The sequence below is a fragment of the Pinus tabuliformis genome, chromosome 3_2 (assembly GCF_031772625.1).
Source record: "Pinus tabuliformis cultivar Carrire ecotype Pingquan chromosome 3_2, CPIR1, whole genome shotgun sequence".
NCBI lineage: Eukaryota > Viridiplantae > Streptophyta > Pinopsida > Pinales > Pinaceae > Pinus > Pinus tabuliformis.
Window position 1 is genome coordinate 925,548,410 of NC_142302.1, and position 144,179 is coordinate 925,692,588.

Sequence of the window (144,179 nt, forward strand, 5' to 3'; positions counted from 1 at the left end):
GGAAAAACACATTTCTAAGCAATTGGTTATAAAAATTCTTTGGTACTGGAACTGTATTGAACCTCCTCATGTGCCTGCTAACTGTTATTAGACATTTTGAAAACCTTTTAGATGAAACCCTAGACCTAATGAAAGTGAAACCCTAAAAATGACTCTTGGAATTTTAAAGACAAAAGGTGACTGCAGATGATCTTGATGAACGGAAATGGTCCAGCAGGTAAAGGACATGAGGGTAAATGTACAACAAGCCACTGCCGTTAGATGATCCATGCTCCTAATGGAATGTAGCTGACTGAGCGAGACACCTAATATGTAATGCAACAAGAGGATTTGATCTCTAACGGAGGGATGAAGATACTGACACTAACATACATCGGGGGGAAGGATCACGATGGTGGGACTAGAGTCCCCCTATTCTAGTTTAGTGGTACCAGAATCCATGGGTAGAGGATTAGGTGTTCCACTACAAGTGGTCTCGTATTTGTGAAACACTTGAAGGCGATCACGAAATTTATTAAGATGAGAGAAACAATGGGAATAGTGGCCATGATGATAACATAGGGCACAAGGGTCATTTGTGCGTAATGTTCTAAGTTTCGTGGGTGGGCCCAAAAAGTTAACATGGACTTCAAGATATTTGACTCAGGGAATGCTTCATGAACCAAAGGTTTGAGTTGAGGAAGTTCGGGACAATTATTGGTGGCATGGCCAGCAACTTTACACAAAATGAATGGAAGTGACAGCTTTGGGGCCTTAGGGGCTGGAGGAGCTTAGGGAGCATTTTCCTTAGGATCTTTCCTCTTAGTTTTGTCCCTAGTCTAGAGGCTTTCGTAACAGAAGTGGGTTAATGTTGAGGTTGTGATGGAACTGAAGTAGTGATAAGGGTCATAGGGATCTGTTGAAACGGGGTCAAATCATGATAAGGTCTTAGCTGATCAGGTGGAATGCTTGTAGGGGGATCAATGTACTATACTCGGGGTCTCTAGAGTCATGCTAGGAAGGATCAACAAAGCCATGACAGCGATAGAAAATACTCTTGGAGGGGGGGCTAAGAAAGGTATCTGGCCTGCAGGGTAATGTCCCAGTGAAATAGCTCCTAGATGGTTGAGACCTAGAGGAACAGTTTTGGGTGGAAACATAGGAGAGGAACCCACAAACGGAGGAGGTCTTGGGAGGTGGATCCAGAGGGCTCAGTAGGGATGGAAATAGTAGGGTACTGAGGAGTTGGTTGTTGATTAGGTGTACCAGACTGCTTGAGAGCATTCATTGACGCTTGTAAAATGAAAACACTCATAAAGTTAGGGTTTGAAATGGGAGGGGGAGGACCATGGAAAGCACCCAACAATGAGGAATCTTTATAGACTCCAAGTGAAACACCGGTGAGGGGAGTTGACAGCTATTTATCTGAAATTGACAAGATAATGGACTCGGGGGAGGTCATGGATGTCGGATCGTAGTAAGTCAACTAATTGATGGTAATGATCTTCCCTTCATGGGGAAAGAACATCTTGCGGAACACCACGGACACGATGGCTAACATGGCATATGTGTAACTATACCCTAAGATAATATTGTAATCCAAAGGGGAATCAATGACTTCAATGTCGACATGGAAAACCTTGCCCACAAGAGTCACTGGAAATTTGTGGTACATGCCAAGGGGTTGGGAAGAGTTTCCATCCCAAGCACGCAAAGTGATGGTGGAGGGGGACAACTTAGGTGACTTAAGTTGTTTCCAAACAACTGGAAAACATCACACAAGTGTATTCATCTTCATCAATAATGCATTGGGAGATGATAGCATTACGGACTCAGACTGGTATTGGGAAAGCAACGGATGAAGGCAATGGGGGATGTATGTATGTTTCAATAGGGAAGACAATCAAACGATCGTCAGAAGGATCTACTTCACCCAAATCAGTTAGTAGATATTTCTTTTGAGATGGGCATGACTAGAGGACTTCTAGCGTCGACATGGTAGTAGGTGATTGTGCCAAGTCATCTACTATATTGTATGTATGGGGAGCGCAGTTAGAAGTTGCATTATAACATAATGGTCCCTTTTGGGTCTTGGGAATGACCTCAACTTTAGGTTGAGGGATTTGTAATGGGCCATTTGGTGTTCTAAGAGGCTTAACAGATGCTTTGGTTTTGGACTCAGTGGCGAACGAATTCGATGGATTTTCATATTGACATGACTGAGTTTGTAGGTTGATATGGGAGGGGTTAACCTCATCAAAATTCATCATAAGGATCTGGTAGTCACTAGGACCAGAAGGTTGGGGCCGATGGGCTACTTGATAAGACTAAGGTTGAGAAGCAACAAATCCTCGCTGAGGGAAAGGATTTGTGAGCACTGCCAATTGATTTGGTGCAGGATTTTGAGGCGATTGTTAACCTCTATAAGCTGCTTGAGCTTCCCACATTTGGTGCATCTGGGGTAAGAGGGGAAACTCGTATGTATAATGGCCATGTACACCACAACATGCACAAGGCTTGTTCGTATGAACAACCTTGTTCTTCTTGTGCCGACTGCCCTGTTACTGGTTGTTGGTGTTAGGCGAGTTTCCTTGGGGTTCACTAGGTTGATCACCTTGATTACCCTAGTTACCCTTGTTACCCTTCCCCTTATTATTTTTCTTTGAATTTTGGGGATTGTTCGTACTCTGCTATGCAAACACTTGACCCTGAGGGGCAATGTTTGCTGGGGCTGAGGATGCATGGGAGGCTACGATGCAAATGCTTGAGGGGCTGGAGCAATAGGTTGTGCATATGGAGGAGAAACAGTTTGGTAGACGAGTTGGGGCCCTTAAAACATGTAGCTAGCAAGAGGGGCATAAGTGTTGGAGGAACTAGTTATCCCCTTCAGATAGAAATAACTTTGCTGAGTATATGATGAAGGGTGTGAAAGGGCTCCAACGATACCGTCGGCAGTGTGAGATGCCCCCGGTGCATTGGAACTTCCAAGACGAGGGAGTTATGGAATTACGGTATAGAAATAACTGGATTGCACATAAATCAGGTCATATCTCAGAGAAATTTGGATATTTTCTTCCTTGGTCTGAGGAAAATGGGACATGGCATCTTTTCCAATGGGTCCTAAAAGGTTCCGAAGAAACCAATCTAGATAGACATGGTCTTCAAAAAGTAGGGCACGACGTGTGCTCCTCCTTCGACGCCACTTTTGAACATGGTTAGAAAGGAAAGTGGTAGAGAACTAGTGGAATGAGGTTAATAGCTCCGTACCAGTGTATTACCAGAGAGGTAACTGGAAATATGAGATAAACTCTTTCGCAACAAAAATGGAATGAGATGTGGAGGGCTGGTCTACATACCATTTTGCAGTGTCTCCAGTGAGCGTGCATTGGAAAAGTCAAAGACAAATGGAGTCAGCGGTAATGGAGTTGGACGAACACCACATGTGGAAGGATCAAACATCGTTGGTAGGATACTCTCCAGCATCACCCTCAAACTTTGGGATGTCTAAGGGAAGCTTAATCGACATAGAAGGCTAACCATCATCATGGTGTATGAGGTTGTTTATCAACTGGTTAAAATCTGGTAGACTTAACCCAGCCATAAAGGGGAGCATGGGGGTTACTGAAATGGTTCCTGAGATTGTTCTGCTTGATGTGACCACTAGGATAGAACTGGAGCCAACACCAGGTTAGGTTCCTACACCAGTTGTGGGTCCGGACATGGTGACGATATGCAGTGAAGGAGGATCGGACACAGATGAGGAATCAGGTGAACCAGAAGAAGATTTAGTGTGGGGACTCGGAGGGCTATGAACTCGGATTCAGAGAGGATGAGTAATATTCCCAAGTGGAAACTAGGGGTGAAGGCCTAATAGTCTCTGCAACAAATGCCTTGGTGGCACAATGGTGGTAAGACACATGTGACACAAAAATGGTGAAGGGAGATCAACAATATGCCTTTGTATTCATGAGGGGAGATAAATTTATTATGTTAAGTCTCGGCTTGGTAGTGTAAACCAAACTCCCTTTGCTGAAGGTGTGATTTTGTGTGCGAGTGTATTTATTGGTTAAACCCAGATCATGTTTGTAAAAAGGAAAAAAGCTTGCTAAAAATAAACTAAAATTAACAACAAAAAATGAAAAGGAAAACAATTAACTAAACCCCACCCAAACTGGGTTTGCAAACATTATGTTGCTGGATGGCTAAATCGATGGAAAATACAATAAACTAATCAAGAGATCTAAATGTCAGCGTGGTTGGGATCATGTGACACTAAGTTTCTGGAAAGTGGTGGAGCAACTGCAAAAAACAAGAGAGGAAGATCGCTACAAAAATATAGGGAGATGGGTGAAACACCTAGGAAAATCGATGGGACCCTAAGGCGAATGACCAAACAAGTTTAAATGTGAAACTATGGATGGTGACGAAATATCCTTATAGATCTGAAACATAAAGGTATAGATTTGGAAAATTTGGATGAAAGCGCTGCAGAAACTCAGACTACTCACTCAACTAAACTCCTCCTAGAAAGGTGGAAGTGTACTAGAAGCCTTAACAGAGGCTAGATTCAACTTCGATGAGTAAATTAGAGTGGATCAAGGCCTAAGCTAGATCAGACAGAGGTCAAACAATCTAACAGACAACTCTCTGCAAAACCCAGAAACAAATATGAGAAAAACCCTAAAACCTAGAAATCGTAGGTATTAACCTGTTTTCTTGTAGGGCTCACACTTTTTGGGCTGATAAGTGCACTATGGCCTCCAAATCGCACTTTTTGGGCCAAAAATTGCGATTTCTACTCCGTGGATCTTGGTCGATGAATCTCGGAAAAAAAGTGTCGCCTTTGTCATAGCTAGTTCCTGTAACCTACGGAAACAACTAGAAATCTTGCGAAAGTCAGAAATGTAACAAATATAGGGTTAAAAAACAATGAAACATTAAAAAAAAAAAACAAAACAAAACAACCAAACCCTAAGCTGAAAACTGAAGGTCACCCAGGTTTTTGGATTTGAAGTATAAAAGCCAATGGAGTCGCCAATTTTATTGTAGTGTTTTCTTCTCAAAGATGTACAAAAATAACCCACTTAATATTGCGGATGAAAAACAATCTCAACAATATAAATGGCTACTAAATAATAGATCTGCAACAATTAATAGAAGCAAAAACCTCCAAAGTCCAGATCTATGCCACAATCATAGTTTAACGGCAAAAAGAAAGAGTAATAACTCCAATCATCTAATGGAAACCAGATATACAAAGAATAGTTTTATTATAACACCTATGAAGGGAATAAATAATTGTTACGAGTCCCCCTATATGGGATGGGTTCTTTCCTATCCTCAAACGTCTTCAACTTGTGTAGAGTCTCTCTCCTCTATAATGTGTAAACCCAACAAATATATGGTGTGTGACAATGAAAATAATTAAAAGTGAATAATGAATGAAAAACCCTTCTATTTATAACAAAATATTGAGTTATCCTCGAATAATGAGCAACAATAAAATATTATTGATCTCATTCTTGGAATATTTTATTATATTTGGTTAGGAGGGAAAAAATATTTAAACTTTTATTTAGAAATAATAAATAAATAAATGCTTTATTTATCATCGCAAGGAATTAGTTGAAGAATAATAAACAAATAATGAGTTATTTAACTATTCTTAAGGGATTTAGTTAAATTTGACAAAGAATAATAATCAATTAGTGATTAATTAATTATTCTTAGAAAAATAAGATAAATAATGATTTATCTGTTTATTTTTCATGATTGGGTCAAATATGACAAGGAATAATAATTGAACAATGGTTTAATTAATTATTCCTAGAAGAAAATCAAATAAATAGTGATTTATTTAATTATTCTTCATGGGTTTAACTTTAAATTACTTAACAAAGGTGGTTTATTAAGTAATTTCTCATAGTGAAAGCAATTTTATTATGGAAAAAATGGCTTTACATGGTGTACTTCAATCCATCTAGTAGATTAGGCTAGATGATCAATTTTTTGGTGATAACATGGATATCCAAGTGGATCTCCATCTTCTAATACTAGTATCATGCAACCCTCCTTAACATCCTTCATAGAACCCTTGTAAAGGTCTTCCATGGCTTCACATTGTGCACGTGATCTTCTATAACCAATATAGATTTCTCCTTCCTCTACCTGTGGAGAATTAATAATACCTTGAGATTGTTGTTGTTCAACAATGTGTCTTTTCTCTTATTCATTTGGCATATTTTGTGGCCAAATAAATGGAGTCTTCAAAAGTGTATCTTCATTTCTTGATCTTGAAATGATATCACTTTGATTATTGAAAAAAAATCCCACCAAACTAAATCAACAACATCAAAGTAGTCATATGTATCTCTAATACATCTTTTAATTTCTTCTAGATATTCAAAATAATTTATCACTCTCTTATCCCTTTGTGCATTATGAAGTTCAACAAATGATTGTGATAATAATATCTTTGATGCAAATATTGGATGATCTAGAATGAACTTCAAAAATGTTAAACCTGATGAAGGCCCCCATTCTACAACAATTGAATACTTCTTGCCCCATATAAGTGTTTTCCCATCAATTTTTTTGATACAAAATTGATGCAGGATGCTAATGTCATTAATTTGTTCAATGCATTTCCCTTCACCATACATTCCCATAATAAACCATCACATGTCAATAGTTTCTTCCAACACATGAAAAATAGGCTCTGGAGTGTATGATTTCTTAATATATTCAATTAATGATGGCAGACTCCCAACATCCTTCCTCCTCAATGTTACTGAAAAACGACTAAACATATGATCAATATGGTTATGAGTGTGACCAAAAAGAAGGAAACCAACCTTTACCTTTTCAAAAATTCCCAATTCAACAAGCATGTTTATATATACAAAAGTAACTTGATTTTTTGTTTTCACAGTTTGTGTTGTCTAATTGCAGATACAAAACTTCAAGAAGAATACCATAACAATGAGAAACCACATCATGGATTATAGTTATGGTCATATTTGCATCATTATGAATATTTGGAGTAGTGAAGTAAACCCTTGGCAAAATCTCCCCATTAAAGACCATACAACCAACCTAGTGAAACTAAATGAAATTTTACTCCTGTAAATTTTTTGGTGTGTGGACAAAATGTGGCATAAAAGTTTTCTTTTGGTCTTTCACTTGTTTTTTGATTGTGATGCTCTTGAAGTGCTTTGACAATGTAATCTCCACACAAAATAAAGGAAACCTATTAATAAATATATTTTCATAGTTGATAACTACCCAATTTTTAAAAATAATCTTATGAATGCATACCTCTTTCTGCCCCTTGACATTTATCCCTTTTTATTTAACTGACATGTATTGAAAAACCCCATCCTTGTCTTCTTAGGAATACAAAAATTGTTGAATTCATTCTTCCATATCCTTGTAAATATGAATATGTAATAAAATACCATCTCCTTCAAACGTTATGCCTATTCTTTGTATAAGTGGTAGATTTCTTGTCTTGAGAAATTATATGGAATATGTATTCTGTCTTTATTTGGTATACACTCTTTGTTCTTTGAAAATAATTCTTTCATCCATGAAATTGCAGTAATTGTTGATGACCCAACCTCTCTTTTATAACGTACTTTTGAATAAAATGTAGGATATTTTTCCAATCTTTCTCGGATTCTTGACAAATGAAAATTACCAATTGAATGCCACATTTTGAAAGTATTTCTATAGAGCAATACATTCCCAATATGATAATCATAACCTCTTAGTGTAGATTGCATGCAACCCACTAAATATGAATTTTGCATGCTTTTATTCATTGACAAATATCTCTTCCTTTGCTCCAAAGAAAAATTGAAATCCATATGTTTCAACCAATCCTTTCGACAACATTCACTTGAAATCAGATCACCAATAGAACATATACTTGTGAGATATTTTTTCCTAAGCCTTTTATAACCAAATTATTTGGGATTGATTTGAAAAGGTCTACTCCTACTCCTAGATACAATATTTTATTGCAATGTCTCCATCATTTCATTATTCTCTGTAAAAGAATTTTCATCATTGTTAGGAGGAATATTATCCTCACTATGATAATTTTGAACATATTTAGAAAATTCATCACCATCATTGCATGGAAAATATTCATTACCATCCTCACCCGAAGGAAATTCTTCACTACCAACATCTTCACTTCTGAAATCCTGACTGAGACAAAATTCTTCAACATCTCCATCCATGTTTTTGAAATCCTCACTTGGAGGATTTAATTCTGGTGGGCTCCAGTATTGAAGCAATAATGCTGCAACTCCTGGGACTCGCGTCTTTACTTTTATCAACCCGGTAGTTCTTAACAAACTTGGAAGCGACGGTGCTGTATGCAAAAGTACTAGCTCTTGCCGCAATTGTCACTTGGTCAGCTGGCACAAGTCCGCTAGGAGCTTAAGCCAACTTCTATGAGCTCTTAGAAGAAGCTTTTTAATTGATGGATGAAAGCTAACTTGAAGGAAGCTAATCTATTTGCGAAAAGAGATTGAAAAACTGAAGGAAAACGCAAACCCTAGCAAACCATGATTCTACCAGCTAGTCCTACTGATTCAAAGGAGAGAATGCAAACTACTGAAAGAGATGTCGTTACTTCTATGAAGGTAAAATACATGTGTCTAGACTACCTCTATCTGAAGAAAACATCTTTTTGTATTTTTGATTAAGTCGTCAGTTTCATCATGCATTGCTTTCACCATTCTTTGATTGTGCAGGGGTGGATCAAGGAGGAGAAATGCTTGGAAGAGGGCAGGAAGGTTCATGGAGGGTCTAAGGAGTCCCTAACACCCTTCCAGAGAGTTTCACAAAGTTTGGCTATCAAGAAGCCTCATTTGTGAGCTTCTACCGGAAGTCTGCAGGGGTTCTATAGGATGTTCAGGAATTTCTACAGGATGTTCAAAAATTTCTACAAGATGTTTAAAAATTGGATTTTGGAGGATGGGTGAGTGAGGGAAGAGGCATGAATGGATATGGAGGTAGGATAGGGATCTGAAGTGGCCCAGGGACTAGTGGATGGAGTGGTGAGAAGGTGTAGATGGCTAAATTGGCTCAAAGAAGGCTGAAACAATGATTGCACAAAAAGGTAGGGTTACGTGGGCAAGATGACAAATGTGAAATGAGGAACCTAGCTAGGAGATGGAGCAGATGGCTCTGATGAAGCTTAGGTGGATGAAAGAGTGGTAGAGATTCTCTGCACCGTATAAATTCAACTGAATCAACAAAGTCTTGCAAGTAATCAAAGTCCTAGCTAATCTAATCTAACTAACAATAAAGTGAATGAACAACAACTTTATTTGAAAGAGAACCATGTATATCAACTATGCAATGAAATATTTTAGAGATCTGAACACATAACCAACTTCTGCAAATGAAAACAGTACACTAAGGATTGCATGGTAAATCAAACTAGTGTTTTTGTTTGGGACAGCACGGTTACTTCAATTCCAGCCCCTGATCCAATAAGGAAGAGGTGAAACCAAAAGTGTTTGTTGACCCTTTTTTGGAGACTTTTTCCTGTTATTATCCTACCAATCTATTCTAAAAATCTGAAGCATTCTATTCATAAACAGTGACCTAGTTAATCCACACAACTTAATCTGCCTACCAGAAATAAGTTTGCAAATGCACAAAAGGAAAACAACGATGCTTAAAGGGAAGATAACAGTACATAAAGGAGGCCCTAGGCTCTCAGGTTGGGCCAAACCCTGAGAGCTACGGCTCGTATAGAAAACTCAGAGTTGATATGAAATAGGACTGCTTATCATTATCAAAAAATAGTCATCAGTCAAGAGTTATGCCAAAATGGCTACAAGAAAACGAGCTAAAGCTGACAGCACTGTAGTGTAAAAATATGCAATGGTTTCAAAAGTCCCTTACAAAGGCTGAGGCCTTAACATTTATACACCACGAGGGCCCTAGCAGGCCTCCTAAATCTGGGGGACTTGGCTGTTCAACTGCTAGTAAACAGACCCTTTTCCAAAATCTGCTTGGCTGCCTTCAAGATCCGGTTTTGGTGGCCTGTGAGCTCGGAGTTTGGGGGTGAAGATCCCGAGGAAGGGCTATTTAATGTCATAGACAACCCCCCTATGAATCCTCACATCAAGCTTGGTTGTCTTCTATCCCATGATTGCTCGGTTTTGCTCCAACATGTGTCAAAAAAACCTGAAATAAGCACGTGTTAGCCACCTAGGAAGAGTGACCACCCTTATTCGTACAAATGACATAAGCATACTAAAAAATAATGCATAAGCTATGAAAAATGGAGGATTGAACAAGGACTGAACAAGGATAATTAGGCAAAATGAGCCCAATAAGTTACCCAATTTTGGGCTCATCATCACCCCCCTGCTAAAAGGGTTGCTCATCCTCGAGCAACTAGTCCAGCTCCTCGTCCTTAATTCCTTTCTGAAGTAGTGTCCTCTTCACTGTCATGGAATCCGGCCTTCCTTTCCACCTCTTCCCACTGCTTATGCTCTTCTTCTTCTGTGCCTCCTTCTAACAATCCTAAAAGCAAAGGGGGACTTAACTTGAGGCCTATCCAGCTAGCCTGGAGGTTCTGCATAGACTTTTTGTAGAGAGGCACTCATGCCAAGGCCTCCCTCATTCTAGTTGGAGTGTGGTATTCCCTGATTTTGAGGCTGTGGGACAATGTGCTCCACCTACGGGTGCAAGCATGAACACAATTGTCCCCCAATAGTCGCTCCATATCCTCAAAGTGTGCTATGGCCTGAGCCTGCCGATCGATGTACTCTAATAGAGCCTGAGAGTTGGTTACTAGGTGCTAGTGGGCTGATATCAATGCTGTGGGGTCCCCTGGCTCTGCTCTAATCAGCAGTGGTTCTTGTAATTCTCGGTTCATGACATTTTTGACCTCTGCCACTCTCTTTTCTTCGTGGTTTAGCCATGAGGTCATTTCCATCAGCTGCATGTCCCCTACTGTTATGTTGGGGTCCCATGAGGTTATATTTGGAAGGGCCAAATTATGAAGGTAGAACTCTGATAGCTTGGCCTTGTCTTTCGATGAACTGTTGTTACATAAATCCATGAACTGTTGGGGGTTTTGGATTTGGGAGATACCCCTCTGTGCCAACGTGTTGATTTGGAATTGCAGCCACTTTTCCCTGAGGTATAGGCCATAGGATTTGGCCAGCTGCCTACATTGTAGAGCTTCCATTGCCCAACTGGCTATGCAGGCCAGCTGTGCCTCCTTTTCTTGCATCTGTTGTTTTAGAGATTGTATCTCTAGGCCTGCTTGCAATTCCCTTTCCTGTAGTTGTCGGTTTAGTGCCTCAAGTTTAGCTTGCATTCCTTCTTTTCCCTGAGGCTCTTTTGTGGTGTCCTTGGCTGTTGTTTCCTCTTCTTTCCTCTGTCCTTGTAGCTGTAGTTGCTATCTAAGCAACTCATTCTCTTCTCGTAGTTTGGTCTGTTGGGAGCTTTCCACATGCCATACTCTTGCCAATTCCCTTTGGGTCTCCTTGACCTTTTCCTCTAAAGGTCCTATATCTGCCACCCCCTTGGATTTAGCCATCTTCATCCAAGTGTGGGTCCGTACTCTTTCTTCCTCTAGTGCTAGGAAAAGTGGCATTGTGAATTTTTGAGGAATGATTTTCCAGCCTCTAAGAAGTTATAATAAGAGCCCAGGCTAGGCTGGGGGCTAGGTTCCATAATGTGCTCGACCACTTCTTCCTTCTGTGGTGATTTGGCTGCCTCACCCTCCATTTCTTCGGTCTCCTTCAGTCTAGCCAATGTTTCCTGTAGAATAGTTTCAACATCCTGTAGAGAGGTTTTTGTGTCCAACCTTTCCATTCTCTCCCTCCAGGTGGACGTCTTCGGGCTTCCCCGCTCATAAGTGATGGATGCCTTGGAGGGGGACCTCTCCTTTGGTGTGGTAGGGGTATCTATAATTGTGATTGGCTCTTTTGATGGAGTTTGGGGCCTGCCAGTCTTAATCCTCACACTCCTCCTTGCCTTAAAATACAGGGGAGTCTCCCTCTTTCGCTTTTCATTCTGCTTGGGAGAGGTGCTTAGGGTGGCTAGCACAGCTGCTGCCTCCCTAGCTAGAATCTCAACCGATTTCTCCTTCTGCTGCGCTTTCTTCAGACTTCCTGTAGAAATGCCTGTAGTGGCTGGTTTCTAGCTTCCTGTAGAAGCGGTTTTTGGACTTCCTGTAGAAATGGCCTTCTGGCTTCCCGTAGAACCAGTTGGCATTGTTTTAGCCTTTTTGGCTGAGGGTGATTTTTCCTTTAGCTTGGCTGAGGCTGCCTTAGGGGTGGCTTCACTGGCTTGGAATTTCTCGGCCCTTTCTGTCTTGCTCTGCAGTCTTTTCTCCCTCGGTGTTTGTGTTATTTTACCACCCACTGTTCTGGTCTCAGTAGCTTGGCCTTTTTCTCGTGGCTCTTTCTGTTCTTTCTTTGGTGGTTTGCCCAGGGTTTCTTAACCTTTAGCTTTCTTTTCTGCCTCGGTGTGCTCCCTCTCCTCGCTGCTGGAGGAAGTGAGCTCCTCGGCCAAAGTTTGGAGGTCATCATCCTTAGACATATTTCGAAAAATTTCCCAGGAGAGAGGGACAGTGTAAGTATGGAGTGCATCTTCCACGAGGAGCTTGATAAGCCCATGATGGGCCAGCTGGTCTGGTGTCCCCTCCCTCAGCTTTGTGGCACACTCAATCAAGGATTGCAGGAGGAAATAGGGGATGCTCAATTTTTGTTATGAGGGCAAATCCATTTGGTGCCTGAGTTCTGTTAGAAAATGGAAAGGATAACCATATACAATGCTGAATCACCCCTCACAGGTAATATACTTCATAATTTGGAGGTTGACTTCGCTCCAAAATGGCTGTAGGCTAGCTCTTCAGACCCCATTCTTGTCCTCTGAAAATTGTTCCTCTGGCAAGAAGAACTCCTTTTTAGCCTTTTGACCCAATTTTCTCTCCTCCTTATCCTAGGGTACCCCCATCGGTAGATCAGTGACTCTGCTAATGAGCTGTGGGGTGAGTCTTTGTTATAGACATTTTTGTGCCTCGCAGCATGGAGCATGAAATGTCAATAATTACAGGGATCCTCAGTCCCTAAACATGTTGTTCTTACCCCTAGAGGAACAAGGTCAGCAAACCACAGCACTTCCTATCAGTTCTCCACCTGAAAACACTCAAAAACAGGCTATTTTTGGATCATGTCAGCTGCTCCACTGAGCATCTGCGCTGAATGTCAACTGCTCCTCCTTGTACCTGCGCTGAAAGTCAAAACCAATGAAGGCTACCTGCGCTGGGCGAGATTGGCCAAGTGGCACAGTCATTCTGCAAGGTGTCAACTGCCCAGGAAGCTTCCAAACTGACACTTGGTTCAAGGAATTCGCCCTATGATGAGTAAGAGGTACTTGATCTCCATGTGGAAGCAAGGATCTCCAAGTGGACTCAAGAACTGAAGTTTAACTGAAGAGGGAGAGGACACAAGGCAGCTTTAGGTCAGTCTCAAGCTGACTCATCCTTTCTCCAAATATCCTATATATAGAGCTCTTCTATGAGGTCTAGGGAGGCTGGAATTTTGTGCAAAGCAAGGAAGTGCTGTTGGTTTACAGTTAGAGCTATTGGGTGATTCCTTTTATAGAGGGGAAGAGGAGATTTCTTGCTGCTAGGGAGGTGCTGCTGGATTGGAGCCATTTATGGTTGTAACCTTCTCAGAACCTTTTTCTTCTATCAATAAAGCTTTGATGTTCTCCTATATACTTGTATTGCAATGATGTATTGTTTTTATCTGTATATTTGATTCATTCTAATCCATGCATCAGTTATGAGTACATGTTTCTTGTAGTTTCCCTCTCTTGTTTTTGCAGGATCTTTGTGTAGCTGGGCCGACAAAGGGAGCAAGGAGCTGGGAACAAGAGGCAAAGAGAGAAGACAGGATCGACAAAAGCGAAAGACATCGGTTGGTCAATCTTTTCTTCCTTCTCTGTACTTTCATAAAGGAAAAATATCAAAGCTTTACTTTCAGTTGTTGCTAAGGAACTATCACCCTTAGAGTAGGGATAGGGTCATTCCGAGTCGGATACTTTTCCCCACAACAGTCTTAGGGTCAATCCTCTAAAGTCAACAGTGGCTAGTGTCTTCGATTTCGGCTTCAGGGACCCTAGGAATTCTTCTATAATTTCATCATCGTGACCTTGAAGTTTGTCACAGAATGTCATCCAGTGTGCATGGGAAAATAAGTCTACCACCTCAGGGGTTTCTCGGAGTTTCTTGGAGTCCGAGGATTCCTTTTGGATAAACCCTCCTGGAATGGTGAAAAAGACTCTGTTTTTACTTGCGCTTTGAGCAAAAAGGGAATTCTAGGTGTTTTTCCTTCTCAGAGCGTTAAAAACGGTATCTGCAGGCCACTTTGTATCAATTCCTCTGTTTTGAAACCTGACTGCTCGTGTACAGAAGGATGACTCAGGATTTCTCTAACAGAGTGCAGGGCTATGTTTCCAACATACACACAATCATATAAAATTCACAGTTTTTCCACCGGTTAGCCTTGAACTCAGGACTTCGTGGAGGAAATCTTGGACGGAAACCACTAAGACAATTTCATGCAATGATAAGTAAACTGCTTTTGGATTCATAGACAAACTTGCTTTTAAATTTTTCTCTACCCCAGCACGTCGAATTTACCACCCTTTGAACTATTTTTCATGGGAAAGGTATGTTCGGGCCTACCACTCTCAGAATTTCCACCCTTGACTTGAACAGTCCATGCTTCTTCGTAATGCCGGGCTCCCTGTAGCGCACCTTCCTGTAGAAAGCTTTCCCGGCTTATGGAGGACATTACGGTGGTTCTGGACGAGTCTGAGCTGCGAAAGGATGTTGGAACAGACTGAGAAGCTTAGGCTAACAACTTGCAAAGGAGGAGGACACATACTCAACTGCAAAAACGGTTGCAAGTGCGAATGACAGTAGTTTACTGTGAGTTATTCGACCGGCCAATTTCAAATGCTGCGAAATTCATGGCGCGGGGGTGAGATGTCCAAGACGATCCGTTGGCCGACGTCATAGCCATCATTCCTCGGCGTGTCTCTGACCGCTGAATCCTTCGCTCTGCATTCACGGCCACCATTTCTGTCATACTGCCGATTCTCCCCGACTGGACACTTCCCACGTGTCAACTGCCCGTCTTTTTGGCATAACCAAGCCCATTCGGACCCTATGAGGCCATCGGACTGGCTATGGGTGGCTAGTTGAATGACCACCAACCTTGTTCAATCCGCCCATTCTCACATTCATGCAAATTTTAGAGTATAGTTCATGTAATTCGACGAATAATGTTAGGCACTTACCTGTGCGGCCGTGGACGTTTTTTTTCAGGCTTCAGGACGAGGAATGCTGGATTTGCTTGTTGCTGCTTCGCGTACAAGTGCTGGAGCTCCTCTTCCATTGGCTGATGCTGGTTCTAAGACTTTGAGACCCGACTCTCTGGTGGTGAATGCTGCATGCACCGACTTCATTTGATGTGAGTTGTTGGTGTCTCCATGGTATGTGCTCCAGCCGGATCAGCTGCTACAGGATTCTTGTAGGACATCCTGTAGCCGTTTCTCCTCCTGGGTTGCATTCTGAAACAAACAAAGTTGCGTTCATGGATGAAGGGTCCTGAGGGTGCCTTGACAGGTAAAGTGTGTGGGCCTCTGCATGCTTTATTTTTCACTTGAACAAACAAATTTTTATCTGAGAAAATAGGGTTTTGGTATGACTGTGCAGGTATATTCAACCAGATGGTGGCAATGGTGATGAAAGGAGATGAAACAAGTGGAGGATGGAAGAAAGGAGTGGTTGCATGCCTCCTCAATAGACTTCAAGCTTCAAATCCCTCTCCATAATCGATTCTGGCCTGCCCAAAGGCTCTACAGGATGTTTCCTACAGAAATACAGAACTTCCTGTAGAAAGTCCTGTAGCTTCCTGTAGAAGGTTGAACCACGACTAGATTGTGTCCGAACCCTGAAAAAAATGAGTGTTCATGGAGGGAGTGGATGTGAGGATGCCTGGTAACTTGGTAGGGACCCTTGTCCTGGTGTTGGGAGGCCTCCTTTCTGCATTGTGTTCCTGCAACCTGCAACAATTTCCAGGGATTAAACTTGTTTTTTTCTCTATGTTTCGTCCTTCTTTTTCTTTCTCTTTTTCTTTTTCTCTCTCTCTTTTTCTTTTTCTCTCTCTCTTTTTTTTTTTTAAAGAGACAGCAGGGGCGCCTCAATGAGGTTTTCACCCCTACTATCTGCCTTGGGTGCCTCAGAGAGGTTTTCGCCCAAGGGTCTTTTTATTCAAATTCTTTTTCAGAGAGACAACAGGGACACCTCAATGAGGTTTTCACCCCTACCATCTGCCTTGGGTGCCTCAGAGAGGTTTTCACCCAAGGATATATTTTATTGTATTTTTTTCTTCTTTTTTTCCTTTTTTTTATGATGATGCTTAGGGTGTGGCCAAAACAGAGGCAGAACCCTTCTCTATTACCAGCACTGATTTTTCGACAGTTTCGATGAACTCTTGCCTCGAAAGAGGTTTCCTGCAGATCTTTAGTCGATGCCCATTGACGAGCATGGAGATGGCTTCTTCATCAATGGTCCGGATAAGGACGGAACCATTGTCATTGCACTTCTCCATTGCATATGGTCCTAGCCATCTTGTCCTCAGCTTCCCTTTGAAATCCTTGTATCTTGAGTCATACAGAAATGCCCAATCTCCTGGCTGGAATTGCTTCTCATTAAGGTGCCGGTCATGCCATATCTGCCTCTGGAGTTGAACTACTTCTGAGTGGAGGAGGGCCTGCATTCGGTCTTCATCTAACCCATTCAGCTGCAATAACATTTCTCGTTGAGTATGGCTGAGATCTAGGTCTAGCTGAGCTGCCATCCTCAATGTGTTGTACTCGAACTCGATTGATAGCAAAGCTCTCTTCCCATAGACCAGCTCATAAGGTGTGAAACTAGTTGTGGTCTTCCAAGTGTTGTTGTAAGCCCAAGTGGCCTCAACCAGGCGATCTGCCCAATCCTTTCTGCTGCTGCTCACTACCTTAGTCAAAATACCTTATAATTCTGTATTGGTGACTTCCACCTCATTTGCTTGAGGATGATATGGGGTGGAAGTCCTATGTTTGATCTTGTGGTGAGCGAGAAAGTCTTCAATTAAGTTGGAGGTGGACTGGCTTCCTTGATCGGTGACTAACTCTCTTGGGTAGCCAAATTTGTAGAAGATGTTTTCCCTCAGAAACTCAGCCACCTTTTCTTCTGTTGTTGCTTTGATTGCCTTGGTTTCTGCCCACTTTCTCAGATAGTCTGTGCACACAATGATGTAAGACCTTTGCCTTGAAGGAGGGTTGATAGGACCCACAAAATCCATACCCCACTTCTCAAATAGCTCAAGGGTCACTTGAGGTTGGAGAGGCACCTTGTCCCTTGGAGACGGTTTCCCCATCCTCTTGCATTAGGCACATTGGCTAATATATCTTCTGACATCTTGATGAAGAGTGGGCCAATAGTAGCCTTCCTGTAGAATTTTGAAGGCAGTCCTCTTGGCTGCAAAATGTCCTCCACAAGGCCCATCGTGACAGGTTAGGAGGATGTCAAAGACTTCCTCCTCCTGATCCAGGTGGATGTTGGTGGCCACCCACCTATCCCATTTGGACCCCCACAACTATCTCTTTCAGTTTTTCTGTTTCCTTAATTATAGCACAGTTTACTATTTTTAGTAGTTTTTTGGGTCCTAAACTTCCGGAGCCGTTTTGAGGCCCTAAACGACGTTTTTTGGGAAATCCACCGCCAGCGATTTTTCTATCTAAAAATTGTCTTTTCCATCGTATTCCTTGGGGAGATCTTTCCAATGGGCTATCATGCGCGTCAAACGGAGATAGTACGACCAATTCACGACCCCGGGAAGTTGATGTACCAACTTACCCAAAACGGGGCCCACAATTTGGCGTTTCATCTTCTAGGGTTAGGTTTTGGAATGTGAAGGGTTTTCCATTGTTTCTCAACAATAAATAGGCCCTCGAGCCTCATTGTAACACAGTTTTTGGAGAACAGTTCAGAGGCATGTAGCCGACACATCTCTTCTCAGAGATAAGCTACCATCAACCTAGCTAGGTTATTTCCATTTCTATTTGTAAGCATAATTCAGTATTTTACAGTAATGAAATGAAGTATTATTTCCGCTACATGTTTGTCTTTATGGTTATCTCTATATTTTACTGTGTTCCTGTTTAAATCCGGATCACCTCCCTAACACAATGTCTCAAGATCTGATCTGGACCAAGCTTAAACAAGTTGCCCCCGATCCATGTGAACGGGGCACTCTTCCTTACAATTCTGCTCTTCTCTTTTGAGGACAGATGCGGAGGGAACTGTGCTGAGACCAAGTAATTTGCTATATCAGCAAACCATGGAGAGAGTACTGAGATAGCAAATAGATGTTCATCTGGCATCTGGTCATCCACTATTCCTTCTTCACCTGTAGGCAAGTCCACTCTAGACAAGAAGTCAGCAACAACATTTTCCTTACCTGGCTTGTCGACAATAGTCAAATCAAACTGCTGCAACAAAACTAACCATCTAATAATACAAGCATTAAAATCGGGTTTATTTATTAAATATCTAATTGCAACATGATCAGTATGTACAAATGTTTGATAGCCAGTGATGTAGTGTCAGAACTTGTTCAGGGAATGGACCACGACCAGGAAATCCTTCTCAGTTACAATATAATTCAATTCTGCGTTGGATAAGTTTTTGCTGACAAAGTATATGGCATATGGAAGTTTTTCCTCAACTTGTCCTAAGGCTGCCCCTATGGATTTGTTCGAGGCATCAGTGTGGATGTGGAAAGGTAGGGCCCAGTTTGGGCCTCTCAAAATTAGGGCGGACACTAACTTATCCTTCAACTCATTCAGAGCTCTTTGACAGTCGTCAGTCCATTTAAACTCAACATATTTTCCTAAGATGCTAAACAATGGCGAGGCTGGCTTACTGAAGTCTTTAATGAATCTTCGATAATATCTCGCTAAGCCTAAGAAACTCCGAACATCCCTTACCTTTTGAGGAGGTGGGACCCTTTGGATGATAGCAATTTTATTAGGATCCACCTGTAGTCCTTGGTGAGAAATGGTATGTCCTAGCACGGTCCCTTTAGTCATCAGGAATTCACATTTTTCAGGACTGAGGGACAGGTTCACCTAAATGCACTTTGTTAGAACTTTTCCCAGATTGGTCAATGCTTCTCGGAAGTTAGACCCATAAGGAGTGAAGTCATCCATGTAGATTTCTACCGAATCATGGACCAACTCAGAGAAGATGCTCAATACTTCTCTTTGGAAAGTGGTAGGAGCATTGCATAGCCCAAAGGGAAGGACACGATAGGCAAAGGTACCCCAAGGACAGGTGAAGGTGGTTTTATCTTGGTCTTCCGGGCTGATTTGGATTTGGTTATACCCACTGAACCCATCTAGGAAAGAGAAAAACTTCTTCCCTTCCAGTCCATCCAACACCTGATCTATGAAAGGCAAAGGGAAATGGTATTTCTTAGTGGCTTTGTTAAGTTCCCGGTAATCTACACAGATTCTCCACTTCCTGTTCTTCTTGGGCACAAGCACTAGGGGCGAGACCCACTCACTATTGGAGATAGGATAGATGAATCCTGCTTCCAACAATTTTTTCAATTCTTCTTTGACAATGTCCTTAAGGGCTGGATTCATTCTCCTCTAAGGTTGCCTGACTGGTTTAAAATCTTCTTTAATGTAGAGGTGATGGGTACAAAACGAAGGATGAACTCCTTTCATCTCCTTATAGCTCCAGGAAAAAGCATCTAAATATTTGTTCAGTAAGCTACACAGCTCCTTCTCCTGGGAAGGAGATAGGGAGGAGTTGATCTTCAAAGTTCTTCCAGGGCCAAACTCCACATTCTTAATTCTGGGAGAGGTTGGATCAGTCACACTAAGGTCCACTAAGGTGCTGGCTTGGGTATCCTCCACCAATTCCTCTAAGGATAGTGCACTGGGAGGTGGATTCCGAATCAAGGTCTCAATCAAATCATCCTCTGTTTGAGGACCTACCCTAGTGGTTTCTATGGTGCACAAGGGTGCAGAGTATACCTCATCCTCCTCTCCTTCTTCCAGCCATAGCGGTAAGTCATGTTCTAGCAGGGGCTGGGTAGGAGGGTATATGACTAGCTGCTTGGACACAGGACCAATTTTGATGGTCATGTTTCCAACTCGGCAACTGATGTAAGCATCTGCAGTGGCTAACCAAGGCCTTCCCAAAATGAGGGGGTATCCCGTAAGCTTTTCCTTTGGTTGAAGGACTAAGAAGTCTGCAGGATACTCCCAAGAGTCAACCGAGACCAAGACATCCTCCACAATTCCTTCGGCAGTCATGGTGGAGCGATCTGCCAATTGCAGGACTATCGAAGTCTTCCTTAAGGAACCCTGAAGGTTGAGTTTAAGTATGGTTTCCCTGGTCATAACATTAATGGCAGCCCCTAGATCAATCAAGGTATGGGGGATAATGGTGCCATTGATGTGGACATCAACTACTGGACTCCCAGGGTCCAAATACGTTGGATAGATTACTTGCGCCAACATTAGATCAGATAGTTGTCCTATGACATTGATCAACGAGGCATCTCTCTTTCTCCTACCTGGGCGCTTGAAACACTTCTCCTTAATCAATTTGTTGTATATCGGTACATCTTTGATGGCCTGGAGAAGGGGTATTTTCACACACAACTGTTTTAGTTCCCCTAGAAGTTCAGTCTCCTCTGGGTTTGGTTGTGTGGTTACTGTTAGTCGCTCAGGAAAGGGTGGAATGGCTTTCAGTTCACTTTCCTGTTTCTCCTCCTCGTTCTCTGGGGGAGGAGGTTGGCGATCTGGAAGGGTCTTTCCGGATTGCAGGTTGATCTCCTGGATCTCCACAGCATAGGTAGGACATGTTGTTTCCCTAGTGTATACCTGCTGGGCTTGTCGGTTGTTTGGGTTCGGGTTCGATTGGGCAGGCATCTGGGGTTGTCTTGGAGGAGCAGGAGGTAATGGTTGTGGTTGAGCCGGTGGTGGAGGCAAAATGGTGGGAGGGGAGTTGTATTGGGGCCTCCACCCTGGTTGAGGTGCATTCCACTGAGGCTGTGGCTGGACATGTGAGTGAAACGAATGAGCAGTGGGTTGATAATGGTATTGAGGTGGATAAAACCACGTAGGATATGCAGACCAAGAAGGATGATCAGGGGGACCCCAAGAAGGCATGTGAGCAGATTGGTTGGGGCTATAATAAGATTGGGATGTCCCTTGCATCCCCCGCTGGTAAGTTCTAGGTCCATGCAGTCGCCTTTGGTTGAGATAGTAGAGAGGTTCAGTGGGTGCCTCAGTCCCTTGGTACATGGCTTTGAATACAGGCAAGGTTGGGCATTGATTTATAGGGTGGTTCTCCTCACAAACGAAACATACCTCCACTGAGTGTAATGGACACTCGTTCTTAGGGTGTTTCCTCGTACATCTGGGACAGAAAATGGCCAAAGCCCTCTCAGCTTCCTCCTTCTTTTGTTGGATTCGGAATGTATCCAATTGCATGGCAATGGTCTGTCTCACCTCACTTTTGAGGTCTTCCAGCTAATTAGCAAACTCATTCTTGGAGAAGGTAGTACTAGCTGAAAGTGGATTCCCCCTACCTCTTTTCTGGGCTGCCTAGAGTGGTTTCTAAACACAGTCTTTATATCCTCATAAGGTAGTTGGTAAATATCTCCTCCAGCTAGCATGTGAAGGGTTTCTAGAAGGTCTTCAGGGACTCCTCGGAGCAGAACCAACTTTAGAGATTCAGGGTCAAGTGTGCACCTGGCCCATTTACAGCTAAGTTGGACCCTTTCCTCATAGTCCTCTAGAGACTGATCATTTCCCATGGTCATCCGAAAGATTTCCCCTTTGGTTTCCTTTGAGCTACAGTAATCCCAGTATTTGTTGTTAAAGGCTTGCTGCATCTGAGCCCAAGTGGTGGTACTATTTCTAGGTAACCCCATGAACCAGCGTAATGATGCATCCTTGAGGGTGGAGGGAAAAAGTTTCAACTTCTGCTCGTCTTCTGTATAGTCATAAATTTGACAAAGGACATCAAACTCAAACAGGAAGGTATCAGGGTCTTCAGTGGTCAATCCATGGAAATGAGGTAAGGGTGAGGGACTTATGTTCTTCATTTTCATGTCTCCGTTAGTCTCTCGGATGGGGAAGGTACCTTCTATTCTTTCATCATTGTCTCTACCATTTCTGTTGTCAGCCATAGTCTCACAAGGAATATTTTCTTGCTCTTCTTCTGTTATAGGATCTTCTTATATCTGAGGAGGTTCACCTATAGGTTCCTTTGGATCACTGCCACCAAAGAAGAGTGAAGGGTGACTTAGTGAAGTGGTGGGGGTGTTGGGTAGGAATTTTCTGGTATTATCTTTGTTCCTACGAGGCATGAAAGGAATTTGGTTGTTTTTGTTTGTTTTTCTTCTGGTACCTGCAAAACTGAAATAGATTGAATTGCAACTATCTATCTTGCTGAAATGAAAATGCGGAATTGAAATGAAAGTGGGAAAGGACTAATCTATTTTGCTCAAATGAAATTGCAGGAATGAAATGCTAGTCTACGCTTTCAGAATTGAAATGCTAATCTATGCTTGCAGAATTGAAATTACGGAATTGAAATGCTAATCTATGAAAGCAAGAAATATCTACTCTACTTTTGCGGAAATGAAATGAAATAAACTACTTAGCAGAAGGTTGTAGTGGAAAATAGAAGAAAAGAAGCAATCACAAATACTCTGACGCTTCCTCGGCAACAGCGCCAAAAATATGTTGGGCTCCAGTATTGCAGCAATAATGCTGCAACTCCTAGGACTCCCGTCTTTACTTTTATCAACCCGGTAGTTCGTAACAAACTTGGAAGTGACGATGTTGTATGCACAAGTACTAGCTCTTGCCGCAGCTGTCACTTGGCCAGCTAGCACAAGTCCGCTAGGAGCTTAAGCCAACTTCTATGAGCTCTTAGAAGAAGCTTTTTAATTGATGGATGAAAACTAACTTGAAGGAAGCTAATCTATTTGTGAAAAGAGATTGAAAAACTGAAGGAAAACGCAAACCCTAGCAAACCCTGATTCTACCAGCTAGTCCTACTTATGCAAAGGAGAGAATGCAAACTACTGAAAGAGATGCCATTACTTCTATGAAGGTAAAATACATGTGTCTAGACTACCTCTATCTGAAGAAAACAATATTTTTGTATTTTTGATTAAGTCATCAATTTCATCATGCATATGCTTTCACTGTTCTTTGACTGTGCAAGGGTGGATCAAGGAGGATAAATGCTTAGAATAGGTCGGGAAGGTTCAGAGAGGGTCTAAGGAGTCCCTAACGCCCTTCCAGAGAGTTTCACTAAGTTTGGCTATCAAGAAGCCTCATTTGTGAGCTTCTACAGGAAGTCTGCAGAGGTTCTACAGGATGTTCAGGAATTTCTACAGGATGTTCAGAAATTTCCACAGGATATTTAAAAGTTGGATTTTGGAGGATGGGTGAGTGAGGGAAGATGCATGAATGTATATGGAGGTACGATAAGGGTCTGAAGTGGCCCAAGGACTGGTGGATGGAGTGGTGAGAAGGTGTAGATGGCTAAATTGGCTCAAAGAAGGCTAAAACAATGATTGCACAAAAAGCTAGGGTTACGTGGGCAAGAGGACAGATGTGAAATGAGGAACCTAGCTAGGAGATGGAGCAGATAGCTCTGATGAAGATTAGGTGGATGAAGGAGTGGTAGAGATGCTCTGCACCATATACATTCAACTGAATCAACAACGTCTTGCAAGTAATCAAAGTCCTAGCTAATATAATCTAACTAACAATAAAGTGAATGAGCAACAGCTTTATTTGAAAGAGAACCATGTATATCAACTATGCAATGAAACATTTCAGAGATCTAAACACATAACAACCTTCTGCAAATGAAAACAATACACTAAGGATTGCATGGTAAAGCAAACTAGTGTTTTTGTTTGGGACATCATGGTTACTTCAATTCCAGCCCCTGATCCAATAAGGAAGAGGTGAAACCAAAAGTGTTTGTTGACCCTTTTTTGGAGACTTTTTCCTGTTATTATCCTACCAATCTATTCTAAAAATCTGAAGCATTCTATTCATAAACAGTGATCTAGTTAATCCACAAAACTTAATCTGCCTACCAGAAATACGTTTGCAAATGCACAAAAGGAAAATAACGATGCTTAGAGGGAAGATAACAGTACACAAAGGAGGCCCTAGGCTCTCAGGTTGGGGCCAACCCTGAGAGCTACGGCTCCTCTAGAAAACTCAGAGTTGATATGAAATAGGACTACTTATCATTATCAAAAAATAGTCATCAGTCAAGAGTTATGCCAAAATGGCTACAAGAAAATGAGCTAAAGCTGACAGAACTGTAGTGCAAAAATATGCAATGGTTTCAAAAGTCCCTTACAAAGGCTGAAGCCTTAACATTTATACACCACGAGGGCCCTAGCAGGCCTCCTAAATCTGGGGGACTTGGCTGTCCAACTGTTAGTAGACAGTCCCTTTTCCAAAATCTGCTTGGCTGCCTTCAAGATCCCGTTTTGGTAGCCTGTGAGCTTGGATTTTGGGGGTGAAGATCCCAAGGAAGGGCTATTTAATGTCATAGACAACCCCCCTACGAATCCTCACCTCAAGCTTGGTTGTCTTCTAGCCCATGATTGCTTGGTTTTGCTCCAACATGTGTCAAAAAAACCTAAAATAAGCACGTGTTAGCCACCTAGGAAGAGTTACCACCCTTATTCGTACAAATGACATAAACATACTAAAAAGTAATGCATAAGCTATGAAAAATGGAGGATTGAACAAGGACCGAACAAGGATAATTAGGCAAAATGAGCCCAATAAGTTACCCAAATGGGCTCATCAATTTCGTCATCACCATGAATGCCTTTGAAACACTTACTTAGATAAAATTTACTATTCACATATGTGCCTCTAAAATTATCATTTACAAGAAACTCTTCATTCTCCCCTTCATAAATAATGCTCACATAATCATTAGGATTAGGACTAAGTGGAAAATATGACTCTCTATTCATAGTTAAATTATCATTTGCATGAAATTCGTCATCCTCCCCTTCATTAGTGGTGGTCTCATAATCCTTGGGATTAGGACAAAGTGGAAACTTTTATATTTATATTTAATGGAAATTCTTCATCCTCCCCTTTATCAGTGGTTCTCTCATAATCCTTGGGATTAGGACTATGTGGAAACTTTGAATATTTATTTATTGGAAATTGTTCATCCTCCCCCTCCCCTTCCTCAGTGGTGCTCTCATAATCCTTATGATTAGGACTATGTGGAAAATTTGACTCTAGAAATTCCTTATCCCCCCTTCATCAGTGGTGCTCTCATAATCCTTAGGATTAGGACTAAGTGGAAAATTTGACTCTCCATTTACTAGAAATTCTTCATCCCGCCCTTCGTTAGTGGTGCTCTCATAATCCTTAGGATTAGGACTAAGTGGAAAAATTGACTCTCTATACACATGAAATTCTTTTAATTGCCCATCCTCAATGCTACTCTCATCATCCTTAGGATTAAGACCAAGTGGAAAAAATTTCTCTCTATTCATAGTGAAATAATTCCTGTTATATTCATCAAAATTAATAGAGTTGTTGCATGACGAAGATGTCGATGCTAAAGAAAGAAAAACTTCACTATCAAAAGAATCCATGACCTTCAACCAAAGGATGTCGAATGATACAAATGCACTCTCTCCCAATGAAAACTTATAGCTTAGAGATTGAAAATTTCCCTCTAATTTTTTCCCCCAAGTTTTTTGCCAAAATTTTCCCCTCCAAAGTTTCCCCCCAAAAACTTTTGCCGAAAATTTTCCTTCAAAAATTTCATTTGAAATATTTCCCTCCAAAATTTTCGTCTAAAATTTACTTGAAAACATATTACTAAAATTTTGGTCTGAAAAATTTCACCCTACTTTTTATTCAAAATACCCAAAAAAAATTTCGTCGAATGCATTCCTTTAAAATTAAAATAAATTTTCTATTTAAATTATTTAACATTGACTACTTAACTAAATTAATTTTTATAATTAATATTTTATTTTTTATTCCACACTTAATAAGAGTTAATCTAAACCTATAATATTAACAATATATTAAATTTTTTTAATTTTAATTTTAATCCCACATTCAAGAAATGCTAAAGCAATCCCACAATCTTCGCTATATAATAAGATTCATTGTTTCTATTTGTCACATCACATCAAGTCTTCTCGGTTTTGTTAAAAATTTTGGAGCATCGATAACACATTCAATGAGATTTTTTGCATTTGAAAGGTTATTTTTCCTTCTATTTTGACTATTTAAAGAGGAATTTGGGGAAAATTTGTTGGTTTATGGCCTTTATGCTCCAACTGTTTTTTTTTAAACTATTTTTCTGTTTTTTGAAGTTGTTTTTGCACTATCATATTTTATGGGAAAACCCACATAGAAAACTATATATATATATATATATATATATATATATATATATATATATATATATATATAGAGAGAGAGAGAGAGAGAGAGAGAGAGAGAGAGAGAGAGAGAGAGAGAGAGAGAGAGTCAAATTTGTAGGAGTTTTAGGAGAAACATTAAGAAAAAAAGTACATTTTTAGGGCTTTTGAAATAAAAAAATAGTTGTTAACTTTGATATTTTTTTAAACAAAAGTGGTTTTCTGCCACATTGGGTTTCCAACTCAAAATATCGGCTTCTCATGTGTTGTTTTGTTGCTTATGTGTGATCATTTATTGTGCTCTTTACTGCATAATATATGTCTGATGAAATTAATTATAAGCCACTAGTTAAAGATAAATATCTGATGGAACTTAAGAAGAATTAAGTTAATTGATATATGATGTTTGCTTTCACTGAAGTCGCATACATATGTTGGTTGTTTAAATGAAAGTAGCTTACATAATCAAAATATGAAATGAAAAAGTTAAAGTGGTTTTAAAAATACTAATTCAACCCCCCGCCCTCCCTCAGTATTTTTCCCAAGAGAGGTGTACCCTAACATTCTTGATAGCATCAAGGCTTTTATTAGTCTCAACTGCTTTTCCATTGGCCTGTGGATGAAATGGTGTTGTTACCCTATGCTTGATCTTGTAAGTGTCCATCAGTTCTGTAATGAACCTTGAAGTACACTATGACCGTCCATCAGTCACTATATCTTAGGGATTTCAAACCTAGTGAACTTTATTTATGGAGAAATTTCATTATTTCCTATTCAAATTCCACTAGGCATGCTTTAGCTTCCATCTAGATTATAACATAATACATGAAAAATAGGGTGTAGGAGTTCTGATGGGGAGGGGAATTTATTGGTCCCCCATAATCAATGATGCATCTATCAAAGGGTTCCAACACCAGTTAAGGTTGCAATGACATCTCATCTATCTATACAAGTCTACCCATATGCTAGCAGCCATCACATCTCTTCATGTATGCCTTGTAATCGTTGAAAATGCAAGGCAAATAATACTCCTAATTGAGGACCTTGTACCCTATTCTTTTATCAGCAAAGTGGCCCCTACATGGGCCATCGTGGCAATCTTTTAGTATTTCATGGACCTCATATTCTTGTACACATATTATGATAATAAAGTTAGATCCTATGTAGAAAATACAACAATAAACATATGAGAATTTTCCACATTGTCTAATGATCCTTTGTCATTATTTTAGAGATAGCTGTTGCATAACCTTGTATACAACCAAGTAGTTAGCAATATCTACGAACAATGGAAGGTTAATAGATACTACAAAAATATGTTCATTCGGAAATGAACCTTCCACTAGGGGCTCATTTTCATTAGATTTTAAACTATAAATAAAATCAATAACTACATTATCCATCCCAGGTTTATTTAATATGGTAATAACAAATTCTTGCAATAAAATAAAACATCTAGTAACTCTTCCATTAGTGGTTGGTTTCTTCTTTAAGTACTTAATAGTAACATGAATCATACATAAGATTATCACGCATCCTATAATATAGTGTCTAAAATTGTTTATGGCATGAATAATGATAAGAAATTCCTTCTCAATCACTATGTATTTTGGTTTTTCAATGAGAATTTTTTGTTGATGAAGTATATTACATACATATTGTTATCTTTTCATTTCCCTACTACAGATCCAATAGAAATATATGACACATCTGCAGAGATGTTAAATGGAAGACACCAATTGGGCCCTCTCAAACTAGGATCTTGTGACACTTTAGAATTTAGTTATTCAAAGGAATGATGACAATTACCTATCCACAAAAACTTAACCATTTTGGTAAGTAATGAAAATATTGGATGAGCTAACAATAAAAAATCTTCCATCAAGTGATTATAGTAGATAACATTATCTAGTAAACTTAATACTTCTCTTTATGATCATAGAACAATAAAATCTAGTATTATGTTATTTTTTTCCATATCTGCCTGGATTCCTTTAGCTAATATATGATTTCCTAATACAATTCCATCAGTTAATGCTATCTTGAACTTCTTATTACTAAGAATAATGCTATTTTCCTTACACCTTATGAAATTTTTATTTAGGTTATCAAGGGCTTCATCAAACTCATTGTCGTAAGTGGTAAAATCATCCATGTATATTTCCGCACAATCATGGATAAGGTCAAAAAATCTACCTATTGATACTCTTTGAAAGGTGGTTGGAGAATTGCATAATTTGAATAGATGGACATGATAATAAAATGTAACCCATGGATAGGTGAACATGGTTTTGCATTGGTCCTTAGGATCAACTTGCATTTGATTGTAACCATTTAATCCATCAAGGAAGGAAAATTACTTATTTCCAGCAAGTGTATACAGAACATGGTTGATCAACAGAAGAGGGATATGTTCCTTTTCTATTGAATTATTTAGTTCTCTATAATCCACATGGATCCTCCACTTTTCATTCTTTTTTGGGACTATGACAAAAGGGGAGACCTATTGGCTATTGGAAACTAGATATATAAAGTTATCTATGAGAAATTTTTGTAGTTCCTCTTTTACAATCTCCATCAGCGTGGAATTCATCCAACATTGCGGTTGTCGAATAGATCAAGGTCCTTCCCTAATCTAAATGTGATGTGTAGACAAGTTAGGATGGATCCCATTCATGTATAAATAATTACATGTGAATGAATCATTGTACCTTTTCAATAATTTAATCAACCACTCCTTTTTCTCTTATGTCTATACTCAATTAATTTCACGGTTTTAACAAGGTTGATTTCAATTGTCTTTGAAGTTGACACTTGGTCTTCTCAAACTAAGGACTAATGTTTCAGAAGTGAAGAAATTGTGGTGGATAGAGAGACCTAAACATGAGGCCACATAATGTGGTCAGGAGAATGTGTGTTATAGTGTGAGGAGGAGTAGGAAAAGCCAATAAAATTATTGATTTCCTCATCCTAAATCCTCTCCCTAATGGTAAGATATTGTTCAATTGTGAGGACATGATGAGCTATCATCCTCATCAATATCCTCTCCAGTAGCCTAGAAATATGTTTCAAGGTCTATAATAGGCTTCGAAGGAGGATATAAGGTTATCTATTTAGTCAATATGTCATGCGAAATTGTCATACTCCCTTATATATAACCAACACATGTTTCTAAAGGTATAACACTCCCTCCCACCAATTTAGAATATTAGGCTGATAGGAGGTGTTACTTTCAACTAACTCGACCTCATGGTTGATGAGCCCCAATTTTTGGTAACAAATTGGGCTCATTTGGCCTACTTACCTTGCTCAACCCTTCATATTTTATCACTTATGCATTCATTTCTTGGCATATTCGTGTTATTTGTAGGAAGAAGGGCAGGCATTATATCTATGTGGCTAATACATGATGATTTCAGGTTTTTTGGCATTAAAGGGAGGAAAGACCACGCAGAAGGAGATAAGGAGACAACAAAGGTGGCATTGCAAGTTTATAGGGAGGTTGCCTACAGCCTTAAATAACCTCCCTCGTGATCTCTACCCTAACTCCGAGCTCCAACAGCTCTCCCCACCGAGCTTAAAGGCAGCCAACAGGTTCTACAGGAATAACAGTTTACAACAGTTTAACTTTTAGTTGGACAACCGAGCTCCATTAATTGAGGAAGCCAGCTTGATCCTCATCTTGTATAAATATTAAGGCCGTAGCCTTTGATAGGAGCTTTTTGAACTTTTGAACTACTGTTGCAATTTCTAAGTACGAGCTACAGCTCGGTTTTTGCTCTTTGTAAGCCAGTTTTGGCATGTCACTAGACTCATGATTATTCAATAAAGACAGGCAGCTTTTGATTCAATTATAAGTTTTTAAGGGGGCTATAGCTCTCAGGTTAGGGCCCAACCTGAGAGCAATAGACCTCCTATTCTTTGTATTGTTACTTGTCTTTCTTTTCAGCACTTTATTCCTCTGTTTTGACATGCATTTAGAATTTACAGTCTGCTGATTTGATTTCTTTTATGTGAATGAGTAGGATTAGTTTATGGTTCAAGTGCTTTTAGTTGCTTAGATTAGAGTAAGAGGATCAACATTCATTCAAGCTTCAAGAAAAGGCTGATAGTGCACTCACTGCCATCTCTGTTTAGAGATTGGGGGTGTAGACCGTACTAGCCACCAAAAACACAGTCATACACTTTCATTCAAGCTGCAACACAGTCATTTCAATTGTAGGTCCATCCATGCATTATGATCTTGAGCAGTACTTCGTCATTCCAACTCCATGCACGGTTTTTCTCTGAAGTTTACATTGTTGTTCGTTAATTTAATCACACAGTTAGGATAAGTTGATGAATTCTTGGTTTTGTGCAGATTTGTTTCCTTTACACTACGTGCATCACTCTGTTATCTTCTTCTTCTTCTCAACCGCGTCTAAAGCCACCTACCCAACCTCTTTTCAGATCGTTTGCCCTCCAACACTTCCACTGTTCACGTAGCTCCATCTTTTTGGACTTTTCATTGCCTCCACCCTTCCATTCTCCAACTAGCTGCACCCACTCTTTCCTCATCTCATATCTCTGTCCCTAAACCATCATAGGCTCCCTCTCCATCCTACCTATCCACCCATACAACTCCTCCACTCTTCCATCACCCAACACTCCAAACACAGAACATCCTGTAGAAGTTAGCAGCCTTCCTGTAGAAATCCCAAGCTTCCTGTAGGATCCCCTGCAGACATCCTGTAGAAACCTGTAACCTCGGTTGCCGAGCACCTGAACGTTGTGGACTTCTATGGAATGATGTTTTGGATCCTCTGGAACCTCTCCTAGCCCTCCTGACCTCTCCCAAGCTTTCTTTCCTTCGAACTACCCCTGCACAGTCAAACCCTAATAAGAAACAAAATCATAATAACTCCAAACCACCTAATCAAAAATACAAAAACAATGTTCTTTTCAGTAGAAGTAGCTTAGTTTCATGCATCTCATATCACTAGAAGTAATGGCATCATTTCTAGAAGTTTGCACACCCACCATTGCATCGTAGAGATTAGACTAGTCAGATTAGGGTTTACTAGGGTTTCCCTGTTTTGTTGGCTTTCAGTTCATTATTGCAGAGTAGGTTAATCTCCTTTGAGGTAGTCTTCTTCCATCATTTAGAAAGCTTCTTCTGAGAGCATATAGAATTTGGCTTGAGCCCTAGAGGACTTGTGCCAGCTGACCAAGTGACAGCTGCGACAAGAGCTAGTACTTGTGCATACAGCACCGTCGCTTCCAAGTTTGTTACGAACTACCGGGTTGATAAAATTAGAGATAGGAAGCTCCAGGAGTTGTAGCATTATTGCTACAATACTGGAGCCCACCACCTTTTTGGCGTCGTTGCCAGGGAAGCGTCAGAGTATTAGTAATTGTTGCTTTTCTTCTATTTTCTTACTCTTGCCTTCTGCCAAGTAGTTTATTTCATTTCCATTCTGCAAAAGTAGCATAGAAATTTCCTGCTTTCATAGATTAACATTTCCTGCTTTCATAGATTAGCATTTCAATTCTGCAATTTCATTCCTGCAAGCGTAGATTAGCCTTTCAATTCTGCAAGCGTAGATTAGCATTTCCATTCCTGCAATTTCATTTGAGCAAAGTAGATTAGTTCTTTCCTGCCTTCAGTTTAATTCTGCATCTTTATAGGTAGTTGTAGATCAATCTGTTTCAGTTTTGCAGGTACCACAGAAAAACAAAAGCAATCAAAAAAGTCTTTCCATTTCATGCCTCGTAGGAATCGAGATAAAACAGGAAAATTCTTACCCAACACCCCCACCACATCACTGAATCACCCTTCTCTCTTCTTCAGTGACAGTGATCCAGAAGAACCTATAGGTGAACCTCCTGAGATATACGAAGATCCTATAGCAGAAGAAGAATTAGAGACCATCCCATCTGAAGCTATGGCTGACAATAGAAGAGAAGATGAGAGAATAGAAGGTGCCTTCCCCATCCGAGAGACTAGTGGAGAGATGAAAATGAAGAACATTAGCCCCTCCGCCTTACCTCACTTCCATGGACTTACTACTGAAGATCCTGATACCTTCCTGTTTGAGTTTGTTGTCCTTTGTAGAACCTATGACTATACTGAAGATGAGCAGAAGCTGAAACTCTTCCCTTCCACTCTTAAGGATGCAGCATTACGCTGGTTCATGGGCTTACCTGGGAATAGTATCACCTCTTGGGCTCAGATGCAGCAAGCTTTCAATACCAAGTACAGGGATTACTTTAGGTCCAAGGAAACCAAGGGAGAAATATTTCGGATGACCATGGGAAATGATGAGTCCTTAGAGGATTATGAGGAGAGGTTCCAACTTAGCTATAAGCGGGCCAGGTGCACACTTGACCCTGAATCCCTCAAGTTGGTCCTGCTCCGAGGAGTCCCTGAAGACCTCTTAGATACCCTTCACATGTTAGCTGGGGGGGAAATTTACCAACTGCCTTATGAGGACATCAAGACTGTGTTTAGAAACCACTCCAGGGCAGCTCGGAAATGAGGTAGAGGAAAACTCCTCTCAACTGGTGTCCCTTTCTCCAAACATGAGTTTGCAAATCAATTGGAAGATATTAAGAGTGAGGTGAGACAGACCATTGCCATGCAGCTGGACACATTCAGGATCCAACAAAAGAAGGAAGAAGCTGAGAGAGCCTTGGCTATCTTCTGCCCTAGATGTACCAGGAGACACCCTAAGAACGAATGTCCATTGCATTCGATTGAAGTGTGTTTCGTTTGTGAGGAGGACCATCCCACAAACCAATGTCCAACCTTACCTGGATTTAAAGTCCTGTACCAAGGGACAGAAGCTCCCACTGAACCTCTCTATTACCTCAACCAAAGGAGGCCACAAGGACCTAGAACTTACCAGCAGGGGATGCAAGGGGCACCTCAAGCTTATTACAGCCCCAACCAATCGACTCCTATGCCTTCCTGGGGTCCCCCTGCTCATCCTTCCTGGTCTATGCCTCCTCCATGGTCTTATCCACCTCAGTACCCTACTCAATCCACTACTCATTCTTATCACTCATAGGCCCAGCCACAGCCTCAGTGGAATGCACCTCAGTCGGAGTGGAGGCCCCAATACAACACTCCTCCTGCCATTTTGCCTCCACCACTAGCTCAACCTCAACCATTACCTCCTGCTCCTCCAAGGCAACCTCAAATACCTGCTCAACTGAACCCGAACCCCAACAATAGACAGGCCCAGCAGGTATACACTGGGGAAACATCATGCCCTACTTATGCTGTGGAGCTCCAGGAGATCAATCTTCGATCTGGCAAGACTCTTCCAGATCGCCAACCTCCTCCCCCAGAGGATGAGGAAGATAAACGGGAAAGTGAACCAAAGACTATTCCACCCTTTCCTGAGAGACTAACAGCCACCACACAACCCAACCCAGAGGAGGATGAGCTTCTGGGTGAGCTCAAGCAGTTGTGTGTAAAAATACCACTTCTCCAAGCCATCAAGGATGTGCCAATATACAACAAACTGGTTAAGGAAAAGTGTTTCAAACACCCAGGTAGGCGAAAGAGAGATGCTTCAACCATCAATGTCTTAGGACAACTGTCTGACCTTATGTTAGGACAAGTCATCTACCCAAAGTATATAGATCCTAGGAGTCCTGTAGTAGATGTCCACATCAATGGCATCATCATACCTCACACTTTGATTGATTTGGGGGCTGCCATTAATGTGATGACCAAGGACACCATGCTCAAGCTCAATCTTCAGGGTTCCTTGAGGAAGACCTCGATAGTTCTGCAACTTGCAGATCCCTCCACTGTGACTCCCGAAGGGATTGTGGAGGATGTCTTGGTCTCTGTCAACTCTTGGGAATACCCTGCAGATTTCTTGGTTCTGCAACCCAAGGCAAAGCTTACTGGATATCCTCTTATTTTGGGAAGGCCTTGGTTAGCCACTGCAGATGCTTACATAAGTTGTCGTGCAGGAAATATGGCCATCAAAAATGGTCCTATGTCCAAGCAGCTAGTCCTATATCCTCCTGCCCAACCTTCCTTAGAGCATGACTTACCACTTTGGTTGGAGGAAGGAGATGAGGATGAAGTGTACTCAGCACCTTTGTGCACCCTAGATACTGCCAGAAGAGACCCCCCAATCGAGGATGACTTGATTGAGACCTTGATCCAGAATCCACCTTCGAGTGCACTATCCTTAGAGAAATTGGTGGAGGATGCCCGAGCCATCACCCTAGTGGATCTTTGTACGACCAACCCTGTCACTCTCGGAGTCAAGAATGTGGAGTTCGGCCCTGAGAGAATGTTAAAGATCAGCACCTCCCTATCTCCTTCCCAGGAAAAGGAGCTGTGTAACCTGTTGGCCAGTCACCTAGATGCTTTTGCTTGGAGCTATAAGGAGATGAAAGGAGTCCATCCCTCGGTCTGTACCCATCACATATACATCAAAGAGAGTTGTAAACCGATTAGGCAACCTCAGAGGAGAATGAATCCAGCCCTTAAGGACATTGTCAAGGAAGAAGTGCAAAAACTGTTGGATGCCGGATTCATTTACCCCATCTCAGATAGTGAATGGGTGTCCCCTCTGGTGTTGGTTCCCAAGAAGAATGGGAAGTGGAGAATCTGTGTGGACTACCGAGAACTGAACAAAGCTACCAAGAAAGACCATTTCCCTCTACCTTTCATAGATCAAGTGTTGGATGGACTGGCAGGAAAGAAGTTCTTCTCTTTCCTGGATGGGTTTAGCGGGTACAACCAGATTCAAATCAGCCCGGAAGACCAAGATAAGACCACCTTCACTTGCCCTTGGGGTACCTTTGCCTACCGAGTTCTTCCCTTTGGGCTATGCAATGCTCCTGCTACCTTCCAGAGAGATATCTTGAGCATCTTCTCGGAGCTGGTCCATGATGTAGTGGAAATCTATATGGATGACTTCACTCCTTATGGGGCCAATTTCCAAGAAGCATTGTCCAATCTGGGAAAAGTCCTAACCAAATGCATTGAGATGAACCTGTCCCTTAGTCCTGAAAAATGTGAATTCTTGATGACTGAAGGGACCGTGTTAGGCCATACCATCTCTTGCCAGGGGTTACAGGTGGATCCTAACAAAATTGCTCTCATCAAGAAGGTTCCACCTCCTCAAAAGGTAAGGGATGTTTAGAGTTTCTTAGGATTAGCAGGGTATTACAGGAGATTTATTAACGACTTCAGCAAGCTAGCCTCGCCATTGTTTGGCCTGCTGGCAAAAGATGTGGAATTTAAGTGGACTGATGATTGTCAGAGGGCTTTGAATGAATTAAAGGACAAGTTGGTGTCAGCCCCAATCCCGAGAGGTCCAAACTGGGCCCTACGTTTCCACATCCACACTGATGCCTCGAAAAAAGCCATAGGTGTAGCTTTAGGACAAATCGAACAAAAAATTCCATATGCCATTTACTTTGTTAGTAAAAACTTGTCCAAAGCTGAGCTGAATTACACTGTAACTGAGAAAGAGTTTTTGGCTGTGGTCCATGCACTGAACAAGTTCCGACACTATATCACTGGCTATCAAACATTTGTACATACAGACCATGCTGCCATTAGATATTTAATGAATAAACCAGATGTGAATGCTCATATTATTAGATGGTTACTTTTGTTGCAGCAGTTTGATTTGACCATTGTTGACAAACCCGGTAAGGAAAATGCTGTTGCTGACTTTTTATCTAGATTGGATTTGTCTGCAGATGAGGATGGAATGGTGGATGACCAGATGCCTGATGAACATCTGTTTGCTATCTCAGCACTCTCTCCATGGTTTGCTGATATAGAAAACTACCTTGTTTCAGCACAGTTCCCTCCGCACCTATCTTCAAGAGAGAAGAGCAGAATCATCAGAAAAAGTGCCTCATTTACTTGGGTCGGGGGCAATCTGTTCAAGCTTGGCCCCGATCAGATCTTAAGGCGTTGTGTAAGGGAGGAGGAAATCTTTGATATCCTCCTAACCTGTCATGATGGGCCTTGTGGAGGACATTTTGCAGCAAAGAGGACTGCCTTCAAGATCCTGCAGGCAGGCTACTATTGGCCCACACTTCATCAAGATGTCAGAAGATATATCAGCCAATGTGACCAATGCTAAAGAATGGGGAAACCGACTCAAAGGGATGAGATGCCTCTCCAACCTCAAGTGACTCTTGAGCCATTTGAGAAGTGGGGCATGGACTTTGTGGGTCCAATAAACCCTCCTTGGAGGCAAAGGTCTTACATCATTGTGTGTATTGACTACCTGACAAAGTGGGTAGAGACTAAAGCAATCAAAGCAGCAACAAAAGAAAAGGTGGCCGAGTTCTTAAGAGAAAACATATTCTACAAGTTTGGCTACCCAAGAGAGTTGGTCACTGATCAAGGGAGCCAGTTCACATCCAACTTAGTTGAAGATCTACTAGCTCATCACAAGATCAAGCATAGGACTTCCACCCCCTATCACCCTTAAGCAAATGGGCAGGTGGAAGTCACCAATAGAGCATTAGAAGGGATCTTGACTAAGGTGGTGAGCAGCAGCAGAAAGGACTGGGCAGATCGCCTGGTTGAGGCCACATGGGCTTACAACACCACCTGGAAGACCACCACTGGCTTCACACCTTATGAGTTGGTCTATGGGAAGAAAGCTTTGCTGTCCATTGAGTTTGAATACAACACTTTGAGGATGGCAGCTCAGCTGGATCTAGATCTCAGCCATGCACAACAAGAAAGGTTATTGCAGCTGAATGGACTGGATGAGCACCAAATGGAGGCCCTCCTTCACTCAGAAGTGGTTCAAATTCAGAGAAAGGTGTGAGATGACCAACATCTCCATGACAAGCAATTCCAGCCTGGAGATTGGGCTTTGTTGTATGACTCCAGATACAAAGATTTCAAGGGAAAGTTGAGAACCAGATGGCTAGGACCATATGCAGTGGAAAAATGTCATGACAATGGATCTGTGCTTATTCGGACCATTGATGAGGAAGCCATCCCCATGTTTGTCAATGGGCATAGATTGAAGATCTACAGGAAGCCTCTCTCAAGACAAGAGTTCATCAAAACTATGGAGAAATCAGTATTAGTCATAGAGAAGGGTTCTGCCTCTCCTTTAGGCATACCCTGAAAGATCTAAAAATAATAATAATAATAATAATAATAAATATCCTTGGGTGAAAACCTCTCTGAGGCGCCCAAGGCAGGTGGTAGGGGTGAAAACCTCATTGAGGTGCCCCTATTGTCTTTCAAAAAAAAAAAAGAGATTGGAAAAAGATCCTTGAGTGAAAACCTCTTTGAGGCGCTTAAGGCAGATGGCAAGGGTGAAAACCTCAATGAGGCGCCCCTGTTATCTTTCAAAAAAAAAAAAAAAAAGAAGAAGAAGAAAAAAACAAAAGAAAAAACAAGGTCAACAGATTCATAATGTAAAATTGCATGCAGGTTGCAAGTGTTCTATGGAGGAGAGGAAGCCTCTCAACTCAAAGCTCAGGATCCTTATCATGCTGTCAGGAGACCTCACCAGCACCTCCTCCAAGAATACTCATTTTCTCCAAGGTATGTGCAATTTTATTACAGCTTGAGTCTTCTACAGGAAGACACAGATTTTCTACAGGAAGATGCAGATTTTCTACAGGAAGGTGCAGACTCTCTACAGGAAACGCAACCTTTCTACAGGAAGCTCTGTATTTCTACAGGAAACTTCCTGTAGAAGCCCAGGACGGTCTAGAATCCATGTTATGAGAAGATCTAATGACTAAGGATCGATTTGGACGCATGCAAGCTATTGTTATCTCCCTTGCACATTGTTGTCACCTCGTCCCGCCATCCTTGTCGACATGCAACGAAGTTACCTGCACCAGCAAAGCAGATCGATGAGTTCTCAGAAAAAGCAAGTTTTAAATGAAAAAAACGCTGAAGATCTCATACCATATCCATCTCAGTCATCCAGAAGCCCTGGGAGTGTGATCAGGAGGCCAGATCCTTCATCGTGCAGCATGCACCCAAGGAGGAAGAACGGTTACAAGACATCCCATGGGAGTCCTGTAACAGTTAAGCTCGCTAGAGTGTATACTATTCACAGCGCTAGCCATATGCAATGAACGCGGACGAATGCAGCCAAGCACCAACTCCATCGTCGGCAGCCTGTAAACATCAACCTCCGGGCCTGTGCAAATTCACCAGCAGCAGGTAGATCCATTCATCATCATCCAAAACCCGAGAAATCGTGTTGCAACCGCGCTGGTAAGTGTCTCGACCCTTTCTTCCGTCAAATCGCATGAATTTTACTTTGAATTGTTTGCAAAGTGTAAAGTGAATGGGTTGAGTGGCTGTATGGCCAGTTGACTGGCCACGTCGACCGGTTAATGGTCCAGTCAGATTTTTGGGTGGCGGCCGTGACAAAAGGAATGATCAGCACACACGTGAGAACAATCCCCGTCGGAAAAAACGGATTTAGCAGAAGAAACGGTGACAGATCTGCTGGAGGGATGATGCGGTAGTAAGTGAATGCGCAGTCAAATGATGGAACGACGTCATCCAACGATCCGGCGAGGATAGCTCACCCCCCGCGCCACGGATTCCGCCAATTCAAATCTAATCGGCTAGATTGGCCGCATGCATTTATCATTTGTCGTTCGAACCTCGAGTGCACATTCAGATCTCTCTGCAGTTCAAAACTCCAAGCCTTTGGCTATCAAAACGGCTGTGAAGCACCACCAAGAGCGCAGACCAACTGCAGTCTTCCCCAGGAATCACGCGCTGCTCCTACAGGAAAGCTGCTCCTACAGGAAAGCTGTTTCTACAGGAAGGCGGGTTCCTCACGTAAAAAGGTGGCAGATAAAAAGGTAACCCTGAACTCTCCATGCAATTGGTTTTTAAAGGTGGCAGGATCGTCGTCTACAGTCTGGTTGTAGGAAATGGTCGAAATTGTTGTCTGTTGTGCATAGACTGTCGTTCTACAGGATGTCAGTGAATTAAACTGTGTTAAGGTCCTCAGGGATAAGTTGTGAATTATTTGCACAATAGAAGCGTAATTCCACGCTCTGTCTCCGTAAGCTAACATTATTCCGCATTCGCCACCTCTAGCAATAGTTTTTATCATGCCGGGTGGGTTTATTAGACGAGAACCCACTGATTCATCAAAATTAAGAGAAAACCCGGACATGGCAGAGCTCTTCACACGGGCACAATGGATATCCTTTTGCAACAAGTTGCAGGGTCATGACGACGAAGTGGCAGAAGAATTTTTACAAGCCTTGAGGCCGAAATCGAAAACACTGGCCACCGTGAACTTCAGGGGCCTAAGCCTCAAGCTCACCCCGTGTTATGAAACCAGCTCAAGAAAAGATAGAAAAGATAGATCAACGCCTTAGAATTCAGCCTCTTCGAGGGGGCAACCTCCTTTACATTACATAAATGAACAATTCTTGGATGATACAAATGACAAAACCTCCTTTCTATATATAGGAGTCTAAGGAGTCACAATATAATCCAGCCGACCTAACAATAATAATATAAAGACACAAAAATAACAATAGAGGGATTCTATGGGGCACAGAAATAACAATATGGGGGTAATAGGGGCACAACAATATAAATAAGGGGTATAACTACAATAATAATGGGGTAATCACTAGTATTATAGGGACCCAACATGCCCCTCTCCTTCAAAAAAGTGTTGTCCTCAACGCTTGAGTAGTTCTGGATACTTCTGCATAAAATTCTCATCCTCCCATGTGGAATCTTCAGCGGATAAGTTCTTCCACTTGATAAGATACTCTGAAATTGATCGATTTCGTAGCTGTCGAGTTCTTGTTTCTGTGACTGCTTCCGGTTCCAATATAATTTTTCCTTCCTCATCAAGTTCTGGCAATATTGTTTGAATTGGGAGCTTGTCACCTATAACCTTCTTTAAACATGAAACATGGAAAACTGGGTGCAATCGAGAAGCTATAGGAAGCTCCAATTTGTATGCCATAGTACCAATCTTTTGCAACACCTTGTACGGACCATAATACTTTGGTGATAATTTATTATCCTTCTTAGCTTGCTTTAGGGACATTTGCTTATATGGTTGTAGCCGTAGGAATACCCAATCACCTACATCAAAACTTCTTTCACTGTGATGTTGATCTGCCTGTTGTTTCATTCTATTTTGTGCCAACACGAGGTTATCCTTTAAGAGTTGGAGGACTTGTTGTTGATGTTCGATGTGATGTTCCACTGCCTGAACCTTAGAATTTTCTCTTAAATATGATGTGATGGATGGTGGTTGATACCCATAAAGTGCCATAAATGGGGTCATTTTTGTTGCTGTATGGAAGGAAGTGTTATACCACCATTCAGCCAGAGGCAACCATTTGACCCATTGTGTCTGTTTATCAGATACAAAGCAACGAAGATATCCTTCCAAACATTTGTTTACTATCTCAGTTTTCCCATCAGATTGAGGATGATAAGATGAGCTATGAGCTAACTGAGTACCAAGACAAGAAAATAATTTTGTCCAAAAATTTCCAGTGAAAATGGGATCTCTGTCACTTACAATAATCTTTGGGTTTCCATGTAGCTTTTGAACTGTTTCCATAAATGCAGTAGAAACTGTACTGGCTTTAAATGGATGTGATAATGCACAAAAGTGTGCATACTTGGTAAGTCTGTCAACTACCACCATGATGACACTCTTTCCCTCAGACTTGGGTAAACCTGTGATAAAATCCATTGAAACCTCCTCCCAACGTTGGCTTGGAATGGATAAAGGTTGTAATAGACCCGGTGTCTTAATTGTTTCAACTTTATTTTGCTGGCAAACCAAACATTCCGCCACAAACTTTTGAATATCTGATTTAAGGCCATCCCAAAAAAATTCCTTCTTAACCCTGTGGTAAGTTTTTAAAAATCCTGAGTGCCCTCCTAAGGGAGAAGTGTGCAATTCCATAAGAATCTTTTGTTTTAGCTGGGAATTCTTACAGAGGTATAAGCGATCTTTGTACCATAACGAATCATTTTGCCAGCTAAATGTATCAGAAGTACTGGAATCTTGTTGTAGCTTTCGAATAAGTGCCCACACTTCTTCATCATTCTTCCATTCCTCCCTTGCTTCGTTTATCCAATCTGGTTGGATAATAGAAATGGCACACAACAATGCTTCCACATCCTCATCCTTTCTTGAGAGTGCATCTGCCACCACATTTTGCTTCCCTTTTTTGTAGATGATTTCAAAGTCATAACCCAACATCTTTGTGACCCACTTTTGTTGCTCTTCAGAGGATAATCTTTGTTCTAAAAAGTATTTAAGGCTATCATGATCCGTTTTTACCTTGAAGTGTCTTCCCATTAGGTAGGGTCGCCATTTCTTAAGTGCATGGAGTATTGCCAACATTTCCTTCTCATAAATAGCTTTTCTTAAAAACTTTCCCTTGATTGGACGACTTTCAAAAGCAATGGGTCTTTCATCTTGCATTAGAACAACACCAATTCCATTTCCTGAAGCATCACATTCCACAATAAAGGTTTTTGTGAAGTCCGGTGTAGCTAAGACCGGTGCTTGGCACATTGCCTCTTTAAGATGTTCAAAGGCCTTTGTTGCTTTCGAAGTCCATGAAAATGAATCTTTCTTCAATAATGTTGTTAGAGGTGCTGCTATTCTCCCATAATTCTTAACAAACTTGCGATAATACCCTGTCAACCCAAGAAATCCTCACAGATGCTTTATGGATGTGGGGATTTTCCATTCCTTAATGGCTTTAATTTTGCTAGGGTCTACCTTAACTCCTTCATGAGATACAATATGACCCAAATATTCCACCTCCTGGACTCCAAAGAAACATTTGGATCTTTTTGCATATAATTGTTTCTCCTCCAATAGTTGTAGCACCCTGTCAACATGTTCAACATGATCCTTCCAAGACTTGCTGTAGATTAGTATATCATCAAAAAATACTAACACAAATTTTCTAAGGAATGGTTTGAAAATTGAATTCATCAAACCTTGAAATGTTGAAGGTGCATTGGTAAGGCCAAAAGGCATGACCAAAAATTCATAATGACCCTCATGAGTTCTAAATGCCGTTTTTGGAATGTCTTCAATCTTCATTCTGATTTGATGATATCCCAAACGAAGATCCAACTTGGTGAAGTAAATTGATCCATGCAATTCATCCAGTAATTCATCAATAACAGGAATGGGGAACTTATCTTTAATAGTGAGCTTGTTGAGCTCCCTATAATCTGGACACATGCGCCATGATCCATCCTTCTTGTGCACCAATACTACTGGAGCTGAGAAAGAACTTTGACTCGGTTGAATTATACCAGCCTCTAGCATTTCTGCAACCATACGTTCAATTTCACTTTTTTGGACATAGGGATATCTGTACGGCCTGATGTTTGGAGGAACACTTCCTGGAATCAGATGAATAGCATGATCATGATCACGCATAGGTGGGAGACCCTTGGGAGTCTCAAATACCTTGGAATGATTGTCCAAGACTTTTTGGAGATCTGGAGAAATAGATGATTCCAATGTGGAAACATCTAGCGAGCATAATTGTGCAATTACACCTCTTTGCTCCTTTTTTAGAAGCTTTGTCATACCATGAGAGCTGATTATCTTTCCTGGTTTCCCTGAAATACCCCTTAATTCAACTTCCTTTCCTTCCGAAGAAAATTTGATGAAAAGTTCTTGAAAATTAAAAGCTATTGTACCCAAGGATTGTAGCCATTGGACTCCTAGTACAACATCCGCACCTCCCATTGGAATGGAAAGCATTGGGATAGTCAATACATATTCTCCCATGGATAGCTTGATATTATGGCACTTTCCAGAGCAATTTATTGTTCCTCCATTTGCAATCATCACTTGACACTCTGGTGCTGGATATAGGAAGCAATTCAATTCTTTTGCTACCCTACAATGAATAAAATTGTGGGTGCTTCCTGAATCAATCAACACTATTACCTTTTTCTTCTTGATTTGTCCTTCTATCTTGATGGTTTGAGGAGTGGTAATTCCTACCAATGCATTACAAGATATGGTCGGATTTATTTGTTCTTCATCTAGGCTTTGTTCCTGGAATATATCCTCTTCTTTTGACCTTTCATGCTCCTTTTCTTCTTCCTCTTCACAATCTATGTAGAATAATTTCTTCTCAGCACACTTATGACCTTTTGTGTATTTGCTATCACAATTGTAACAAAGCCCTTTTTCTCTTTTTTCTTCCAATTGTTGTGGTGTCAACCTTGTAGGTTGTGGAAGAATATGGGCAGCAACACTTCCATCTTTATAGTTGTGAATGGTATGCTTCCTAGTTTCCATAATTTTGCTTTCCATTTTTCTCGCTAACCTGAATGCCTTCTCTAATGAATCAGGTTCCCAAAGGCGCACATCATGTTGGATATTATCCCTTAAAAACCCTATGAAAACATCAATCCTATGCTCCTCTGGAATATCTTTTACCCTTATGTTCAATTTTTGGAACTCCTCAATGTGCTCCATTATTGAACCCTTTTGTTTGAGACTTATCAATTGGCTAAAAAAAGTGTTGCTTTTTGTATCCTCATAATGTGCTATCAATTCTTCCATAAAAATTGCCCAAGTGATAAATTGTTTATGTGAACAAAGCCATTGATACCATACAAACTGATTTGGTTCCAAATATAATGTTGCCATACGTACCTTTTGTGTGTTTTTCACATTATTGAGATCGAAGAATTGCTCCATCTGTAATATCCATGTGGCGGGATCCTTGCCATCAAACTTCCTCATATCGATTTTTGGAACATGGTGAGTCTTCGATCCAACATTGGAGTCTATGGAATCATGATTAACATTTCTTTTGTTCTCATCATGAGTTTCCTTTACTACCTTTTCACCATTAGTGACCCTTTCTTGTAGCAAGTTCTTCAATTCTTCCATGTCTGTCTTCAAATCTATCTTCAAATTTACCATCGAATCCTCCATCTTAGCTTCCATGCCCTTTATCTTAGATTCCACGCCATTTATCTTAGATTCCACGCCGCTTATCTTAGCTTCTGTTAGCTTTTGTGAGTGTGACATTTGTTGCACATGTTCTTGTAATTTTGATATATCATGTAGCATTTCTTCCTCTTCTTCATGAGTCATGATAGAGATTTCAGGTTCCTTACTAGGTGTTTTCATTTTCTTTCCTCGGGGCATCAGTTACCGATAATAATGCTTTACTATGCCCTTTGAATTCCGTTAAACCAAGCTTAGATAAAAAATTAAAAAAAAACTACACACCTTTTTTCACTTTATAGAAGCCTCATATTGAATCTGATGTATCTATGTAATTTCGGATCATCCAGTTCTGAAATTGATACCAGTAGTATCCTTCTGCATCCTCTTTCCAATGCCACAAGTCTAAGCCAAATTGGATTCTCCAAGTAAGAGTTATGTGAAATCTCCCACAGTGACTCGCTTTTAGACTGGTTCAGTAGAGCAAACTTGTACGACATGCCACGAGTCACTGTTTCAACCTTTGAATCTGAAACACACATACAAGAAACTACAGTTCGTCCTCTTTCTGTACCTTTTTACGAAATTTCAATCCGATCCTCAGAGAGAGAGTTATGACGATTATCCCCAGGTAACCCGTTTTGAATGTAATTCAGGAGTCTGCAAAAAGGCCAACTTCCTCAGATCATATCTTCGAAAACATTGCGCGAAACGCTCTGAAATTTGGACCCACGGTTCAGCTCCAATTCTTCTCAAATGGGTTTTGTTTGTGACTTCTGAAACATCACAGCAAAAAAGTTATAGCAAAAATTCCACGATGACCTGTTTGGAGCAGCGAAACCCTAGAATCGAAAGCTCTGATACCAAATGTTATGAAACCAGCTCAAGAAAAGATAGAAAAGATAGATCAACGCCTTAGAATTCAGCCTCTTCGAGTGGGCAACCTCCTTTACATTACATAAATGAACAATTCTTGGATGATACAAATGACAAAACCTCCTTTCTATATATAGGAGTCTAAGGAGTCACAATATAATCCAGCCGACCTAACAATAATAATATAAAGTCACAAAAATAACAATAGAGGGATTCTATGGGGCACAGAAATAAAAATATGGGGGTAATAGGGGCACAACAATATAAATAAGGGGTATAACTACAATAATAATGGGGCAATCACTAGTATTATAGGGACCCAACACCCCGCAATATATCAGTCGAATTACTGAACTTCCAATGGGTTTGCCATGGGATAAGGAAGAAAGGAAGTTGAGCCAGCAAGCAAAGAAAGAATTCTTTCCACCTGAGGAGGAATTCACGGAGGACAAAAATGGGGTGCGAAGAACCAGCTTGTTGCCACCATGGAATGAAGTTAGCCTGCAAATCATGAAGTATATATCCTGTCAAAGCCGTTTTAGCATCGTGTACGCGTATCACTTGAGGTTGCTCACTGAATTGAGACACCAGATTGATCTTCCTGTAGAAAATAAACTGAGCATTCCTTATTTCCTGCTATAGTCTCTAACTGAGTGTGCCACAAAGTTAAAAGAAGGCATACCAGATCAGGTAGCCCACCATGGGTTAATCAAACTTCTTGTGGAGGATGCACTTCATTCATATAAGGTTCCCCTCTCATGGGAATCATTTAGAAATTTGACAAGAGTTGGAGACATAAGGATGTTGACTGAAGAAACGGGTTCCTCCAGCAGTGAGGAAAAGGAAGCAGTGGCCGCGGAAAAGAAAGAAACAGGCCAGAAGACCCCGACCACAGTGCAGAAGAAAGAACAAAGGAGGAAGCACGAGAAAAAGGATGCTGAGGAAGAAGGTGACACACCCCTTTTGTCAGCAAGAGAGAAAAGGTTGCAGAGCAGAACGGACAAAGCTGAGAAGGTCCACATCAGCCCAAGTACCTCATCAGCACCCACAACCAAACCAAAAAGAAAAACCCATGCAGCAAAGCAAGCCAAGGTGGCGACACCTGTGTCTACAGGAAAGCAGAAACAGGCTTCTACAGGAAGCCCAAAAACAGTAAAAGGGTCTTCTACAGGAAGCCCAAAAATCATTGAAAAAGGGGCTTCTACAGGAAGCCCGAAAATTACCAAAACAGGGGCTTCTACAGGAAGCCCGAAATTGGCTAAAACAGGGTTTTCTACAGGAAGCCCTGAAAAGGTGAAACCCAAGGAGAAGAAGGTGGACATTCTAGCAAGGGAGGCAGCAGCTGTACTAGCTAGCCTCAGCACGCCACCTAAGCCAAAAGAAAAGAGAAAGAGGGAGACCCCTCTATACTTTAAAGCTCGAAGAAGTGTTAGGATAAAGACGGGCAAGCCACAACCTTCGTCCAGCAGCCCGATTGTCATTGAAGATACCCCTGCTTCTCCCAAGGAAAAGTCCCCCTCAAGGATAACAGTCACCTATGAGAAGGGGAGTCCAAAGAAAAATACGTGGCAAGAAAGGTTAGACCTGTTGACTGAAAAAGCTCGGCTACAGGAGGCTGAAAATGTTCTACAGGACACTTTGGCCCGGCTACAGGAAACAAAGAAGAGGGAAGGAGAAGGACCCTCATCACCACCAAGGGAGGGTGAGATAGAGCCACCTAAAGAGGCATAAAAAGAATATATACCAGAGCCCAGCCCTCAGCCTAGTCTGAGTTCATACTACACCTTTTTAGAGGCAGGCAAAATCATACCGCAGAAATTTATTGTACCCCTGTTTTTTGCATTAGAGGAAGAAAGAGTCCGTACCCACACATGGATGCAAATCGCCAAGTCAAAGGGTGTGGTGGACATAGGTCCCTTACAAGAGCAACTCGAGGAGGTCAAGAGTGAATTCGCCATGGTTAAACATGTGGCTAATTGCCAAAGAGTGTACCTACAAGAAGAAAACCAGAAGCTAAGATTGCAGCTACAGGAGCTGAGGGCAGGGGCAGGTACATCCTCCAAAGACACCACAAAAGAACAACAAGACAAAAATGAGTTGACCACCGGTCTTGAGGAGCCAATAACACTTCTACAGGAAGCAGAACAACAAGCACAAATTGAAGTGCAAGCTCTAAAAGAACAACTGCAGCAAAAGGAAGCACAATTGGCCTGCATGGCCAGTTGGGCCATGGAGGCAATACAGTGCAAACAACTTGAAAAATCCTATCTTTTGTACTTGAAAGATCAATGGCTTCAGTTCCAAATAAATACCTTGGCACAAAGAGGTATTTCTCAGATCCAAAACCCACAGCAATTTTCTGAGTTGTGCAGTACTAGTTCGTCAGAAGACAAAGCCAAGTTAGCAGAGTTCTACCTCCACAATTTGGCTTTGCCTAATGAAGTCTCATGGGATCCCAATACTGCCTTGGGTGATATGCAATTTATGGCGTTCGCTTCATGGTTGAACCATGAGCATCAAAGAGCAGATGAAGCAAAATCGGTCATGAACCGAGAATTGAACGAGCCATTGTTCATTCGAGCAGAACCAGAGGATTCAGTTGCACTCATCTCAGCACACCAACAGTTGTCTACTGATCCCACAGCTTCCTTGAGATTTATGGACCAACAGGCCCAAGCCATAGCTCATTTTGAAGACATGGAAAGACTGTTAGGAGAAAATGCTGCCCAAGCATGCACACACAGATGGAATACCTTGGCACACAGTTTGAAAATTCGAGAGTACCATACCCCAACTCGGATGAGGGAAGCTTTGGTAAGGGTATAACTTTACAAGAAATCCATGCAAAGCCTCCAGGCCAGCTGGATTGGCCTTAAACTCAGCCCACCACTACTACTAGGATTGACTGAAGGCAACACAGAGGAGGATGACAGTGAACAATGGGAAGAGGTGAACAGGAAAGCTGGGTTTCATATCAGCAAGGAGGACAATACCACAGAGGCTTGGGATGTAAGGGAAGCAATAAAAGAAATGAAGGATGAAGATTTGGACTAAGTTGCTCAAGGATGAACAAATATTTTAGCTGGGGGGTGATGATGAGCCCCAATTTTTGGTAACAAATTGGGCTCATTTGGCCTACTTACCTTGCTCAACCCTTCATCTTTTATCACTTATGCATTCATTTCTCGGTATATTCGTGTTATTTGTAGGAAGAAGGGAAGGCATTATATCTTTGTGGCCAATACATGATGATTTCAGGTTTTTTGGCATTAAAGGGAGCAAAGACCACGCAGAAGGAGACAAGGAGACATCAAAGGTGGCATTGCAGGTTTATAGGGAGGTTGTATATAGCCTTAAATAACCCCCTCGTGATCTCCACCCTAACTCCGAGCTCCAACAGCTCTCCCCACTGAGCTTAAAGGCAGCCAACAGGTTCTACAGGAACAACAGTTTACAGCAGTTTAACTTTTAGTTGGACAGTCGAGCTCCATTAATTGAGGAAGCCAGCTTGATCCTCATCTTGTATAAATATTAACGTCGTAGCCTTTGATAGGAGCTTTTTGAACTTTTGAACTACTGTTGCAATTTCTAAGTACGAGCTACAGCTCGGTTTTTGCTCTTTGTAAGCCAGTTTTGGCACGTCATTAGACTCATGATTATTCAATAAAGATAGGCAGCTTTTGATTCAATTCTGAGTTTTTAAGGGAGCTATAACTCTCAGGTTAGGGCCCAACCTGAGAGCAATAGACCTCATCTTCTTGGTATTGTTACTTGTCTTTCTTTTCAGCACTTTATTCCTCTGTTTTGACATGCATTTAGAATTTACAGTCTGCTGATTTGATTTCTTTTATGTAAATGAGTAGGATTATTTTATGGTTAAAGTGCTTTTAGTTGCTTAGATTAGAGTAAGAGGATCATCATTCATTCGAGCTTCAAGAAAAGGCTGATAGTGTACTCACTGCCATCTCTGTTTAGAGATTGGGGGTGTAGACCGTACTAGCCACCAAAAACGCAGTCATACACTTTCATTCAAGCTGCAACATAGTCATTTCAATTGTAGGTCCATCCATGCATTCTGATCTTGAGAAGTACTTCGTCATTCCAACTCCATGCACGGTTTTTCTCTGAAGTTTACATTGTTGTTTGTTAATTTAATCACACAGTTAGGATAAGTTGATGAATTCTTGGTTTTGTGCAGATTTGTTTCCTTTACACTGCGTGCATCACTCTGTTATCTTCTTCTTCTTCTCAACCGCGTCTAAAGCCACCTACCCAACCTCTGTTCAGATCGTTTGCCCTCCAACACTTCCACTGTTCACGTAGCTCCATCTTTTTGGACTTTTCATTGCCTCCACCCTTCCATTCTCCAACTAGTTGCACCCACTCTTTCCTCATCTCATATCTCTATCCCTAAACCATCATAGGCTCCCTCTCCATCCTACCTATCCACCCATACAACTCCTCCACTCTTCCATCACCCAACACTCCAACCACAGAACATCCTGTAGAAGTTAGCAGCCTTCCTGTAGAAATCCCAAGCTTCCTGTAGGATCCCCTGCAGACATCCTGTAGAAACCTGTAACCTCCGTTGCCAAGCACCTGAACATTGTGGACTTCTATGGAATGATGTTTTGGATCCTCTGGAACCTCTCCTAGCCCTCCTAACCTCTCCCAAGCTTTCTTTCCTTCGAACTACCCCTGCACAGTCAAACCCTAATAAGAAACAAAATCATAATAACTCCAAACCACCTAAGCAAAAATACAAAAACAATGTTCTTTTCAGTAGAAGTAGCTTAGTTTCATGCATCTCATATCACTAGAAGTAATGGCATCATTTCTAGAAGTTTTCACACCCACCATTGCATCGTAGAGATTAGACTAGTCAGATTAGGGTTTACTAGGGTTTCCCTGTTTTGTTGGCTTTTAGTTCATTATTGCAGAGTAGGTTAATCTCCTTTGAGGTAGTCTTCGTCCATCATTTAGAAAGCTTCTTCTGAGAGCATATAGAAGTTGGCTTGAGCCCTATCGAACTTGTGCCAGTTGACCAAGTGACAGCTGCGACAAGAGCTAGTACTTGTGCATACAGCACCGTCGCTTTCAAGTTTGTTACGAACTACCGGGTTGATAAAATTAGAGATAGGAAGCTCCAGGAGTTGTAGCATTATTGCTACAATACTGGAGCCCACCAATGGTCTCATAATGGAAATGGTATTCCAAAATTCCTTCTTCACCAATGTTTTAGAGATTAACATTGGTAAACGCCATTATATCCAGCTTGTCGAGAGACTTTTGACAATATAAATTTCACCCCAGTCCAATCTTCATATTGAAAGTTATGACCTTACAAAAATAAACCAGTTAACTCTTACCACATCAACAAGATGTTGCCACATGGCACCCTCACATTACCCATGTGGTCCTTCCACATTGTCCACAATGATCACATGGCATTCGCATAGCCATAGACATTCACCTGTGGTAATTTGCACTTCACCTTAATATTTGGGTCCCACATATATTGAACCTTTTGGGCAATGCAAGAAAATTACGTTTTATCTAACCTTAAGTGATATCAGGTTGTAAATGAAGTTTGCACCTGGAAAAGCTCCCGAACCCCTAGATCTCTGGATACATTCGAATCACTACATATCCTTGGCCATATCCAAACCTGATCCAGTTCTAATGTTCGATGCATTAATGCCTTGTCCACATCCTTGGATGTCATGTATTCCTAGGTACATTTGTCTCTCATGATGACATATAACTTTGTGCCAAAAAATTATTAAATGGCCCCACTTCCAAGCTTCACATGATATCCAAACCATGGGAAAATATGGCTTGAATCCTTCAACTCCTAAATGTGTCCCACCTCAAATTTAAGCCATTTTACTCACTCTTTGCTCTAGTTATTTCGACTAGTCAAAATATAAAACTTCCACAAAAGTGCACAAGCACAAATGGCCCAGATGTTCGAACTCCTGGATGCACCTTCCAAACTTGAAAAGAATATCTAGCCCAAATATGAGTACAGCCTTTATGACACTTTGAGAGCTTTACACGATTTACCCCAACTTTCCTCAAAGCCTAGCATTACTTAGAATGCTAGTTTTGTAGGAATGAAAATCACCATTCCAACATTAATGACTTATATACCTTTTAATGACCATGATATGATAAATGAATCTACCATCAAGTCTATTACTAGGAACTCAAACAAGCCAAACTATAACCACACTACTCTTCTTCTCAACACAGTAGTAACAAAATATCCTAACCCAGAATGGGTATTTCACATTATCAAAGCTACTAATAAATCATACATTGTAGCATAAAGAAAATCAACAACCTTAATCAGGAAAGAACACATGGTCATGGAAAAACAAGGAAATCCATACATTATAATTGTTAGTGTCAGTATCTTCAACCCTCCGTTAGTGATCAAATTCTCTTGTTGCATTGCATGTTAGGTGTCTCACTCGGTCAACTGCATCCCATTAGGATCATGGATCATCTGACGGTAGTCGCTTATTGTACATTTTCCCTCATGTCCTTTACCTGCTGGCCCATTTCCATTCATCTAGGTCATCTACAGTAAATTTTTGTCTTTAAATCTGCAAAAGTCATTTTTAGGGTTTCCAGTCCCATTAGGTCTAGGGTTTCATCAATAAGGTCTTAAAAATGCTTAATAATGGTTAGTAGGCACATGAGGAAGTCAAATGAAGTTCCAGTAACAATAAATTCCATAATCACATGCTCAGAGACTGATAGGAAAACATAGTTTTTTATGTTTTTATGTATAAATTTGATGTAATTTCAGTTTTCTCATATGTAATAGCTTCAGTGGAAACCCTAGTCACCTTGTCAAGCTTTGAGCATTTCCATCACTTGCAAGGCAAACAAAAAATAAAATCATTTAGTTCATCAAAGGAAAAGATAAGGCAAACTGCCAAAAAACAGAGTTTTAAAAGTAAGTCAAATGCCAACATTACAAAGTGGGTTTTTTATAAGTGAAAAATTAAAATCTTTTGTATATAAACCATTTGTCATGTTCAAAGAGCTCATTTGCATCTAAAGAAAAAGGAAAGAATGAGAGAAAGGTCTTGTTGGAGGAAAAAGAGAAAGATCACAACAAACTGTGCAAGTTTCAGGGGTGCAGCGCATTGGGTCGTGGGCGCGACGCATAGAGCTGGCGCGATGCATTGGGCCGCCCTTCATAGTGCAAAAAATACATAGGCGCGATGCATTGAAGTGGCATGGCACATTGGGTTTGTGGCGTGGTGCGCAGGGCTTCAAGCCCGATTTCACCCACAAACTCATTCAAACTACCAAATTTGCTCAAATTCCACCTGTTCAAGTAAGTCACGCCTTCTTCCATTGCGAGTGAATGAGTTTCTCTTAAAGTTTATGGTGATTTAATGAGATAACTGAAACCTTACCTCCTTGCAATTTTTTCTCAAAAACAATTGCTTAGGGTTTAAAATTTGTGTTTTTGCTGCCAAGTCCACTCCATCCCTCCCTCACTCTTTGATTCCCTCATTTATTTTCCAGTTTCATCAACTCATTCCCTAAACCCCATATCCCTAACTCCCACTATCCCAAATCCTAGTTACAAATTCTTAAACCCTAATTTCTATCCTAAAGCCTAATTACTGTCCCTAAAACCCTTCTTTTCCCCAAAATCCTGTCAGCAACATTCCCAAAACCCCTCATACCCTCTCCCTCCACAGTCCCTCATACATTCTCATACATCTGGTAGCAAAACCTAAGACACCATAAATCTCTTCATACTCATCTAAGAAAGCTCAAACATTGGCAAGCATGGAGTTTGATCCTTCCTATGACCGAGATGAGGAGACACACAGTGATTCTTCTAGAGAAATGCATGCACCTAGAAGACCGCACAAGGGTGGTAAACATATACGAGAGGAGCCTACTTCACTTGCCGAACTGCGGGCCTACCCTCTTGCTATCACATGCTTTCAACACCAATCCTATTATCAGTTTTGTGAGATGGTAGAGAGAGCCCAGTACCATCATGAGTTGGCCAGGTTGTTTGTGCTCCATCTTCATAATGGCCAAGTCACTCCAGCAGGTGTGACATTCACCTTGACACTAGAGGTTATTTCTCTAGCAAACTGGCATTCCAAATGTCGGTGAGCAGTGGAATAAAAGGCCGTAGATTGACAGAGAATATTATGAGCCTTACATCAAGGCTGGTTATCAAAGACATCTTGTTAGCTACCTATACCAATAGGTTTCATATTTCATGATTGGCAAAGAAAGTTCCAAATATGCTCTGCTTTGGTGATACAAAGATCCCATATTTCCAAAAGGGGACAATGTGTGTATATAGCTTCATATTGATTAAGTTTTGATGGATGGTCCAAAAGCCTAATCTAGATCATGCCATGTTTCAATTTTTCTGTTGTAGAATAGAGAAAGAAGTCTGTCCAAACTGTTTAATCTTGGCAGACCAGTAGCTTAGGTAGAGAATTGAGGTTCCCAACTGCTTAATCTGGGACCTTGGAAGCAATAAGGGTAGCCTTGGATAGAAAATCAAAAGGAAAAAGCCAAAGAAAAGAAAAGGCACATAAGGGTCTGCAAGTCTAAGTGCACCCTCCATGAAGAAACAAAAAATGCTAGGCAAGTAGATGGGTAGGCAGATGGGGTTGCAGAAATGTCATTCCTTACAATTGAATGTGTGCTAACCTATTCACAAAGGAAAATCAATGGATTGAGAAGGTCTTCTTCTCCATCATGTTGCAGCAGAGAAAAGGAGCATGTCTAACTTCGCATTTTCCCCTTTCACATTCATTACTAACATCCCTTCATCAGTTGAGATTCATGGAAGAATTTGGGGTTTTATGATGGTTCTTGTTCCTTTAAAAGCCACATTTCTTGTCTAAAAATATTTTCATTTTGATCTACTCCCTAAGCTAAGTTATCTTCACATAAACTTAGTGATTTCACTCCTCATTCACCTTTTCCATCCATATTAACCCCTAACTTCTATTATCTAAATCCCCTATGTTACCCTTTCCCTACTATTATAACACTATGGTGTATAAACCCCAAGCATTGTATAAATATCCCTCCCCTTGGCATTATAGCCATATGTTCACTGTTAGGGATTAAATTGACATCTGGTCAGTTTGAGAACCCTAAACCTTACCCCTCTTTCCCCTTCAGAAGTCATTTAACCCATTGAACCCTTCATTTGCTAAAAAACCTTGTAAAAAACCCTGTTTTCACCCTTAACCCGCTCAATTGCAAAATACACATGAAAACCCACTTCTTCCGATTTATCCAAAGTCTAGGCGCTATGCGCGATTTTATAAAAAACATTGAAAAAACCATGCAAATGCGCCAATGTTCTAAGGTTCCCGCCGGGCGCATTTACCAAAGAAAATATTATTTTAATCCCCACCCGTACCCATATCCACCTGGCAGCTCAATGATCCGTCGACCGTCGGATCGGGCCCTTTTCATCCGACGGCCCTCATACATTTCGGACCGGCCCCGACGTCCGTGAATTACCTTCCGAAATTTGTCAGAGGGTGACGTCAGGCCTCTGCCACGCGTCACCCCCAAATCGTATCGGAGCCTTCTCTGACAATTCCGCCTCCATATAATAAGCGGTGTGATATGATACCGCTTGCTGTTTCCGGTTTCTGCCAACCTGCCCTGCCAATGTCACTACCACGTCACTTCTACGTCATCGTCGTGTTAGCGCCCCCGTTAGCCATTTGCTCCACCTGTCCGCCACCTCACCATACCCATGGACCGCTTACAAGCTGCCACGTCGCCCGATGACGTCATGCTGACGTCATCCGAATTTGACCCCACTTGATGACATCATGCTGACGTCATCCAAAAAAGCGCCAATGTTCCAAAAAATCCATATTTTGGCCAAAAAGCCGTGTTTTTTGCACTTTTCGCATAAACAACTGTTGTTTCCTCTGCATGTAATTTACGTCCAAACTGTCGCCAACCTGCTGAATTCGACCTGGATACCATTGGCGCGCCAAATCCGCCTGCATTGTCACCATTGCCAAGCAAATTTACCAGGTATTTATCAAATTCGCCTCCCCTGTGCTCGGTTGTATCCAAAATTGTCTAAAACAAAGCTTAAAAGAGTGAAAAACACATAATTTACCGGCAAATCCCCTGTACCTAGTCTCCATTTGCAACTGTAAGGTCGAAATTCACCTGCTAAGCCTTGTTTACCCGAGTTTTCATAGAACCTGCATTTTGTTCGCGCAATTGTGAACGGGAAATCCAAACTGCACCAATTTGCTGTGAAAAAGAGTTTAAGGCCAAGCATTTGTCTCATCAAAGCTTTGAGCAGTATTTCAATTGCTGCAATTGACCATTCTATCCTATGTTCCTCAACAATTCACCTTTCTTTTTCAAAAAAATACTCTTTTGTATTGCTCTGCACAGTGACACCAGATTATACAAGCAGAATCCCAAACTAACTATGGATACTTCGGTAGCACCTATAGCCTTGAATGTTGCCCCTTTAAATGCCCCTCAGAGAGAATTGGAATGGCAGCCTCTAGCAGACCTGGATTATCAAATATCAGAGGAAATGCTGATGAATACCAAGTTCCACATCCACCTGCTGAATGAATTGAAGGCTAAACATGAGAGTGGAACAGATGTATTGGGCATATGGGACTCTTTTCTACCTATCTTCAAGCTCCCTCAGGTCAACCAGTTTCCTGATTTAATCCACCTATGTGGCGAATGCTATGACCCTACTCAGAGGGATGTGCTTGACCCTTCAGGCTCAGTTGTTTTCTATATCACCCCTGAAGCTATCAAAGAGATGTTGCACTTCAAGACTGAGAAGAAATTAGTTCCTTTATCACTAATAGATTTGATAAATCAAGGAGCTAGATTGACAGATGCTCAGGTCACCAAACTCAATCAGATGTACATTGGCTCTGACTCTGTGAAGTATCCTCCTATTAACCAAGTATACCTCAACCAATTGGGCAGAGATCTTGCAGACATGATTAGTCCCATTTTGGGCTATAATTCAATTGAATTTGTTGATGAAACTGTGCTGGTGATCATGCTCATGTTCTCTCCTGGAAAGTCTCTAATCTGCTATGACTATGCCACCTACATCTCTGATAAAATACATGAGCAGTTGATGAACTTGGCAAGAGAAAAGGTGTTAAGATACACCTCTTACATCTACCACTTAATCCTATATTACCAATATGAAAATTTTTCTTTTGCTGTGAAAAGAGTGGATGCCCAAGGAAATCCAAGGTCAGTGGTCTATTGGTCCTTTGCCTTCCACTGTAGATCTCACTCTCCATATACTTACTCTGAGTTCATAGATCTCTTCATCCACCCAGCCATGTCTCTGATGATGAGCTCACCTCCTCCAAGACTAACTGATGAGATGCAAATGATACTTCAGTTGTCTAAATTATACAGCATTGGGGACTGGTACTTCTACCAGAACCACACAGTTATAAGGATATATGGGTGTGAATTGCCCCCATACAGATTGCCCAAATATGTTCCCATGAGATTGTTTGCCCTGTAATACTTCAGGCAATTTGGGAATGCTGATGTGCTACACTTTTCAGGAGGCAAGAAAGCACAGCTCAAGGTCAGGAACCAATTAGGCCACTTTATCTACAACAAAAGGGAGGAAGGTTGGCAAGAGGTGGATAGAATGTTAGAATCCCTTGGCTTGCAAACCAGTTTCCTTTGGAAACCTTATGACCCCAATCACTTCATAACTTTAAGAAGGGTCAAATATAGGCTGGCCAGTTATGACCACGTAAGGATTCCTCATATAGAAAAGTATGCAAATCAAACAAAGTGGAGGAGAGGAACCTTAGAGGAGCCTCTCACACAAGAAGAGTTAAATCAAAGAGCACTAAGAAATCTGAAAAAGGTGGCTGACCTAGAGCTTTGTTCACAGGTGTTTACTCTTCCAAGCACTCAAGTGAGAGCGGCTGCCTCTTCCTCCACTGAAAAACAGCAAGCAGCCAAAGCTACTGAGCAAACCTCTACCAAAGGCAAGGAAAAGGAAATGGAACCAGAATAGCCACCTCATGAGGAGGTACATCAGCAACAACAACAGGTACAGTAGCAACAAAAACAGGTACAACAGCCACAAGAGGGGCAGCAAGAGAAAGAGCAGCCACTACAGCAAGAAAAGGCAGCTGAGGCCCCAATTTTCATTGGGCAGCAGCCACCACAAATCGTGCCTCCTAGGCAGGAAACAACAGCTGAAGCCTCAATCCTCCAAACCCCACAAAAGGAGGATATAAGTAGAAAGAGGGACAGAGAGACTCCCCTCACAACAACAACAACTCAAGGGGAGAAAAGACACAAAATGAATCCCCTTTCAGAAGAGGAAATGCCTATGGGGCAATCTTTGGGCATGGGCCCACCAAGTATGGAGGCCTCAGCAAGTTCCTTCCAGCAGGACCAAGAGAGGATAGTGGGAGGAGAAGTCAGCTCCTCAAGCCAGCAGAGAGAAGGTGAACTGGGCATCAAACAACAGTTCATTGACATAAAGAGGAGGAATGAGCCAATAAAAATACAACTATATAATCATTTTTTGAAAATGGCTCCCACTAACCAGCAAAGACTAATGTCTGCATATGATGTTAATGAAGGCAAAATGATCATGAGTCACTTCATGCCAACTGCATTGCAACCACAGTCCCCTGCAGACTACTTGAGGACCAATCTTGAGGTCCTTGCCAAGGACATCCACCCGATGGATCAGATTGAACTACACAAGCAAACGGGTGAGATGGTGTATGCCTCCTTGGCAGACAAGACTTTGGTGAACTACAGGCTAGAAAATAGCCTAAACAACACCACTGCCCAACTGGAGTTGGAGAGAGCATCCTCTCAAGCAAAGGACAACAGGATCAGGGCCTTAGAAGATATAATCATAGAGATTGGGCATGATCCCAAGGACATCAAGGGCATACAAGCATTATTGAAATTGAGGGATGCAGACATGGTAGCATTGAGGAAAAGGATAAAAGTCCCAGCAAATATTCACCCTCAAACGGAAGAAGTTGCCCAGCTGAGACATGATCAAGATGCGACAGCTTTGCTGGTGTCTTTATACAAACAGTTGATCCAGACACAAGAGAAGTTGGGAGAATCAGAGGCTGCACAGGCAGCATTGCAAGCAACATTACAACAAAAGGAAGGAGGTCAAACATCTAAGCCTCCTCCAGAAATAATTAACCTTGAGGAAGCTCCTCCAACTACTGCTCCCCTCACTCAACAAACAGAATAGGCAGCACCTTCTACCTCAGCACCAACACCAACAACAGAGCAGACCCCAAGCCTGGACATGCAAAAGCTGAGAAATGAGATTCAGGCCCTGGAAGCCCAAATGACAGAACTAAATGAGGCTAGGGAGAATTTAGCCAAGGTAAATGAAAAATATGATAAATCAAAACAAAATGTGGCTGAGAAAGGGAGAGAGATAAAGGCTCTCAAAGAAAGGATAAAGGAGCTGGAGAAGGAGCTCACACTGGATACAGTAGTGGCTGAGCTCAAGACAGTGCTATGGGCCAATATTGGCCAATCCATCACTGATCAATGGCAATATATTGAGACAATTCATGAGCAGTTGGAGCTCATTGCAAAAGCACAAAGGGAAATCCAGAGATCAAGAGCATCTCTAGGCAATATTCCTGAAGTTGCCAACAAAATGATCAATGTGCTTAACAACAGAACAAGTGCTCAGTTAGCAACTATGGGAATCTCCAACAGGACTGAGACTATTTTTTTAATAAAGAGGGTCCTAACACTAAGAAGCCTGGTGCAGACACTAGAAAGAAGGACCCAGGACATGCAGACAAAGGTCAATAGATTCATGGACAAATTTGTGGCATTTCAAAACAGAGGTCTCCCTGGCTTACTGAACAGCGCAGGAAGGCTACTTACACATGAGCAGTATGCCAAGAGGGTCAACACATTCGCCACAAATCAGATCACTGAAAGGCCCAGCACCTCAGAGGAAACAGGGCCAGCAACAGGACAAAGTCTCTACAACAGGGTAGAAAACTTATTTTTTATCATGGATGAGATCAAACATCTGTTTGAAGTGCCTCCCAACTTCTACAAATACACAGAGGCAGATGAGACATTAGAGGCAATTCTGAGACATCAATTGCCCACACAGGAATACTGGACCAAAATGATACAGTTGATATTATAAACCAGAGCCTGTAAATCAAATTTTCATTTAAATTCATAGGTGATCATGCACAGGAAAATTTGATAACACCAGCATGCATGAAAAGGAAAAGGCTGGGCCAACTCAGCAGAACTAATCGGCCAATAAAGCAAGATTGACAGCTACAGGTGACAGGGCCAAAAAACTACAGCACGACAACCATAAAGGCACATTTTTCCAGAATTAAAGCAGAACGTTCAGACCGACTCAGTGGCCTCCAAAGGTCAAAATATCTTCTGACATACATAAAGAGCACTTATTCTGTATTCAATGATGTAATAACTTTCTTATCTACTATCTTGAAAAGTTGGTGAACGTATTCATTTCTAAAATGACTCAACGCTCCAGATATTTTGTATGACCGATTGTATATATTCCCCCCTCGCATAATCTTGCAGGGGTTGTTGTTGATCTCTCTTCAAGAGTTTCTTATGCTGTAAATTTCCAGACTATCAATACAAAGGCTGATGGAATTTCCAAAGCTCTATGTTATCTGAGTCATTGTGGTGTTTTGCTGAATGTTATAGGATTCCTGCGTGTTCCATGGCACAATAAGTCCTCTTCAAACTCTCGTTATGTTTTTTTATCTTTTCACAGCTCAGTCATGCTTCTATGTTTCATAGTTAATAGAAAAGAAAAAGAATAGTTCCTGGATTTATTCACAGAATACCCTGAACTCAATCTATGCTATTATAAGTGTTTTCTTCAGTTATAGTCATAAAGTGTAATTCTAAAATTGCTGCACTTTCAAACTATATGCTTTCACAGTGATTGTTGTTTCAGGAATTCAAGTTTGCTCCTGTGCAACATATCTCTTTCTCACACCCAGCTTAGTGGAAAATTCTTAATTGCCTTTCACTGGTTGAACACACCTCATAATCACAATTTCAAATTTGTTCCATGAGATATTTAAATGGCCCTGCAGTTTCAGCAAATCAACTCAATATTTCAGACAACTTGTAGCCACAGACTCCATTGCCCAATGGACTAAATACTGCCTGAGAACTTACACCTTAGATACAAAAGACATCCCTCAACCAAAACATAAAACAAAACCCTGAACATTATAGCTAGCCTAAAATATTATCAAAACAGAGACAAATCATAAAGAGAGAGCCCTCTCTGATTACAGTTTGGCTAGAAACTGTAATCCAAAGATTGGTTAGTGGTTACCCCGACCGTATTCCCTCGGGAGTCAAAGGGAACAACCTGGGAGATAACACATCTCAGCAGATTTTTTCCCTTCCGGTATCTGAAAGACTCATATGCTCCCTTGATGAAACTCATAATTAAGTATTTTGACTATGAGGGCCGGTTTTCTCACCTATATGCTTATCACATCAGATTGTTGATGCACTTTACTAGGGTGAGAATGGTGAATCTCCCCTATTTTATTTGCCAGAACATTGAGAAGATGACCACCTTAGTGCAAAGGAAGTCTCCTTAGCAACAGTATAACAACATATATCATTTTGCACTAATCAAAATTGTGGTCTTGCATAAGCATGGTTTACAAAACATCTCATGGGAGGATTTCATTTCACATGAGGTCTTCACAGGTCCTCAAGTACTTCCAACAACTTTTCATGAGACAGGTGGACCTTCACATCAGCAGCAGATTCATAAGACACAAACTGCTAGTGTGCTAGTGTTTATCACCTACAAAAAGGGCACTAGAAGGTTGTTTGCAACAACAAAGCGAGTATTATCTCCACCCAGGGTAGAAGGGGTCTCACTTCCTCCATCAGAAAAGTAGGTTTAGGACAAGGGAAAGCGGCCATTACATGATGAGGAGCCTTCAGGAGGGTAGGATATAGATTTCATTCTCATTCACGATGACGACACAAATTTGGGCCCACAAAGCTCAAAGCTCAAGGAGATCATTCAGGAGCAACAAGCGAACATTAATGATTTGTCTCTCAACCTAGAAAGAGCTAAGTGCATAATCAAATACCTAGAGCAAGGGAACAAACAACTAGAGGACCAGCAAACCATTATGGAGCTACAAAACATACGAGAAAACCGGCAAGCTGCCAAGAGGAGGAAAGTGAAGCTCACACCACTTGAACAAGAAATTAATGTTAATCGAGAATCTTGGCTCGAGCGGGAAAATATACACATGGAAAAGTTGCTAGAGAAAGCCAACAAGGAGAAAACTATGTTGAGGCACATGGCTTACCATTACTTGGCGAGAAACAAAGTGTTGCAAGGCAAGAATCAGGAACTTGAAGGCCAAGTTGAAGAAAGCATCAAGGAAGCGAAAAGAGCAAGATAGACTTTAGATCTTGGTTGAGGCTTCCTTGGCTCAAAATAACACTTAATGGAGGACACTCAACCCAAATTTCAAAAAAATTGGGACACTTTTTGCAATTTTGGAATTTTCGGCTTTAAAAACAGGTTTTTCTGCCCAATGCGCTGTGCCCCCTGGCGCTCGCTTTTGATGGAGACCTCCTTTTGAGGAAAACTCAGCATTTTTGGATTTTGCATGGAAAAATATGCATGCCTACCAATGGCCAAGAAATTTTGATAGGTTTTGAGCTTCCAAAAAGGTCAAAAACACCTCAAAAATGACCTTTTTGCCCCTTTTTGGACACACAGGAAGCAGAGTTGGGAGAACTCAATTTTGGAGGGGAAAATTGAGGCCAAATTCAAAAATTCCACTTTTTATAGAAAGTAGACAGGCATAAATTTCCAACAAGCACACTTGGAGCAAATTTAGACACCAGGAAGGCCTCCAAAAGTAGCTACAAATAGACACTACACATAGGGAAATCAGTGCGACGCATTGGAGGAAATTTGCTCAGTTTGACCAAAAATACTCTGTTTTTCGCCTAGTTTCTTGACAGTTTGACTTTTCTCCTTCTAATTGTCAAACTCATGATGTAATTTAATGTGACTTGATGAATTTTGATGTAATTATTCTAAATTTTCACTCATAGAGGTAGATTCATCCATGAAAGGTAGTTTGCAACTGAATGAATCAGTTCCCTAGTTTTTAGAGGCACGCTGTTCCACTGCCTACTTTTTAGTTCTCAGTTTAGAATTTATTGGAACAGCCCCTAAAATTATGAGCTAGACCCCTAGAGGCTAGGATGAGTTGTTGTTTGCCTATATCATGTGATTTTTCAGTCATTAGCATGGTTGGACTTTTGAGAAAGCTTGGAGCTTCATTGTATACTCATTTTCAACAGTTTGGCTAAGGAATGGACCAGGGTTTGCAACACTCTATGGGATTCATGTGGCATCTTGTTTTGGTATTGTGTTTCCTTCTGTAATTGTAAGTTTACATGTGTTTTATGTATGCCATCATCTCTCTTTGCTTTATCTTAACTAAATCAAACAAGGATAAATGTAGAATCCATTGAAATTGCAGTGCTCTACCTAGGGTTTGTTTAGTTATTTATGTTTTTAGCTATTTGAAGAGGATCCCTGAGACTTTCTTGCCCTCTTCAACTCCTCACCTGTCTAAATCTCTCCATATCATTCAATTTGAAGTACCAAACCATTTTCCTACCTTGCCCCATAGAGATCTCTGCAAAACTAAGCCTCATTCTCTAGAATCAAATCTTCCTTTCCATTTGAGCCAACGAAACATCATCAAATTCAATCAAACTCTTCTGCACTCATACCTAGCCTAAAATCAGTCTTCACATCAGTCATCTCAAGCCTCATTGATCATATTTTGCTGAGATCGACAAGGAGAGAGCCCTCTCCCAACCTGGTAGGGCTAGTTACCAGGTTAAGCATGGTTTGATGTTATCCTAGTGTTGTTGGGAAAAGTATCCAATACGGAATGACCCTATCCCACTCTAAGGGTGATAGTACCTCAGCAACAACTGAATGCAAAGCTATTCAAGATTACTTCTTTATGAGATGAGAGAGAGAAGAGAAAGGGGATCCACTAACCGTTATCTTCCGCTAATGGTTGATCCAATCTTCCCTCTTTGCTGCTTGCTCCTAGCTCCTTGCTCTTTCACCGGCCCAGCTACACAAAGATCCTGTAAAAGCACAAGAAAAGGAAACTACAAGAAGCATACATCCATAATCGATTCAGGGATTAGAATAAATCAAATATATAAGCATCAATTCACCATTGAGACACATGCATATAGAAGAACCTCAAATACTTTATTAATGGAAGAAGTAAAGTTCTGAGAGTGTTACAACCATAATAGGCCCAATCCAGCAACACCTCCCAGCAGAAAGAAATCTCCTCTTCACCTCCTTCAAGCAAGTCACCCAATAGTTCTATACTCAAACTAACAACACTTCCTTACTTGCACAAAATTCCAGCCTCTATAGACCTCATGAGAGAGCTCTATATATAGAAGTTTTGGAGAAAGGATGAGTCAGCTTGAGACTGACATGAAGCTGACTAGTGTCCTCTCCCACTTTAGTTATTCTTCAGTTCTTGAGTCCACTTGGAGTTTCTTGCTTCCACTTGGAGATCTAGATCCTCTTACTCATCACAAGGCGAATTCCCTGATCCAAGTGTCATTTTGGAAGCTTCCTGGGCATTTGACACCTTGCAGAATGACTGTGCCACTTGGCCAATCTTGCCCAGCGCAGGTAGCCTTCATTGCTTTTGACATTCAGCGCAGGTACAGAGTGGAGCAGTTGACATTCAGCGCAGATGCTCAGTGGAGCAGCTGACATGATCCATAAATAGCTTGTTTTTGAGTGTTTTCAGGTGGAGAACTGATTTTTAGTGCTGTGGTTTGCTGACCTTGTTCCTCTAGGGGTAGGAACAACATGTTTAGGGACTTTGGATCCCTTAGATTATTGACATTCCATGCTTCATGCTGTTAGGCACAAAAATGTCTATAACAGTTGCCCCTTAAAGTATGAGGTCGTTCATCGGGTGAAATTCTTTATCAGGAGGATCCGAAGTTCATTCAATCGCTGAGAGGTCCCCTGTAATAAAATACAATACAATACATTATTTTTCATTCTGCTTTCATGATCTAGCTGAGGCGGGCATTCCCATGCTCAGCTTTATAAATTCATTTTGGTACATATAACAGACGATCGTCTGATGATAGACTGATAATTCTCTGCTGAAATTATCATCCTTTGAGTAGGATGATCATCTGTTGCAATAATGTACATATCAGATGCCTTTATATTTCCTGAATATATATCGCAGCCCCGATGGATGAAACTAGATCTGGGGTCTTCAAACTCATTCGATCTTCACTCTAAGTACAAGTCGATCCATGTGAGAATTGCGCTGAAGTCGAACATGGAAAGACATCGCTTGATTACCGGTCAATAATGTAAACCATTAACAAGCGCGAGAGGAATCACCGATAATGATAATGACCCTCAAGGTACTACAGTACAATTCACGTGTTTGAATATAGGACTTGGCGTCGAACACCACGCAAAATCTTCTGGTCGAAGGTCATTGATGTATACCTGTCGCCGGAAGTGAGAAACTTGCCATTGAGGCATGCAAGCTTCAAAGTACTGGGGGGGTTGTTCCTAGATCAACTTCTTGGATAATGAGCTGAAGTCGACAAGAAGCGATCTGTCAAAGGAGGGCCTTAATGAATCCCACATCAGCGACACGGAACGGAGCTAATGATTTTAGTGGAGGTGAAAACAATCTGTGAAATATGATTCAGGGTGGCGATCATGGGTGGATGAAGGATAATGTATGGCAGTGGATGGGACACGGTTGACTCTTTCTGAACAACATCTCTTGAACATATAACGACACTGATGTGATGGATCGGTAGCATTACCCCAAATACGGATGGTTTGGGGAAGACCATGGTGATGAGACCGGTGAATGAAACAACCCAACCTGATGTGATACAGAGGACAAAGTGTCATGTTCAAGAGCGACTTGCTACCATTAAAGCTTTGAAGTTCTCCCAATTTTTCCCCAGTCATTTCTGACCAGTACATCTTTATTTTTGTCAAGCTTGAGGAGGATAACATATGCTTGTTCTATAACCTGCCCTTCGAGCAATCCCATCGCTATGTTTTAACGAGCCTAGCGATAGGGAAACTCGTTCTCGTCTAAAGACAATTTTGTCGCTATTTAATCATTTTAACGAGTCTAGCGACAAAGACAACTCGGTCCTTTTCATTTTTAGAGAGTCTGAAAAGGTACAGAAATTTAACTCCAAAATTCCTTTTTCGTCATCTAAACCCTTAAGTCCGAAAAAGTATAAAAAATACAGAAGGGATGAGTTTTCGATAACTTCAACGAGCCGAATAAAACAAGGGCTCGACCTTTTTGTGCAATAATCCCTCAGGTCCAAAAAGATTAAAATCTAGAGGAGGGATAGCTCTTCCGGTCCTTTTAACGAGCTGGAAGGCCAAAACTCGGAAAACTTTTCATATTTTACAAGTCAATTGAAAAGAGCTCAAAGAAGACTCGTCTTTTGAGGAACGAGTGATAAACAGGGATAGCAGCAGATTCCAGGTACAGGTTGGAAATTTCCAATCACGGCAGTGTCACAAGGATGGCTAAGTGAAATCACTCTTCGCAGCTGTTCCTCAAAAATGGGTAAACAATCATATGGGGGTGAACGATCGGCCAAATGGAATGGAGGTGGCAAGTGCAAACACGACCAAGGATTTTTATGGCTAATAAATTTACGATCACAATGGTTATTTACCGAAATAGGTTCATTTTTTAATGAGCTTAAACTCTTGAGGAAACTCTTGCTCACGCTTTTCTATTTTTTAACGAGCATAAATTCCGCGGTAAAACTGCTTGAATCTTGCGTTTATTTTTTAACGAGCATGAACTTTATGCTAAAACTGCTCGAATCTTGCGTTTATTTTTTAACGAGCATGAACTTTATGCTAAAACTGCTCGATATTCCAATCATAAGATAAGAAATGTCTCCTGTGAGATCTCTATTTTTTATAGAGCTTCATCTTCACTAAGCTTTGCTCCCTCTCATCCTTTCTTTATGCAAGTTCGGAAACGGCTAATCCCAAAAACAGATAAATAACCGCCCCTAGCTTGCACTCCAAAAGGTTTGCATGCCCCCAGGTATAAAGTACAATTTCAAGGCTGCCCCTACTTATTCGATAAAACATTTGTTTTAAAGGGTGAGGCTTGCCTCTTCCTGGTTACCCAAAGATTGTTTTGTTAACATCATCAAACAAAAACATTTCCTCGGCACTGTCTACCGAAGTAGACAATGGTGAATGACCTTTGTCAAACAAGTAACCTTATCAAAAGAATCCTATCCCAGAACAACCCCTCTTCCACACACGGACGGGGTACGGACTAGTCATATTCTTTCGCGGAAATTCTACCTTATACCCGGGGTTTCCTCTGCCCGAAGCAGACCAGGATGCATGCCCCCTGGGTTCCAGTCCCATCTTTCCTAATCACTCGCACTCATCGGGAAGGAGGACTGGGGGTAGAGACATTTCTTGAGTGAATAGACCATTGAGGGTTGGTATTTGACTATTTGCGATGCGTGATCCTGGAAATGAAAGTTGGTCTACGAGCTTGACCACCCTTCCTTCGTGTGGAAAACAAATTACTCTAAAGAGTGAGGAGACTATAGCTCCCATGCAATATATATAGTCTCGTCCAAGGAGTAGGTTATAATCCAAGGGTCCTTGAATGACCATCACGTTCATTTGAACGGTCTTCCCTTTCAATGTAACAGGCACATTGGGGAGGATCCCTAATGTTCGACTGGTTCCTTTATCAAAGCCCGAGAGATTTCTTATCTCAGGCAAAAGCGCCGGGGAACCCAGTGCTTTCCAAGCAACAGAGGAAAGGATACTCACAGATGCGCCTTCATCAATGATAGTTCCAGCCATCACCATTCTATAAATTTGGACTATGATTCTGAATGGTATACTGGCTGGCAACCGGGGTCTGCCTAGTTGGTTCCAATCAAAGGACACAACCAAGTTGCTTGGTGGTGGGACCGAATACACGGCCGGATACGATCCTGACGATGTTCCTTCCTGCGATAAAGGAATGGGCGCATTGCCCTGACGCTCATCAGAATCTGTGTTGATGAAAAGAATCTGGATGGTGTCATCCTTATTCTCTTCAGTGAGGGTTTCATTCGAAGATGAATCTTCAGTGACGGTGTCATTTGAGGATGAAACCTCTGAAGGAAGAACCGTGTCAACTACCGTATCGACCTTTAGACTTTCGTCTGGTTTGGATTCAGTAGGTTCATTTTCAATGACTGATGCTTCAGCTGACCACTTGAGCGGGCCAGCTGTGTTTTCAACCAACGAAGGACTTGGCACGAGTTTTTTGTATCCAGGAGGAAGTCTCAACGGTGAAACCGGACGATCTTCCAAAACTCTCTTCGCTTCGTCTAAGAAGGGACAACGGTGGATGGCGTGATCGCCTTCACACAGTCTACAGGGGGATCTTGCTCCCCCCTTTTGTCTTGAACCTTCACTTTCGCTGGTTGACGGTAAGCACTCAACCTGGCTATCAGAGGTTGATGCTCCCGAATTGTGCAACCGAGGGGACCAGTCCCTTAGTATCCGGGGAATACAGGGACAATCTCTATGGAAGTGGTCTCCTCTACATATGACACATGGCGATTTAGGCCCGGTCTGTGCTGTGTGTGGATTTTTGTTAGATGTCTTTTGCTTGCCCCCAGTCGCCTTAGGCTCCTTCTTCTTCTTCTCTTTCTTCTTCTTTTCCTTCTTCTCCATGGGAGCTTGGCTTTTGCCAGCCCCACCTTTCGAAGATGAAGGATTGGAGGAAGAGTTATAGGAAGTAGAAGGTCGGTGGGCAGCTCTAGACTCATCTAACTGTTGACTCGACTGTTCAGGAACCATGGTGGTTTGAACTACATTGGTTGAGAATAGCCAAATAGGCAGGCCAATTGTCAGTCCTGGAAGTGATAATGTGGCCATGTGGGGCGCAACAACTTCTCCCCAAGAGGATAATGGACTAGGATTTCCATCATGTGGAATTCCTTGGTTGGGGCGTTCCATGTTCTCAACCTAAGATCAACGCGAGAATAGGAGGTGATTATGTTCCGTTTAAAATAAATTTTATAACGACGCTTTAGACACAACTTGCTTTTTCACTTTTTAAGAGTCGAGAAAAAGCTAAAGATGACTCTAGTCTCCTTCGATGTTTTAACGAGCCCGAAGTGACAAATGCTCAGATGGACTTTTTCAGTTATAGAGTTTGAAAAAGGCCAAAAGAAACTGCTTTGGAGTTCTAGGCAGAGGGTGTGCCAAACTTTTCGCAAAACCACAGAATACGTTTTACGGTACGAGTGGTCGATCTTTGTGAATGTTGTGTTCACTGCATTGTGATCAGTAGGGCGGTCGACACAGTTTCCTATGGATAAAGGCTTTGATCCTATAGGGGTCTCCCAATATATACGCGACGGTACGTGGGAGCACAAGTCCGTATTGATACTTATCGCTTCACCGTGGAGGAATCACCCAACCACTCAACGCTAAGATATCACGTTTAACGACGCCGGAACACGTCTCTAGCTTAGACCTCTATATGTTTGCATTATGTTTCAATGCGTTGTTATGTAAATTCAATTTATTTTAAGGTTGATCTTGTTTAGCAGTTTGCCTTTATGGAGCACCACGAGATGTATAGTAACACTCCTAAATGCAGTCTAAGATGATAAGCAAGCTTTTCAATCTTTCAACTTTGAAAATCTTAACTACTGAAGGAAAAGAAAGATAACACCTTTTCACACAGATCATAGAGCACACACTAATGCATTTTCCCTAAATCAACATGCAAACTGTCATAATGCACATGCACAATGCAAGTATTTCTTTTCTCTTTCTTAATGTTGGTGCAATACAAAAAGAAAGCTGTTGTATAATTTTGAATTCAATTTCAAGCGAAAGCAAACAAGTTTTTCCAAAATCAAAAGACACCTTAAGATTTACTTGTTTCGACACTAGAAATATATAAATTCAAACCATATGACGAAAGAGAAAGCTCAATCAGCTATGAACAGCAAACAAACTAACTCTTAAGATCAAAACGACACTTAATCACAGGTCTAGATCTAAGAGGCCACAGCAAGACTGGTTCTCTTTCGTTATGGGAAACTGTAAATGCACAAGAAATACACAAAGAACAAACACAGTTTCTTTATACAACCGAGGTGGAATAGTGACAAGGAAAGTTGGTTTCAGATAGGCACATTGACTGGTAACAGGCAGCAAAACAAGAGTGAAAACAGGGCAAGAAACAACAGGAAACCCCAGTAGCACTAGGCAAAACTGGTCCAACGCAGGTGGTACACAGGCAGTTTGACCTTCAGCGCAGGTAGCCCCTTCGAGAACTGCGCTGAAATGCAGAGAGCCTTCACACAGCCTGCACTGAAGAACGAAACTTTCGTTTCTCTTGGTTTCCAGGTCACAGATTGCTCAAAAATTCACAGTTTTTGCTCAAATCAGAAGCTATCAGTCAAGGACACACTAAGGGATAAAAAGGAGGATGAAAAGCTATCACTAAGAGCTTATTAGAGTCCTTGTGTATCAACTCTTCAAATCATAAACTTGCCCAGAAACTAAGCTAGAGTAGCTGCCCTCTACTTTGTATTTGAAAGATCCAAATACAGTTCGATTCGGTACTCCCTTTGTTATGAAATGAATAGCAAAAAACACAAACAACCAACAAGATACGATCCCCAGCGGAGCCGCCAATTTGTTGTTGGGAAAAGTATCCAATACGGAATGACCCTATCCCACTCTAAGGGTGATAGTACCTCAGCAACAACTGAATGCAAAGCTATTCAAGATTACTTCTTTATGAGATGAGAGAGAGAAGAGAAAGGGGATCCACTAACCGTTATCTTCCGCTAATGGTTGATCCAATCTTCCCTCTTTGCTGCTTACTCCTAGCTCCTTGCTCTTTCACCGGCCCAGCTACACAAAGATCCTGTAAAAGCACAAGAAAAGGAAACTACAAGAAGCATACATCCATAATCGATTCAGGGATTAGAATAAATCAAATATATAAGCATCAATTCACCATTGAGACACATGCATATAGAAGAACCTCAAATACTTTATTAATGGAAGAAGTAAAGTTCTGAGAGTGTTACAACCATAATAGGCCCAATCCAGAAACACCTCCCAGCAGAAATAAATCTCCTCTTCACCTCCTTCAAGCAAATCACCCAATAGTTCTATACTCAAACCAACAGCACTTCCTTACTTGCACAAAATTCCAGCCTCTATAGACCTCATGAGAGAGCTCTATATATAGAAGTTTTGGAGAAAGGATGAGTCAACTTGAGACTGACATGAAGCTGACTAGTGTCCTCTCCCACTTCAGTTATTCTTCAGTTCTTGAGTCCACTTGGATTTTCTTGCTTCCACTTGGAGATCTAGATCCTCTTACTCATCACAAGGCGAATTCCCTGATCCAAGTGTCATTTTGGAAGCTTCCTGGGCATTTGACACCTTGCAGAATGACTGTGCCACTTGTCCAATCTCGCCCAGCGCAGGTAGCCTTCATTGCTTTTGACATTCAGCGCAGGTACAGAGTGGAGAAGTTGACATTCAGCGCAGATGCTCAGTGGAGCAGCTGACATGATCCAGAAATAGCTTGTTTTTGAGTGTTTTCAGGTGGAGAACTGATTTTTAGTGCTGTGGTTTGCTGACCTTGTTCCTCTAGGGGTAGGAACAACATGTTTAGGGACTTTGGATCCCTTAGATTATTGACATTCCATGCTTCATGCTGTTAGGCACAAAAATGTCTATAACACCTAGATCCTACCTTTCTCAGCCTGAGGTAGATTTAGGCACTAACAATAACAACTAACTAAACATATCTAGTATTCATATAATACCATGTAAATAGATTTGTAGATTAGGAACACATTCGCAACACAGGCTATGTAATCCCTTCCAAGCATGATCACATTCATAAGCATATCATTGTAAGTATATAGAAGTAATATGTTCCTCTAATAACTGATGTTGATATATTCATTGTCATAAACATAAAAAACCTCATGCATTATCCATAGCCCACACAAGTACATGTAAGTTCACTGTATCTATACATCTTGAATTATTTACAACTGAGGAAGGGACTTCAACTCTCCACCCAACCTTAAGCTAGCCACATTACAATATTTCTTGCAGAAAACCACCCTCAAGCCAGCTTTAGAATCTGAGTGAAGTGCTCAAGAGATATTTACATTAGTCTAGTTAACCAAATCACATGGGAATCTAGAGCACACAGTGTCTCCGCTTGAAAACCATGATTGTAGATCACCTAGTGTCTCCACTCATTAAGCATGTTAGGGATTCAAAGAACACAAATTTCCACCTTCAAGACCCTACAAAAGTCTAGAACACATAGTGGCTCCATCAATCAAACACTACAAGAGTATAGATCCCTTGGTATCTCCACTTGATTTGCACTACAGGAACCCATAGCCCAAAAGTGCCTCCACCTTCTACCTTACAGGAATCTAGATCACACAGTGTCTCCACCTAATAGTTTTCCATGGGAATCCAGAGTCCACCCTTGTAATACCCCTACTCGACCTTGGTGATGTAAATATTATGTCCATGTGAAATTTAGGTTGGTCAACCAAAAGATGTATAAATTGATTAGGTTGGTGAGTTGAAGCATATTTTTTCGGCTTGCATTCCCATGTAAATATGTTTATATATTTTTTGGGGTCATTGAGCTTGGGAACATATGCCTTTACAGGTTGTGATTTTGGGGAGTCTAAAATGGTAATCATGATGTAAATTTTGTACATTATCAATAAGATAAGATGGCTACAGAACACCTCCATGGAAAAGAGTATGGGGGTTCGTGAAACTCCATGGAAAGAGGGAAGCAATTCAAGTGTGATGATGTCTTGGTGAAAAGGAACTAATGCCCATGTAATTTATGAGGTGTCGTGTGGTAAGAAAAAACCATGCATATAAAAGTGAATGGTTTTTCCTTGAAAGGATTTTTTGGCAATTATTTAGTGATCATTTATGGATGAATTATTGTGAGCCTTGGAGGTAGGGGATTATGGCTAGGGAGTGGAATCAGTAGATTCACTTTGGTAGCCATGGAGTTCTGGTGTAACTTAGTCTGGTGACTAGTTGATGAGTATGGAGTTCAAGGATCTGTAATTGACTAGTGTTGTTTGGTTTGACATCGAAGGGTACCTGCAAGCCCCAAAGAGCAACGAGAGCTTATGGAAGCCATATAGTTGAGACCGCCCTTATCAAACAGTGAAGTGCCCTAGAATGTGGTGGCATGAGACCCGAGGGATGGCTAGCTATAGCGAAGGGGTGCACCACTTGGGCATAGTTTGATGGAAGGAATGAGCCTATGGTTGGATGTTTAGGATACTAGGGTTGGTTCCTTGGTCAGTGTTTGATTTGTAGTACTTGGTATATAGATTGTTTCCCATGGATTGGAGGCCCCAACTCGAGGTTGACCTATGATTGAAAGATTATGAAATGTGTGGTGTATGGATGGGTGGAACTCGGAAGGAATGTTTCCAGTTGGTATTCTATTTCAAAAAAGTCTCCATGATTATTGTACTTTGTTTATGTTCCACACTTTCTTGTAAATCCTAGTCCAGATTTGTTAATTGTGTGTATTTATTTCATTATGCGTGTTTTATCTAATGTGTATAATTATTGATTTTATGTGTTATTAAATGCATAATTAATGCATGGTACATAATGGTCAGGCATTGCATGAACTACACATGTAACTATGCATTTTATAATTTTATGAATTGAATCCAGGTGTAAGTATATACCATGGAAATATTGGTATAGTTAAATTGATAGAAACACAAAGTATTAACTGCACATAAAGGACCAATTGTGGACTAGTGTGACCAGAGGGGTTCTAGAAATGAACCAGGGTTTGGAAATGTACAAGCCTTTTGATGCATCCATTGTAAAATTTTGAGTACCAAATTTTGGTTGTGTGGTAGTTTTTTCCAACAAGGGGATGGCGATGTTACATAGTGGTATCAGATCTAAAGTTGTAACACTGGGCTTGCTTGGAATGAAAATAGTTAAATGAAAATGTTTATGAGTTACCCACTAACTGCTTGACAAAAGTCAAAATGGTGGGAATAGTGGAAATTCCCCCAAAAGTTTGAAAATGGATACCATGAAAGGGCACCTAACCTTATCTTAAAAGGTGTTTTAGTTTGTAAATTGGAGGTTTGTGGGTGAAATTTAGCCACAAAGGGATAAATTCACACAATACAGTCATATAGGGGTATCAATAAATTTCTCGTCAATAGGGTTGTGGGAATTACCGTCATATAATGGCTAAATCACTGTTGGAGGTAGGGTTTTAGGTGGCAATTATGGTAGTTATCAAACCTATGGTTACAAGGTGGTAATTATGGTAATTGTTAACAAATTGGTAGAACCATGTGTTGTTTGAATGATTGGTTAATTCCTTATAATAACTTAGGGAAAACCTATAAATTCATGTTGGTTCAATAAGGAAAAAAATTCATGTGTTTGGTGGGAATATTTGGGTTAGTCCTGGAAAGTATGTGAATCCAAATGTTTGGGGTGAATAGTGATAGTTTTATTACCATTAGGTTGTACTTGGTTCAATGAAGTAGATCTAGGGCCGATGTCAGAACTTAGGTCTGTGATCCTAAGGTTTTTAATAATCAATCACACTTGGATGCATGGTAGTCTAGAGGGCCATATATGGTCTAGGCCAAAAGCGTGGATAATAGTAGTCTAGAGGCTCATATATGGGCTAGGTCCGGGTGTGCCACAAAAGTTCTAGTGTGGAGTTGTGAATGTTTGATACCTCACATGGAGCATGAGGAAATGAGGGTAGGCAGGCCTGAATGCGGGCTAGGTCTAGATTCTACACATGATGGAGAATGGTTTAGGGCTCTAGGGTGCAGACATCAATTTAGATAATAAATCATAAGAGTGGCAGGATATATGAAAATTCCTTATAACATAAAAAAATAAAAAAATAATAATAGTGCAAGCTATGGGAAAAACTTGTGGGCTTGCAAAGAATAGTAACATTGTAACTAACCTGGAAGGGAAAGTTTGTCACAATCGCAATAAGTAGAATTGGAACTCTCACTTAGTTGTGGCCAACTCATCCCCTACCAAATGAAAGATACATGTGAATGGTTAAGGCCAAGGTAGGGTCGACATGAAAAAACATGACTTTCATGCATGTCTAGTGTAAAAGAGGTCAAGCAAGTCAGTTCACATCTAATGTGAACAAAGGAAAAGGTGAGTTGGTATAGGGGTTACCAGCAAATGAAGGAAGGAAGAAACAACACATTGGGGTATTGATATACCAGACTACTATTACAGTACAATTATAGTTATAATATATCATTGCACGCAAATTTGATATTCATGGGATCAAAACAATTGAAATCTTATCTAGTTCCTCCAAAAATCCATCAAGTTTTTAGGTCAACTAGCTATAGTGCATTTTGAGGCCCTAAACTATGCTTTTAGGTGGCAGAACCCTTTGGAAACAATTTTATTGATGGTATAAGTAGTTGCAATTAAAGGAGAAAGACTTAGAAGATATTTTTTTATTGATATATTACAATTATGAATTATAGTTGATCTAAAGGATTTAGGACCAAAATAGTATGAAGGAAAAATCGGGTAAATTGGAAATTTAAAAGGGAAAAGCTTCGCAATCAAGGTTCACATTTGGGCATTGAAGTAGTAAATGGAAATATATGGGAGTGTAGAAACCCACCATGGAGTCATATTTGAAATTTTAATATGCTACTACTTAGAAAATTGAAAATAATGTGTTGTCATAGAATATGCAAATTAGTGTAAATAGACCAAAACTTTCCAAGTCCATAAACATCAGCCTAAAAGTCAAAATTGAGAAAACAAATAGTAAAACGAAACTTTTTCAGGAGCATAATATTTATATCAACCAAAAATTTATCTTAGGGTTTAAATATTTTGTGAAAATGTCATAAGAAGTTTATGAGAGTTATAAGGAAAAATTTGGTATTGACAGGTCAATTTTTTTGAGGGCATAAATTTTAGCTTATGTATCAAAATGTGGAAATTATATAGTCAATAGAAAGATATTGATAGTAGAAATAAACTAGTGAAATTAGGATTTTGATTTTGGGAAATTTTTTTGTGAAAATTCCAAAGGAAAACTGCAAGAGGTAAAAGGGGAAGAAAACCAAAATGAGGACCTAAAGTGCAAAAAATGCTCAAGAATCCTATAGCCAAGAAACAAAGGTCAGAGCTATGAATGTCAACATGGGAAATGTCGGTATAGAATCATATTTGCATGGAAATAGAGGATAGATATTTGAAATAAACTATGATAAACCTAAAAAGCTACAAAGTTGGCAATGAGAGATTGATGACAAAGAAGCAATAGATTAACACTCAGATTTTTCATATTTTAAATAAATTGAATAGGAAATTGAAGCAGTCATATGATTCTAGTTAGGTGGAGAACATGATTCATGAGTCAAAGGAAAAGGTGCTATGAATTCAGGGCATTCTAGGAGTGTTGCCCCAAAACAATACCATACATCATGAAGGGCCACTTAGAGGGCTTATGCTCCGTTAGAATCGGGTTGTAGCCCAAGCATATCACTAGTAAGAAAGTAAAGGAGAATGTTTGACCATGATAATTTTCAAGGAGAACTTGGGAAAATTAAACCTCCCATTGTTAACAAGGATCATAAGAAAGGAGATGAAGTTGAGGGTTGTTTAATGGAAATGAGGAAGTAGCTAAAGCTATATAATTTTTCCACTAATTTTGAAGCTTGAATTTCCATCTGTCATTTGAAAGAAAAGGAAAATTTGTAGTCAGAATAACTCAAGGAAGTGAAGCACTTTGATGAGAGGAAAATTAAATGGAGGAAATTTAAGGAATATTTTCAAAGGAAATACTTAGATAAGTGTTATTATGAGAGGAAAAATCTGGAAATTTTCGAGCTCAAGTTGGGGAACATGTCCATGGAGGGGTATGGTTGAAATTCTACTAAGCTATTGAAGGAATTTTTAGCTATTTTTGTTGAGATTAGGGGATCACCTCAAAGGAGAGATATAGACGTCTCCATTGATTTCATACCTAGAGCTTCTTCGGTATATAAAGAACCTTATAGGATGAGCACACCAGAGCTCAAGGAATCACAGATACAATAGGAGGACTTGTTAAAGAAAATATACATATGACCCAGTGTATCACCTTGGGGTGCTCCAGTTCTTTTTGTCGAAAAGAAAGATGGTACATTGCGGCTATGTATTGATTTCAATAATTGAATAAAGTCATAATTAAAAATAAATACACTTTGTGAAGATAGATGATTTATTTGATTAGCTCTAGGGAGATAAAGTATTTTCCAAAATTGACTTGATATTCAGGTATCACCAGCTATAGATTAAATAGGAGAATATCAACAAAAAAACATTTTGAAATCGTTATGTTCATTATGAGTTCATAGTGGTGCCTTTTGGATTCTCCAATGCACCAAGATTTTTTATGTGCCTGATGAATGGAATCTTCAAAAACTATTTCAATAAATTTGATATTGTTTTCCTGGATGATATACTGGTATATTTTATAACTAAAGAAGAGCATGAACGCCATTTGAGGCTAGTTCTATAGGTGCTCATAGAGCTCAATTATATACCAAGATGACTAAATTCTCATTTTACCAAAGGAAAAACATTAGTTGGGTCATATTATTTATGATGATGGAATAGAAGTAGACCTGGAAAAGATTAAGGCTATCAGAGAATGACTAATCCCTAAAATTGTAACAGAGGTGAGGCTTTTTATGGGCCTAGATAGCTATTACAAAATATTTATTCAAGATATTCAAAGCACTAGGGGAATTTTGAGGTCTGAAATGGGCCTCCTAAAGAAAATATTTAAATAATAGTTAAAATAATAAAAAAAAGACATGGATTTTTAAAGAAAAAAGAAAGGAAACTACTTTTTTAATTGTATTTTAAAATTATATCATTGTAGCTTCACTCAAATTTGAAGAGTGGACACTTGTTGGATGCATAACTAAATTCCATATCCAATGAGTAGCCACTCTGCATACTTTTGAGTAGATATACATGGAAAGAAATTGAAAATGCATGAAAAGGGTTTGTTTTTCATATATTCTCAATTTATTTCTATGTGGATCAACTCATAAGTATGCAGAGTGGGTACTCATTGGATGTGGAATTTAATTCCCCATCCAACAGGTGTCCACTCTTGAAATTTGAGTGAACCTACAAGCATATGAGTTGAACATATAATAAAAAAAAGTAGTTTTCTTATTTTCCCTCCAAAAATATTACCTCTAGTGATGACATCACCATCTTGATTCCTATTGGTTCTTTTAAAGTTAATTTTGTTAGTACATTTTTTGTTTTGAGGTCCATTTTGTACCTCCAAATTCTCCAAATGGATAGCCCATCCCATCACTTCTTTACAAAAAAGGGTGTAAATTTTGAATGGTCACCTAAGTGTGAAGAAGCCTTCTAGCATTTAAAGGCTTTGTTAACTAGTGATCCATTATTAAAAATTGTAGATCCAAATGAGGATTTCCTAGTATGCATAGATGCATGTAGGGAAAGACTGGGAGGAGTAATCAAGAAGAGCAGACATGTGATATGATATGAGCTAGAAAATTAAAAGAGCACAAAAAGAATCATGTTTCCCATGATTTGAAGCTATCACCTATAATGCATGCTCTTAAAATGTGGAGACATTACCTAATGGGAAGAAGGTATGAGTTGTATACTGATGATTATGGGTTAAAAAATTTATTTAAGAAACTAAATTTAAAAGCTTGGAAAATTAGATGGTTGGAATTGATGGTTGAGTATGATTTTGAGATTAAACATACTAAGGGAAAATAAAATAAAGTAGCTTATGCGCTCAGACACAAGGTGCATATTATGCATGCTACAAAAGTAAGAATTTACAGGGATGATTTATTAAATAGAATTGTCGAAGATGGGAATTCATAGCAACTGTATGTTGAGATAAAAGGTAACATACATCAAGAGATTGTGCAGCTAAAATATACAAATTATGAGATGAGAGAAGATGAGATTATTCTCTATAAAGGTCAAGTTTATGTGCATAATGTACAAGAATTAAAAGAACTCTTTTTAAATGAAATGCACAAAGTGCATTATGCTAGACACCTAGGTTACCTGAAAGTTATTACAACCATTAAAAATAAATAATTTGAGCTATGCTTGAAGAATGAAGTGGCTAATTATATATTTAGATTCCTATAATTTCATAGAGTTAAGGTTAAGCATAAGCACCCAGTTGTCTTTCTATAGCCAATACCCATTTCTATGTGGAAATGGGAGGTGGTATTAATTGATTTTATTTCCAACTTTCCCAGTAATGAAACAGTGCACTATTCTATAATGGTGGTGGTGGATAAATGCACCAAGGATACCCATTTTACTCCAGTGAAGTCAATGCATAAGGAAGATAATGTAGCTACAATTTATATGTGGGGAATTACGAGGCTAAATGGAATGTCTTAGGCAATTATTTCAAAAAGTGATCCAAAGTTTACATCTAATTTTTGGATGAGATTTTTTAAAGGATTGGGTACTAATTTTAATTTTAGTACAGCATACCATCTAGAGTCTGATGGGAAGAAAAAAAGAGTTAATCAACTAATTGTGGATATGTTTCAGATGTATGTGATGGATAAGCCATCAAGATGGGAAGACTACGTGCATTTGGTAGAGTTCATGTATAATAATAAGTACTAAGAATCATTGAAGATGAGCTTGTTTGAAGCCTTATATGGAATAAAGTGTAATACACCTGTGAGTTGGGATAATCCAATGGACAAGGCTTTTATTGGATTAGATTTTATCAATAATATGGAAGTGTAGATGGTAAAAATTAAAAAAAAAATTGAACTCTTCTAGGATAGGAAGAAAAGTTATGCTAACATAAACAAAATAAATGGGAATTTAAAATTAGGGACCTTGTCTTCTTGAAATTAAATGCAAAGAAGAGATCAATAAGATTAGGTATTTGTGTCAAGCTAGTAGTGAGATAACGTGGGCCATTTGAGATCCTAGAGAGGACTGACCTAGTTTGATATAGGCTTGTGTTTTCTGCATCTATTCATGTTCATGATCTATTTCATGTTTCTTTGCTTAAGAAGTATGTTCCAATACTAATCATATAATCTATTGGCATATGATTCAGGTGGGGCTTGAGGGATACTTCCAAGTCTCGTTAGTGCATATTATGGAAAGGAAGGTTAATGTGCTCCGAAATCGATCCATCATTATGGTAATGGTGAAGTGGACCATGCTTGGTCCTGAGGATGATACCTAGGAAAATGAATATGCAATGAGGGAAGTTTACCCTCATACTTTTGTATATATATATATATATATATATATATATATATATATATATATATATATATATATATATATATATATATTGTTTGTGTGTGTGTGTGATGCACTGACGACAATGCATAAATAAGTGGGGGAGGAATGTAGTACCCCTACCCAACCCTAGTGATGTAAATATCATGTGCATGTAAAATTTATGTTTATGAGCCAAAATTTATATAAATTGATCAAGTGATATAGATTTATGCAAGAGCGAAATGAAATATAGATATAAAACAAAAAAATAAATTTAATTCATTAATAACAAACTACTGAAATTGTTTACATGTAGAAAGGAAATAAACTAGCTCATGCAATGGTAGCTTATCTTTGAGAAGAGATGTGGTGGCTACATGCCTTCTGAACTATGTTACAATGAGGCTCCAAGGCCTATTTATTATTGAAAAACAATGGAAAACCATAAAAATTCAAAAACCTAACCCTATGAGATATATATATATATATATATATAGATATATACATACATTTGTGTGTGTGCATATGATGCACTGGCGAGAGTGCATAAATAAGTGGGGGTGGAATGTAATGCCCCTACCCAACCCTAGTGATGTAAATATCATGTGCATGTAAAATTTATGTTTATGAGCCAACATTTATATAAATTGATCAAGTGATATAGATTTATGCAATAACGAAATGAAATACAGATATAAAACAAAACCAAATCTTTAATTCATTAATAAAATTACTGAAATTGTTTCCATGTAGAAAGGAAATAAACTAGCTCATGAAATGGTAGCTTATCTTCGAGAAGAGATGTCGTTGCTACATGCCTTCTAAAATATGTTACAATGAGGCTCCAAAGCCTATTTATAACTATGTTACAATGAGGCTCCAAGGCCTATTTATTAAAGAAAAACAATGGAAAACAATAAAAATTCAAAAACCTAACCCTATGAGATGAAGCACCAAATGATTGTGGGCCCCATTGGGGTAAATTGGTACATCAACTTCTCGGGGTCGTAACTTTGGCATACAACATTTGTTTGGCGCGTATGATACGTCGTTAAAAAAATATATCTACAAACTACAAATTTTGACTATAAATGTTAAGGAAAGTCTTATGTTTGCTCGTTTTCCAATAAAAATGTAGTTTATGGGCTCAAAATGGATCTAGAAGTTTAGCACCCAAAAAACTACCAAAAAATAGTAAATTGTGCTACAATTAAGGAAACTTAAAGAAATAACGGTTGGGGTCTAAGTGTAATAGGCTGGTGTCCACCAATATCCACCTGGATCAGTCCTCTCCCCTTAGGAAGTAATGGTCCCCATTGCGCTGAGTGCCTCCACGAGACAGAGAAACTTTTGCCGAACTTGGTCCCTGGTGAGCCACTTGCCTTGGTGCAGGAGTGGGCCAACTTTGACAATCCGATACAATTGATTGTTCTGCTGGAAAGTGTTCTTGATTTGTGTTTCCATAATCTGATCAGTAGTGGCCCGTTCCATGCAATCTAGGTTTAGCTCTATTGATGTGAATTATTATACAATGTCTGATGCATTCAATAATGGTGGAAAGTAAGGCCAAAGGTAGTCCACATTAAACATTGGGTGCAATCTAAGGAATGCCAGGAATGTTGAGCTAAAAAGCATTGTCTCCCATAACATTGGTGATGGTGTAAGGCCCATATCGGAGTTGTCTAAGCCTAAGATGGGCTCCGGCGAGGCGCTCTTTCTACAGATGTAATGAAACTTTGTCATGCACTCAAAACATATGGGACATCCGATGTTGATCATGTCATTATTTGTATTTGGAATTGGATTTCTCCAAGATGTCATGAACTTTCTAGTGGATATGTTTAATGTGCTCAATAAACTTGGTGGCTTTATCAACTTCAGACTGAACATGGGAAAATTCTTCATATGTAGCTGTAAAAAGAGGTGCAACATCAAGGGGACATAATGGTTGAAATTCCAGGTTGACTTCAAATGGGCTATGGTCATTTGAGCTATGGAGAGCTCTTTTGTAGCTGGGTTTCACATAGGGAAGAATTTCATCACATGTTTATGGATGCTTAGAGTTGTACATGCGTAGTATGTGAACAATCATCTTATTGAGGACCTCTGTTTGGCCATTAGTTTGGGTGCGGAATGCAATCGACTTAGTGAGCTTGGTGTCCAACAATGACCAAAGGCTCGACAAAAATGCGCTTAGGAACCTACTTTCCCGACCTCATATAATTTCCTATAGGATCGCAAAATGTATCCACACTCATTCAAAGAAGAGTCTGGAAGTGGCCTCGCTTGTGATAGTCTTCTTGCAGGCAACTAATATGGTCATCTTAGAAACTTTCTCGATGACCACAAACACATAGTGATTTCCATGCTTGGTAGAAGGAAGGACAGACATATAGTCCATGGATATGGATTCCCAGGACTAACAAGGGGTAGGTACAGGAGTATACAAGCCTTTATTCTTAATAGGTGTCTTAGTGACGATGTATTTTCCAACATTTTATCAGATATTTGGCTAGTAAAAATACTTCTATAGTATGGCCACAATTTTCAGGAACACAAAGGTGGCCTTGGTAGCACAATAATGCATCCTAGAGGTGGAATTCTGGAACTTTCTTGCCATCCACTAGTATATGTTATGTGGTGGAAAACTCTGGATCAATTTTATATAGTTGCGTCCATCTAGAGGTCTCATGTCCACAAGAGTTGAGAACGATGATCAGTGATGCAACCGATGGCCGACTAAAGAAATATGCAACATGATTGGTCTTTCCCTTCTTGTGTTTGATATTCAAATGTAGTTGTTGCGAATATGTGGATAACTGCAAGGGTTGGTGATATGTGTGGATGATAGTCTCCTTCCCAAAGTGTAATGTTTCCATTGTTGGAAATCCTACATGATGGAATACATCTCCTTGTTGTAGGTGGGGTATTTTCAAATTGTGTCAGAAATTGTCTCACTATGATAGGCCATTGAATTCCCTTGTTGAGTGAGAACTAATCCAATCACATAGTAAAAGGTGTCTATCTCAATTTCAATGGTTGTTTCAAGTCTGACAATGTAAGTATTGGTGCATGGTAGAGGTATTGCTTCAGCTCAAAAAATTCTTTCTGTTGGGACTTGGACCAAAAAAACTTTTCTTTTTCTCCTCCCTTGGCAGATTGACTCAAAGGCCAAGTGATAAGAGAGAATTCCAACATGAACCTCCGATATAATTGGCAAGGCCCAAAAAGCTATGAAGCTCTGTTAGAGTGGTCGGGGCTGGCCAATCCTAAATGACCTAGATCTTAGCGGGATCCAAATCCACACCCTCCTCATCAATGATGTAAACCAGGGATTAGACATGGCCCATGTGAAAGGTGCATTTCTCTGAGTTGGCACATAGTTTGTGCTTCTCTAGTGTTTGAAGGACCTACCAAAAGTGTTGTGAGTGCTCTTACCAACTCTTGTTGAAGATGAGTATGTCGTCCAGATATACAACCATTAATGAGTTGGCAAAGGACCACAATATGTCATCCCTTAGCCTCATAAAAGTTGCAAGGGCATTTGTCAACCCAAAAGGCATGTCTAACCACTCAAAAAGGTGCTCCTTGGATTTGAAGATGGTATTCGATATATCTATGGGTTCTATTGGAACCTGGTGATAAACATAATTTAAATTGATCTTATTGGAATAATTGGCCCCTTTGAGTTGGTAAAGAATATCATCAATCCATGGGATTAGATACCTATTCCTGACAGTGAATTTTTTAGTTCCCAATAACCAATGCAGAGTCTCCAGGTCCCATCCTTCTTTAGTATAGGTATAATAGGTCTACCACAAGGTGAGGAACTTGTTTGGATGTGCCCTTTTTGCAGCAACTCCTAGATTTTCCACTTAATTTCTTCATTTTCCATAATAAATCAAGGTATATCAACCCATTTGGTAGAGGTTCTCTAGGAGTCATATCAATCGAATGCTTGACCTGACAATGCAAAGGTACACCTATGAGTGAGGATAAGTTGTCCCCGTATTCTTCCATGACCTTATACATGTGCTTCTACTATGCGGTGGAACCTTTCACGGGGGCCACAAATATGGATATGATCTTCCCCTTACCTTGAAAATGAACCAAAAAGAAAAAAAATTGTTCTAGAAGATGATCTTACAACATTTATTATCAGAGATAAAAGAGATGGTTATAGGTGGGGCTACCTTTGATATTATATTTAGATCACTGCTCAAAGTCATAATAATAGTGTGGGACTCAACTCATACATAGCACAATGCTTCTACAAGTATGGTTTTCCTAATAATAAATCACAAACTTCAAGAGGATTAACATCACTCATTACGTCATTCATGAAGGGCTTAATGTTGTAGGGAAGACAACACTACTAACTGACACAAAGATCTCATTCTTGGTGACGCCACCTGATGGTGTATAGGTGCAGGTGTGGTGTGGTCGATAGGCCCAAGTGCTTCACAACCTCTACTGAAATAAGGTTCTTTTGGCTCCCATTGTCAACAATGAACTACAACGATGAATTATTCACCCACAAATGTGAGTGGAAGATACCCTCCCCCTCTTCTGGATCTTCCGGCTCAATCTTCTAGATCTTGGTGGGGGTAATGATGGCACTAGGCTCCATGTCAATAATCTTCTTCCCTTTGGAATCACCCTTGTTAGGTTCTGAATCAAAGTCACTTCTACAAGTATGGTTTTCCTAATAGTAAATCACAAACTTCAAGAGGATTAACATCACACATTACCTCATTCGTGAAGGGCTTGATGTTGTAGGGAAGACGACACTACTAGCTGACATAAAGATCTCATTCTTGGTGAAGCCACCCAATGGTGTATAGGTGTAGGTGTGGTGTGGTCGGTAGGCCCAAGTGCTTCACGACCTCTGTTGAAATAAGGTTCTTTTGGCTCCCATTGTCAATAATGAACTGCAACGATGAATTATTCACCCACATCTGTGAGTGGAAGAGACCCTCCCCCTCCTCTGGATCTTCGGGCTCAATCTTCTAGATCTTGGTGGGGGTGATGATGGAACTAGGTTCCACATAAATAATATTCTTCCCTTTGGAATTCCCCTTGTTAGGTTCTGACTCAGATTTGAAACATGCATCTGATTCTGATGCCACCAACTCAGCCATCAATGTCTACTTGGCTTGGCACTCACTTGTGTTGTGAGTGGGGCTCTTATGGAACTTAGACAACTTTCCTATGACCATATTTTTCTTTGTGGTTTTATTTTTTTCTTGTGGCTTCAACAGTTTGTCTTGGGTCACCCCTCCTTGGATTTTTCCTTTGTTCTGCACTTTGGGGGTGTCTTTCCCTTTCTTCGTATTTGCATATCCAACATCTCTCTTCTTCTATTTAAATTTCTAGTCGATCTTAACAGTGTATCGATAGGTGGCACCAAGAGAGGAGATATTTAGGAACTCAATATCATCCTAGATTTATTTGTGTAGACATCCACGATACTTGAGTATAAAATTCCACTCAGAATCCTTGATATCAAACTTCATGAGAAGGGTAAATATTTGTGAACTTTGGCATGTCTTGGTCCCTTCCTTGCTGCAGTGTGGTCCACTTTATGTACTTATCTTGATATCTCTCAATATGGTAATACTATTCCTTGATGATGTCTTAGAAAGAAATCCAACTGGGTGCGGCTGAAAATAGTAAGGGTTCCCTCTTGTCCCTCTACTCACAGTAGGTTTCCCACCAGTCCCTGATGTGGGGGGAGGCTTTAAGGAGTGGAAAAGTAATTTTTTCCCTATTAGAAAAATCACGAACCGAAAAATATACTTCCAACATATTTAACCATTTATCTATGACATCTACATATATTTGGCCTTCAAATATGGGAATGTTAAAGTTTACTTGTACCTTTAAGGGAGTGGCGCCTCCACGGTGGTTGTTAGATGAATATGTGTTGCCTGTGGGCATCTGCCAAAGGATCTAGGAAAAGTTTTCCATCATCTTGTTCCCTTCTCGCGCAAGGGATTCTTCAAGAAATATTTTGAAAGGATCTCCTGCTCCCTCATCTTTATTTTCTTCATCCATGGGAAGTCGTCAAGGATGGCGAGGATGGTTTTGCAATGGTTCAACCAGTTCAAGCCCTAACTCCTTATACTCTAACCTCGTTAGGGACATGCATAGAAAAATAGAGAAATATTGTACCTCTCTGATACCATTGATCAAGATTTATGTAGGAATGAAATTAAATACAAATATATACAGAAACAAAATTATACAACAAAAACAAAACTTTAATTCATTAATAATAAAGCACTGAAACTTGTTTACATGCAGAAAGGAAATAAACTATCTCAGTCAATGGTAGTTTATCTCTAAGAAGAGATGTCGTGCTACATGCCTTATGAACTATGTTACAATGAGGCCCCAAGACCTATTTATTATTTAGAAATAATGGAAAACCCTAAACATCCAAAAACATAACCCTAGGAGATGAAGCGCCAAAAGTTTGTGGGCCTCGTTGGGGTAAATTGGTACATCAATTTTCGAGGGTCGTAACTTTGGCATATGATCTTTGTTTGACGAGTATGATACCTCTTTAGAATATCTATCTGAGGAATACAAATTTTGACTACAAATGTTAGTGCCAAACACATGTTCGCCAATTTCCAAAAAAACGTCGTTTAGGGCCTCAAAACAACTCCGAAAGTTTAGGACCAAAAAAACTACCAAAAATAGTAAATTGTGCTACAATTAAGGAAACTGAAAGAAACAATGGTTGGGTTCCAAGTGGAATAGGTGGGTTGCCACCAATATCTACCTGGGTCATCAAGCTAGCAAGGCAAGTTATATTTTAGGGGCCTGTGTGCCCATGTAAGTATTCTTATATATTTTTTGGGGCCATTATGCCCAGTGACATATGCCATTATAGATTGTGAGGTTGGAGAGCCTAAAATTGTAATCATGATGTAAAAAATGATCATTAGTAATTAAATAAACTGGCTACAGTCTAACTCCATGGAAAAGAGTATGGGGAGCATGAAAATTTATCGAAAAATGGAAACATTTCAAGTGTGATGATGTTTTAGTGAAAAGGCACTAAAGACCATGTGGCATTAGAAGGTTCCACGTGGTAGGAGAAATCCATGCTTATAAAATTGAATGGTTTTTCCTAGGAAGAGATTTTCTACATTTATTTTTTTATTAGTTATGGATGGATTCAGGTGAGCCCTAGAGATAAGGGATTATGGCTACAGAGTGGAATAAATGGATTCATTTTGGAAGCCATCGCGTTTTTGTGTAACTTAGTTTGGTGGCCATTTGGTGGGTCCATTGCTCATGGCACTATAACTGACTAGTGTTGTTTGCTTTGGACTGGAAGGGAACCTATAATCCTCAAAGAGTTAGCAAGAGCTCCTGAAAGTTGTAGAGATACTACTTCCCTTATTCAATGGTTAAGTTCCATAGAAGGAGGTGGCCCAAGACCCAAAGGACTGCTAGGAGAAGTAAACGTGTGCACCACATGGGCACAGGATGGTGGTAGGAATGAACCTATGGTTAGAAGCTAAGGCTATTTGGGCTGGTAATTTAGCTATTGTTTCATGCCCTGTACTTGGTGTATAGACTATTACCCGTGGAGTGGAGGCCCCAACTCAATGATGACCCGTGGTTGAAATTGTATGAACCGTGTGGTCTATGGCTAGGTGGAACATGGAAGCTCTATAACCAAATGGCCTTCTATTTTAGATAAGTGTCCATGAGCATTGTAATTTGTTTATGTGCAGTATTTTTTTGTAAATCTTAGTTTGGGTTTAGTAATTGTGTGCATCTATTATATTTTTCATGATTATCTGATGTGAATAATTGTTGATTTTATGTGGGATTAAATTATGAATTAATGCATGGTACATAATGGTTGGATATTGCATGAATTATGCATTAACTCTGCATTCTATAATTTAATGAATTGAATTGAGGTATAGGTACATACTGTCACACGGAATAAGTCGATCTTGCAGACAAGATAGACCTTCCTAGAATCTTAAGAAGACCTAATGACAAGAAAACCAACCAGACACTATCTTTCTCTAAATATGCTTTGATTAACAATAGCAAACAAGTGTTTTTAGGGCCTACCTTAGGTCCAACGCAAGCTTGTGGATGCCCTCGCTCCTTCGATCCAAATGAGCTCTTTTGTCGTGAATCTGCAAACACAAACAAGGCAAACAAATTAAATAGCACCTGAAAAGCCAATTGCATAAAACATATTTAACATGAAAGTCAAGGAGTCTATGAAACAAATAACATGAGATACTTGTTGAGAAAAATGAGTTTTATTGTATTAATTCAAAAGAAGAAGAACTTTACAACCTTTGCCTTGACGTTGTACAAGCTCCTCCCAGGGTCCAGCAAGAAGTCTCCTCTACTTTGACAAGTTTCACTCACTCCCCAATGAAGCCAAAAAGGTATGTGATCTCTCCTCTTAAGCTCAACTAGGAAGTCTTGATTTCACCAGCATTTACCCTAAAAAATGTTCAGCTTCTAACCTCCTCAGCAACCAGCCCAATGCCTATATTTATAGTGCAATGGAGGGAGGTTACTAGGTCCTCCTTCAAAGGGATAAAGCCCTCCTTCAAAGGGATAAAGCCCTCCTTCAAAGGGATAGCTCCTCTCATCAAGGGATTAGCTCCTTCTCTTTTGGGATGCATGAACCACCTCAGAGCGAACAATCCACGTCAAAATTCCTTCTAGAAACCTCTAGAATTAACCCAAAGTGAGTTTTTTAAGATAAAAATTGTGCCTTTTGACTTTCACAGGGGTCCGCACCTACACCGTTAGGGACAGAGCGTGAAGGTCTGCAGTTTTTGTACACAAAAGATGCGGGACCGCAGGTGACAGTGAGAGAAAGTGTGGAACCACAGTTACATTGATTTTTAATGTCTTTCTCTCATTTTCAAAGCTTGATTTGAAGAGCTGAGGTCCGAGACTTGCTTAGGAGGATAGTACAAGTGATGATAGACCCATACTGACTGCAAATAATCATGGTGATGATATTTTTGTGTAACAGATTTCCTCCTAAAGTGCGAAGTCTGTAGTAGATGAGGATTTCTTATCATTTAGGAAGAGTGAAGTACTTTATCATTTCGAGGATCATCTTGTGGAGAGCCTAGCTGGAACCTGTAAAAACATTCAGTGCAAGATATATATATGAAATCATATCATTGTTGAGGTAGGCATTCCCATACTCAGATCAAAACTGACTAGAAAACTAACTACTGCTCTGATATAGGAATGATCTTGTAAAACATCACAAGTAAGGACTCATGCGGACACAGTATGGACGCAGCCATCTGTTTATGAATAGTCCATTATATAATGAATACAAAATTCCTCGCAGCCTGGATTGTGGAAACTAAATCTAGGGTCTTCATTTCTACTTCCCGAAACAGTATGATTCTATCCATGCGAAAGAATGTGTTGATGTTGAACATGGTAGAAACCACTTGATTACCAGTCAATGATGTAAACTGTTAACAAGTGTGAGAGAAACCACCAGTGATGTCAATGGCTCTCAAAGTATCGAGTACAATCCATGAGATGCGAATAAATGTGTTGATGTCGAACATGTCACGAAATCCTTTGATCAAAAGTCAATGATGTAAACTGTCGTCAAAGGCGAGAAATCTGCCATTGAGGCATGTAGATCTCAAGGTACTGATGATTCCTAGATCATATTTCTAGATAATGAGCTGATGTCGATAGAAAGTGATCCATTGTAGGCAAGCCCACAACACGAAATCATAGATCAAGTTGAAGAAATTTAGTTGGAAGGACTGACTCAGGGATGGTCAAGATGAATGACAGATATTTTGCAGATGAACGGCTTATTGGCAGTGCCCTCTTGAACACATAATGACACGACTAATGGCTTGGTGACAATTGACCCAAAGTTAATACCTAGAAACCGGCTGAAGACTTTCAATGTGGTTTGATCAACTGTTAGGCAAAGGATTTCCCAACCCAGGTGAATAAAAGTGTCATGTTCAAGAGTGGTTACAAAGTATGACAAACAGGCTCATTTTTCTCTCTTTTCCCCCACCATTCTGGCAAGTACCTCTTTATTTTTGACAAGCTTGAGGAGGATAACATTTGCTTGATTATAAACTCATCCTTCGGATGAGTCCAACTTAGTTTAAATTCAAACCCTAAGAAGGAGTGGTTCGTTCCTGTTTGTAATTGAACAGGTCCTTTACTATGAAATTTTAACGAGTCCAGTATAGGATAAACTCGGCGTTTTTCAATTTTAGAGAGTCTGAAAAAACTTAAGAAGACTCCAGGGTTGACCTTTTTTTTGTAAATTTGTGTCTCCCAAGCCCGAAAAAGTATAAAATAATACTTGAGAGAACCGCTTGATCTTTTACGACCAAGGAGTACTTTTTGTCATTAGTGCCTTTGACCCAAAAAAGTATAAAAGCGATCAACGGCACGTCGTTTTATAACCGATATGGAATTTGAAACGACAAAAATCCTGCAATCTTTTCATGTTTTTTACGGTCGGAAAAGAGCTGTAAGTGGACCATCTTTTAATTCCATTTTAACGAGTTTAAAAGAAACACTCGGAAATATTTTCATATTTCAGGAGTCAGAAAAGAGCTTAAAGGTGACTCTACATGTTTTTTCGTCGAAAATGATAGATTTCGCCTGAATAATCCTTTATTTTCCACAAAAACACAAACATTACTCATACCTGTTTGAAATAGATAAAAATGTTGCAAAAATACCTTTTCAAAGTGAAACATAAACAAATTTGCAATTTATTTACTCAAAAAACTTATAAAAATGGTCTTTGTCAATTCATTTTTACCGTTTGAGTTTGGGTGAGAAAATATTGCTTTTGCTCAGAAAACTTCCCGTGAAGATTGCGGGAAATCCAACCGTCGGAACCGAACACCGTCTTCTCCAGGTAATCCATATCATCCCACTCTTCATTTTTAACCATTTAATTTTTACAGTGGTTGGTTGGGCTCATTTTTCTCTCTTTTTCCCCACCATTTCTGGCAAGTACCTCTTTATTTTTAACAAGCTTGAGGAGGATAACATTTGCTTGATTATAAGCTCATCCTTCGGATGAGTCCAACTTAGTTTAAATTCGAACCCTAAGAAGGAGTGGTTCGTTCCTGTTTGTAATTGAACAAGTCCTTTACTGTGAAATTTTAACGAGTCCAGTATAGGAGAAACTCGGCGTTTTTCAATTTTAGAGAGTCTGAAAAAACTTAAGAAGATTCCAGGGTTGACCTTTTTCGTAAATTTGTGTCTCCCAAGCCCTAAAAAGTATAAAATAATACTTGAGAGAACCACTTGATCTTTTATGACCAAGGAGTACTTTTCGTCATTAGTGCCTTTGACCCGAAAAAGTAAAAAAGCGATCAATGACACGTCGTTTTATAACCAATATTGAATTTGAAATGACAAAAATTCGGCAATCTTTTCATGTTTTTACGGTCGGAAAAGAGCTGTAAGTGGACCGTCTTTTAATTTCGTTTTAACTAGTTTAAAAGAAACACTCGGCAATATTTTCATGTTTTAGGAGCCAAAAAAGAGCTTAAAGGTGACTCTACATGTTTTTTCGTCGAAAATGGTAGATTTCGCCTGAATAATCCTTTATTCTGCACAAAAACACAAACATTACTCATACCTGTTTGAAATGGATAAAAATGTTGCAAAAATACCTTTCCAAAGTGAAACATAAACAAATTTGCAATTTATTTACTCAAAAAACTTATAAAAATGGTCTTTGTCAATTCATTTTTACCGTTTGAGTTTGGGTGAGAAAATAGTGCTTTTGCTCAAAGAACTTCCCATGAAGATTGCGGGAAATCCAACCGTCGGAATCGAACGCCATCTTCTCCAGGTAATCCACATCATCCCACTCTTCATTTTTAACCATTTAATTTTTTGTTTTAGTCATTTATTTCATTTTGGGAGGGTTTTTAGGCACAAAACCCGCATGCAGGGGCCCGCAGGTTTACCATTGCAGGCCTACGGACCCCGACTTTTTCTCCATTGGGAAAAATCCTGGGGTCCGCACCTTCCATGTAGACAAAGTGCGGTCCCACGCACTGTGTCTAACCCGGAGGGTGTGGTCCCCGTCGCAAGGGTTTTTAACCCAAAAATTCTCAAAAATAGACCACACAAAATAATTTCTAGCAATTTAATTTGTCTTTATACTTGATGTAGAGAGTACATCATGCTAGATTGGCATGAACGAGAGCATGAGGACATGGATGATGCCGCATGGAATCATATGCCTTCACTTGATGCTTTGAGGGCGTGCGGTTTGTACAAATTCTGGGCCATTCCTGGCATGAGGGCTCAGGTGGATTTCTTATAGTGGTTGGTTGACAGATGGAGCATACAGGACCAGTGCTTCTTCATTGGTGGCCACCAGCTCGAAATCGAGCCAACGGACATATATTTCTTGACTGGTTTGCCTAAGAGAGGTGAAGACTTGACTCTGTTTGGGGCTAGGCCAGGTGGCCAGTCTGTCGATAGCCTCAGGCTAGAGTACTGCAACAGCCAGGCTAGAGACAAAGGGATAGACATAAAGACCATATCCTGTCCTGAGCTCATGGTGATTGCGTTCACTGTCACCAGACTTTACGGAGCTGCCGCATTACATATTGCCACCGGATCCCAGATGCGTATGGCAGTTGATTTCTTTCGAGGCACCATCTTCAACTGGTGCGATGCCGTGTTGGCCAATCTGAAAGGCCAACTGACCAGGGCCAAAAACGGACAACTAAAGACCTTTGGTTATGGGGCTTTGGTTGTGAGTTTTGGCCTGGAGAGGGTTCCTATGCTGATCCCATAGCACCTTACTGCTGGAGCTGGGCTTCCTTGAGAGCCCAAACTGATGCGATGGGTCACAGTTATGGCCCGTCACCTGGACGAGAGGACAGAGGTTGCTCGATTCAAACCTGAGTATTTCCAATGGCTGGAAAAATAGGTCTTTTCTATTCAGGACTTCCCTTACGCTGGGATAGATTTTCGTGGTGACCCAGACATGGTTCTTCCACCAGGAGAGTAGTGGGATGAGTCAGGTAAAATTATTTTCAACATTTTTCCTATTTTAATTTTTTTTTTTTTTTTCATCGTCTCAAAACTGATAGTAAAAATTGCAAATGCAGATGTGGGTCCACAGTGACCAGCCGCTCTTCGGCCTTACTAGAGGAAGCAACCAGTTGCACCCGCGCCAACCCCACAGGACGAATCAACAGAGGTTTTGGCCGAGTTGGAGGGTCATCTCGAGCGCTTGACAGGAGACATTCCTGAGACCACTATAGATGACATTCCTCGTCGACTTCAGCGCTATGTGATTGGGGTCCCGAGACCTTTTAGGAGGTTCCTTTGCAAGGTGGCCCGTGCAGTGGTTTCTTATAGAGATCATCACCAGTGATAGGATGATCGCCTATTGTGGGCACATGTGACATTTTTGTTTTTTGTACTTATAATTTTTGCCGATCATAAGGTGTTTTTCAACCTATGATCGAGGACGATGTATTTTTTGACACACTCCTATATATATATCACTATTACTGGCTTATCTTGTAAATCATGTTATGGAATGGTTTTAAATTTACATGTATGATTATTGCAAATGTCTATTTAACATTCGAGAAGCAATTGCATCTGCTAATGTATTTAAAGATCTTGGAATATGCTAATATTCAATATAATCAAATTCACGTTCCAAGAGATGCACTCTCAAAAATAATCTCAATAACACTGGATTTCCAATGGCATACACTCTATTAAGCTGTAATACAACGAGTTCAGAATCTAACCTCACTATCAAACTCCGAATCCCAAATGAAATGGATTCAGATAATAACTCAATCACTGCACTATACTCGGCAATGTTGTTCGTTGTTTGACCGAGGCTTACCCCATGCATAGATACTAACTCGTCAGAGGGCGAATAGATAACCCAAGCTGCGGAAGAGATGTTCTGTGTATTATGACAAGCACCATCAGCGAAACCAATGTATGTTTGGAGAGGCATCGACATCTGCAATATCAAGAGTAAAACCAAGATAAGCAGGAATAATGATGAAAAACACTCTCTAAGCTAAGCACACTGTTTAAACTAAAACACACCAGCTGTAAAGAAGAACTATCCTAACTACAAATCTCCATACCCATTCTTTTAAGCATAATACCTCTTCAAGTAAAGGCCGTTTCTGGGTTTACCCAAAGAGTCCCCGTCAAAGTCTACCAATTCATAGGCCCCTTTGGCTAGCTTTCGCTTGACAATATAGGGACCATGCCACATAGGAATGAATTTTCCAGCGCCTAATTTATCATTAGCTTGATCATAAACTAAGACTAGGTCTCCTTCCGAGAAATTTCGAGGGGTCACATTTCGATCATACTGAGCTTTCATTCGTTTTTCGTGAGTCTCGATTGCCAATGCAGCATCACGTTGATTCTCATCTAATTGAGCCAAGTATAACAAACGCTTTTCCTCTTTGGAAGTGGCTGGAAGTAACTCGATGGCCATTTGCAGTGACTGGATTTCGCATTCAATGGGTAACACAGCTTCTAAACCATAGACTAGTTGGAAAGGGGTGAACCCTGTTGATGTTTTTACTGAAGTTCGGTACGCCCAAAGCACTGAAAATAACATGTTGTGCCAATTTGACCAATGAATCCCAATGATTCATCGGATCATGATGAATAAAACTTTATTGATGGATTCAACCAGACCATTCGCTTGTGGATAATAAGGGGTTGAACTATCGTGACGTAAACCAAGTTGGCCTGTAAGTTCGGTCATCATAACGTTTCGAAAATGACGCCCATGATCAGTGATTATTGCTTGTGGGACACCAAACCTAGCAATTATATGATTGAACACGAAAATTGCAGCTGTCTTGTCGTCTGCCTCAAATGTAGGCATCGCCACGGCCCACTTAGTAAAATAATCTACCGCAAGGATAATATATGCATGCCCCCCAGCCAAGTGAGGGTTACATGTAATAAAATCGATACCCCATTTGGCAAAAGGACCAACGACAATTATAGGGTGGAGAGGAGAAGGTGGAGCACACATCTTACGATCAAAAATCTGGCAGTTGTGGCATTTTTGGACCGCCGTAATACAACCTTTAAATAAAGACGGCTAGAAGTAGCCAACGCGCAATATCTTTTGGGCTGTGCCAAACCCAGACATATGACTGCCACACGCTCCATAGCGATAGTCATTTAGAACCCTTTCAACTTCCTTGTGTGTTAAGCAACGTTGAAAAATAGAATCCGCCCCATGGCGATAAAGAGTATCTCCAATAATCCTGAATTGTTGGGACTGGAATCGAATCTTTCGACATTCTGACCTTGAAATTTCTGGCCGAAAGGATTGGGTCTGGAGATAAACGATGATATCCCCATACCACAGATCTAAAGTGCTGATTAGAGACAAGGATTCGTCCACAATGGGCTCCTCCACCACAGTTTCCATGTTAACACGCGGGAAGTCACACATTAACTCCGCAAAAACTAAAGATTTCTGAGACTTAGATTTCTCAAATTCCAAGTCGAACTCATGTAGGATAACGATCCATTTAGAGTACTTTCCCCCTAGAAATTGCTTGGTCAAAATGTAGATCATAGGGTTGCAATCCGAAATTACCGTAGTTTTACGTAGTAGAATGTAGTGACGAAAACGTTGGACAGCTTGAACAGCTACCAATGCCAATTTCTCCACATGTGAGTATTTTAGCTCAGTTGGATTTAAAGTTCGACTAAGGTAATATATCACATGTTCCGTTCCGAATTCACCTTCCTGAACTGAAACCATTCCAATGGTGGAATGAGAGGCGGAGAGATACAAGAAGTAATCCTGGTTGTAGTTGGGAGGATGTAACAACGGTGCATGGGTCAACGCGTGTTTGAGTGCATCAAAATATTTCTGAGCTATCTCATCCCAATAAAATGGAGTATTTTGCTTCAACAACAAGGTGAAACCCTTTGTAACCTCGGCATAGTTAGGAATGAATCGTCGTAAAAAGTTTGCTTTCCCCTACAAACTTTGGAGTTGGCGAAGACTCGAAGGAGGAGGCAATTTGATGATGGCTTCGACCTTCGAGGGATCGATGCGAATGTCGGCTTTCAAAACTACAAAACCCCAGCAATCGACCTGTTTCTATATAGAAGACACATTTGTGTGGGTTCAACCGAATACGATAATGCCTACACCTCATAAAAATTGCTCGTAAATGGACGAGGTGATCAGCTCGATGTAATGAATGAGCAGGCAAGTCATCGAGATAGGGTTGCACAATGTGCTTGATGTCATGAAACGCATAAGACATCGCCCTTTGAAAATTTTCTCCGGCATTCTTAAGCCCAAAAGGTAACTTGAAATAAGCAAATGTCCCCCATGGACAAATGAAAGTTGTTTTTGGTTGATCGGCAAGTAGAATATTGATTTGATTGTATCCGGAAAAACCATCCATGAAGGAGAATATTTTGCTACCGGCACAACCATCAATGATTTGATCGATATAGGGAGTTGGGTAATTGTCCTTTGGACAAGCTCGATTAATATCCCTATAGTCGATGCATATTCTTATTGTTCCCTGCTTTTTGTTAACCGGAACAATATTCGATACCCAATCCGTTAACGGAACAATATTCAATCCGATACCCAATATTCAATCCGATCAAGACTTAATGGAAGAATATTTGTTAACCGGAACAATATTCGATAAATGAAACCTGCTTTCAATAATTTGTCAACTTCTGCTTTAATTGCAGCAGATTTTCGTGGGTGAATCTGACGCAAATGTTGCTGAATGGGTTTAGCATCCAGGTAAGTCTTGATCTCATGAACAACAATCGCGGGATCAATTCCTGACATTTCCTCATAGGACCAGGCAAACACGTCGCGGAATTCTTGAAATAGGGCCTTATATAGTTGAATTTCATCATCTGTACACGAGGCACCTATATGAATGTTCTCAAAAATTCTGGGCTTAACCGAAATGTCAATAGGAATAGTTCAAGAGATGTTTCCCAAATTTAACACTGAATCAGGATGTTTCATTGGATTCTGAGGTTCCTTGACATATTCAGTTGTAAAAATTGATGAGAAATCATTTTCAAAACGATCATCCTCAAGTAAAAACGAAGATCTGTGATGGAGATCTTCCCGTGGTAAATCATCTACACATAGGATTTCACAAATTTGCTCATCAGAGTGAACAAGTTCAGAAAACTTAGTTAAATCCGAGGTTGATGTGAAAAGTGATTCCTCATGGAACACATTCACTAAGTCGTTTTCGGTTGAACGTGGGTCGGCAAACGACTGCACGGCTTCATAGGCAATTTCATATGGACTCAAAGGCATGGCATTACCAAATGAGTCTATCTCAGATTCAGAAGGGACAATCCAAGGATCATCGTAAATAAAGGTGTCTGATGTAATCATATGAATGGTTGCAAATGAAGATGATGCGTTGATTGGAGGAAAAGGAAAAGTTCCCAGTAAACTGACATCTTTAACTAGTCCTACTCCAACATCCTTATATGGGATAGTTGTTTTACCAACATGCTAAATACTCTCTGAAGAGGCCGGGTCGGATGAAAAGTAAGCCAGCTGGTCTATTTTTACGATCTTTCCATTATGTGGAAACTTTATTACTCGAAAGATCGATGAAACGACCGTTGTCATAGCGTAAGACCAACTTCGACCCAAGAGAAGGTTGTAATCTAAAGGGGCATCAACCACCTCCACATCTAGACTAATGGTTTTTCCTTCAACCCCTATAGGCAAATCCTGTAGAATGCCAAAAGGATGAAACCCACGGACATCAAAGGCCTTTAGAATCGTCGGGGATTGATTTAGCAAAGGACAACCAAGCGATCTCCAACACTATATCAACATAATACACGTTGAGGCTCCCTCATCAATTACAATCCGATGAATAGGCCTGTTTTTTACTATCAGTGGTATCTAGAAAGCCATTTGATGAGGCAAACGCGGTGTACTATTTTCTAGATTGAAAATTATTAGGTTCGGGTCCTGAACGTCAAGAGATCCTATAGCTGACAAAAGTAACTTACGTTGTGCTGGACATGATTGCAGCACTTCCAAAGCCGACATTGCTCAGGGTGAAACAGCTAAATCCTCAACAATGTTATAATTCTGAGCCACTCTTGCATGTGGATTGAAAGGTGACTTTCGAAGTATACCCTTGGCGGGCGATTTAATTACCAAGTCTGGATTAGGTTTCTCGATCTGTAGTGGATCAGAACCGGGAGCTGAGGTTGATGGACTAGAATGAGAAGATTCTGCTTCTTTACCATCAACATGACTTTTACTACCATAATCTTGCGATCGAGTCGCAATCCGAACATGGGACATCATCAGTATGGGTTCTTCATTGGCATTCGAGGATGAACCTATCATCTTACTGTCTTGAGCAGGAAAAGGATCCTTCAAAACAACAGGAGTTTGGGAACCCTTGACAATCTTCGCAACCTCTGCACGATGAGGGTAGTCTCTTGTAAAATGTTCATCGTCACAAATGAGACAAGGATAATGAGGTTTGCGCTTTTCATCATTGGATTCCACCTTTTCAGGTTTCTCCTTTGAACTTTTGTCCGTTTTATTATTCTTCTTTCCTTTCTTCTCCCCATCGTATTTTGATTTAGCTGTAGATGACTCTACAATGTGAATATCGGCAGAGATATTTGCAGAAGAATCTCCTGTTGGGGAATCAGGCAAGGTTATGATAGGTGAAGAATTCTTGGAAGACTTCTTCTTACTTTTAGTGTTAACCGTGCCAATCATACCATCGGCGGCATGAGATCCAGAAGGAGCTGCAGTGATTTGATTTTTCTTGGGAAGATCGGGGATTTTTTCGTGTAACGTACCTGACTGAGTATAGACCAAGTCAAGGTACTGTGCTTGAGCAATTACTTTCTTCTCAGTAACAACTCCGGCTTTAGCAACATCTTCAGTGATCTTTGGCAACAAAGATTTTACAAACCACTCGGCCAAGATCTGATCCAGAATAAATACCTTCACTAAATGCCGTCGACGTCTCCACTCATGAATATGATCTGAAATGTCAGTGGATTTCGATTGTTTTAGCGAAGTTAACAATTTCCTGCCATTATCATATCGGACTGGCAACTGAAAATGAGTTAAAAACGAGGTAGCTAACTGACTAAAATTATAAAAAGTGCCTCGCGGTAACTCAATGTACCACTTGGCCACGAGACCAATTAGAGTACACTGGAAAAGTCTAAGACGAATTGAATCATCTGTAATGGAGTTAGACGGACACCAGAGGTGGTAAGTCATCACATGTTTCGACAGGTCCTCTCCTGATTTACCTTCGAACTTGGGAATGTCACTGGGCAACTTATTCGGCATTGGCGGCCAAAACGGAAGATAATTAATGGGATCGTTCGTTAGGCGCGACAAGTCAGGTAAGTCCAAAGTTGGGATAAATGGTAACTGTTGATTAGGATCCCTAAAACTCTGGGTCATGAGACCATCCCCAGGAGGAGGATATCCAGGATAACTAGGAATAGGAATCGCGTTCAGGATATTATATCCTCTCGGAAAACCAGGATTAACCGGACGGTACTGGGGTTTTTGAGGTTGTTGATAAGTGTACCCAGGGTACGGTTGATACTGATAGACTGGTTGCTGCACAGCAGGACCGGATTGGTATTGTCCCTGGTACGGTTGATAAGTGAATTGTGGTTGACTTGTCACAACTGTACTTAAACCAGTTTGTCCTACAGGCATCTGAACCGAAGTTTGAATCGTAGATCCAGACGGTGGTAAAGATGTCTAAGGAATAGATACAAGAACAGTAGAAACCAGAGCTGTCGATACTCCAGAAGTAGGTGGGGTAGATTGAACAGATGTTGCGGCATTTGTAGCAGTCGTTTGAGGTGGAGTACGAGGTGTACTAGGCCCAGGCTGAGAAACTACCGAAGGTACAGAAGTTTGAATGTTAGACTGTACTGGTTGCTGGGGTGAACCAGAAACTAAGGGTTGTCCAGTTTGAGATGAAAACTGTACACTTGGCTGCAATACCTGTTGAGCTTGCGATGGATCCCACACTATATTCATTCCGGGGTACTGACCCGTAACTGGTTGAGAATACTGAGGACCATAACCAGATTGAGGGTAGGATTGATAATTGAAAGGTACCTTTCCCGTTCCTTGAACATAAGTTTGACCGGAGGGTGTTTGGAAACCTTGGTTCGAGTATTGACCTTGGGGTTGATACCCTTGAGGCACATACTGATACTGGGGTTGACCTTGAGGTATAAATTGATACTCGGGTTGACCTTGGGGTACATATTGAGTCTGGGGTTGACCTTGAGGAACGTACTGTCCCATAGATATGTATTGTCCTTGAGGTTGCCCCCCAGATGCAAACTGTGTACCTTGAGGTTGCCCCCCAGGTGGTAACTAGCCACCTTGAGGTTGAGGATTGGGAATAGAACCTGACATCATGAGAATGCCTTCTACGCTCAACGGATTAGTACCATTTCCAGTTAGTAACCCTTGCTCAATGGGTTGAGGGGATGCTCCCGAAAAAGTACCAGAAAGTGACTGATACCCAGAGGGAATAGAAGGATCGCTGTACAAAAAAAATTCGAGCGATTGAGTAAACATGGATGACTGTCCTGACATATTTATGGGAGTATAAAAACCTCTAGGTGTTGGGTGATAAGGAGCACGAGGTGGTGAAAAACTTAACCCTGAGTTTTCTAAGAAATTAGTCAAAGAAAGATACCAAGAACTACTCCTAGGTGGACTGTAAAAAATTGATTCACGCTCCCTTAGTTCAATAACAGGTCGATTTTCAGGGATAGGGATGCCTACTTCTTCTTCCAGAGCAAGTTCTTCAATAGCAATAAGTCCAAAAGGAAGATCTTGGGTGATTACTCTTTCTACCCTAGGTGAACCAGGACCACTAGAAGTTGGAGAAACAAACCCCGATGTCGGAGTAGCAGCAAATTCACTTTCAGGCTCGGATATTTCAGGTTCCTCACCTATATCCTAGTAGATGAAAAGCTACCAGCAATTTCAGAAACAGACACTGACTGTGGATTATAATCTACTACTAACGGTTGAAAATCCGGATGTACTATAAAGAAGATTCTCCTTCCTCAGGTGACCCTACTCTCCTGTCTCTAAGAGTTGCGAGGAATTTCAAGCCTTCAAGCTGGCTTGGTACTTTCGCAAGAGGTTGGCCTCGAAGTCTACGGGACTTCCTCAGTAACTCAGCCACAGTTGAAAACTTTTAACTACTTCACACGCAAACAAAGTAAAATCTCAATGAAAAGCACCTAAAGTCTCTAAAGAACCAAACAAATTTGAATCACACACCTAAAGAATCTAGGAGATCAAACACACACAAACAGTAACTTTCCATACTGAAAACACTAGTTGGTGATGAAATCCAACGTCACAGAGTTCAATACAGAAATGGCGGTTGGAACAGTTACCCCGGCAACCTGCTTAATGAATAGACTGGCACAAGTTCCTCCACTTAACCGTCTCGAGTGAAGTGAACCCCCCAGAAAATCCAAGTGAGTCTAGTCGATGTCTGCTCCAGGTATAGTGGGATCTTCCCACCACTTTCACCTCAGGAAGAGTCCTAAAGAATATGGCCACTAAGGTTACTAACTGAGACAAATATACCTAGGGGAACAGTCTACGATCTGATACACACGCAAGGGTAGAGTAGCAAGCTCAATCCCCTTGAAGGCTCCTTGACATAATCCATGGTTTACCGTTTTTAATATGTGAATATCTAGCGTCGTTCCCAATGAGGAAGGATTGATTCCCACACTGGTTCAGACACGATCTCGTGATTCTCCTTTAAGAGGAGCTTTCCCAGAGCATAAATGCAACAATTGGATTTCTTCCCTACCACAAGATACAGCTACTTGTTTGTTTTTACTGTCTTGGAGAGTTAATTACTCTCCTACTCCAAGACACTAGCCTAAGCTAAGTTGGTGTATCAGAGCCCTAGAAATAAAAATGTTACTAGGTGAATTTTACTTTAAGCGTTAATTTTAGTGGTTTTTGTTTAAGTCCAAAGGTGCGGAGATGAAACTCGTGGTATTAAGACTCGACTCAAAATCACTGAAAATGCACCTAAGATGATTTAAACAATCTTTTTCTCTTCTATGAACTTCTAAACTAAGAAAGAGTTTGAGAATGCAAATACTTTGTAAACACAAATCTTTCTCAATTCAACAAATTAAAAGAAGAGTTTTTGTCCTTTTCCAATGCACTCAAAACGAGACAACTACTTATTTCACAAAAATTTCCTTTTTCGTTCCAAAGCACTCAATCACTACAAAACAAAACTTTTTCCAGAAGAGATTTTTATATTTTTTATTTAATAAAACACTCAAAACTATGAAAATGACTAACTTTGAGATCTACAAATTATAAAAACCTATTTGAAGTCAAAGCCTACTAAAAGTCTTTTTTGAGGATGTTTTACTTAGCTAGATGTAAGCTAAGGACCAATTTATGCAGAATCACAAATAAGTCAAGAACAACCAATTTTGTTTTCTTTTTTAAAATGAAAATCCAAACTTTTAAATACAAGCTTTTCGAAGTTTTGTAAAGAGAAAACTCAAAGCGGATTCCTCAAACAAGGGGAGATTTCATAAATGGTCAGACTCATAAGAAGGCTGGTAGATACTAAGGTGATCTGAAGTCCCTACATCTTCTAAGCTCAGAGCCACTACGCAACCAAAATGAAAAACAAACCCAACAAGCAAAACTCCTAGGAATTTCACTTAAAAGCCTAACACTAATAAAATCAATCTAAGGAAAGCTTATGACAAGTTATATGCAGGTCTGGGCAGTGGATAAAAATTTCTAAACAAACACTAAGCTGACTAACAGAGGAAATCTTAGGGTTTTTCAAAATTTCGACAGGGTCCGGAGGCCCACAGTTGACATAGGTGCGGTCCCGCTCTGTGCTAAAAGCCAAGCTGCAGGTAGGTACTCACTGTGTCAAACGGCTAGGGTGCGGTCTTCTCCCAAAGCTATGAAAAACAAAAAATAAGTCTGGATCTACAAACTCTACCCAATTTTACACACAAAAAGCCAAAAACAAAAAAAAAAACACAGTTTCTCAGGTCAAAGTAAAAACAAGGAAAACAATCAAGTCCCCAGTGGAGTCGCCATTTTGTCACACGGAATAAGTCGATCTTGCAGACAAGATAGACCTTCCTAGAATCTTAAGAAGACCTAATGACAAGAAAACAAACCAGACACTATCTTTCTCTAAATATGCTTTTATTAACAATAGCAAACAAGTGTTTTTAGGGCCTACCTTAGGTCCAACGCAAGCTTGTGGATGCCCTCGCTCCTTTGATCCAAATGAACTCTTTTGTCGCAAATCTGCAAACACAAACAAGGCAAACAAATTAAATAGCACCTGAAAAGCCAATTGCATAAAACATATTTAACATGAAAGTCAAGGAGTCCATGAAACAAATAACATGAGATACTTGTTGAGAAAAATGAGTTTGATTGTATTAATTCAAAAGAAGAAGAACTTTACAACCTTTGCCTTGACACTGTACAAGCTCCTCCCAAGGTCCAGCAAGAAGTCTCCTCTACTTTGACAAGTTTCACTCACTCCCCAATGAAGCCAAAAAGGTATGTGATCTCTCCTCTTAAGCTCAAATAGGAAGTCTTGTTTTCACCAGCATTTACCCTAAAAAATGTTCAGCTTCTAACCTCCTCAGCAACCAGCCCAATGCCTGTATTTATAGTGTAATGGAGGGAGGTTACTAGGTCCTCCTTCAAAGGGATAAAACCCTCCTTCAAAGGGATAGCTCCTCTCATCAAGGGATTAGCTCCTTCTCTTTTGGGATGCATGAACCACCTTAGAGCGAACAATCCACGTCAAAATTCCTTCTAGAAACCTCTAGAATTAACCCAAAGTGAGTTTTTTAAGATAAAACTTGCGCCTTTTGACTTTCACAGGGGTCCGCACCTACACCGTTAGGGACAGAGCGTGCAGGTCCGTAGTTTTTGTACACAGAAGGTGCGGGACCACAGGTGACAGTGAGAGAAAGTGCGAAACCAGAGTTACATTGATTTTTAATGTCTTTCTCTCATTTTCAAAGCTTGATTTGAAGAGCTGAGGTCTGAGACTTGCTTAGGAGGACAGTACAAGTGATGATAGACCCATACTGACTGCAAATAATCATGGTGACGATATTTTTGTGTAACACATACCATGGCAGAATTGGTATAATTAAATTGATAGATACACAAGGTATTAACTACACATGGAGGACTAGCAGTGGGTTGGTGTGTCATAAGGGCTTTGAAAATGAGCTAGAGTTTGGAAATTTGCAAGGGTTTTTATTCTTCTACTAGAAAATTTGAAATACTCTATTATGGGTGTGTAGTAGTGTTTCCCATCAAGGAGTTGGGGATGTTACAACCCTTAGGGCCTCAACCTCTGGAAACACTGTAAGTCCCAAAGTATGCAACATATCAACCTACTACACTAGAACCCATAGTACATCATACCTCCACCTTCTCAACAGAACATGATTCTCTTTTCACCACACTCCTTAGCATGCTTCCAAGCCCTATGAATACACTGGGCCTTCATGCCCCTTCTCTAGTGAGTTCCCTCACCCTAGTATAATGCTATAATTTTGCACTTCTAAGAGTGTTCTAATTTATTTATGCTCTCTCACCTTCCTTGCACAACCATGCTTCATGTATGTCTGTGTGTACCCTAGCATACGACTCTCTCCATACCACCACTAATTCCTTCTCCCTTTTCCCTTGTGTGTTTACTTGCACAACACATCTTCTAGTCTAGGGGATGTATGCTAGTTTCTCATCTTTCACTATAGGCATCCCATAATTTTCTTCAATGCTTGCACTAGAAATGCCATTAATTCATTAGGGAGATATGTAGTAAAATAAATGTAGTGGCTTGGGTTCACAAGCAACACCTCCATAGACCTATGAATCCATCTCCACTCCTCTATCAAATCAATGTTTAAATTTCTACATTGTTTACATGATTTACAATTCATAGTGACATTTACAATAAGGACAACAAAAAGGGTTGTCAAAGACCCCACCCCCTTAGAGGAACATCATCCTCAATGTTCTACACATGAAAACAAAAATTTAACATTGATTTTTATATATGCATCTCCTTTTAGATCCACTTACATAGCAAACAAAAAATGATATAATATACTCATTTGGTCGGTCATTTCCTAAATGGCTTCATCTAGTCTAAAGTTCATCCACTACACATTGACCTACTTGATTACTCGATTCCATACCATGATCTTACTCTGATTCTAAACGCATAGTGGCTCTAGTTTGAAATCTTCCCTAGGTTCCACATGTATCATAGACCAATAAACAACAAGATTAGCACATACTTTTTAAGAAAATAAATATGGAAAAAATCACATGATTTCACTGTGGGTGGCAAGGCAAGTCCATAAGCCACTGGCCCCACTCTTTCTAAGATATGAAATGGTTCGTAAAACCTTAGTTCTAACTTAGCATAAGATTCAATCCTCAGTGAACTTTTCCTTGGTCTAATATAGAGATAAACATGTTCCCCAACTTGTAATTCCTTGTGCATTCTCCGTTGATCTGCATAGCTCATTTTGTTTTGCCTTCAGCCACCTTTAATTTTTTCCTAATAGTAACTATTTCTTGTTCCATTTCCTTCAACATATTAGGTCTAAGAAGAAACCTATTAATTGGATCATCCCAATTGATGGGTGTGTTACATTTTCTACCATATAGAGCCTCAAATGGACTCATCTTCAATGATTCCTAGTATCCATTATTGTAAGAAAAATATACCAAAGGTAGAAACTCTTCCCACCTCTTAGGTTTATGCATGACATACATCTTATCATGTCCTACAACACCCTATTTACTCTTTCAATATGTCCATCCTTTTGAGGATGTTACATTGTACTAAATGGAAACTCTATTCCAAGACCAACAAACAATATCTTCCAAAACTTTGAGGTGAACTTGACATCCCTATCCAAGACGACGTTTATGGGAATACCATGCAATCTAAATATTCCTTTAAGGAAATTATTGGAAATATTGGTTTCCTTGTGGGTAGACTTGACAGTTATAAAATGAGCTACTTTACTCAGCTTTCCCACCATTACCATTATCACATCGAGTTTTCTAGATGTTCGTGGTAGTCTTGTGATGAAATCCATAGAAATAACTTCCCACTTCCACTCAGGAATAGAGATTGGTTGCAAAAATCCCATTGGGTGTCTATATTCCACTTTCACTTGCTAACACTCCAAGCACTTGATAATATACTTGACAACATCCCTTTTCATGTCTGGCCAATAATACATCTTCTTTCATAGATGTTATCATTTTCCAATAACCAAGATGACCTAAATAAGGTATTTTATAAAAATATTCATAGATAAGCTCCTTCAAGTTTCCCATACAATGTGTACATCACTTGCCTTGGAATTTCAACATACCATCATCTATGAGTGAGTAATCCTTACTCAATACTCCTTTTGGTTTTTGTTGCAAGCATTCCTTCACTTGCTAATAATGCTCATCCGGATGCATTTCCTTTCTAATCCTTTTCTTAATATTGACTTCACAAGTGCTGATGCTTGCCACATGATCCACTTGTAGCCTTCTGCTAAGTGCATTTGCTACTTTATTCTCCTTTCCTTTGTTGTACTTTATCTCAAATTCAAATTCACTAATCAATGCTAGCCACCTTTCATGTCTTGCATTCATCTTGGGTTGGTCAAATAAATACCTCAAACATCCATGATCTGACATTAAAGAAACTTTCCTTCCCAACAAAAGTGCCTCCACATTTTAAATGCATGAATTATCGTTGTTAGTTCCAGGTCATGAATGACATCATTTCTCTCATGTTCGTTCAACTTTCTTTATTCATAATAAACCACCTATCTTTCTTGCATTATGGACTCCATCGAGCCCTTCTTTGAAATAATATATGCAAATGATAAAACTTTTTCCTAGAATGTTATTGTCAGTATTGGTGCATGTGTGAGCAAATGTTTCAATTGCTCAAAACTAGCTACACACTCCAATGTCCATTGGAACTTAATTATTTTCCTTTGCAATGTTGTGATTGGACATATAATCTTTGAAAAGTATAAGATAAACCTTTTTTAATACCCATCCAATTCCATAAAGGATATAAATTCTTCCACATTATGAGTAGTAGGACATTACATGATGGCATTGAGCTTCTCTATATCTACTGCTACTCCTTCCTTGGAAATAATGTGTCCCAAGTATTGAACTTGTTATTAGAGGAAATCACATTTGATGAGTTTGGCATAAAGCTTGTTCATTCTCAACAATTGTAAAAATGCTACCAATTGTTCTTCATGTTCCTCCTTGGTCTTAGAATAAACCAAAATTTTATCTACAAAAACCAACATAAACTTATCCAAATATGGATTGGTAATGTTGTTCATTAAACACATAAATGTTGTTGGAGCATTATTAAGTACTGCCAAAAATTCTTAATGCCTATGCCTAGTTCTCAAGGCTATCTTGTGGATGTTTTCATCCTTAATTCATACCTGATGGTACCTATACCTCAATTTTATCTTCGAAAATAGAGTTGTTCCCCTCAACTTATCGAAAAAAAATAGTTATTGATAAAAAAAGAACTTTACCGATTACCTATTTTTTTTAGGTAGCAAAAAAATCATCTGATTTTGAAAAGTGTTGATTGAGAATACACTTTTTTTGGAGCATATTTTTGACACTTTAAATTTTGTTCTGTATCATGTATGATTTTTTTTTTTTAAATGTTAGTGATTTTCATGTTGATTTTCAAAAGTGTTGATGCAAAATCAACTCCCTTTTTAGAGGCTTTATTTTTGACACTTTTTTTTTTTTTCTTTTTAAAGAAACAGGTAGCATTTTTATATTTCAAAACTAGAAATGGGTGAGGTCCCTTACATTCAAATTTTTATCTAATTCAATGATTTCCAGAGTGAGTTCAGAAGAGTATATGTTGCTACCCTGATTATTTTCTACTATTATACTTACATCATTTAAACTATAACATCTCCAAATCCCCATAGAGTTTGACAAAATGACATAACATATCATCTATATATAAAAATAAACTATTTACCCGTTGCCTTCTAGATTCTCTAGTGGACTTTCCTCCTGATCTGCATCTTCAAGTTGACTGAGTGCTCCTATCCTTCCTCCCTAGCTTCTTGAGATTTGGACGAGGTCATTTCTCCAAACTCCAATACCTCCTTTAACACACCAACCATGGCTACTTCCACCTTAACCACCATGTTACCGATATTGAAGTTTAAATTGATCATTTTCGTGTTCAGATGTTCCATTGACTTCTGCAACAGCTTTGAATCCTTATCGATGCCAGCGAGATGAGTCATCACCACCGTGAATTGGTCATGAACCTCCTATGCTACCTGTTTCCCCATTTTTTATACCATAGCCGCAATGTCTCCCGTGGACAAAGTTCCTTGTTCCTTCACACTGTCACCTCTACCGTTGAGTCTGGTAAAGTTCATTTTGAGAGTGATCCTTCCCTATATGTGAATAACTCTTAGATTTAGAGGGTTCATCCAACACCTTAATAGGGTGTTGTGTTCCATGTCGAATGTTGCGCACATCCTCATACATTGAATGATATTCCTAGACTACTTATCAGATTCAGCATGAGTCGTCATCCCTTCAACCGACAATTTGAAATCGGATTGAATTCCTATCGCTCATCATAGCTAAAGTGTTATACTGAGCCTACCTTCCCTAGTCTTGACATTTAATATTATTCTAATTATTTTCCACTTGGCCATCGTCATTGCAGTTGATCCTTTGTGCCTTGTTCTAGTTTTGAAATACCCCATATGCCTACTCCGACTCCCGAGAGAGTCCTTCCATACTTCAATGAAATACTTAAATAGCCACGATTTATCTCCTTTAATGCACAATTTATTCCTTTTATCACCTGAAGTCATATCTCTTAGATATTTTGTGAAGGCTCATGGGACATGACATATTTGGGAGTTAGCTTGGTCTAAGATCAAAACCCCTTGATCTAGGGCAGTGCCTCTATTGGCGTGACTATCTAACCCTCGATTGTACTGTCATTTTACATGAAAAAATTATAATCCTCAAATTGACTTAGAAGAATCCCTATCCTTAGGAACATAGGAGAAAGTTCAAAGTCTTTTTGATGCTTGAACTTGGAACATCTTTGGATAAAAATCATTGAATCTCCAATTATACTTAGATGTCATAGACCTTTGGATATAGTGATCTTCAATCCTTGCTAAAGAAATAAGGCTTGAGCTTGATTATTCATAGCATTCCCCAATCCCCATGCATACATTGTTTTTATTATTCCATTTGGGTTGTAAATCACCGCTCCTGCTCTTGCCTCCCCCATGATATTTTAAATTTTCTAATCCATTAAGTCCGGATAATTTTTTTTAAATGTTGGTGATTTTCATACTGATTTTGAAAAACATCAACATTTTTTTTCTAAAGGTAAATTTTTAACACTTCAAATTTTTTGATTTGCTAAGTATGCACAATTTTTTTTCAATGTTGATTATTTAACCATTTTTCAAGTTGTTTTATTCCTCTTCCTGGTTTTTCATCCTAAGATGTTTGTTTTTTAAGGGTTTTCCAAACATGTGTTTTTCGTTTTATTTACAATGTTTGTTTTATAATGAAATTTTTTAATTTTTTACCAAAGTTTAAAAATATAATAACATTAATATTTTGAGGTTAGGATTTTTATAAATTTATATATCGTTATTTTATACTTCCATACACATAAAATAATTGTCACTAAAAAATAATAATTTTAAACGCTTGACAAAAAATCATATTTTGCATATAGAAATAATTAAAAAATTACATATTTCATAAGCTTATCACTAAAAAATGACATGCTAAATAAAATACTTTTATGAAAAAAATGAATAAAAAGTTGGAAAAATAACAAATTTTATGATTTTTTTATGAATTTTATATCCAAAGATCATGACATTTGAATTTTTTTTGCCAAAAAAATGATTATAAAATTTCAAGTAAAAATAACTTAAAAAAAATGTTAAAAAATAAATAAAACATACCATTTAAGAAAAACAATAATAATAATAAAAGAAACAAACCAAAACAAAACAAAATCCTTAAAAATAAAAATTAAAAACATTAAAAATAAAAAATACACTTAAATTGAGAAAAAATAGTGAAAATATAAAAACATAAAAAATGATAAAACCATTAAAAAAAAGTGAAAGGAAAAGCTTCTTAGAAAAAAAGAAACATTAAAAAAATAAATTGAAGAAAAACCAAAAAAACATGTTAAAAACTATTAAAGAAACATTTAATTAAAATTAAAATTAAAAATAAAACTATTATCTAAAAATTCTACAAAAATTCACTGTTTTTTATCTAAAAATTCTTATTGATATTATATCTATTATATAATTTAATAATACTAATATTATTTAATATTAATTGAAATTATTTTATTTATTTTTTAATTCAAAATAATTAATTATTAAATTAAAATTCTTTTTAATTCTGGGTCAAAGGTTTAATTTGTTATTTTTCTTTTTTTCAAACTAGCTTTTATTTCTAATGGCTAGTTAGCTGCTCTCTTCATCTATTTATTCCATTTCCTAGATCTGATTCCTCATCTTGTCCTGAAGATGAACCACATTGGTTGGTTTGAAACTTTACCGAAAATGTTGTTACAAATAAAAAACATTTAAAAAAATAAAAATAAAATAAATAAAACATACATTAATTAATTAATTAAAAAACATTATTAAAAAATTAAAATTGAAGAAGAAACAAAAAAATATAAATATAATTAAAAAAAACTTAAGTAATTAAAAAAAAATGACCCTTAACTCCCACCTAGTCGTGTGTTGATTGCGGGAATCGACCCTCGGGTAGGCGAGGTCAGAGGGCCAGCAAAGTGGGCCCTCGAAATCTGTCCTCTGGCCCTTGCCTAGTCGAAGGTCGATTCCCATAATTGGCCCACGGCCAGGTAGGGGCCAAAGGCCATTTTTTTTAATAGATTTCTTTTCTTTTTTATTTTTATGTTTTAATTATTATTTTTTAATTTTTATTTTTATAATGCATTCTTTTAACAAATTTTTTTGTTTAAATTTAAAATTTACTTTTTTCTTTTTTAATTTAACAATTTCTTTTTAATAAGTTACAAATGTTTTTGTTTAATTTTATTTTAATTTTATTTTATGTTTTATTAAAAAAAAATTAACTTTATGATTTAAATTATTTTTTTATTTATATTTTTTTGAAATTCATTTTAATTTATTTTTTTTTTTTGTATATTTTTTAATTATCCAATTTGCTTTTTTTTTTTCTTTTTTTTTCTAATGTTAAATTTTTAAATTTTTTCATATATATATATATATTAAATATATTTTTTCTTTTTCATTTTTTTTTTTTTTTATCTTTTGTGAGTTAGTTTTGTTTCTGTAAATTAATGATAAATTTAAATAGCGATTCTGTATGTGGAAAACTCAAAGATCGTTAAAACTTAATGCCCATAAATTTAAATTACCTCCAGCCATTGGTGATGTTCTTGATGTAAACCACAGTCCACTTGCTTCTTTACTTCAGCACTCCAGCTTCAATCCAAGCAAAAGAAAAGAATACAGAAAGTCTGAAGGCACTTCCAAGCTTTTCTCTCTCAGCTAGATGGTGTAAAAAAACTGAAGGGGATTGAGATGCAAGCTTGGGAACCAAACAGATAAATTTATAGCCAAGCTTCCATCAAGCTTCTAATGGCTATGTGTCAGGTGTTCCACAGATCAAGGTAGAGAACTCCAGATGGAGTAATGGACCACTTCAGTAGCTCCCAACAATAAATTTGTTAACTGTAGTTGATTTCCTTAATTTAAGGAAATTACTGCAGTTGATTTCCAAAAATTAAGGAAAGACTGCAGTTGGATTCCAGAATTGTAGGCAGCAGTTGTCAAAAAAATTAATGGAGCTTAACATTCTCCCACTTGGTCCATACTTCCAAACTTAATGTCTCAACTTAAAAACCCATTGATAATCTGTATTAAGTAATAGATACATGAATCATGGCGATAAGTCCTCTAATGACGAGTATTATCTTCCATGTATTACTATGTATTTATTCTTATTATAATTTATGTGGCAACAATTTCTTAATGAATAAACCTTATGTTTATTCTTGGTCCTTCTTAAATGAATTTTCTCAAATCAACTTAAGGTGCACATAAATATGAGAAAAAACATCAAAATAATTAAGAATTTCATTAAAATAACATTGTCCATACAATGAGAAAGTACATAATGGAACCAAAACCCATATTCATTACATGATCCTTGAATTTAAATGGTGGCATGCCCTTAGTCAAAGGATCAGCGATCATCAACTCAGTGCTGATGTGCTCAATGACCACTTTCTTTTCTTTAACACGTTCCCTTATAGCTAAATACTTAATGTCGATGTGTTTATTTCGACTCCCACTTTTGTTGTTTTTAGCCATAAAAACAGCAGCTGAATTATCACAATATATTCTCAATGGCTTAGAGATAGAATCCATAATTCTAAGCCCAGAAATGAAACTCTTAAGCCATACACCATGTAAAGTAGCCTCAAAACAGGAGACGAACTCGGCTTCCATTGTGGAAGTGGCAATCAAGGTCTGCTTGGCACTCCTCCATGATACAGCTCCACCGGCCATCATAAAAATGTAACCTGATGTTGATTTGTGTGAATCAACACATCCAGCAAAGTCAGAATCTAAGTAGCCAATTACTTCCAAATTGTCCGTCCGTCTATACATAAGCATGTAGTCTTTGGTTCCTTGAAGGCACCTCATTACTTTCTTTGCAGCTCTCCAGTGGTCTAAACCTGGATCACTCTGATATCGTCCCAACATTCCCACAACAAATGCAATGTCAGGTCTTGTGCAGACTTGAGCATACATTACGCTTCCGACAGCAGAAGCATATGGAATGTTCTTCATTTGTTCCTTTTCAAAGTCGTTCTTCGGGCATTGGTTCAAATTGAACCTATCACCCTTCACAATGGGAGCTACACTTGGTGAACAATCCTTCATCCGAAATCTCTCTAAAATTTTATTAATATAGGTTTCCTGTGACAGACCGAAGATGCCTCGAAATATGTCTCTATGGATCGTAATGCCAATGACATAAGATGCCTCACCCATATCCTTCATATCAAAATTTTTAGAGAGGAATTGTTTCACCTCATGTAGCAAACCCTTATCATTGGTTGCTAGCAAAATGTCATCCACATATAAAACAAGAAAACAAATTTTACTCCCACTAACTTTCAGGTATATACATTGATCCATAATGTTTTCTACAAAACCAAAAGAAGAAATTACATTATGGAATTTCAAATACCTTTGGCGGGATGCTTGTTTTAAACCATATAATGACTTCTTGAGCTTGCAAACCAATTGCTCACCATCACTAGAGGGGAATCCTTCAGGTTTCTTCATGTAAACCTCCTCCTATAGATCTCCATTAAGAAAAGTCGTTTTCACATCCATTTGTTGCAACTCCAAGTCAAAATGGGCTACTAATGCCATAATAACGCGCAAGGAATCTTTCTTAGATACAGGAGAAAAAGTCTCCGTGTAGTCGATTCCTTCTTTCTGAGTGAATCCCTTAGCAACAAGTCTTGCCTTGTATCTCTCAATGTTGCCCAATGAGTCTTTCTTTGTCTTAAAGACCCATTTACATCCAATGGCTTTTGCACCATTAGGCAACTCAACAAGATCCCAGACTTCGTTACTCTTTATGGAATTCATCTCTTCCTTCATGGCATTGTACCATAGTTCTGATTCTTTGCAACTCATGGCTTGTGAGAATGACTCGGGATCATTTTCGGCTCCAATGTTGTAGTCAGATTCTTGTAGATACACAACATAATCATTAGGAATTGTTGATCTCTTTGGTCTAGTAGATCTTCTTAATGTTGTACGATCATCTTCCTGAGAAGTATGTGGTTCAACTTGTTGTTCAAAAGTTCTTGGCAACTCTTGAACTCCTTGATCTACTGGAATATCGTCTGTAGCTTTTGGAACTTCAACAATTGGTTGTTCAACACCAGTTTGTACTTGAGGGGTGCTATGAGCAATAAATAATCTATCACTTGAAGTGGAAGGTTGAGATTCTGAATGATCCTTCTCAGAAACTATGTTTCTGGTTTGATCGCTCCCATTGATCAAGTCATTTTCAAGAAACTTTGCATTTCTTGATTCCACAATCCTAGTGCTGTGAGATGGACAATAAAATCTGTAACCTTTAGACCCTTCAGCATATCCAATGAAATACCCACTAATGGTCCTTGGGTCCAGCTTCTTCTCTTGTGGATTATAAATTTTCACTTCAGACAGGCATCCCCAAACGCGCATATGTCGCAAACTTGGTTTCCAACCTTTCTATAATTCAAATGGCATTTTAGGAACCGCCTTGGTTGGAACTCGGTTTAATATATACACTGTCGTCTTAAGTGCTTCAGTCCACAAGGATTTAGGAAGATTGGAGCTGCTAAGCATACTCCACACCATGTCCATTAATGTTCGATTTCTTCTTTCTGCTACACCATTCTGGTCAGGTGAACCAGGCATGGTGTATTGGGCAACGATCCCATGCTCTTGAAGAAATTTAGCAAATGGCCCAGGTGCTTTTCCATCTTCTGTGTATCTACCATAATATTCTCCACCTCTATCTGATCTCACGATCTTAATTTTCTTGCCGCATTGTTTCTCTACTTCAGCCTTAAAGATCTTAAAGGAATCAGTATGTATGATCTCTAATATGTCCAAACTCCTATTGGCACCTTTCTTTGACTTGTTGGTCTGCTTTCCCTTTATGCATTCCACACAAGTCTCAAAATCAGTAAAATCCAGAGTATTAAGTACCCCTTCATTTACCAATCTTTTAATTCTTTCCATGGAGATATGACCTAGTCTCCAGTGCCATAATTTAGAGGAATCTTCATTAACAACACATCTTTTAGTGCCAGTGTGAACATGCATTGAATCATAAGTGACATTGTTTTGTAAATTAATGCAGTAAAGACCATTAGACAAAATACCATTCCCAACATAATCAGATTTATAAAATAGACTAAAAGATTTTTCTGAAAATTTTAAGGAATATCCAAAAGGTACAAGCCTTGAAACTGAAATCAAGTTTCTAGAAAAACTTGGAACATAAAAGGTCTTTTCTAATTCCAAAACAAAGCCACTACTTAAAGTTAAATAACATGTTCCTATAGCTTCCACATGCGAGCCCATCTTGTTTCCTGATAAGATGCTTTGCTCACTTCCCACTGGCTTCCTTAGGTTTTGCAAACCCTGCAAGGAATTCGAAATGTGAATTGTTGATCCAGAATCAATCCACCATTTGTTAATATTAAAGTTAACCATATTAGATTCATAACAAACAAATGAGATTAAATTACCTTTGTCCGCAAGCCATTTCTGAAATTTGGTGCATTCCTTCTTCATGTGTCCCTTCTTTTTACAGAAGAAACACTTGGAATCCTTCTTGATATCGGCTTGGGGAGGTACTTTACCTTTCCCTTTCCGATTGGCTTGAGATTTGCCCTTTCCACGCATTGCCAGCATTGCACTCTCTCCCAGTTCCATCACTAGTCTCTCTTCCTCTTGAACACACATGGTCATGAGTTCATTAATTGACCATTTATCCTTATGTGTGTTGTATGAGATTTTGAAAGGTCCATACTGGTGCGGAAGGGTGTTCAGGATGTAGTGCACTAGGAAGGACTCCGATATATCAACCTCGAGTTTCTTCAATTGAGCCACAGTTTTCCTCATCTGCATGATGTGCTCGCGCACACCTTTCACACTGGTGAGCCTTAGGGATGAGAAATTCATGATTAGGGTGCTTGCTAGTGCCTTGTCTGAAGTGACGAATTGATCATCAATGGCCTTCAACAAGTCTCGGACCTTTTCATGTTGATCAACGGAACCACGAATACCAGCTGAAATTTTAGTCTTAATGAACATCATGCTTAAACGATTGGATCGCTCCCATCGTTCATAAAGCGTGATGTTCGCTGCAGCGCTGGTATTAGTGAGTGTCGATGGTTCATCTTTCCTAATAGCATAATCTATGTCCATCCACCCTAAATCAATGAGAATCCTCTCCTTCCAAACCTTATAGTTATCTCCCTTAAGTTCGGGAATGTCACAACGAATTTCAGAGAAATTTGCAGGTTGTACAACTGCATCAAAATTAAAAAATTACACGTTTATGTTAAAATTGAGGCTTAGATAAAATTTCATGTTTTACCAATGTAAATCATGCTCAAAATTGAATCTAATGACATAAAAATTGCCTGTGGGCTAAATTTTTAATTCAAACAGATTCAATTATTCATAATTCTGAACTTTATGATAAAACTTATTAATTCATAACTCCTGTGGGTAGGTTATGAAATTTTATCCTAATTAATTACATAAATATAATAAACATTCCTGTGGGATAAAATTTATTATATTTAGTCTAATTAATTACAATTTAATGTCTAAATAATCTTTATGTGATCTAACCAATCATAATATATAATTTTATTTAATTAAAGATGTTGTGGCTATTCTTTAATTAATTGAAATTATATGGATCACTAGACATTATCCATTATAAATTGCATAAACAAATATATATATATATATATATATATATATATATATATATATATATATATATATATATATATATATATATGGAAGGCGGAAACAATTACCGCACTAATCAAACTCTTAAAAAAAAAAATTCTTACAAAATTATAAACATTTCTTTAACCAGAGTAAAAAATGTTCAGTAAAATGAATATGTCAAAATGACATTTTAATAAACTTCATACAAGAAAACTATATGAGTAAAAACTGCGATAAATATTAGTATTACTTCAAATGACAGCACGAATTTCTTTCTAAAATAAATAAACCTTAAATTCCTTTTTAATGAAAACCATATAATTAAAATAGTTGATATTTTGGGGAAACGTATCGTTCTTAGTCCGCAGAAACTTCATGAAGACCAAGAAAACTAATGCGAGAATTAAAATATGCATATTAGCAGAACTTGAAGACAATATCCAGACAAACAACAAGAAAGTCTGATACAATTATTCCTAATGGGATTTTAAAAGGGAATCCCAACTGAATGGTGAAACCAGTCACCAGTAGGCATAGAAGACACAATAAATAACTAAATATTGGCATCAAGTTGCAAGCTAACTATCACAACTCTTTACTCAGGAAATTGAAAACAAAATCGTATTTAAATAATTATTTCATTCCTACTAAAAAATAAAAATTAAAACTCCGAAACTCCTAGTATAAATCCGACTGGGCTTTATGTTGTCTCAGAAACTTCCAAATGCAGTGTACAATAACTAACCAAAGTTGCATTGGATAAGAGCGGTAAGCTTTGTCTCAACTAAGAAACGGCCAGATATATTGTATGCGCCAGGTAATTAAATTTTGACATAATTACGAAATGTCGATAACACAACAGAGCGTGTCAATAGAACAAACAAATATCAGAATTTAAAATAAATATAAAAATATTTATTGATTTTGTCAGATTTTGTTCAACTGATAAACGCATGGTTTACATTGAGTTAAGAATAGCTATATAGGTTGCATAATTAGTTATATGTGGAAATTTTTCTGCAAAATCCACAGAAGTCTCCATGCAGCTTATATCATGTATTGTTTCCAATGTAATAAATTTAAGATTTTGATGCAACAGTCGTAGTTTGGAACTTGAACAAAATCACTAAGGCTAATTACTTTAAGACAAGTTTCGTTCCTTGTGTGGTTAGTGCATGAGCCATGGTGTGCGCTTTAGTTTTTATATATTTGTTTTCGGGCCTCCAGAAATGACTATGTTAATATTTCATTATAACAGTTATAAATGAAAGGTACCCAGTTCGATTCTGTGCTCAGACATTCAGTCGAATAAATGAAAATAAGTTTCTGTATACGATTCAAATCAAATCACTTCAAAGTATTCGAATCCAAGGCAGAGATAAATAAACTTTCGCTCTGATACCAAATGATAAATTTAAATAGCGATTCTGTATGCGGAAAACTCAAAGAATCGTTAAAACTTAATGCCTAGAAATATAAATTACCTCCAGCCATTGGTGATGTTCTTGATGTAAACCACAGTCCACTTGCTTCTTTACTTCAGCACTCCAGCTTCAATCCAAGCAAAAGAAAAGAATACAGAAAGTCTGAAGGCACTTCCAAGCTCTGCTCTCTCAGCTAGATGGTGTAAAAAAACTGAAGGGGATTGAGATGCAAGCTTGGGGACCAAACAGATAAATTTATAGCCAAGCTTCCACCAAGCTTCTGATGGCTATGTGTCAGGTGCTCCACAGATCAAGGTAGAGAGCTCCAGATGGAGTAATGGACCACTTCAGTAGCTCCCAACAATAAATTTGTTAACTGCAATTGACTTCCTTAATTTAAGGAAATTACTGCAGTTGATTTCCAGAAATTAAGGAAAGATTGCAGTTGGATTCCAGAATTGTAGGCAGCAGTTGTCAAAAAAATTAATGGAGCTTAACAATTAATTTTATGCTTTTCTTTGTGTGTGTGTGAGATATATATGATCTTTGTTAATGAAAACCATGAAAACTACTTTCTGATTTCTCGAGGAGATGTTTTGTACGTATATTTTATGTTTGATTTTTTTTTTGTCATTTTTTTTCTTTTTGATTTTTTTATGTTTTAATATGTATTTTTATTTATTAGTTATTTATTTTTTTTTACTTTTTGTTTTGTTTTTCTTTTTGTTTTTGTTTTACTTATATTTTTTTCAATCTTTTCATTATTGTTTTGTTTTGTATTTTTCATTTTTATTTGTTTATTTATCTATTTATTTATTATTTTATTATTTATTTATTTTGCAGGGTCCATGTTGATCCTAGAATAGCAACTCGACTCCATTATATCTCAATTTGATAGTTGATTTTAAATTTTTCGTTATAATGGATCAAGTTTGCCCCTATAGTGTGTCAATTTCATGGTTGATTTTTAAGATTTCATTGCAATAAGTCAAGTTCATCTGCACTGCGTGTCAATTTGATGGCTGATTTTTAAATTTGTGTTGCAATGTGTCTAGTTGTCTTAGGCTAAGATTTTAAAATAGCTATACTTTTAGCATTTGAAAAAGAAATTACTCTTGGTATAATGACTATTTCATTCATGTGTTCATTTTTAAAGTTTTTTTTAGTCATATAATTTTTCCATAATGCCATGTTTGAAATACATTGAAAACATAAGGCTTTTTGCATTTTTGATATTTGGTTTTAATTCCATGGTTGAAAAATTATCAAAATTTTAAGGTTTTTTTGAGTCACGATATTTTATCTTTAATGCTATGGTTAAAAACAATTATAAGTATTTTATTTTTAACATCATCACTGAAAATTGTTGGAATCTTAAAGCTTTTCAGAGACATGACATTTTATATTTAATGTCCTGAAAATTGTTGGAATTTTAAGGTTTTTCAGAGTCATGATACTTTATCTTTAACATCATTGCTAAAAAAATGTTGAAAATTTACCCCGAAAAAAGGACGTTATTCTAGCATCAACACTTTTCGTTTTAATGGTGTTTTTTGCAACAAAAAGATTGGTTTTTATTCTCTTTTAGTGTCATATTTAAAAAAAAAAAAAAAAATTACCTCAAAAAAAAGAAAAAAAAAGTGGTGATGAGCATCAACACTTTATGTTTCCATGATGTTTTTTCATTTTTTTTTGGGTTCTTTGGCTATAGTTCTCATTTTGAGGTAATATTTCTCGTTTTATCATTAACTTTGTTAAAATTCATCAATCATGGTTAAAGAATCTGTTTTCTTGACTTTGGATTTATTTAGATAATGGTAGTCAATGCACAATCTTAGTGGTCCATATGTTTTCTTCACGAATAATACTGGAGCTCCCTAGGGTGATACATTGGGTCTAATGTATCCCCTGTCCAACACTTCCTTTAATTGAAATTTTAATTCGACTAGCTTTGATGTGCTCATACGATATGGAGCATTGACACTTGCACTAACCTTGGCAATAATTCAATTGAGAAATCAACTTCTCTCCTTGGTGGAAATGTTGTAATCTCCTCAAGAAATACATCATTGATTTGTTTCAGAATTGGGTATTCTTCCATCATGTCTATGTTAACCTTTGATTCATTGGTTACATATAATTCACACCCTTTTTGGTTGCACCTATTCATCTATAACACTAATATTTGTTGAATAGCAATGAGCCTCTTTACTCCCCACAACATTACTCTCTCCCCTCCATCATTGAGACATTGTATTGTTTATTATAGCAATCAATTTTAGTCTTGTGGCTAGCCATCCAATCCATGCTAATTAACACATCATAAGAGCCTAATGGTAACATATTCAAATCATCTAATGTAGGGATGTCCTTTATTATCACTAGGCATGATCTCACCATGTATTTAACTTGCCTCTTACTTCCTATCACTAGCTAAACTAACCATGAATTTTCATGGGCTATATTTTCTAATGTACACTTTTATCCAACTTTTGGTCTAATATAACTGAAATTATAACCTAGGTTAATCAAAATTAAAATAGGTCGATTACTAATCATACCTTCTATCTCGATCATTGATAATTTGTGATCAACATGCTTGTTGTCTAGCACAACATAAATTTGTGGCACATTCTGAGCTATTTCATCCACTATCTCTACCTCTTGCATATCATATATCCTTTGAGCATTCTACTATCATTGAAGATAGTCTTCCTACCTATGGTTTTCTCATAAGTTCAACACTTTATAATTGTTTATGAAATCCCTTGGCTTCTTCTCCTGCAGGTCTAGAGAACTATACTTTATCAGTAGTAGTGAATTTATTCTTAGACTCTCCCTTGATAGGAGGGGAAAAATTCACATTCCTTCCTCCTGATTGATGTCTAACAACTCTCTGCTCATTTCCTCTAAATTTGGCCCTACCTTTTTATTTACAATAAGTTTGGATCTTAGTTCTATTCTTTGACTATTCATAGTAGTACCTCATCTTCCAAATGGTTTCCTCCATGTTTTTGGCCTTATCAAACTCTATTATTTCCATGAATTTCTATGGAAATCCATTAATATAACTTTGGATATTTACCTTCTCATCCTTGACGTAAGGCACATATCTCAATATGTCTAAGAATATATTGGATACATCACCTGTCAATTTCCCTAATTTTTGCTAATAGAATTCCTTGATCTTATCGTCATAATACCTTTCAAATAGGTGCTTCTCCTGGAAATACTTCTCAAATATCCTCAAGACAACTCTTTCTCTCTAAAGTTATTGTCTTTCCTTGGGTCTTCCCACTAGATATCAGCCTTTCCTTTCAAGATCAAAATAACTACTCTTGCCTTCATATTCTTAGAGTAATCATGTAACCAAAAGTAATTCTTTATCCCCAACAACCATGCTTCTACTTCCTTCGCTTTCTTCACCTCTCCATCAAAAGTAGGAGGCTTTTCCTTCTTAAATTATTCTAACATCAAATCTTTCTCTTGCCTTTTCTATTAGTAATACGTCTTAGTTGGAGCACTAGAAAATTGTTCATAATTGTCAGTTTTCCTCTCTGGACTACTTAGTGGAGTTCCACCTCTCACTGTATCTTCACCTTCTTGCTTATATCTTTTCTTAGATCTGTTACCTTCTGCACCATCATGCCTTAATTCATTCTTTCCAAGTCCCAATGGGCTCTACTTGTGTTATGCAACCAGCTCAAAAAATAGAAGAAAGCGATAGATAAACAACTTAAAAATTAGTCTCTTCGAGGGGGAAACCTCCTTTACATTACATAAAATGAAAAATTCTTGGATGATACAAATGACAAGACCTCCCTTCTATATATAGGATTCTAAGGGGTCACAATATAATCAGAGAGAACATGAAAATAATAATGTAAGGGAACAACAATAACAATAGTGGACTTCTATGGGGCACAATAATAAAAATAAGGGATACAATGAAAATAACAATAATGGAATACACTAGTATTAGAGGGACCTAACATGCCCCTCTCCTTCAAAAAAAGTGTTGCCCTCAATGCTTGAGTAGTTCTGGATTCTTCTGTATAAAATTCTCATCCTCCCAACGTTGACTTGGAATGGATAAAGGTTGTAATAGACCTGGGCTCATAATTGTCTCAACTTTATTTTGTTGATGCTCGATGTGATCTTCCACTCCTTGAACCTTAGAACTTTCTCTTAAATATGATGTGATGGATGGTGGATGATATCCATAAAGTGCCATGAATGGGGTCAACATGGGCACAACAATAATAATAAGGGAATACACTAGTATTATAGGGATCTAACAACTTGTGTTTATGCCTTCCTAGATAGCTAGCATGTAGCTCATGATTCTTTTTTCTTTCCAATTCTGATAGGCTCTATATTATTTAACTACATTCACATCTTCCTACCTTTCTGGGCTCTGACAATATTCTCATTATCATCCTTTCAAATTTTGAGTATGGTCCTCAAACTTCTAAGGGTGTCAATCGAGTTAGGGGAATCCTCCTCTCTCATATTTCCTATTGAATCCTCCTCATGACCATGCTGAGATATATCAGTGCCATATTGCACCATTCTTCTTCTCATCCCTTTACCTTCTTTGGATTCATTGGAGTCTTATTATGCATTATTACACATACATAAGTGTAATCCAAACAAAAATTCAATTAATATGTTTACCCATCACCTTGGCATATCTACAATAAGCATGTTGATGTGAGGCTATATGAAAAAAAAAATATCAAGTTAGTATGCCTATTAAAAGACAAACTAACATATCAGAATTTTCTATTCTCATTATTTCACGATTATGATATCAACACAGGCATATAACACACAATTATCAGTAAAAGTGCTACAACCAACACACATATTCACACAATAAGAAATCACTATAAATTATCACTCTATCATAGAGTGCCAATTTCAACCTCATAAGCCCATTCAGTATGAGTGTTAAATTTGGGTGATTTGATCCCCCTTTGTAGCGCTCCCTCCCACCCCCTATACTTTTAGGCTGATCAATGATGGGAGGTGCTACTTTCAATGAACCCAACTTCCATGGTCTCACTATGGAAATGGGGTTGCAAATTGTTTTATTCACCAAATTTTATGGAATTAATTTTGGCTAACACCAAAATATCTAGCTTGTTGAGAGAGTTTTGAAAATATAAATTTCACCCTAATCCAATCTTCAAATTGAAAGCTACCCCCTTACAAAGGTCTACCAATTAAATCTTTCCACATCAACAAGATTTTGTCACATGGCACCTCATGTTGCCCACGTGGTCCTACCACATTTCCCATGACGCTTAAGAAACATCTATGCAACCATAGTTATTCACTCATGGAACTTGCCACTTCATCTTAATATGTAGGTCCCATAGAACCTAAACCTTTCACATTATTCAAGAAAACTAGTTTCCTTCCAGCCCTAAGTGATACCTGGTTGTGCATGAAGTTTGCACCTAGAAAACCTCTCGAACCCCCAGATCCCTAGATACACATGGATCACCCCATCTCCTCTACCAAATCCATACCTAGACCACATCCAGGGATTTCACATTCACTCCTTCTCCACATCCCTCAATGTCCTGGATTTTGAAATACAATGTTCTCTCATGACGACATCTGACTTTGCAACAAACATTTATCAAATGGCCCCAATCCATGCTTTCCATGATATCCATCTTGCAAGAAAATTTGGCTCCAATATTTCAACTTCCAAAAGGGCCCCACCTCATATTTAATCCCCTTTACTTGCTCTCCCCTCTAGTTATCCGGACAAATCCAAATTTTTCACTTCCACAAAAGTACAAAAGCACAAACGGCTCAGATGTCTAGACTCTTGGACTTAGAACTCTGAGGCCTTTAGGGACATCACCCTGGATTTCCTATAATCCTAAAATTACTTAGAATGCTAATTTTGCAAAAACAAAAACCATCAGTCCAACATTGAAAACCCATAATCCACCTTTCCATAACCATGATACCAAAATGAAGAATGCTACTTTTGCAAAAAGGAAAACCATCATTCCAATGCTAAAAACTCAGATAACTTTTCATAACCATGATACCAAAATGAATATACCATCAATTCTATTAATAGGTGATGAAACAACCTAAACCATCACCAAAATGGTTTGCAACTCAACACAATAGCAACACAATATCCTACCCATGGTGGGTATTTCACATTATTAGAGCTACTAATAAATCTTAGATTGTAGCATAAATAAAATCATCAACCTTAATTAGGAAATCATACATGGCCATCCCAAAACAATGAAATCCATACATTATAACAACTAACTGAAATATATTGTATCCAAATAAGACCTTTCAAATATCCTTGTAGATGAGGAACACATAAAAAACAGAAGATCTATAAGCCCTTCCAACCATGAGAACATTCACATAAGCATATCATTGTAAATAAGTAGGAGTAACATGTTCCTCCAATAAAAATGCTAGTATATTCATTACCATAAATAAAACAACCTCATGCTTTATCCATAGTGGACACAAGTCCAAGTAAATACACTTATTATTATAACTTGCATGACTAGAAATTGAGGGAGGCACTTCAACTCTTCAATGAACAATAGGCTAACAACATTGCAATATTTGTTGCAATTGATCATGCCTGAGCTAGATTGAAAGTCTGAGCAGTTAAGTGGTCTAGGGACATTTACACTAATATAATGAACCAAATCATATGGGAACCTAGAGAAAATAGTGTCTCCACCTGACAGCCAAGAGTCTAAAGCCAATGGTGACTCCAGCCATTAACCACATCATGGATCAAGAGCACACATTGTTCCACCTAGCATACCCTATAGGATTTCAGAACACACAATGGCTCCAAAAATCAAATAATATAATTCCAAATACCATAGTGTCTCCAATCAATTCACATTAGAAGAATCTAAAGCCCACAGTTCCTCCACCTGCTACCTTGTAAAATTTTGGAACACACAATGGCTCCACCAAACACTAAAGGACTCCATAGCCCACATTGTTTATTCTCTATCCACACTATAGGGATCTAAATCCCATAGTCTCTCCACATGCCACCCTACAATAATCCATAGCACATAGTGTCTACACATGATAGGCTTCCACAAGAATCTAGAGTCCACTTATGAAAACACCACAAGTCCCAAATTACATAGCATCTCCACCTGCTACATAGGAATCCAAATCCCACCATACCTCCACCTCATCAACACAATAGGATTCTATTTTTACCTCACTCCTCAGTGTGCTTCCAATCCCTGCACATACATCGGGCTTTCATGCCACTTCTCCAGTGAGTTCCCTCACTCCGATATCACACTCTAGGTCCATGCTTCTAATATTTTTCCACTCAATGTATTCTCTCTTGCATGCCTTGTAGAACTATTCTTGATGTGTGTGTGTGTATTCAAGCATACTTCTCTCTCCATAGCACCATCAATGCCTTATCCCAAATTCCCTTGCATGTTGACTTCCACAACACGCCCTGTGATTTAGGGACTATATGGGTTCCCCATCCTTCACTGCAAATAGCCCATACTTTTCTTCAATGCTTGCACTAGAATTTTAATTTATTCATTAAGGAGATAGATGTTAAAATAAATGCAATATCTTGGATTCACAAGCAACTCCTCCTCCTTAAACCTTTGAATTTGTGTCATATCCTCTAGCTATTCAATGTTTGCACGTTTACATTATTTACATGAATTACAATTCATAATGCCATTTACAAGAGTGGTAGAAAAAAGGATTTTCATAGTAGTGGCTAGCCATGGCTCCCCAAGGATGAGAGGTTATCCCCCTAGAGAGGATTTAGCTTAGAGGACCATGAATTCGATGTGATATTCCCATGAAACTATGGATATCACTATTTCCTTGAGAATTCATTCTAGTCTAATTATTTTCCTTTCACCTAATTGAATCACAATGAAGATTATTCTGAGGCTAGAGAATCCTAAGGCTCCCATGGTTCCCTGTATCATAACATTATTGGTGGCACCAAGATCATAAAAACCTCCAATTTCTTGATCAATGTGTTTGGAATGTTAGTATAATTGATTAGCATGTAAATGATTGGGTTACCAAGATCAAAATATTTTCCCACTCAAACTCCCTCCGTCATAATATTGGATAATTTCTCTTAACAAGAACTTTTTGTGGATCCTTTCTTCTTAAACTAGGCCTCCTTAAACATAGTTCTCTCACTGATTTTGAGTAAACTGGTAGATCCTTAATGGCTTGAAAAGATGGGATCTTGACACACATATTCTTGAGTTCACCTAAGAAATCAAAATCTATTTGAGCCATAGGTTTTTGTTCACTCAACCTCTTAAGGTAAGGTGGTTATTGAAGTTCAAGGCTTTGATGCTCAATTCTTAAAGGTCTAAGAGTCAAATCCTTCTCAAGTTCTTCATTTTGAGCTTCCTCATCAAGATCTTCAACATGCATGGGAGGATACTCTTTAGTTATTTCCTTCCCTAATATAAAATGGATTTAATGGTAGTCTAAGGAAAATATGGAGTATGCTGGGTAGCTTGCAATACTAGTATATTGAATTGGTTTAGTTGACCTACCATTATTAGGGATATCTATGGGTTTTTCAGGAAATTGTAATCATGGATGGGTGGATGTAGATGCTTGCATTGGAGGAGAAGGAAGGAATTTCATGGGTGGCTATGAGGACCTCTATACATAGGATTTCTCCACCCCAACTTCCAAAGTTGGTGAGGGTGAGGAGGAGAAATATGAGGTTGGGAAGGTAAGCACCATTGCTAAGATGGACATTGCATGGAAGGGTGAGTCCAATAAGAATTGAAATTTTTGGATGAATCTTCGATCATACCTTCTTTGTTTAGATAATCTTCGGCAAAATCACATAACCAATCTTTTGTCGACGCGTTTCGAACCAACCAGTGTGGTTCATCGTCAGGACAAGTTGAAGAACCAATCTGGCCTAGCTTGCTTAAATAGAGGTGCAGAGACTCCAGGGTTAAAATTACCAACGGCTAATTTTGACCAATGACCCTAGTCAAATTAGTTAAATTAATATTTACCTATTTTATTATAGTTTTTTGTAACTTTTTTTATAAAGGCGTTAATTAAAAATATAAATAATAAATAAGTCTAATATTAATTAATTAATAAGAGAGTTCTAAGTAGTACCCTATCTAATAATCTAACGGTTATATCGCATTTATTTATTTCTACAAAGTAATAAACCCTAATAGGTATGGTAAGAATGGTAATAAATTTTTAGAATATATTATTTCTATCTATTATTTACATATAAAGGTTTATTCCAAAATTAATTTTAATAAGTTATATATGCTTATTAAATGATATATAATTCCAAATAAATTGTTAACTCTTAATTCTACCTAGAATTTTGCTCCTTATGGTAAAATTCAAATTAGGGTTATTAAAGACCAAACCAATATATCGTAAATATCTATAAGACCCCATGGTTAAATACTTAATATTTTAAGTTTAAATATACTCACACTAATACTATTAATAAAATACCTTACCCATAAACCTACCTTAATAATCCATATTTAATTTTGATGATAAATCTTTAATATTATGATATTAAATATTAATACTATTAATCTATCGTAATGATATTAAATATTAATACTATGATGATAATACTATCATAATATACCCATAAACATACCTTAATAATCCATATTTAATTTAATATTACGATATTAAATACTATTAATATATCTTATTGATATTAAATATTAATACTATGATGATAATACTATTAATCTAACATAATATACCCATAAACCCACTTTAAAGATCTCTAATTAAGTTTGATGATAAATATTTCAATAAAATTAATTACTCGACATAAGCTAAAGGCCAACTCAATTCTAGGAAAATAATAGAATACTAATGAAATAAGGAAAATCAGAATTTAATCAAAAGACCGCCCAAAAGAATGAAAAACAGGTTAAGGCTAATTCACCAGGAAGCCCGAAAGAGTAAAATACACCAAAATAATAGGATAAACATGCCAAAAGAGAAACAAGGAGGACAGAAACCTAGAGACAAAACACAAAGGAGAATGAGGAGGCTAGGAAGACAGGGCTGGGACCCAGCAACGGCTAATCTTCCAGCCATCATCCCTATTAAGATTGCTCGGCCTTTTCTCAATCTCCAGGGCCTCTCTAAATTTGCGATGGTGAAACAAAAGATATTTGTTTAGGCTCTTCTACTTCTTGATAGATAGCCTTCAATATATGTTGATATGGAAAGCTACTCATAGGATGGTATTTGCTACATATGGCACAAATAATCATTTGATCCAATGGGAACTCTTTTAGTGGGTCACTAGTGGGTTCTTTCTGTTGAAGAAAGTATAACTAGGTTTGGTGAAGTCCTCAATGAAGGTGCAACAATGGTGTTGCAACAATAATGAATATCTTGGTGGTGCAGTAGTGATGACCTCAATGGTGCAACAATGATGATCTCAACACTCACAAAGAAGAGGATTGGTGTCTTGGTATTCGAGTGGCATAGTAAGTCAAGGGTCATGGTCTTGGTCTTCATCAATTGGAATCTCTATAAGAAGAATTATGTGTGGGTTTTCCTCTCCAAGAGGGAGAGGTTTTGGCCTTGGTAGAATTCCAACATATTATGTTCTTCTCTATTTGTTTTTTTAGCTATTTGATGAAACAAGAAAATTAAAATGCATCACAAATAGTTATCAATTCAAGAAGAATCTCATTAACTACATGTGCCCTAGATTCTTCAACATGGAATCAGAGCTAAGGTGATGAAGTCAAAGGAAAGGAAACCAAAGAGACATACAAGGATTAGTCTGTAAGAAGGGAATCAAAGAAAGTTAAATAATTTTGTCAATATCGAAGTATTAAGTCTACAACAAGCAATCTACAACAGAAGGAAAACATAGTACCTCTCACAGTCTTAGTGCTAGTCTCAAGAATGGATGTCATTCTAACCTATGTCATACCACAAAAATATCAATAACTTATAGTCAGAAGAAGTTTTGGTTCTTTGTATTTAAGGTTTCAAAGGAAATCCTTGTTCATGCTAGTCAACTCGAGAAAGGATCTACAAGAATCTACTCTAGCAAGGAACACTACAACAAGGTTACAAGGATATACAATCACATCATGCATTACAAAAATATCACTACAGCAAGAAAATGCAATGCCACATCTCGGATGGGCATCATGATAGTACTATCAAATTATTGATTTCAATTTCATACCCTCACAAGGAATCAAGTAATCTCAACACATTATAAAAGCAGTAGTGCTTGGTGCTGAACAAGGAAAGGAGGTCTCAAGAAAAATCTTGGAACTCAATCATACCATGCATCTCAAGCAAGAATCTCATTGAAGGAGATCATTCAAGAAAGCATCAGGGTGAAGATTTCATCTTCCCATGGAAAGTAAGTATATTTTCATTCTATGTTCAATTTTGGGTAAAATGACTTCATGATTGCAAGGACATCTATGAGTTGGATGGGTTATCAAGATTCCTTGCATGAAGAAGGAGGATAGACATAGTCCTCTAAGTAGATGAAGTCATCAAAAGGTCTCATCTGAATTTATAAGGGATATTTATGAAAGATCACATCACATAGAAAAATTGGAAACTTCAAAATGATGTAGATGATAAACTCATTCTTTGAAAATGTAATCTGACCTACATGAAAGTAAAGGGTATCAAACAATTTATGATATCTTCCATCTACAAAGGAAGATAACCGTAATAGATAATCAAGGTAACAAATATCCATAGGATAAGAAGGTTACCTCATTCGACAACTTATGGTCTCTATGACAAATAGAGAAATACAAGTTGATGACAAAAATATCGAATGGGTAAAGAACTAAATCATGTGTAGAAAGTGTTATGAAACCAGCTCAAGAAAAGATAGAAAAGAAAGATCAACGCCTTAGAATTCAGCCTCTTCGAGGGGGAAACCTCCTTTACATTACATAAATGAACAATTCTTGGATGATACAAATGACAAAACCTCCTTTCTATATATAGGAGTCTAAGGAGTCACAATATAATCCAGCCGACCTAACAATAATAATATAAAGCCACAAAAATAATAATAGAGGGATTCTATGGAGCACAGAAATAACAATATGTGGGTAATAGGGGCACAACAATATAAATAAGGGGTATAACTACAATAGTAATGGGGTAATCACTAGTATTATAGGGACCCAACATGCCCCTCTCCTTCAAAAAAGTGTTGTCCTCAACGCTTGAGCAGTTCTGGATACTTCTGCATAAAATTCTCATCCTCCCATGTGGAATCTTCAGCGGATAAGTTCTTCCACTTGATAAGATACTCTGAAATTGATCGATTTCGTAGCTGTCGAGTTCTTGTTTCTGTGACTGCTTCCGGTTCCAATATAATTTTTCCTTCCTCGTCAAGTTCTGGCAATATTGTTTGAACTGGGAGCTTGTCGCCTATAACCTTCTTTAAACATGAAACATGGAAAACTGGGTGCAATCGAGAAGCTGCAGGAAGCTCCAATTTGTATGCCATAGTACCAATCTTTTCCAACACCTTGTACGGACCATAATACTTTGGTGATAATTTATTATCCTTCTTAGCTTGCTTTAGGGACATTTGCTTATATGGTTGTAGCCGTAGGAATACCCAATCACCTACATCAAAACTTCTTTCACTGCGATGTTGATCTGCCTGTTGTTTCATTCTATTTTGTGCCAACACGAGGTTATCCTTTAAGAGTTGGAGGACTTGTTGTTGATGTTCGATGTGATGTTCCACTGCTTGAACCTTAGAATTTTCTCTTAAATATGATGTGATGGATGGTGGTTGATACCCATAAAGTGCCATAAATGGGGTCATTTTTGTTGCTGTATGGAAGGAAGTGTTATACCACCATTCAGCCAGAGGCAACCATTTGACCCATTGTGTCTGTTTATCAGATACAAAGCAACGAAGATATCCTTCCAAACATTTGTTTACTATCTCAGTTTGCCCATCAGATTGAGGATGATAAGATGAGCTATGAGCTAACTGAGTACCAAGACAAGAAAATAATTCTGTCCAAAAATTTCCAGTGAAAATGGGATCTCTGTCACTTACAATAATCTTTGGGTTTCCATGTAGCTTTTGAACTGTTTCCATAAATGCAGTAGAAACTGTACTGGCTTTAAATGGATGTGATAATGCACAAAAGTGTGCATACTTGGTAAGTCTGTCAACTACCACCATGATGACACTCTTTCCCTCAGACTTGGGTAAACCTGTGATAAAATCCATTGAAACCTCCTCCCAACGTTGGCTTGGAATGGATAAAGGTTGTAATAGACCCGGTGTCTTAATTGTTTCAACTTTATTTTGTTGGCAAACCAAACATTCCGCCACAAACTTTTGAATATCTGATTTAAGGCCATCCCAAAAAAATTCCTTCTTAACCCTGTGGTAAGTTTTTAAAAATCCTGAGTGCCCTCCTAAGGGAGAAGTGTGCAATTCCATAAGAATCTTTTGTTTTAGCTGGGAATTCTTACAGAGGTATAAGCGATCTTTGTACCATAACGAATCATTTTTCCAGCTAAATGTATCAGAAGTACTGGAATCTTGTTGTAGCTTTCGAATAAGTGCCCACACTTCTTCGTCATTCTTCCATTCCTCCTTTGCTTCGTTTATCCAATCTGGTTGGATAATAGAAATGGCACACAACAATGCTTCCACATCCTCATCCTTTCTTGAGAGTGCATCTGCCACCACATTTTGCTTCCCTTTTTTGTAGATGATTTCAAAGTCATAACCCAACATCTTTGTGACCCACTTTTGTTGCTCTTCAGAGGATAATCTTTGTTCTAAAAAGTATTTAAGGCTATCATGATCCGTTTTTACCTTGAAGTGTCTTCCCATTAGGTAGGGTCGCCATTTCTTAAGTGCATGGAGTATTGCCAACATTTCCTTCTCATAAATAGCTTTGCTTAAAAACTTTCCCTTGATTGGACGACTTTCAAAAGCAATGGGTCTTTCATCTTGCATTAGAACAGCACCAATTCCATTTCCTGAAGCATCACATTCCACAATAAAGGTTTTTGTGAAGTCCGGTGTAGCTAAGACCGGTGCTTGGCACATTGCCTCTTTAAGATGTTTAAAGGCCTTTGTTGCTTCCGGAGTCCATGAAAATGAATCTTTCTTCAATAATGTTGTTAGAGGTGCTGCTATTCTCCCATAATTCTTAACAAACTTGCGATAATACCCTGTCAACCCAAGAAATCCTCGCAGATGCTTTATGGATGTGGGGATTTTCCATTCCTTAATGGCTTTAATTTTGCTAGGGTCTACCTTAACTCCTTCATGAGATACAATATGACCCAAATATTCCACCTCCTGGACTCCAAAGAAACATTTGGATCTTTTTGCATATAATTGTTTCTCCTCCAATAGTTGTAGCACCTTGTCAACATGTTCAACATGATCCTTCCAAGACTTGCTGTAGATTAGTATATCATCAAAAAATACTAACACAAATTTTCTAAGGAATGGTTTGAAAATTGAATTCATCAAACCTTGAAATGTTGAAGGTGCATTGGTAAGGCCAAAAGGCATGACCAAAAATTCATAATGACCCTCATGAGTTCTAAATGCCGTTTTCGGAATGTCTTCAATCTTCATTCTGATTTGATGATATCCCGAACGAAGATCCAACTTGGTGAAGTAAATTGATCCATGCAATTCATCCAGTAATTCATCAATGACAGGAATGGGGAACTTATCTTTAATAGTGAGCTTGTTGAGCTCCCTATAATCTGGACACATGCGCCATGATCCATCCTTCTTGTGCACCAATACTACTGGAGCTGAGAAAGAACTTTGACTCGGTTGAATTATACCAGCCTCTAGCATTTCTGCAACCATACGTTCAATTTCACTTTTTTGGACATATGGATATCTGTACGGCCTGATGTTTGGAGGAACACTTCCTGGAATCAGATGAATAGCATGATCATGATCACGCATAGGTGGGAGACCTTTGGGAGTCTCAAATACCTTGGAATGATTGTCCAGGACTTTTTGGAGATCTGGAGAAATAGATGATTCCAATGTGGAAACATCTAGCGAACATAATTGTGCAATTACACCTCTTTGCTCCTTTTTTAGAAGCTTTGTCATGCCATTAGAGCTGATTATCTTTCCTGGTTTCCCTGCAATACCCCTTAATTCAACTTCCTTTCCTTCCACAGAAAATTTCATGAAAAGTTCTTGAAAATTAAAAGCTATTGTACCCAAGGATTGTAGCCATTGGACTCCTAGTACAACATCAACACCTCCCATTGGAATGGAAAGCATTGGGCTAGTCAATACATATTCTCCCATGGATAGCTTGATATTATGGCACTTTCCAGAACAATTTATTGTTCCTCCATTTGCAATCATCACTTGACACTCTGGTGCTGGATATAGGAAGCAATTCAATTCTTTTGCTACCCTACAATGAATAAAATTGTGGGTGCTTCCTGAATCAATCAACACTATTACCTTTTTCTTCTTGATTTGTCCTTCTATCTTGATGGTTTGAGGAGTGGTAATTCCCGCCAATGCATTACAAGATATGGTCGGATTTATTTTTTCTTCATCTAGGCTTTGTTCCTGGAATATATCCTCTTCTTTTGACCTTTCTTGCTCCTTTTCTTCTTCCTCTTCACAATCTATGTAGAATAATTTCTTCTCAGCACACTTATGACCTTTTGTGTATTTGCTATCACAATTGTAACAAAGCCCTTTTGCTCTTTTTTCTTCCAATTGTTGTGGTGTCAACCTTGTAGGTTGTGGAAGACTATGGGCAACAACACTTCCGTCTTTATAGTTGTGAATGGTATGCTTCCTAGTTGCCATAATTTTGCTTTCCATTTTTCTTGCTAACCTGAATGCCTTCTCTAATGAATCAGGTTCCCAAAGGCGCACATCATGTTGGATATTATCCTTTAAAGACCCTATGAACACATCAATCCTATGCTCCTCTGGAATATCTTTTACCCTTATGTTCAATTTTTGGAACTCCTCAATGTGCTCCATTATTGAACCCTTTTGTTTGAGACTTATCAATTGGCTAAAAAAAGTGTTGCTTTTTGTATCCTCATAATGTGCTATCAATTCTTCCGTAAAAATTGCCCAAGTGATAAATTGTTTACGAGAACAAAGCCATTGATACCATACAAACTGATTTGGTTCCAAATATAAAGTTGCCATACGTACCTTTTGTGTGTTTTGCACATTATTGAGATCGAAGAATTGCTCCATCTGTAATATCCATGTGGCGGGATCCTTGCCATCAAACTTCCTCATATCGATTTTTGGAACATGGTGAGTCTTTGATCCAACATTAGAGTCTATGGAATCATGATTAACATTTCTTTTGTTCTCATCATGAGTTTCCTTTAGTACTCTTTCACCCTTAGTGACCATTTCTTGTAGCAACTTATCCATCTTATCATCTATGCCATCAATTTTAGCGTCCATGCCATTCACCTTAGCTTCCATGCCATCCATCTTAGCTTCTACACCTTTCTTTAAACCGTCCATCTTAGCTTCTACATCTTTCCTTAAACCATCCATTTTAGATTCTGTTGCTTTTTGTGCAAGTGACACTTGTTGCACTTGTTCTTGTAATTTTGATATATCATATAGCATTTCTTCTTCTTCTTCATGAGTCATGCTAGAGCTTTCAGGTTCCTTACTAGGTGTTTGCATTTTCTTTCCTCGGGGCATCAGTTACCGATAATAATTCTCTAATATGCCCTTTGAATTCCTTCAAAATAAATTTTCAAACCAAGCTTAAACAAAAATTAAAGAAAATCTACACACCTTTTTTCACTTTGTAGGAGCTCGATATTGCCTCTGATGTATCTCTTTACTTTCTGATTATCTAGTTCTGAATTTGTGACCTGTAGTATCCCTCTGTGTCCTCTTTCCAATGCCACAAGTCTGACCCAAATTGGATTCTTCAAAGAAGAGTTATGCGAAATATCCCACAGTGACTTGATTATAGACTAGTTCAGTAGATCTAACTTATACGACGTGCCACGTGTCACTGTTTCAACCTTTGACTTTGAAAAATATATAAAAGAAAACTAAAATCCGTACTCTTTCTGTAACTTCTTACGAAATTTCAATCCGATGCTCAGAAAGAAGGTTATGACGATTTTCCCCAGGTCACCTGTTTTGCGTGTAATTCAGGAGTCTGCAAAAAGACCAACTTCCGCAGATCATATCTCCGAAAATGTCGTGCGAAAAACTCTGAAATTCGGTCCCAAGGTTCAGCGCGATTTCTTCTCAAATGGGTTTTTTTTGTAACTTCTGAAACGTCACAGAAAAAACGTTATAGTGAAAATTCCACTATGACCTATTTGGAGCAGCGAAACCCTAGAATCCAAAGCTCTGATACCAAATGTTATGAAACCAGCTCAAGAAAAGATAGAAAAGAAAGATCAACGCCTTATAATTCAGCCTCTTCGAGGGGGAAACCTCCTTTACATTACATAAATGAACAATTCTTGGATGATACAAATGACAAAACCTCCTTTCTATATATAGGAGTCTAAGGAGTCACAATATAATCCAGCCGACCTAACAATAATAATATAAAGCCACAAAAATAATAATAGAGGGATTCTATGGGGCACAGAAATAACAATATGTGGGTAATAGGGGCACAGCAATATAAATAAGGGGTATAACTACAATAGTGATGGGGTAATCACTAGTATTATAGGGACCCAACAGAAAGGAAAGGGAAATTTGGTCCTCAATTGAGGAAAAATAGGCATAGAAAAATGCTGGAAGCTCATATCACCAAACAGATGAAGGAAGCTGAAGAAAAAGGACAATGGAAAGAGGGAGTAACAAATCTATATGATTGGGATAGTATCCCACACAAGAGGGTCCCATAATAAGCTTATGTTATAAGATATGACAATGATGATAAGATGCATCGTAGCATCTTGGAACCATAAAAAACAAGAGATCACGAAATCACCATGGAAATCATGAAGGAAAAAATCTATGGTAGACAAAACATGAAGGATATAGCTCTTGGGAACCTTAGTGGAAATCGAAGGAAAGAGTCATCTAGGACAAGGCTCATCATACATCAAATCAAAATGGAAACGTATTCCAGTTGGGGATATACAAGATCCTCAAAATTATCTAATGGAATCCTCATCATAGGGTTCACTAATATAGAGAGGAAGAAAGTGTTTCAACAGGAACTCCAACTTATGGAATCCATGACATGATCATTGATGATGTGATGAAATGAAGCGGATCAAGGGATTGAAGATCTCTTCAATCAAGGAAGCTACTAAAAGAAGCCTCGATGACCTAAAGGTAAAGTAAGGTATGTATGCTTGTGTTTAAAATTATAATTTCATGTCATATGGTTGTAGGTAACATGCATCATTACTTATGTCCTTTGAAACATGATCAAGAGAAAAAGGATCTCCTCCTCTGAAAGGATGCAAGAAGGCATTAGAACACTAGATGAAATCAACATAATATGTCCTCATAGGAAGTATGAGGTGGCTGATCACAACTAAGAAACTTTGATTAAAAGGCACCTGGGAATGGAATGTGTAAGAAAGGAAGAGATCGTGAGATATGGAACCCTGATGAAGGCAATCAACATCCAAAATATCAAGAAGACTTGACTAGAAAATCTCTCAGAAAGATATGAAGACTCTGACAAAAAAAAAGTTGTAGACCCTTGACAATGGATATCTTTGGGAGATGTGTCAACATGAATGCAGGATATTGATACCTACAGAAATATGTCATGTTGAAGAGCCACCTAGTAAGGTACAATTTTATTTAATGATATATTTTATTTCTTGAATAATATCTGGATAAATTCATGTAGGGATACAAGTAAAAATACCATTCATATGATGAATGGAAGAAGCATGATGAGAAAGAAGTAGTCATATGATGAAGGTTCTACATATGAAGAAGGCCACTTTCCATGAAGAAAGGAATGCCATAATGATCCAAGAATCTTTTGCTTATAGATGTATTAAATAATTACATGCATAAATTGTAGCTTAAACATAGAAATTTAATGTGCACATGAGAGAAGAGGAGAAACACATAAAACATGAAAGAAGACAACAAAACTTGATAACGAAGTTCGTCTGACTTGGACTATGTCTCTAGGCCCTGCTCGATCAATGGGGAGGCCTTCAATCATTAAGTGGCATGATAAAGAAGAGTACAAGCATTAGCTACAAAAAGGAATTTTATACCTCCATACTGAAAAATGGACAAAAAATGCAGAACTCTAATGGAGAAACGGATGGTGCTATTGTGTTTGTGGCGTCGAGAAATGCTGAAACCATATAAAATTTGTCAAAATCTGACAAGGTGAAAATTTGGCCCTCCTGCAAAATCTGCCTCGAACTATGTGTACTCCCTCCTCTGCCTGGGTGCACTGATGAATTGCGTTTAAATAAAAAATTGTGGGCAGAAATCATAATAAATTAGTTGTGGCACAATTGATTAAAATTAAAGGTTCGTTGAGGAGGGGACGAGGGATCAAATCCCACCCCTCCTTATTTATTACCACATAACCATTGTATGATATTTTTGGGAGGTGGGTCCGTCGGTCCCACTGGCCCACTTCCCTCATTCTGTTGCACCGTAGTATGGTGGTTGGAGGTTGGGTCTGCGCCCCAAGGCCATGCCCACCTTTAATGCATGTGGTTCATTTTAAATGGGTTGGGTCCATGCCCCAAGGGTCGGCCCACCCAAACTCTACACCTAGTTACAATGGTTTCCGTGGGGAGGGGCCGAGGGTAGTGGCCCACCCCTCCATACATTGCTTATGGTATGGGTTGGGGTGGAGAGGTTGGTGGCCTGCCGCCCCTATTTTTTAAACAATTTTTTTCATAAAACAATATGGTATTTTTGAAAAACCAGATTTTTGACCGAAGGAGTCATTTTAACCAGGTGAAAAATTCACCTGGAATCTGGCTGGAGTTGGCTGGATTCTGTCCACTGGAAAAATTCCAAATTGTGTCTTCATTAATCCTCCCTAGTGAGCAAAAAGTCAACCCAACTTTGACTGCCTCTATCTCCTTCATCCGAACTCGGATTGGAGTGTTGTTTACATCGTTGGAATCAGGGTGATGAGCACTTCGATCTGATGTCAAGTTAATCATCTTTTTGCCACTTTGAATTTTGAGCCTTTTCTATGCCACTGGTGTCTGGAGATCTAGCTGTATCAATCCTCCCCATTGAGGAGCTTTTGGGCCACCAAAAGCTTTATCATTCAATTGGCAAGTGAGGGAATTGTTCCCTCACTCTTTCTTTTCCCAGCCATTTTGCCTTGCTAGGGTGCATCCCCTTGAAACCAACTCAAAGGTATTCCACATCTCCTCATTGTGAAGTCTTGGTTCTTCTATCAAGGATGATATCTTCAGGTAACTCATCAAGGTACTCTGGTGCAAAGTCATCAACTGTAGGAACTGTGCCCACCTCTTCAGTTTCCATAATCAATGGTGGCTCATACAACTTTAATTTTTCCATATTCGCTACAGAGAACATTTGCGTATATATCGGCAAATCAAGATGGAAGGAATTGTTTCCAATCTTCTCCATGATGATGAATTGACCATATTGGATTGGTCACAACTTCTTCCCTTCTCCCTTCATCTTTTCCTTGCTGATATGGAACCACACTTTGTCACCAACTTGAAATTGATGGTCGACTCGGTGTTTGTCATGTCGAGCCTTATACCGGGTTTGACTTTTCTTAAACTTATCCTGTACTACTTGGTGAATCAACTAGATATGTTGAATGAACCATTACACTTTGTCCCTGTCATCATGTCCACTGGAGTAATCTTCCCTTCCAAAGACCATATCAAAAGGATCTTTTCGTAGGTAGCCAAAACATGTCTCAAATGGTGAACAATGCGTAGATGAGTGTATTGCTCGATTGTAGGAAAGCTGTACATATGGAAGATGCTCATCCCACAACTTAGGATGTTTCCTAGAATAGCCTCGCAACAAGTGTACGATGGTGCGGTTGACAACCTCTGTCAGTCTGTGGATGGAATGTCGTGCTTCTTTTCAACTTGGTGTCCATCATCTTCCACAAGCTGGTCCAAAACTCTTTGAGAAAGCGAGAGTCCCAATCTGACACAATTGATGTGGGCAACCCAAAATGAACCCAAACATGTTGAAAGAAAAGATAAGAAGTTTTCTCTGTAATGATTTGCTTTTTACAAGGCATTAAAATACACATCTTACTAAAACGGTCAAAGACGACATACAAATAGTCGTGACCTTTTCTAGACAATGGAAAACCTCCTACAAAATCCATCAACACACTTTCCCATGGACATCTCGGAATAGGGAGTGGTGTGTAGAACCCAAGTTTTCTATTAGATGACTTTGAAACAGAACACATCACACATCCATTCACATAGCGAGTCACAATGTTCTTCATATGAGGCCAAAAACAAAATCTTTCTACATGGCACAAAATTTTTTCAACACCAAAATGACCAGACACAAGGGAGGTGTGGGCCTCTCGGATTACATGTACCCTTTCTCCTATGGGTATGCATAATTTTCCAAGGTGATACAATAGTTTCCCCTGCAAGTGATATTTGTCCACCTATGAACCATGGGTTAGTTTTGCATGAATCTCCTTAAATTCATCATCGTTAGCATCTTGTTCAGCATAACTTTCGAAATATAACAAAGCATTATGCAAAATAACATAAGCAAAAATAGGAGGGCAAGATAGCATATCTGCCACTTTGTTGCTAGTAAAGGAAACCTATCCACCTGAAATGATGAGATTGTTGCAACTTGGTTTGTGACTGAAGATACTACAAGTTCATATGATCCGTATGTGGATGATGGTCTCCTTGCCGATCAGGTAGTGTTTCCACTTTTTCACACTCTTGACCAAGGCATATAACTCCTTGTCATAAGTGGAATAGTTTATTATAGCCTGAGAGAAATTCTCTAAATGGTAGCATATCAGATTCTTTTGCTGCATCAGTACATCTACCATGGCATATCCACTGGCATCTATCTCAATCTCGAATGGTTGTTGGAGATCTGGTAAGGCCAAGACCGGTGTGGTGCTGATCTCTTCTTTCAATTTTTCGAAGTACTTCTTCTACTGCTTTCCTCCCCATTGAAAGACTTTCTTTACACTTGTCAATGTGTGTAAAGGTGCTGCAATAATAGAGAATTGGCAATAAATCTCCTCCAATACTATACTGCACCCAAAAAGCTGCGAACCTCAGTTACACTAGTAGGCTTAGGCCAATTTACAATTTCTTCAACTTTAGAAGGATCAATTTTTAGCTAACCATGACCAACAATATGACCTAGGTAAACCAAAGAGGTTTTTCCAAACTCACACTTTGACAATTTTACATAGAGTTTTTCTTTTTTCAATACATCAAGCACTTTCTTCACATGGCATACATGTTCATTCCAACTTTTACTAAAGATAAGAATATCATCTATATATACAAGAACAAATTCAACAATGATAGGCCTAAAGAGATCATTCATGGCCCTCATGAAATTCGCTGGAGCTTTGCAAAGTCCGAATGGCATCACCATCCATTCGAACAACCCCTATTTGGTCTTGAAGGTGGTTTTCCACACATCCTGCTCTGCATCGAACATGGTGATAACCACTACACAAATCCAATTTGGTGAAATAGATAGTATTTTTTAACTGATCTAATAATTCATCAATGCAGGGAAGAGGGTAAGGATTTTTCACCGTGATTTGTTTTAGTGCTTGATAGTCCATGCACATCCTCCATGTGCCATCTTTCTTCGACACTAAGACAATCAGTGAGCCGCATGGAGAAGTGCTCGATCTGATGACCCCTTGGTTCAATAGTTCCTGTACCTGCTTTTTGATCTCCTCCATCTCAATGGTCGACATCCTGTACATGCCAATATTTGGTAAAGGAGCATCATGCTGCAAATGAATCTCATGTTGGATTTCCCTCTTCGGAGGTAATCCCCTTGGTTCCTGAAACATCTCATCATAGCTAGAAATTAATTCACATAATTCTTTTTTATGCACATGATCACAACCCTGGAAAGCATCATATAATTATGCATCCTTTCCCCTTACAACCATAAGCATGCAACCCTTGCTGGAATTCACCAACCTCTTCATTTGTCTTGTACTTACAAGGTTGTCATTGATTTTAGTGTGATGAGCCCTTACAATATATTCTACCCCATCTTTTGTGATTTTGTATTTTTTTTCATGACGAAAGAAGATTTCCTTTCTATCATATAGATATGGACTCCCTAACACCATGCCACGGATATCCAATGGTATTACATCAAGTTTTACCTCATCCACTAACTTATAAGCAATCACAAATTTAACCTTGCACTGCTTAGTTACATTTAGTTTTGCTTTATCATGTATCCATCCAAGTGGGTAAGGTTTTTGATGTGGTTTGGTTTCCAAGCCTAGCTTCTTTACCAAGGACTCTAAAATTAAGTTTTCTTGGGATCCAGTATCAAATAGAGTTTCCACTTTTGTATGATTTATGATAACTCTAATATGAAATAGATCAATTCTATTTGTTTCATTAGGAAGAGATGCATCTATTGAACTAGTTCCTTCATGTGATTCAGAATTAACATGAGGTGTAAGAGTACTTTTTTTCCCTGTTGCTCTGATCAATGCTTCATCTCCGGAATTGGATCCAAGGTCTTGTTGCACAGTTGTGACCGTCTTCTGCTTTCCTTCTCCTCCATACTTCTTTTGTCTCTTTTCCGGGTATAATTTCCAACAATGATCGTCGTCATGACCTTCCTTTTTGTAGTGAGTGCACTAAGGCCTTTCTCCTTCATCTTTCTTGGTTGATGCCATCCTATTCTTCTTTCCTTTTCCTTTCACTTTGGGTTTTCCATTTGGAGGTTTGAAAGGTCGTTTCTTGAAATTTTGATCTCTTTCATTTTTTCCTATGTTCTCAAGATCGATCGCCTTTGCACTTGCCAAGTCAATAGTAGTTGGTTCAAATAATAATAATTAATTCCTAAGGTAACTATGTAACAATCCAATATACATAGTTACTACTTCAGGTGAGTCAAGTGCAATGCCCAAATTAAGTGCTTGTTTTCTAAATTCCTCTGTAAAGCTTTGAACATCCTGACCTCTACCTTGCCTTAAGTATTGCCAATCCATTAAGGCTATTTGTTTGTAACCCAAGGGATTAAATTGTTCCTTTAATTCAGAAATGAAACTAGGCCACGAGGAAGGAAGATTACCCACACTCTTACCGCTTCGCAATTTTCCCTCCCACCAGATGAGAGCAGTGCTACTCAACCGAAGAGAGGCCAGTTGAATCTTTGCCTCATCCTCTTCGATCTGCTGAATCCTGTAGTAGATTTCGATCTGCCTAATCCAGTTATCAAGCTTTTCTGCATCACTTTCACTGTGAAACATGGGAAGATCAAATTTGACATATAATTTAAAGAAAGGTTTCTTAGATGCATCCCTTGAATTTCTATGATGATGGTGATGAGAGGAAGAACTTTCACTCGTGGTGGGAGAAAAAGGGGGTTCTTCTCCACCATTTCCATGCACTGAACCTTGTTCTTATAGATTTCTCTCTTCTATTTTCTTCAGCCTTGAAAGCAACTGGCCGACATTTTCTGCCATTGTATAGAATTTTTTGCGGAAATTGTGCTCCTCTTCATGATGAGCCTCTTCATCTGCCATGTTTCTCCTTCGATGTGCACGCCCCACTTCGGGATTGAAAGACTTTAGTTTCCATTCACCTCTTTGGATCCTATTTCTTGTTAGCATACAAACATGCAATTCACATCTAAAAAGACCTGCTCTGATAGCACTTGGATCCAAGAATATTTTTCTTATAGATGTATTAAAAATTACATGCATAAATTGTAGCTTAAACATAGAAATTTAATGTGCACATGAGAGAATAGGAGAAACACATAAAACATGAAAGAAGACAACAAAACTTGATAACGGAGTTCGTCTGACTTGGACTACATCTCCGGGCCCTACTCAATCAATGAGGAGGCCTTCATTCATTAAGTGGCATGAGAAATAAGAGTACAAACATCAGTTACAAAAAGGAGTTTTATACCTCCATACTGAAAAATGGCTGAAAAATGTAGAACGCTAATGGAGAAACGAACGGTGCCATTACATTCGTGGCGTCAATAAATGCTGAAACCATATAAAAATTTTCAAAATCTGACAAAGTGAAAATCTGGCCCTCCTGCAAAATTTTCCTTGAACTACGTGTGCTCCCTCCTCCGCCTGGGCACACTGATGAACTACATTTAAATAAAAATTTGTGGGTAGAAATCACAAGAAATTAGTGTAGTGCAGTTGGCTAAAATTAATGGTTCATTGAGGAGGGGCCAAGGGATCAAATCCCACCCCTCCTTATTTATTACCACATAACCGTTATATGATATTTTTGGGAGGCAGGTCTACCAGTCGCGGTGGCCCACTCCCCTCATTCCACTATGTCGTATTATGGTGGTTGGAGGTTGGGTTGTGCCCCAAGGACCAGCCCACATTTAATGCATGTGGCTTGTTTTAAATGGGTTGGGTCCATTCCCCAAGGGCCAACCCACCCAAACTTTACGCTCAGTTATGGTGGTTCCCGTGGGGAGGGGCGGGGGGTAGTGTCCTTCCCCACCATACATTGCAAATGGTATGGGTTTGGGTGGCGGGGTTGGTGGCCCGCCACCCCTTTTTTTAAACAACTTTTGTTTCATAAAACAATATGGTATTTTTGAAAAACTGGATTTTTGGAGTCATTTTAACCAGGTGACAATTTCACCCGGAATCTGGCTGGATTTGGTCGGATTCCATCCGCTAGAAAAAGTCCAAATTGTGTCTTCATTAATCCTGCCCAGTCAGCAAAA